This window comes from Xenopus tropicalis, chromosome 1 (genome assembly GCF_000004195.4).
Source record: "Xenopus tropicalis strain Nigerian chromosome 1, UCB_Xtro_10.0, whole genome shotgun sequence".
Classification (NCBI taxonomy): Eukaryota; Metazoa; Chordata; class Amphibia; order Anura; family Pipidae; genus Xenopus; species Xenopus tropicalis.
The window spans coordinates 152,621,078-152,735,049 of NC_030677.2; the positions used below are offsets into that span (position 1 = coordinate 152,621,078).

At 40.6% G+C, this 113,972-nt stretch overlaps 3 protein-coding genes across 5 annotated transcripts; 1 reads left to right on the forward strand and 2 right to left on the reverse strand.

Moving 5' to 3' along the window:
- Positions 1-4,234: 4,234 nt before the first annotated feature.
- Positions 4,235-9,730, reverse strand: lrrc75b (leucine rich repeat containing 75B). Its single transcript, XM_002931914.5, has 4 exons — positions 9,109-9,730; positions 8,612-8,740; positions 6,006-6,118; positions 4,235-5,484 (listed from the first exon to the last, which is right to left on the reverse strand). Exons 1-4 carry the CDS (start codon positions 9,370-9,372, stop codon positions 5,007-5,009), a joined length of 984 nt encoding a protein of 327 aa, XP_002931960.1. The 5' UTR covers positions 9,373-9,730; the 3' UTR covers positions 4,235-5,006.
- An 8,727-nt stretch (positions 9,731-18,457) lies between these two features.
- Positions 18,458-73,819, forward strand: ggt1 (gamma-glutamyltransferase 1). Of its 3 annotated transcripts, none has more exons than NM_001006723.2 (14): positions 18,458-18,671; positions 43,217-43,294; positions 54,062-54,226; positions 55,549-55,679; positions 62,244-62,333; positions 63,554-63,746; positions 67,685-67,845; positions 68,005-68,154; positions 68,324-68,460; positions 68,853-69,040; positions 69,867-69,994; positions 70,194-70,306; positions 71,783-71,896; positions 72,656-73,819. In NM_001006723.2, exons 1-14 carry the CDS (start codon positions 18,664-18,666, stop codon positions 72,803-72,805), a joined length of 1,806 nt encoding a protein of 601 aa, NP_001006724.2. In that variant the 5' UTR covers positions 18,458-18,663; the 3' UTR covers positions 72,806-73,819. The 3 variants fall into 3 exon arrangements, with proteins under 3 accessions (NP_001006724.2, XP_012815037.1, XP_012815044.1); XM_012959583.3 differs by lacking the exon at positions 18,458-18,671 and adding an exon at positions 37,146-37,288; XM_012959590.3 differs by lacking the exon at positions 18,458-18,671 and adding an exon at positions 37,342-37,440.
- A 2,463-nt stretch (positions 73,820-76,282) lies between these two features.
- On the reverse strand, positions 76,283-103,110 carry ggt5 (gamma-glutamyltransferase 5). Its single transcript, XM_002931913.5, has 12 exons — positions 102,480-103,110; positions 92,978-93,108; positions 91,399-91,494; positions 90,415-90,610; positions 86,949-87,106; positions 86,679-86,825; positions 85,410-85,546; positions 84,604-84,791; positions 82,643-82,734; positions 81,353-81,465; positions 80,159-80,269; positions 76,283-78,690 (listed from the first exon to the last, which is right to left on the reverse strand). The coding sequence occupies exons 1-12, from the start codon at positions 102,788-102,790 to the stop codon at positions 78,547-78,549; spliced, it is 1,824 nt and encodes a 607-aa protein (XP_002931959.3). The 5' UTR covers positions 102,791-103,110; the 3' UTR covers positions 76,283-78,546.
- Positions 103,111-113,972: the final 10,862 nt, after the last annotated feature.

Below are 113,972 nucleotides of genomic sequence, written 5' to 3' on the forward strand. Positions count from 1 at the left end.
CTGGCTGAGTATGCTGGGAGCTGCAGTTCAGGGTTGCTGTAATAAGAATGACAGAGGGAGTTCCTTGCACTGGGCACTCACATGTTATTCCCTGATCTTCCTTCACACTCAAAAGCTTTATTAAAAGTCATTGCCTTTTCGTGGAATTGTGTTTCCTATAATCAGAACACATATCATTTTCAGACCTCACTCAACCTGTACTTTGTTTAATCTGTATTGATAAATGTATTCCTCACATGCACTTACATGGCTGCTTATTTACTGTAATTGCTTTCAACATGACAGTGATGGATTGTGCTTGACAAGAAAGTCAGTTCAGCCTTAAAAATAATCTTACTGCTAAGAAAAATAATGATATCCCCATGTCTGAAAGATGCTGATTTATGTTTGAATAATGCAATTTGTTTCCACTAAAACTCTTGAATTTCACCTAGGTCTTCTCAAACTCGACCATCTAAAAGCTCGTACCTTACTGCGAGGTCAATGGGAGTTGTCCTAGGAAAAATGAAAGAAAGTTTTTCAAAAATTTGTCTCAGAGTTTGTAGACCACTGAAAATGAGGATTAGAATACGAATTTGATACATTCAAGTTTTTTTCGATCAAGTTTTTAATATTTTACTTTTTTAATAATTAAGCAAACACTTGAGTTTGGTAAAATTTATTTGAATTGAAACAAAAAAACTCTAAAATTCATAAATGTGAATTTGGTAAGCCTCTAAATGTTTACATTTTATTCTTTTATTTATTCCGGTTTTCAGAGCATTTTGCCCTCCAGGTTTGAGGATACCACTGACATGTTATACATAAAGACATCACAGAGGCCCATGTGGCAAGGCCCACAACTACTATAGAAATAAACAAAATAATGCTACAAAAACAGTGTTCTTTTGTGGAACAGTCTAAGCCAATATTTTTACTGAGCATATTTTGGAAGTGGAATGAGGAGATGGAGAAGGTAGGCTGGGACCAGGAAGCAGCGCAATAAGTGCAGGAGAAATGCTGCCTGTATGTGTGCAGTGCAGCTTGTGTGAGAGAGCAGAGCCATGCCGGGGTGGCACACACACAAATAGCAGAGGGCAGAGCTCACACACACACAAATAGCAGAGGGCAGAGCTCACACACACACAAAGGGCAGAGGGCAGAGCTCACAGATACACAAAGGGCAGAGGGCAGAGCTCACAGATACACAAAGGGCAGAGGGCAGAGCTCACACACACACAAAGGGCAGAGCTCACAGACACACAAGGGGCAGAGCTCACAGACACACAAAGGGCAGAGCTCACAGACACACAAGGGGCAGAGCTCACAGACACACAAAGGGCAGAGCTTACAGACACACAAAGGGCAGAGCTCACAGACACACAAAGGGCAGAGCTCACACACACACAAGGGGCAGAGCTCACAGACACACAAGGGGCAGAGGGCAGAGCTCACAGACACACAAAGGGCAGAGCTCACAGACACACAAGGGGCAGAGCTCACAGACACACAAAGGGCAGAGCTCACAGACACACAAAGGGCAAAGCTCACAGACACACAAGGGGCAGAGCTCACAGACACACAAGGGGCAGAGCTCACAGACACACAAAGGGCAGAGCTCACAGACACACAAAGGGCAGAGCTCACAGACACACAAAGGGCAGAGGGCAGAGCTCACAGACACACAAAGGGCAGAGGGCAGAGCTCACAGACACACAAAGGGCAGAGCTCACAGACACACAAGGGGCAGAGCTCACAGACACACAAGGGGCAGAGCTCACAGACACACAAAGGGCAGAGCTCACAGACACACAAGGGGCAGAGCTCACAGACACACAAGGGGCAGAGCTCACAGACACACAAAGGGCAGAGGGCAGAGCTCACAGACACACAAAGGGCAGAGCTCACAGACACACAAAGGGCAGAGCTCACACACACACAGTGCACTTACTTAGTGGCCCACAGTTCTATTTTAAACAAACATCAGAACAAAACACTGAGCTGATGTTTTTATCTTGCTTTCTATGCCTTACTACAATAGCACAATTTTGATAAAGCTGGATGTAATAGTTTATATTATTTTTATCACTGCTTGATCACCAAGATGACTGTACTACACAGACCAAGATGAATACACAGACCAAGATCTATTTCAAAGAGAAAAAAACATTTTTTTCAGACCCCATCAGACATTATCTTGTCAGATAAAAATACTTATGAAAGAGCTGTCATGTCAGATAGGAAATAGTTCATGTCATTTGACAGATTCCATCATTTCTTGACCTAAAATATGACACTCCAGCCCCATCCCAAAAATCTGCTGTGCCGGTTCTCTATGAGGCACTCACCATACCAGCACTATGTACCTTAACTCCAGGAAAAACATGAATACTGCTGGCAATAAAACACAAAAATTAATAGATCCATGGCCTATATGGATTCTTTCATTTCACCCTGACCAATATTCTGTCATCTCAGTTCAGAAACACACACTGTGTAAATATGCTTGGACTGGCTTAGCTGGGGCTATATTGGAACACTTCAGCTACTGTAGAATAGTCACAATGGTATAGGCTTGTCTGACAGCCCCAATGTATATGATGAAAATACATAATATAATAAGCCCTTTGTACAGCAAAGTAAACTTTACAATATCTGAATATTGGTCATATTTGGCTATGCCCTGTTATGCTGACAACATCCCTTGCTCTGCTCCCACCTCTATGAAGGCAGACCAAATAGTCTGCACTATATGGATAGAGGAAGAAGGTTCCAGTCCAGGGAGTATTTGGGCTCTACAGGGCAGCCCCCACTCTATTCCTAATAGAACGTTCAGTCGATTGGCAATGTATTCTCTTACTGGCTTTGTATTCCATATCTATCTATTTTTAATGAAACAACTTGGGAAAGACTCTCAGGGGGAATATACTACTTTTTTTTTATTTATATTTGTTTGAAACCAGGAAAAAACTCATTTCCACAAATGGAAGTCATTAATCAAAAGATCTGTACTAAAAAAGCACAAAGGTAAAAAGTTGCAAAAATATTGCAAAACCGTTTTGATTCGTTGCACAAGCGACTTTTTCACATGTTTATACAAAGGTCAGGTCCAAAAAACCCTCTAAAACTAAAGATGGCCACACACGTGGCGATTTGGGATCTTGGGACCGGTGGTCGCACGAAAGATCGTTCAATCAGCCACTAACCGTTCAGGGCTGAAATGGCAGATAAGGAGGTAGAAACAACAGGATTTCTACCTCCTTCTGCCGATTCAGCCCTGATGGCAGATTTTGCTCAGGCATCTTCTATGGCGCCTGATCAAAATCTTTAAACCTGGCCGATCGGCGAATCGACCGATATCAGCAGCCTCCTGCGATATCGGTCGACTCGCCAACTTGCCATACACGCACCGAATATCGTACGAAAAACGAGGTTTCGTACGATATTATCGGTGCGTGTATGGCCAGCTTAAGATACAAAGAAAGATCTTTCAGTTGTAAAAGGGACATCCGCCATTGACTTCTACATGATCTTAAAGCTTTAGGGCAGTGGCAGACGGGGAGATTAGTCGCTGCACGACAAATCTCCCTTGTCGCAGGCGACTAATCTCCCTGATATGCCATCCCACCGGCTAGAATATAAATCGCGGTGGGATAGCATACACGGTGCCGAAATCACCAAAGTTTCCACTCAAGGCAACGTCAGCAATTTCGGCAAATTGCCGCGTATGCCATCCCACCGGCGATTTACATTCTAGCCAGTGGGATGGCATATCGTGGAGATTAGTCACCACAACAAGGGAGATTTGTCACAGGCAACTAATCTCCCCGTCTGTCATTGCCCTTAGATGGTGCAAATTTGGATTTTCGCAGACAAAAAGCCTGACCCAAAAAAGTTGTGGTTTACTAAATTCCCCATCACATCTTGTGTTTAATCAGCTGTTTTTTCCAACAAAGGGCCAGATTCAATTCAGTGAAAAAAAGGTTTACCACATGGAAACTCATGGTCGAGATTCAATTTGAGATGCAATGCAATTCAGTAAAACTTATTTCACTGTTTATCATGAGATAAACCACGAGATAACTTTTTCTCATTAAACTGAATCTGGGCCAAAACTAACAGCAAATACTTAAATATAAAAAGAGTTGACTGTTTTTTAAGCAAATTTAAGTTCAGTATTCATAAGAGATGCAAATAGTTGCCCAGTGGTACAGAATATTTCTTTTAAGATGGTAGTGCCATTTTTCTGCACGGAAACACTGTATTTGGGAAGGCTTCAGATAAAAAGAACAGAATGTACCTACAGCCATAATGTAGGGCTCTTCCAGCATTTAATAGAACATGTGCATACATGTTTATAGGGATCTGCAATGCAGAAATATGGCTTTGCTAATTCCAAAAAAAGTCCAGCTGTGCTACCTCTGATTTTTCTCACCAGAATACACGTTTTTAGTAGCTCTTGTTATCCTATTATATTATATAGAAACCTTTGATAGATGCACAGTTTAATTACTACACTGCATTATTAAATGTGAATAAGCCAACCACATATCCTACCCCTATCTTGGAAACATAAAAACCTTGTGATAATGCCAGTAGATTTACTGCACCCCGCCATTCATTCATACTGCTTGTATTTGTTTGTGGGTAGCTGATCAAAGATCTTTGCAAACAGAATCTAGGGGTTTGTACTGATGTCATCCAATTGCCAACCATTCCAAATTTTCCTGACAATGCAGTTCTGACTGATTCCTGGCTCCCTTTGTTCACGGATTAAGCATCAGAAACACAGTGATGAGGCTGGTGTTGAACTGTTATGTGCTGCTCTTCTTTTGCTGGATTTCACATCACTGGGTCATGAAAATGAATGGGGACGTGGGCAATCTGTATATAATACTTCTCCTCTGTAACTGGGCACACAGAACCACTAGTACAGTGAAGGTGAGACCCACTCTGATTAATTAAGAGGTGGGATTGATAGTGTGTGAGGTCAATCTTTGTCTTCGTGATCACTGGATTTAGAGATGTCACCTGTCCCAAGGCAGCTCTGGAAAAGATACAGGAACGCCCCCCTCAGAAATGTCCCCATCCTGAGCCTCAGGAATTGTGGGAAGAAGATTCTGTTGGCACAGACGTCGTCTTAACCCAAGAAGTAGAGGTTGGGACATGGAAAAGATATCTACATTGTTGCCCAAGTCCACCCAGCTCAAGCAGGGGAAGTTGATACTATCTTTCATGGCTTCACTGAGCTCCTTAAGAGTGCTGCAAGTCAGTCGATTTCCATTAAGCGCAAGGTGCGTAAGACTGGGCAAAGCAGAAAGAGCTGGTAGAATGAGGCATAAAGTGCCATCAGTAAGGTCAGTGAAGCTCAGATCTATGCTGGTGAGGTGGTCTCCATGGCTCTGCAAGTAGAGAGCAATACGCTGTGCATCGCGGGATGAAAGTAGGATTCCAGAGAGATCAAGAGTATCAGTGCTTAGCTTTTGCAGTAGGCTGTTCTTCAGGCTGTGCCAAGAGAAACATTTAGAGATCATTAGAGAAGGACAGAATCAAGCAGAATAGGTACAAAAACACTCTCTATAAAATGTGACTCATACACTTTGCTATTCCCTTTTGTAATGTAAGAAAAGGAGAAAAGTTTGCTAAGACAGCACAGAGTAGTGATTTGTACCTGTTGCATCCCACTTTTGTGTGTAATTATTAGCTATAGCTAGCTGTACATAGTAAACAAGCCAAAAGCTAAGGTGTTCCCAAGACATACAATTCCTTGGGAACAAAAGTAAATCTACTATTATTTTTCCTTGGTATCTGTATTTGCTCAATGACTGTACAAGCAGATAATACATTTCTATATTCATTACTCTGTAGATTTATTCAAGACACCTGAAATGTTTATTGTCCCTTTAGGCCCAGTATGAGACTGGGAATAGCTCTGAGCAGTGCTACAATGTAGCCACACCCAGCACTCCAGTACACTTTATTCACCATTCCACATTTTCTTGGGCACGCATTCCATACTTTCTTACCTTGTCAGGCTTTTTCTCTGAGGCAGGCTATGTCGATGCCACTTGGAGTGAGGTGTCAGGTGGTAGATAAGCTGGCGACAAATACGGTCTGTGGATTTCACTGACTCATTATCCTGCAATTAGTTTTAAAATAAATATTGGGTTTTTATGTATATTATGTATTTTTGCTTAAATATAAACCAAATCTTACTGGCTACAGCCACAGTCTTAGTCTAATACAATTAAAAAGCCATTTGTGGGAGAGCAGTCTATCTTTATTGCAGTAGTAGAAATACTGCCAGTGTAACTTTTAGTACAGCGGAGGATTCCTTTCCCATGAGATAGTTGGAAGCTAATGACTTAAACAGTAACATAGGAAGCTGAACAAGTTACACAGTTCAACAGGTTCAACCTAACTATAACATATAATATTACTGGACTGATAAGCTAGATGAAAGCAGAGGAGAATGCAGGGAGACCTGCCACACTGATACCTCAGCCACAATTACAGAACACAAATGAAGCCAGTCACAGACACCCTATCTGCAACATTCACAAGGCAACTTCCCACAGGCCCATCTAAGTAGCTCACTCACTAAGGTTACCTCCTAAGCAGGATTTTATCAGCCTGCCCGGGATATATTATGCTTGATACCAATGTTATTAAAAGGGAGAAAAGAAAACTATAGGAAGCCTGGTATTTTTTCCAGATAAGGTGGCAACCCTATCAAATGCCCTCAGCTCCATGGCAGAGAATTGTTTCTTCTCTCAAGCACCTCTGAGATGTACAACCTCCAATAGCTGCATGGCAAAGAGTGGCCTGTTTAACCCCTCACAGGCTAAATTTGCCTTAATACAATAAATGCCTATAGCAGTTATGCTAAACATAATATATCACATAAATAAAGAAATAATCCAGCCAAAATAAACTGGGATAAACTCACTTAGATTGTAAGCTCTACGGGGCAGGGACCTCCTTCCTACTGTGTCTCATACCACATGGCACTTATATATATTTATTGTATTTATTTATTATATCACTTGTCCTCCCTGTGTGTAATTTTGTATTCTGTAAGATTGTACAGCGATGCGTACCCTTGTGGCGCTTTATAAATAAAGTTATACATACATACCAAATAGTGTAAGGGGCCTGAGTGCACATGCCTCAAAAACCTTCAGCTTAAAAGAGGTGATTTCACAGTGAAATTACTTGTTTGCAGGGTCGGACTGGGGGGTGCAGGGGCCACCGGGGTTGCTGCCTCAGGGGCATGCGAGTTTTTTCCCGGTGCCCCAGTCTGACCTTGATTGTTTGAACATAATATATACCTGGTATTAAGCTGCTGCACTCTTCTGCACAAACACCAGCTCCCTGCAAAGCAAATAATTCCATTCTGCACTAATGGTTTCTGCTTTGATGGTGTGTAATTCTTCCCTATCTGGATTCAAAATTAAGCATAGTGTACATACACACAGAGTTAAGTACACAGAGGCCCAAACAACCATCCACCAGCCCAACAAATAGTGACTGTTTATCTCATCTTACAGCAGCCCCTCTGGTACTGTGTGAGTTTGGAATTCATTCCCAGAATTCCTTTTGTTTGTGTTTACTTCAGAAACACTATAGGTATATAAACAAATCTGATGTGTAGCCATGGGGTAGTTATTCAAATTTAAATAAGGCAAAATGGCACAGGCTAAATCATAGATAAGTTCTTGGTCTTTCCAAAGCAAATGCACAGCTTTAATAGTGCAGGGCAAAAGCACATTATATTTAAATTACTTTAAGCACTTTCAATTTTGATGTTACTGTTCCTTCAAAACTATGAGTGTCCCATAAGCTAACCTTTAAAGCATTCCATCTTAGCTTGTGAACCACAAATATTAGATTGGTACAGAGAGCTGTATTTTAGTAAGAGATAGAGGGTCTCTGTCTGTAAATCCTCTCCCCAAGTTTCTTAGGCATGAATTAGAGATATTGAAATCCTGGAGGCTGTAATGGGGTGATTATCTATTCCTCCTGCTTCCCAGAGAAGAGGGAAATACACAATGAAAGAGGAGATTTTATCCCAAACATGCTGCCTTGCATCAAGCCTTCCCAACATTTACTCTAATTCCCCAATATATTTCCTTGAGGCAACTTCTCCCTGCATATGCTTTTCAGTTTCTCCTTAATGTGACCTTTTCTCCTTCCCAGTGTCACCCACATGTCTGTTTCTCCTCTCTCTCCCTCTCCGTGCTTCGGTCTCTCTGCCAATCTCCTCCCTCACTCTCTGGCTCCTATTCTTATAATTGATATGCAGAACCTGCCTTGTGCTTTCTGGAAGCTTTCCCTCTAAAGGAGAATGGCAAAAATTAGCTAAATATAGTTATGTGTTGAAAGATTTGCAACAACTAAGCAGCAACAAGATTTCAGCCCATTTTATGTGGGTACTAAGCAACGCTTGGCGTTGGTAATTGGCAGGGGTGGGGTGGATCCATTCCTTTTTCCATGTATGAAACATGCATTTCTCTATGGCTTAAATGTAAAATGTCCTCCTAAAAATTAGGATCCAAAAACTGACCAGACACATAATTTCTAGTAATGAGTGTGCTAATTAATGAATGGAGTAGATCACTTTCACACTCACCTTTCTAGGACACTGTAGTTCTCTGGCCAGGCTGAGCAGCAGCTCATGGGAGATAGGATCCACCAGGTTAAGGAAGGTGACATGTCTGTACAGGATGTCATTGAGGAATGTCCCCTCCAGGCCCAGGTCCTGGAACAGAACAAAGGCCAAAGTAAAAAGGAAAGTAGGGCTGTGCCAGAGATACTGTGAGTACAAGAGAAGGTGCATTTGGTACAACCAGGAATACCCACCTTCAGTCGCTCCCTTCACTACCTAATGATGTTACAGGGAGGAGTGCATTGGGGAGTTGCAATATAAACTTATACAATTGACACGTAGAGTAACAGGTTGCCAATCAGTTTCTATGGTGTATTGCTCTCTCTGTGGTATGTAACAATAAATGACCAAATAGTGCTATAAATAATGTGAAGGGTGTAGCTGTAGAGTTGCGCTATAAGGGAATACGCTGTATAGCTGAGAGTAGTTAGTATGTGGGTGGGTAGGAGGGCTCCCCGTACCTTACGGAGCAGTTTCAGGACATGCCGGGCTCTTTCCTGCTTGTGGTCCCGGAGCAGCGCTTGGATGTCCCGGATCCAGTCCGCTCTGCGCACGTAGGGAGCCGGCTTGTTTCTCCTCAGCACCCCGGGGATGCGCTCTGAACTCAGCATCAGGGACGTGAGGGCAAACTCCACCCTGGAAGCGTCCGCCCTTGGGGCCCCAGAATCCATCGCCTCTTCTGTCTCATCTTCCAGGCTACTCTGTCTACTCAGTCGGCCGCCCATACTGTTCCTATAGGTTAGCAATAACTAGGGAGCCAGGCGGCCAGTGTCCGAGCAGGGGCAGGAGCGATACAGAACCACTGCCATAGGCTACGTGCCCGCAAGTCTGGAGCTGTCCGCCGCTGGTGCTGAAGCTCAGATCCGCTTACTGTGGGGCTACTGCCCTTAGTGATACTCTCAGTCTGCCCCGAAGGGTTCGGTTACAGATCGCGCTGGGTCTGTCGGTTCCGATTGCCTCTCCGTCTGGAGTCGCTTGGTTCTGTTTGTTTATATTTCTCCCTCGGAGTCTGACCAATCAGGGGCCGGCAGCGAGTGTAGTGAGGAGGGAGACAATGTGTCTGGGGGACAAGGGCTACATTATGGGCGGGGTGGCTGTGTCTGAAGAGTGGGGGGTTGGGAGGGGGGAATTGTAGGGAATATACATTGTGATGGGCAGGGTGGGAACAAAAGGCTGTACATTAGCGAAGGCTCACAGGAAAAGGGCTACAGTACAAACCATTATTAGGTGCTGTGTCCTGTGTCAGGATGTCCGGAGAAGCTCAGTAAAAATAATAATAATGCTTTGTGCTTATAATCTAGGATCATTTATTGTAACATTTACAGCTTACATTCCATTTAGGCTGTGGTTTGGATGCTCTGCAAATTATATAATACAGTAGCAATAAATTACCTATGAAATATATACCATCTAAAACATAAGAATTATAAAATACATATACTTATATAAATAGCCTAATACAGGATGTTAGAAGTCAGCTTGGTGTTACATGAGCTTTATAGAAACACTTGGCCTGTGGGTGTGGGTGTCATTATAAGCTCATAGAACTCCACACTGACTTCTATTTTACAGATTGGGTATATAACTGCCTATATTAATTACACCTCACTGCTGGGTTTCCAAGTAATAATCACCTGACCTAATTCCCTTTCAGATCAATTGAGTGGCAATACCCAGCCCTAGAAAGATAGGGGTGGCAAAATGTGGAACTGCACATAAAATGCAAGAGGAGAATAGAGGTTCATTCACTAAATGTGCCATTAACCTTCAACTCTAAAGAGAAGCTCTTGTCACTTATAAACAACTGTCTGCATGTGGTCTATTTAAGAGGAGGAATATAACACATATAAACACAGACATCTGTCTCTTTGGTAGCTAAAGACTGACAATTATTTCACCACCCAAAGAAAGGACTACTATTAAACATTTAATGGCAATTGTGGTTTTGGTGCCTGAGGCACAGAGGGTAAATGCAAAGAGCTGACATGGAAAGTGAATGTAGGATTCCATGTCAGAAGTCTCATGTTCCTGTTCTGTAACCTAAGACCCTCCTGCTCACTGAGTAAACAGGCCTGTATTCAGGTCAACTAAAGAGTCCCTGTCAGTGTATTGCACACTCTGCAAGCCCATTCTGTGCAGAATTGGACTCATTTGACTGTTTTGGTTTTATGAATTAGTAGATCACATGATTACTGCTTGGTACTCAGTTCACCCTCAAAATGTTTGGGTTCAGGCTTGTGAGACCCACTATCTGTGTTTTCAGGCAGTTTGCTTGTGATTAGGTTGTTTGGCTCTTGGACTGAATTACTACATTGTGAGTGATTAGCTAAAATATGGTTGGGTAAATATTCCTTATTGCAGGTAATCTAAGGAGCAGTCTTGCCAACGTATGGAGGTCAGTGGCAGATCAGATTTGGCCCTGTTACTGTGATCCAACAGGATTGCACAGTTCTTGATCAAGACCAAACAAATAGCTTTGTGAATCATCTTTATAGAAAAAGGAAAACATGTAACAGTTGGTCTTTATCATTTTTAATTTCTGTGGTTCTCGCATTTTTTAAAACTCTTTATATCTGGTTATTAGGCTGCCAGTTATCCAGCCAACCAAGCAATTGCCACAAGGTAAATTATTATTACCACACCCTGACATCTCAGGCAAACAAGTTGGCACAATTACTCAAGTAAAGGTCCCCATACACGGGCCGACTATAGCTGCAGATATCAGTCCCTTGGACCGATTCGGCAGCTAATCGGCCCATGTATGGGTAGAACAGAGCGGCCTGGCAGACCGATATCTGGCCTGAAATTGGCCAGATCTCGATTGGCCAGGTTAGAAAATCCAGTCGGATCAGGGACCGCATTGGCTCGTTGATGCGGTCCCCGAACCGACTGCCCCATAACCACAAATGTAATCCGATTGTTTGGCCCCAGGGCCAAACAATCGGATTATTTTTTTTTTAAGTTACTTGCTACCCGATATCGCCCACCCGTAGGTGGGGATATCGGGTGAAGATCCACTCGCTTGGCGACATCGCCAAGTGAGCGGATCTTATAGTGTATGGGCACCTTAAGTCTGTTAGCAGATGACGTACCCTTATAAGTCACTAAGCCCCTGACTTCTTTACCTAATATATACAATCTACTCACTACACTTGGAAAAGGCGTTCTTATTAACCATACAAGGACTGAAGCCTATAACATAAACTTTACAAAAAAAACAAAGAAACACTAAATTTTGCTGGCAACCTACACTGGATGTCAACATAGCAGGTGACCTTGAGAAATAATATCAAATTAATTATCCTAACCTTTTTAAAACACCTACTAAGCTCCTGGAAAACTGGGGTAAATATCATATGTCATGGACGGGAAAGATCTGGTCTATCAATCTTTCACATTTTAAAGTGAAACTAGGTTGGATATTCGTAAATGTAAAACTAATTGAAATTGTACAATTTCAAAACGATAGCTAAACATATAGCAATATAAAACTGAATAATATATTGTAGACAGTAGCTTAGAGAAACTTCAATAGCCAGCACAAAACAGCATGCACTCGTCGGACTCCAGGACAGCGGATAAAATTTATTAAAGATAAAAACCTAACGCGTTTTGTGTGACTGCACACGTATTCATAGGTACATGGAATAAGAAACAATTCAGGGTTTAAAAAGCATGCACAAGTAGCATCATTCGTGCTGTCACTTCCTTGTGAAATTTGAGACAATATTCATATTGCATGAATAAAGCAGTGAAACCAGTATAAGCATCTATTAATACAAACACTGTAAGCATTTATTAGTGCAGACAGTTTATCCTGATATCTTTTATAAGTTTAATGATTAATATGATTAGTATTGGCATACATGCCTGGTCTTTTTTAGTTCCCAGTAATCTACAGTGAAAGCAGAATTGGGGGAAGTGTGCCCCCAAATCTGTATACTTTGCAAGGTTGCCAGGTTTTTTTAAACTATTTTCGAACAGGGTAATACTAGTTATTTTTTTTGATAATATGTTTTCAGCACTTGCTATGTAAAACAAAAAAGGAAAAAAACCCAATAAAAATGTATTGACAAAAAAATATTTGCTGTACAAGAAATGGGTGAATACAATGGACAAGTAGATTACATACATAAATAAACCAATAACCGATACATGGGGTGAAAAGGACCCTGCACAGGAGCATAAGATGAAGTGTGAGTCCAATTTGTCTTAGGATATCAATCTATGTCAGAGAACAAATTAATTAGAAAGTGAAGTATCCATTTAACTGTAAAGGGCTCAATGAGAGAGAGAAAAACATAGAAAGAACCATGGAAACTAATAACTCAGTGACCTATTCAAGCAATTGTCTGTTATGACTTTGTATCCCTGTCATCCTGCTTTGAAAATATGAGTGACATTTCTGCTTATCTCTCTTTATTACTTGATGAGGTCTCATAAAGTGTTTTTTTAGGAATTTCATCTGTAAACATCAAATGTGGTGCAAAACGTTTCTAGGGGAACGTTGGTGGCTGTTGTTACAGCAAGTATGCAACATGATAAGGAAAAGAGGCATGGAGAATATAGATAAAAAAAAATTATGAGACAGAAGCCACTGCATTGGGATCACTAATCTAATGACAATGACTATAGCCTGAAGTAACAAGCTTTTCAGAAGCAAATATGGGCTAAGGGGCAGTCAGTGGCACACATTTACCCATACGTGCTTAGCTAGCCCCATCCACAATTAAAGGAACATATTTTTCATGGAAGCTCAGTAATAAGCTGTAATGTGGTCTGTATTCTTTTTCTCAATTAAATGAATGGTGTGTAACATGCATTGTGTGCATGATTACGGCCACAGGATACTTCCCCACTAAATCCGTCCCCTCGAGGAGGGGTGGAGGGTAGGGGCTACTTGGCGGGGACATACACAAAAGGAAGTGATGTAACAATCAAGCGCATTAAGTCACTTTCATAATGTCATGCTCTGAGGGGAGCGATGAGATCCAGTGCCGACCAAGATACTGCCCTGCCTACATGCAAAGCCAAAATGAATGGCGGTCTTATGCCTTTGAAATGGATGACGGTCTTGGATTTCAATTCGTTAGCTACAATGGGGGTGGGGGAGGATCACACCAGTGCTCTGGTTAGTAGACACTTTTCCCAAGAAGTGAAACTAATGGAGAAGTGTCAGACTATGGAAAAACATGACTGGAGTTAAGACCACCAGACATAGAATGGAGCAAGGACATTTTATTATTATAAAGTCAAAACAATTTTTTTTCAGGTGCCCATCAGGTGACTCATGACATGTACAAAATTGCAGTTTACCTGTGACCTCAGCCACCCTTTGACTCTTCTTGTGGGCCATCTACTCCCCCTGCCCACAGTCTGCATCACTGGCACAGAATAAATTACTACTAAAATATGGGCAGGAGCTGACCTAGACACCAGACCTAAATACACCCCTATGTCAGTCATGCACCGAAGTCGCTGCGTGTGATGTCACTTCCCCCAAAGCCTGCGACCCCCTAAACCCCCAGCCAGGGCTGGAACTAGGGGTAGGCAGAACAGGCACCTGACTAGGGTGCAACAATAGGGGTGCCAGGCAGGAGCCTCTCCTGCCTACCCCTTGTCAGCGTTCTTTTGTCATTGCCCCTGCCGATTGTCATTAAGCGGTGGGGGCAATGACCCATCGCATCGCAGGGGCGAGGTGGCTGACCGGGTTGCCTGGGGCGCCTGGTTGGCTTGGCCCGCCCCTGCTCTGTCGCTGGATTTCCTAGGGAAATCCGTGGAGGAGGCAGGGGGCATTTTTTTCTTTTTAAAAAACATGCCGCAAAACATGCCGCCCTAGTCCTCGGGTGTCTTATTATAAATACGCCCAGGAATATGGGGGCAGGTAATGAGTATCGATTAATCCCCTCTCTTGTATGTTTTTAGTAAATCTAGCCAGATTGGTTGCCTTTCTATTTATCGACCTACTTTATTTTTATTTTGCTTAGGCTTTGTGTGTTCTACTAAAACCCCATTTGTATTCATGTGGTACATGAGACACCATTAATCTCTAATTATAACTAATGACATCATTAGGTACTGAGCACTGCTTAGAATGATATATATTTTATGGCGTATTTGTGGTACTTGTGTTTTGCAGGTTATTCTTTTCTCTTGAGTATTATAAATCAATAAAGTATTCAGTGTGTTCTAAAATTTTTAGAAACCATCAGACATTCAGCATAAGTTCCTTGTACAGGAATGGGACCTGTTATCCAGAATGCTTGGGACCTGGATAAGGGGTCTTTCTGTGATTTGGTCTCTATACTTAAGTCTGCCAAAAAAAATCATTTAAACATTGAATAAACCCAAATGGATTGTTTTACCTTAAAGGAGAAGGAAAGGTAGAAACTAAGTAAGCTTTATCAGAAAGGTCTATGTAAATACAGCCATAAGCACTCACAGAAACGCTGCACTGACTTCTCTGTCAAAAGATTAGTTGTGTCTGTTTTCCTCTGTCAGAGACATGCAGCTTTCTGTTCTCTCCTCTCTGCTGCTCCCCCCTCCCTCAAGAATGTTAAGAACTCACTCCCCCCCCTTAGGAATGTGGCTCAGAGCCAATCAGAAAGAAGCTGACTCATAGTCTTACTAACTGAGCATGTTCACTTGGTCTGGGTGTCTGTGCGGGAGTGAGGCATTATGGGAACTTTCTTCAGCTCAGCATTTTTTCTTACTGTTTGGCTTCTGATCATCTGAACAGGTGAAATATGGGGAGACTTAAGGGCACTACTGAGAGAACTGAAGGTATGCCTGCAGCTAGAGATTAACTCTTTATTAGCCTTTCCTTCTCCTTTAAATAAGGATTCATTTATCTTAGTTAGGATCAAGTACAAGGTACTGTTTTAGTGTTACAGAGAAAAGAGAATGGAGACTATGGGATATAGTCTCTCCATAATTCAGATCTTTCTGGACAATGGGTTTCCGAATAAGGTTCCCCTACCTGTAGTAAGTGAAACTGTCTGTTTCTTTAAAGTGTTGCCTCCTTAATGTTTAAAACCAGACTGATTTAAAATCTACAATCTGCATGGTTAATACATTTAAATATATGTTGCACACAATTTATAATTATCTAAGTTCATTTTACCCCTTGCAGATGAGGCAAGCAAATTAAGGCAACAGATCCTTAAATAACCAGGCACTACTAGTAAATGGAAGCGAGTGAAGCCAATTGTCAACTGATTAAAGTTAAATGTGGTATGTACAGCCCTATCATGTGTCTCAGTTTTTTTTTTTATTTGGTTGATAAAGATAGCGTCTCTTCTATGTAAATCCGCTGTGCCTATTTATAAAAGTATAAGCCAGTGTTTGGTTTGAATTTAATAACACAACAGCTCAATAGTTTTTTGCAAACTTGTGATAGCACAGTAAATAGAATTGTTACCTTGCACTGCTGGGGATCCTAGGTTAAATTCCAGCCAGGGCACTTTCTACAAAAAGGTTGTTGGGCTCTTTGTGTGCTTGTGAGGGTTGGCTACTGTGCATGGATGTTGTGTTCAAATACTGTATAGTGTTGATGGTAATTTTGCAAAAGTAAATGTGCAATGTGTACAGTATTTAAAAAGCTTGTAAGGCAATCACAGTGCGAATAAATATTAGCCATTATGTTTGTACATTAACTACACCAATCTTGTCCAGCTTTTTAAATATAAAAATGTGCAGGGAAAATTTGTTCTCTGTGCAAATAGTTCACAGCTGCACTACATTTATAAATGACCACCCACTATGGTTGAAAGTACAGTACCTTTATATTGAAGTCAATCTGAATCATGTAATTGCACCAAAAAGCAAATCTGCCTGGCAATACACACAATGTGTATGGTGAGACTTTGCATTTTCTTGCGTTTTTATGCAGATATTGACTACATGAGCGTATTCCATTAATTCGGATGCAGGCAGCATATGACGTGCCGAAAATATACGCCATATGCACCGGCCCACACACCCCTAGTACCTGTACCCGGGTGAATTCAATGCTTCTGGGCGCAGTGGTGGATTCTCGGCAAGCATTTTTTCATTGTCGAGAATACACTAGGGGGCTGATTTACTAACCCACGAATCCGACCCGAATTGGAAAAGTTCCGACTTGAAAACGAACATTTTGCGACTTTTTCGTATGTTTTGCGATTTTTTCGGATTCTGTACGAATTTTTCGTTACCAATACGATTTTTGCGTAAAAACGCGAGTTTTTCGTATCCATTAAGAAAGTTGCGTAAAAAGTTGCGCATTTTGCGTAGCGTTAAAACTTACGCGAAAAGTTGCGCATTTTTCGCGTAAAGGATAGGAAAACTCGTGTTTTTATGCAAAAATCGTATTGGATCTGAAAAATTCGTAAAGAATCCGAAAAAATCGCAAAACATACGAAAAAATCGCAAAGTACCGATCATTACGAAAAAAACGCAATCGGACTCCATTCGACCCGTTCGTGGGTAAGTAAATCAGCCCCTAGGTGTGGCATCAGCCTTAGGGCTCGTACAAACATTTTTCACTGCACTCCCTGTGACAGCATTCTCTTGCCTTCCACCACAATACTACATGCACAACATGCGTTATAATAAGAATTATACAGTTTCTAGTAAGCTCCACCCCTATTTATATTCATGAAACTACTGCCCAGACAGGATATATTGGTAAGTGTATACTAAAATTTGTGCACAATATAGCCTGCCACAGTAAAAAGTATTCAAGTTCTTTTTTGACTGCTACCAGCAATCACAAGTGGGGTCAAATAAATAATGTGTATTTTATAACAAGCAGGGGAAAACATATTCTACCTGCAGCTTAAAATTCCTATTAATGATCATTTTGCAAACCCTGCAGCAAAGTCAATTCAAGCAGCCTGTCATTAGTTCTTAATAATCACCACAGACCTATATAACACCAATTATATTTAGTACTATATACATTTAATAGTTATGGTGCTGGATCTAAGATGTGAGACTCACTAGTCAGAGCTAGTAGGCACAGTCTATCATTAAATTGCAATTTTCAGAAGTGTCCTGATTCTTCAGCTGATCAATTTCAAGGACAAAAAACAGCGTGAGGATCCTTTAATGTTCATCAGGCCGTGTAGGCCAGCTTCAGACAAGGCAGAAACTGAAAGCCAGTAACTCGTTTATTAAAGACAGTGAAGCTAAAGGGAGGGAAGTAATTCAACTAAATCAGCCAGAGGCTAGGATGGATTTACATGCTTCATCTAGATGGAGATGTGTCCTTTTTTCAACCTCTTCTACTATGTATATTTATTAAAGAAAGTTTCCTAATGTTTCTTTATGTTTCCATTAGACAAATGCAGAGGACAAATAAAGAATGAAGGTACAGACGCCCTTTAAAAGTATCTCATGTCATTGCTTTCTAACCGCTCCCTTGCTCAACAGCAATGAAAAGGTTTCACTTCAAAAGCACTGCTTTTTTTTCTGTGGTTCTTCTCAAATGGAGGGGATACATTTTTTTTTTTTGGCTTCACAGGAATCCTGTCAAACAAGTTTGGAATTAAAGACAAAAAGCCCAGTGGATTTACCAGCTTTCTTTTTTTCAGTTTTTCTCTTTTTAGTTTTATCTGTAAATTCTCTACCCACCCCGTCACTTATTGTAGAATCTGTTCCTATGGTTCACTTCAATAACCATGGCTGTACTACAAGGAATCCTTTCACAATTCTTTATGTATTGCTTATGTCACATACAAACTACAGCATTGATAGGGTTAATAGAATTGTTTTTAGCTTTGTTTACCCAGGAAGTGCCTTACGCATATTATACACCTATATTAAGTGGCAGGAAGCTGTCTTATACAGTGCTGAGCGTAGGCTCCCAGTTTCTGGAAGATGACAGAAAATTTTAAGGAGACATTCATGTAAAAGAAGTGGATTGCACAACTTTGGGCTGTAAGGAGTGACGGCAAGTTGTGACGTTCTGAATTGTGATGTTGATATAAGAGCTGAGCCCTGCAGCAACTCACCTGGGAGCGACCATCGCAAATATGCATTCGTGAGTAACGTGGATAGAACTGCAATGGCAAACTTATACTCAGTATGGGGTTAAAGCTTACACCTTCACAAGTTTATTTTATGTAATGTTCTTATTGGTCAAGTATATGTTTTAAAATTCCAAGAATGGCACTGTGTGTGTGGTTTGTACAGAGCTGGAACTAGGGTAAAGCTGGGCACAACTTGGGGGAACAGGATTCTGTCTTGAAAAAAATATGCCTATACATTTATACAGTGCTGTTCCCTCTGCATGTATCAATGGGGATGGGGGGCTGTCAGTGAGCAGGTGGGTTACAAACAAGGGGGAAAGTATCTTTTCAGGTTTGTATATTCTTTTTATGTTTGGATGGATTCCCTTCTGGTGCCTCCCCCCCACAGTGCAAAATCACACAATTAGACAATGGTGCTCCTGCCATGAGGCAAGTTGAGAAACTCGCCTCAGGTGGCAGTGCCTGCAATTTACCAGGGGTGGCGAAACGCTGTTCCTGGTAACTTTAAGAGCTGAATCTCCAGTTATGAAACCAGAAATTTGGCTCTTCTAGTGCAGAAAGCACTCTGTACTAGTAATGCGACCCCTGGACCTCCTTCGGTGCAGGAAAGGTGAGCGCTGGGGGTGAGGGGAGGTGGCATCACTCAGGGCTTATAACACCCCTGCAGTTAGGTTAGCAAACTTATGATGACATTAAAGGAGAACTTAAGCTTAAAGGAGAAGGAAAGGTAAAAACTAAGTAAGCTTTATCAGAAAGGTCTATGTAAAGACAACCATGAGCACAGTAATGCTGCAGAGTCCTCTATCAAAAAAAACACAGATTTCTTGTCTCTTTTTTTGTAAACATGATGTTCCAGTGTCTGACTTCCTCTTTCAGAAACATCCTTAATTCCCGTGGCCAGAGTCTGCACAGTTCTCATCTGTCTCCACTCTACTGCTTAGCATTCTGTCTCCCACTAGAATGCTAAGAACTTCCTCCCACCTCCCTTAGGAATGTGTGATCTGAGCTATAAGGGCTGTGACAGACGGGGAGATTAGTCGCTGTTTGCGTAAGACAGCAGCTACCATTTTAAGTAGCTTCCTTCCTGCAGTCTAGCCGTTAGGGCTGTGACAGACTGGGAGATTTGTCGCAAGCGAATAATCTCCCTGAAATTCCGTCCCACCGGCTAAAATGTAAATCGCCAGTGGGATGGCATACGCGGCACCGAAATCGGCAAAGTTTCCTCTCAAGGCAATTTCAGCAAATCGCCGCACCACGTATGCCATCCCACCGGCGATTTAAATTCTAGCCGGGATGGCATTTCGGGGAGATTAGTCGCCCGTGACAAGGGAGATTTGTCGTGCAGAGACTAATCTCCCCGTCTGTCACAGCCCTAATGGCTAGACTGCAGGAAGGAACCTACTTAAAATGGCAGCTGCTGTCTTACGCAAACGGAGAAAGCTTCTAAAGCTGTTTCTGCTTCTGCAGAATAAATATATTGTTCTAGGTGGCACTAATGTGACAAATCTATTGGCAGCAAAATGCTAAAATAACTTTCCTTCTCCTTTAAGTAAAGAATAAGGCTATAAATGCTATTCTCTTCTGCTGATTCACTGTACATGCTCTGTGCTGCTGTCAGTTACTGAGCTTAGGGGCTGTTGCAAAATATACTGTATATACAGAGTATAAATGTCACAATATAGTGGTGATAAGTAAATAAGTAAGTAAATAATACAGATTATTATGTGGCTTATTTTTTTATTTTCTGCTTGAAAATGTACCTCAAACCCTGTGGAATAGCCATAACCAACAGAATCTCTATATACTTCTGAATTCCTCAACAGCCACAGGGTCAGCTGTCACTACTGCAATGAACACAGTTTATTATTACATTAGCATTTTTAGCTGGCTGTGATTTTGTTAACACACCTAGGTTATTAAAATAATCTTATATGATAATTAGTAGTGCTGTGCAAAAGAGTCCTTGCCCAACACAGCTACAATAATCATTTTGGCAATGGAGACAAAGTTTAAATGACTATAAAGTTTAAATGAAATAGCTGATGTAGGAATCAAACCTATCAAACCACACTTCCCTATTACCTCTGCCCCTTTGTGGTCTGAATAACTCAGGTGCTTGCTGCAAATTGGAGCTTTCTGTGTGGTGCTCTTTCCCGCAATTAAAGGAGAAGGAAAGTCATTTTTGCATTTAACTGCCAATGGATTCGCCACATTAGTGCCAACTAGAACGCTATATTTATTCTGCAGAAAGCTTTACCACACCTGAGTAAAGAAGTCCTAGAAGCTCCCTCTGTTTGTTTAAGATAGCAGCTGCAATTTTAGCTTTGTCTTTGTAGCTGTTACTGACTGTAGTGTATAGGAGCCCATAACTGCCAGGAGTAACCTTTTAGGCGAAACAGGAGAGCCCTGCCAAAGCCCGGTATTCACCAACGCCCTTTTGGACCCCTGCAGCGGGACTGACAGGGATTCTACTCACGGCCAAGGCTAAATCTGGAAAGCAGGGATCAGGCAGATGCAAGGTCAGATTCAGGCAACGGTCAATGGCAGGCAGCAAAGAATCATAGTCAAAAAGTCAGGCAAGGAGTCAAAACCAGGTAATCAATCAATACAGAGCTTTGCAAGGATCTCAGAAACACAGAACCAGCTTGGGCAATTAAGTTTGAATTTGGCGCCACTGGTGATGTCAGCATGCGTCTGTGTGCCGGACGCAACTACGAAGACTGCGCGTAGGAGTGCGCCTCACTGCCGGTCACCGGGCCTCGTTACAGTACCTTCTGTTGCAGGATTTTTCTGAGAGAGGAAGTCAGATACCGTAAGAACATGTTTACAAAAAAGGAGACAAGAAATCCTGTGTTTCTTTTGATAGAGGATTCAGTGTAGCATTACTATGAGTGCTTATGGCTGAATTTACATAGACCTTTCTGATAAAGCTTTCTTAGTTTTTACCTTTCCTTCTTCTTTAAGTGTTTTCCCCAAAAGTTCTGCATCAGCAGTGTAGGAGTGAAAAGGGACAAACAGAAGGGGCAATAAGGACCCACAACCCTCCCCCCCTCTACCCCCCCTCAGTCACATACTCAATTTTGCCCCTGCATTTACATCTAGATTTCCTCCAGGGGGTTGAGTTATACCCCTTTTCAGCAAATTTTCCACCCACAGTGCGGGTACAGGGGCCCTTCTCTTTAGTGTACTGAATCTTGCATTGCAGTCAAAGCAATATGTGCTATGGATGCACTGATATACTGTGTAAGAACATGGGGAGAATTATTTAATAAATGTAGAATTTGTGATTTTTTTTTTTCAACTCAAACTTGAAATGTTATCATACTTGAATGTTTACTTATTTATTAAAAAAAACTGGAATATAAAAAACAACTGAATTAAGCCATTAAAAAAACTGAAATGCATCGAATTTGCACTCTACTCATTTTTAATGGGTCTACAAACAATCAAAAAGTTAAAAAAAAGTGGATTTTTTTTTTACATTCGACTTTTTGTAATTTTATGCGCTTAATAAATATTGAACATTCAAGTTTTGGAAACCATTATTTGAATTTGGAAGTTTTTGCTCACAAATATTAGAACTGCAAAAAAATTGCTCCATAGACACAAGCAATTTAAGGGATTCTGTCAAGTAAAACATGTTTCTTACAAAATGCATCAGTTAACAGCATTTCTCCAGCAGAATCCTGCATTGAAATCCATTTTTCAAAAGACCAAACAGATTTTTTTTAGATTTAATTCTGAAATTTGATATAAGACTAAATATGTTATCCTTTTCCCCCGCCATGTGACTTGTGTTCTAATAAACTAAGCAGCAAGTTGGAGTGATATCAACCCCTCCCTTTCTCCCTGTAGGCGATCAGAATAACAATGGAAAGGTAGATAGTAGCTCCCTGACAGCTGTACTGCTAAAAATGTTTCCATGCTCCTACCTAGTGGTCAAAGGCATGCAATGGGAGAAATTACTACCTGGACTCCAGAGAAACAGCAGAGACCTTGGGTTAATCCCTGCTCCTAACTGACCAGGACAGGCCCACACCTTCCCTACCCTAATTAGTAATGTATATAAGGACCCCCTCCCCAGCAGACAGCATCTAGAACCAAGCTTACTGGAACAAGGGTCAGGAGTAAAGGTGTTTGTGTTTTCTCTGGAGTCCAGGAATGAGAAATTATGGTAAGTATGATAGAATTTCTCCCATATCTGAACTCCTGAAACAGCAAACACCTTGGGTATACCCACTGGGTATACTGGGTGGAGAAAAATAAAACACAAGACAAGACTCTGCCTGATACTCTTTTATCAGGATCATACTACAACAGAAAGTAATTAAACTTGGAGGTTCACCTCCTCACTATGAGCAATCAAGTTCACCAGATACTATTACTGATTCACAGCATCCAAGACAACCGACAACCCAAAACTTTAGTTCTTGTGATTTCTCTCATCCAGCTTGTACAACCGAATACAAGTTTCCAGAGTAGACCATATTGCAGCTCTGCACACCTCCTCTAAAGAAACTCTTTTTACTGCCCAAAAAAAGGCCACTGCCCTCGTTGAATGTGCCTTCACCCTCTGAGGCATATGCAAACCCAGCTCCTTATAATCCGCCGATATACAGGATGTAACCCACCTGCTCAGGGTCTTTTTTGAAGCCATCTGGCCTTTCCTAGGCCCTTGAGGAATGACAAATAATCTCTGCAACTTCCTTATTTAAGATGTTATTTGGATATATATCTCTAAAGCTCTTGGTGGATCGATCTCAAGTTGCAGCTGTCTCTGTATCACTTCAGCCTATGAACAACTCTCTCTTGTAAACCCCTGTATTGTTTAAACAAGTGCCAGGATTGTGTCACTGTATGCTGCCTGTGTGTGCCATACTCTGCCTGCCCTACCCTGCCTGTGTGTGCCATACTCTGCCTGCCCTATGCTGCCTGTGTGTGCCATACTCTGCCTGCCCTATACTGCCTGTGTGTGCCATACTCTTCCTGCCCTACCCTGCCTGTGCGTGCCATACTCTGCCTGCCCTACCCTGCCTGTGTGTGCCATACTCTGCCTGCCCTATGCTGCCTGTGTGTGCCATACTCTGCCTGCCCTATACTGCCTGTGTGTTCCATATTTTGCCTTCCTTATGCTGTCTGCGTTTGCCATACTCTGCCTGCCCTATGCTTCCTGTGTGTGCCATACACTTTGTTCTGGAAGTTTGCTAGCATTTGGGAATGGTCATTATATGGTCCCTAAGGTGTGTAATTATATGCTGGGGTTGCTGTGCTATCCACAGGGTAGGAGGAGCGTGTGGCTTAATATAACATAATATAATTCTTTCACATATGAATGAAGGGTGATATCCCCACACCAACCATTTGGATTTTTTGTGTGCTACCATCATTAATGTGGGTATGGTCTTAAAAGCTCTTGTGATAACATGGGTGTGGTTTAAAGTAGGTGTGGTTCAAACAAAGGGGAGTGGTCAAAACTGTCTTGCATTACCGGCCCTCCACGGTACCACAGATGTTGGACAGCACTTGTCTGGGTGATAAATTTAACCTTGATGAAGAAGTTGAGGAACGTGAAAAAGGTGAATTGGTGAACATAATATCGTTTTCTTCAGTACTGGAAACCAAACTCTGTGAGGCCAGTAAGGAGCAATTAAGATAACTGTAGCTTTCTCTTCCATAATTCTCCTGAGTAGCAGGAAAATCAGAGGAAAGGGGTAAATTTTCCATGGTTCTATTAAAGCATCGACTGCCTCTGATTCATTTATTGGATATCTTGAAATTAATCCACTGACCTTCCTGTTGTGAGTTGTGGCAAACAAATCTATCTCTGGATACCCCCAAGTCTGGGGTATCAGTTGTAAGGCAGACCAATTCAGCTCCCATTCCCCTGGGTCTAAATGGGCCCGGCTCAGAAAGTCTGCATAAACATTCTCTCTTGCTGGAAGGTAAGTTGGCGATAGACTAACTAGATTCTGTTCTGCCCATGACATAATTGGGCGCATCTCTTCCAACAAGGCTCTGCTCCTGGTATGGTCTTGATTTCTTATGTAGCTTCTACCATGGTGTTGTCCAGACTGCACAACAGAGTGTGTTTCCTGAAATGCAGAGCGAAGCTCTGAATGGCTTGCTCTCATCTCTAGAATGTTTAACGCTAAGTCCGGACTTCGGCAAATTCAAGTGCCTTGCTCTTAATGTGAAAATAAAATGAGCACCCCATCCTTGGGAGTAAGCGTCGGTGGATCTTCCAAGAAGGTCTCCTTATTAGATAAGCCAAATTCTCTGCATCTCTCCACCAGTTCTATTTGCTCTTCTCTCAGCTTATTATCCAACTGTGCTCCTGAAGCACCTGAGGGACAGGCCAAACGGAAGTGAAGTGAACAGATAGTGGTGAGACCCTACCGCAAACCTCAAGAATCTTTGGTCCTCCAGGGCTATGGGTACATGGTAGTATGCATCTCTGAGATCTATGGAACTGATCCAATTGTTTTCTTGAATACTCTGGCTTATCAATTTGAGAGATTCCATCTTGAAGTGCCTTACTCTCAGAAATCTGTTTATCTCTCTAAAATCGTTCGATACTTCCCAGATTCCTTTAAAATCTGAAACAATGGGGTATATGTTCCTCTTTCTGCTCTGGGCACCTGATAACCCCTTTGCTGAAGCAACGTTTCTAAGGACTGGAAGAGAGCTTGACACTTGGCAGCCTTCCTTGGAATTCTGGACTGGAAAAATCTTTGTGGTGGTATTGTTCTGAATTCTAGCCTGTAGCCCGACTGCAGAATTTCCAAAACTCAATTGTCGGTGCACAAGGCTGCCCAGGTTCTGAAAAAGTTCTGCAATCTTCCTTCTACCATGAGAACCTGGGCAGGCCCTATCTCAGTATCCTCTATTGGAATGAAAGGAAGACGCTCCTGTAGCTGAGCCTCTGTCTCTCTGAAGCATGCTCTGTCCACCACAACTTTAATAATTAATTTTTTTAAATATATACTTACCGCACTGGCTTGCCTATTGCCTTTATTTAGTGGTTGTTTGGGGGAAACTGAAGACATGGCTACAAAATAATAGAGAAAAGTTCTGTCCTCCAAAATCAAAAGATAAGTACTAAGAGATAAGTACATGTGCCTACCTGGAAGCAGCAACAGGCCAGCAGACGGGCACAAGGACAGAGTTGTAAGATGAATCACTGATACTCCAAGTCAAGCAGACGAGAAAGTGAACTGCAGGTAACTGCCGAAATAAGCCTAAATTAATATTGTTCAAAGTGCTAATGAACCTGAAAAAGTAAAGTGCTCACTTCCACGAGCACAAAATGCTGACTGCAAAATTGGAACCTGGGTGAAAGAGTAACCGGAACACAGTGGACCGTTGCCTAGCAACAGCATGCAGCAAGTATACATTTCTACTTAGGGTAGGGAAGATGGGCGCCTGTCCTGGTCAGTTGGGGTGGGGATTAACCCAAGGTGTCTGCTGTTTTGGGAGTTCAGGAATAGTAAAGTCCAGTCATGACTCCTAGAGTTACACTGAGTAGAAGAAACAATAGCTTATCCAAAAGCAGTTCCATTGTGAAGTGCTGGTTTTGAAAACTTAGTAGTATGCACAATGACCTGAGATGGCTGACTACATACCAATATTACTGCTAAAAAATACATTTATTGGTTCAAGAATAACATTCTAAATGGTAGAATGAATTATTTGCAATGCAAACAGTGTAATTTAGTTATTATAAACAACACTATACAAATCATGACAGAATCTCTTTATAGGAGAAGGAAAGGCATATGGGCACTTTACTGCCAATAGATTAGCCACATTAGTGCTAGCTATAATGTTATATTTATTCTGCAGAAAGCTTTACCATACCTCAGTAAACAGCCCTAGAAGCTACCTCTGTTTAAAGGAGATGTCAGGGCTAAGTTTTAAATAAAGTCCAACACCAAGGGCGCCTTACCCCCACCCTAAACATACTGTTCCCCCCACTTCCTCCTGCAACCCGCACAGTCGCATTATTCCTTTCTCCGTTCAGTGTTTCACCCGGCAGCCATTTTGATGGGTGACGTCATCGAGAGCGTGCGTATATGTTACAAATGCGCATGCACGCGTTGCCCCCCCCCCCCAAATAGACATCGATTGCCCTGCACTATTTCCTTATAGTAAGTCACTATATTGGTTCGGAACTGCGCATGTGCACCACGCCAGGCAGACAAGGAGATTCTGAAGGGAGGGGGGGAGAGGGAATTACCCAGCTCTGCAGTGAGAGAAACTCCAAGGGATCGCTGCAGCTTCAGTGTTTGCTTCTGAGGGACAGGAGTGGCAGGTATTTAAACAGTGCTGTGAGGCTTGTCTCTGATAAAAGTTTTGGTTGGGGGGTTGACATGTCCTTTAAGACAGCAGCTGCCATTTTAGCATAGTCTCAGTAGCTTCTGTGCTGCAGCACTAGCTGCTGGTAGCTCAGATTACACAGAGTTGAGAGAGGGAGAAAGGAGCAAACTGAGCAGACTTGTGCCTATGCCCTGAAGAATTTTTGAGAGAAGAAAGTCTGACACTAAACATGTGTACACAAAAGAAGAAAATAAATCCTGTGTTTCTTTTGATAGAGGATTTACATAGACCTTTCTAATAAAGCTTACTTAGTTTTTTCCTTTCCTTCTCCTTTAATGTATATAGTTTTGGTGTGCACAAGTTTTAAGGCATTTCTTTACCTAACATTGCACTTTCTAGTAGTAAATGAAACCACATATTTCTAGACATAGGCATAATCCACAAAGAAAGTTAACACCACAGCATGCACAAACAGTGAATTAGGCTTTTCTTGTGCTTTAATACTCCATGGCACAATTCTGCCCTAGACTCTTGCCTGAATTGTGTGCAGTTACATAAAGTTCTAGAGAGCAGCTTGGGTCTGGGTATAGGCTTATATGCTACGTGTGACAAGTTAAATGGTTCAGTGGAATGGCACATTTGGTTAGACTAGCTGTGAACCTATCCAGCACACAGCCCTTGTGCTATATTAGTGTCTGGGTCTCGTCTTTACTAAAACTCATGTACTGTAGATCGCTTCCCCAGGGCCCTGCTGTACATAGGGCTCTTGTGCAGCTGCACCATCTGCACAAATGTTAAATCTGTCCCAGTATAAGACCATTGTAAGAGGCTATTACCTAAAAACTTATTTTACAGTGCTGTTCTTAACTAACCTCCTAATCCCCTTGACAAAGGACTGTGTTCCGAAACATTGGAGTTTTCTCAATCCACACGTGTCTGCTTTTTCTGTTTTATTACATTTTGTCCAACTGGTGGTATGTATATTATGCATTGTAATTGTGTTTACTATTTTGTAAATATTTACCATATAAAGAGCATTATCTGTTAAATATACCATTTGCTGCCTTTTTTGTGGTTAGTAGGTGTGCATTGAGTTGATTGATCCAAACTAGCCTGTTAGCCATTACTGGCCAAAAACAGTTCAATTCACTATGATTTTCCCACACAACATTATTTTTAAGAATTTTAGCAAGATTATGTCATTCACCATCAGGCACAAATAATGTAGCAGATACCAAAGGTGAAAAGATTAGTGTTGGTTAGTAAATTGCACTCACACACTGACACAACTTTTACCCACAAGGAAAGAGGCTGCACTAGCGTAGTCCTCTATGGAACAAGAGGATGAAGGCACACAGCTAATAATATGTAGGGATTTTTTTGGAACACCAAGAGGAATCTGTATGCATCAAATTTTTTTGTGTTAGTGGAATTCAGCTTGAAGAAGCATTTGGGTGTGGTGAGTGCCAGAGCTTCATGATTGGGACACAGACGAACTCTTGTATGACATTCATTTGCATGCTATTGATCTGATGAAACATAAAACTCCTTTAGGTATAACACACCAAGGTAAACTCCCATTCTATATGTCTGTCAAGAACTGGAGTAAGGTATTGGGCACCCTTGCATTGGAGGCAGCTGTCTCTGCATTTCATGCAAAGTGGGAGAAACTGACAAATTTGTAAATTACATTAGTATAGTTATATTTTTTTGGATGCATATTCTGTGGCCATTTATGTGCCACTGATCACCTGAGTTTTCCTAGAAAGCCTATTAGTAGATAACAGGACCGTGAATTGTTAGTAACTTTGCAAAACTGAACCCTGCTAAAGTTTAAAGTTCTGAACTCCTGAGCTATATGATTAAGCAATGGTATGTGACAATGGTTTGCTCGATTGTGGAGGGAATAGAGTGATGACACTTCCAGTACATATGTGCAATCTGTGGTAGTAATTGCCACATTCCAGTATGTATGTGAAATCTGCGGTAGTAATTGCCACATTAATATTCCATATATCTTCAAAATAGTGATAGCCAAAAAATTATTCCTTCTATGTATAAAGTGAGAAGTTAAAAAACACATTTCTGTTACTTAGATATCTCTACTTCACAGTAATTTTGACTCATTACCATTTCATTCCCCATCCCTTTGGGTTCTGCACAGCAGTGAGACATCTCAGACAAAGAGGCATACCATCCATACAGTACCTAGACAATAATCTAATCAAGTCATATGAGCAAGAAATAGCCTATACAAAGCTGTGCTTACATATACTATTGCAACAAAGGTGGCTTTTCAGTTTAAAGGAGAAAAAAAGTCATTTTGGCCTTTTACTGCCAATAGATTTGCCACATGAGTGCCACCTAGAACACTATATTTATTCTGCAGAGGACAATTCCATACCAGAGTAAAGAGCCCCAGAAGCTTCCTCCATTTGTTTAAGACACCAGCTGCCATTTTAAGTAGTTTCCTGTTTTCAGCTCTAGTCAGATTACACATTACTAAGGGTGGGGGGAATGAGTTTTATGAATTCTTATGGGAGGGGGGAGCAGAGGAGGGGAAAGAGCTGCGCAGACTCTGGCCCTGGGAATGAAGGATTTTTCTGAGAGAGGAAGTAAGATACCCAAGAACTTGTTTACAAAAAAGGAGAAAAGAATTCCTGTGTTTCTTTTCATAGAGCATTCAGTGCAGCTTTTCTGGCTTTATGGCTGTATTTACATAGACCTTTCTGATAAAGCTTTTTACCTTTCCTTCTCCTTTAAAGACTAGCTAACTGGCACCAACCCTGAGAGTTCAGTTTCTAGGGCAGATATTTAACACAGATAATATCACCTTAACTCCTCCAAAACAAAAAAAAGACTAGAAATTATAGCTGCAGCCACTGGTAAACCAAGTTGTATTGGCATATACGGCACACTGCACTGGCAATAGGGAAACTTTACAGACTGCATTTGGAACTTCCATTATGGTTAGACTAGATGTGAGGAGTTTTTCAGAGTGGTGCTAACAGCATAGTTCGAAGGACTGCACAATATCACCATTACTGGGTCTACCCAAAGGATTGGCTGTAGCAGCTTTCAATAGCTACATCAACATCAGTGAGAGATGGAAGAACTGGTCAAACAATTCTTACAGGGAGCCATCAGTATTAGGCAACCATAAAAATATCTCACACCACAATGGGATCTCAATTTATTTCTTATAGCACTAGAACAAGCTCCCTTAGAACCACTGCAGTTGCGTGATTCTAAGTAGCTCAGGCTTGCTATTACATCAGTTAAATGAGTTTCTGGGATAAGAGCCTTGTCCCATTGTGAGCGATGGTTAATTTTTCAGCAGGATAGGGTTATCCTAACAACAGTGCCTACCTTCCTACTCACAGTGGTATCTGCTTCCCACATTAATCAGGAAATTCACTTAACATCCTTGTGCCCTAACCCAGCCAATGAAAAAGAGGATGGCTACACAATCTATATGATGTCAGGGACACTGGGATATATATGAAGTGATTTTATAAAGTGACTGAAGACATACAATCACTAACTAACTGCCTCAAATAGGACAATAGCTAGACAGTTGGTCAAGTTTATTAATTTTTAATTAATTTTTAATATATGACCATAGAACAGGCCTAGACCAGCAACACATTAGCAGATATGTATTGCTGCAAGTTCAACATGGTCCTCTTAAATACATTCTCAAAGTTTTAAGTTAAATATTTCTCTTTCTACCTCAACAGCCTTTGGCAGAAAAGTTTTACAAGTTCTGTAAGGACACATTAACACATACGCCAGCCTGGAATAGACTGGTAAAGTCAGGGTTCTCACCTTTTGTCCCTTTCCTCACCTGTATATTATACTATAGGCTAGTGGTACACTAGGCATTTTCTTCACCTGCAGGCTGACATCAGCAGATTTAAGTGCTGAAATACAGTAGCTTAACTACACCAACCTTGCACAAAATTTTCAGGGAGGGCCAGCGTGCACCCCCAACCACATGCATGCTACTCTTCTCCAGCCCCAGTCAGCCTCCCTCCTGCTGCTCCATTTACTTGTAGCTGCTGGTGGATTCCAGTGGGCAGGTGAGGGTGACTACAAAACAGCAGACCACCCAGCTCATCATTTTGCACCCCTTTGCAAACTTCTATCCAGGTCATCAGAAAGGACCCCTTAAAGGAGAAGAAAAAGCATCTTGGCATTTTACTGCCAACAGCTTAGCCACATTAGTGCCACCTAAAACAATATATATTTATTCTGCAGAAAGCTTAAGCATACCTGAGTAAACAGCTCTAGAAGCTCCCTCTGTTTGTTTAAGATAGCAGCTGCCATTTTAGCTTGGTCTCAGTAGCTTCCATGCTGTTCTGGTAGCTCAGATCACACATCCTGATGGGAGGCGAGTGAATTGTTATGAATTCTTATGAGAGGGGGAGCAAAAAAAAAAGAAGGGGAAGAGAGCTGTGCAGACCCGGGCCCCGGGAAATGAAGGATTTTTATGAGAGAGAAAGACTGATACCAAAGAACATGTTTACACAAAAGAAGAAAAGAAATCCTGTGTTTCTTTTGATAGGGGACTCAGTGCAGCTTTTCTGAGTGCTTATGGCTGTATTTACCTTTCTGATAAAGCTTACTTAGTTTTTACCTTTCCTTCTCCTTTAAGAGGGAGCATGGACAATCAGAGATCTGACATAAAATGATTCTAAAGTATAATAGTTTTTCTTATATTTATTAATATCCATAGAAGAATACCTATAGAAGGAACACTGCACAGTCAGTGCACACACTCAGGGCAGATTTGGCATGAAAACAAAAACATCATGTGCCACAGGGTTTAGAGGAGATAACAAGCACTACACACATTTTAACTAAAGGAGAACTAAAGCCTAACTTAAGAAGTAGGTTAGAAATTTGTACATTATGTTTTGGGCTTCTGTACCAGCCCAAGGCAACCAGTGCCCTTTATCAGGGAAGATCCATGCCTCCAAAGATGCCCCCGGTCGCTCCCCATCTTCTTTCTACTGATTCACTGCACATGCTCTGTGCTGCTGTCACTTACTGAGCTTAGGGACCAATGCACAATATACTGTATATGTAAAATAGAAATGTAACAGTAAAAGGCTGATTTATAATTAATTCAGATTACATGACAGATCTTAAACCAGTGCAATTAGCATCAGAATTGAATAATCAGACCTGTAGCATCAGTTTCTATGACAGACAAACTCATTTTCTGCTTCATAATTTGCTATGACCCCTAAGCTCAGCTTCTCACCAGCTGCTTAGAGCCCACTGAGCATGTGCACTGTCCTGGACATTTCTAATAGAATCCAAGATGGGGAGCTCCTGTGACAAGTAAAGACCTATATCATTATTACTATAGAGATACTGAAACTTCAAGCCAGTGCAGTCAGTTTATTATATATAATATGGCATTTCTAGCCATATTTATTTTTAGGGTTCTGTTCTCCTTTAAAGGGGCTAGATCAGGGGTAGGGAACCTATGGCTTGGGAGCCAGATGTGGCTCTTTTGATGGCTGCATCTGGCTCGCTGCCAAATCTTTAAAGGAGACATATTAGATAAATGGGGTAAACCCTAATTTTGTAGGCAATTATGAATAATATATGGTGCTGGTTTCCCTTTGGGCTAAACATTAACCCTGTCTGTAACAATGGCCCCTTTATTGGAGCTCCCTATAGATCCTCTCGCTTCTCTGTCAGTGTGTGAAATGAAGAGTGGGCGTGTCCTAACGGTCCCTGCCAGAAGCACAGTAGGAGAGGGAGAGCCAATCACAGCCCTGCAGTCACACAAGCAAAGACCGGCTTCAGCTCCCTATCAGGTCAGCCTAGCTGCTGATTGGTTCCTATCCTACAGTGCCTGTACTGAGGGCCGCCGGCTCCCCTGCACATCCAGAGAATTCAGCCAGCAGGAAGTGGAACAGATGGGCGGGGCTAGTGGGGTTTTGGTGGAATTTCTCAAAAAATCAGTTCGAAACACAACATTTTTAAGCACAATCCTTCTATATCTGGAGGAGTATAATTCACTGGAACATTCTTAATTTTTATAGGATATGTCTCCTTTAATAAAAAAAATAATGGGGGACATGGCCTGTGCTCGGCGGATAGAAGACGTGTTCTAGCACCAAGCGCAGGCCACGTCCTCCTCTGCATCCGCATGTGGCATCCTTGGGACCCACCCTACCTTGCCCCGCAGCATCTGCGGCCAAACATATTGTACGGCTCTCACGGAATTACATTTTAAAATATGTGGTGTTTATGGCTCTCTCAGCCAAAAAGGTTCCCGACTCCTGGGCTAGATGTATAAGGCAAGTATGCAACAGGTAATGTTGTAAAAAGTAGGTCTTTTATGTGGACTAGTCACTGAATGTGTTGTGTAACCACTACAGCATTTACTGTAAGACTCAGGGATTACTGAACATCTGGTGACAGTTCAAGTTTGATTTTGTTTATCTGTATACTTAAAGAACATAAGGGCCATGTCACACCAGGTGTTTTCTCCACCCGCATATGTGTAGTAACATCTGTGTAGTAACATGTTGATGATGTGCCTATCATTGAACACTGATGTTGGGGGGAGAAGGAAGTTAAGTGACATTTTGCCCACAATGTAGATACAGTACTGTGTGACATGGCCCTTGGGGCAAATATTAATCTGCTAAAGGAACAGTAGATGACTTGTTTTGAAAAGGAGAGCAATTCTATTGTATATACATATACATTTGTAAATGTTTCCCCAGTAATAGAAAACTGTAGTGTCTTTCCCTCACCACCTCACTTTGAGTTTAAATGCAGTGAGATTGTGCTACAGCATGTTCTGGGTAATAAAATCAGTCAGAATAGTCTTTACTACTTTTGTGTTTGTTGCCTGTTCAAATTCAGCTGGCTTTTAGAGAACTTCAAAGGTAACGTTAAAACTTTAGGAATACACTTACAAAATCGAACAGCTGGGCAACGGACAGAGGGACACAAGGGTAGAAACACAGCACACACATATAATATGCAGCCCTCTAACCTCTATTGAACTATAACAATTGTGAATATATAGCAGGGCTTATGTCTGCACACCCCTGGCATGGGCCAAACAGGATCAACACCAAAAAATAGAAAGTACTACTTTCGCCTCTAGATTACTAGGTTATACCAGAATGGAAGCAACTACAAAAAGTGAGTACGTTTTGAGATAAAAAATGATCTAGAGTGTAAATTAAATATATCTAGTTCTGATATAAAGCCCACTTCCGCACCAACAAGTCTTATGCACTTTCATATTAAACCAGGGCTGGCCATTTGGAGCCCATGGGCCAGATGTGGCTTTCCAAGGGATTTTTAAGACCTTCAGTCTGCTTACTGCACCCTGCATGCTGCACGCTGGGTTTCTGTTTGTAAGTGACTACAATCTTTAATTGTATATAAAGAATTTTCACTTTTTTTATGTTAATGGCCTAAATATGCTGTTAAATTGAACATTCTTTTATTTGCGCAAAACCTTGTTTATCCAGGCAGGGCTGCCATCAGGGAAGTAAAAGGGGTACTGTAGTCACGGGGCCACAAGAGGCACAACAAAGTGATTTGTGGGTCATAAAGGGGGTGGGGCCTGATTTGTAGGGATCGTGGGTGGGATTTTGGAATAATGAGCATGACTGGGGTGGATAAGAGTCATGGTCAGAAATGCGCAGGTCCTTTTCTTTTTATTGGGGCCCTATTCTACTTGTTGTCAGAGCCAGCTTAGCAGTATGGGGTGCTGTGATTCCTGATTGCAGCCCTCCATTCAGATACAGTTTTAGGGGAGGACAGCACTAGCCATTGGACCATGTCCCAAATGGATCACTTGACCAGGAAACACCCTTGATAAAAGTAAAAATACACTACTTAACATTTTGTAATAGATTTCAAGTATTTTAGGACATAGTTGAATCTACAACATAATAACAATTACACCTAGGTGTCAAATACACTTGGTCCTTCCATTGCAAGGCACAGACAGCAAAACTAATTGGTGCAAGGGAGTCCTCTACTTAACCCCTGTAATAAACAGGTGGTACAGTACAGTAGTACGCTAGTGCTTTGTGTCCCTCAGTGCTCCAGCTTGCATGTGCTTAATGACACACTAATTGTGCCAGGTGACTCCCATGTTTTGCCAGCACAAATTCATTGATTTAAGTGTAAAAAAATGCTGTTTTGTGCCCATGCTTGGGACATTGCACCTAGCTTCTTTTGTTGAAAAATTCAGTGGCTCCAACTGATGTAACCCACTACTATCGTCAGGTCTAAGTTGGCAGTCATTCCAAGGTTCCCATTAAAGGAGAAGGAAAGGCAAAGTTACTTGGGGGTTACCAAAATGTTACAGAGAGAACAGCACCAGCCCGGGGTACTTGTACCGATCGCTTCCTCCTTCCAGATCGATCGGCTATTCACTCTACTGCGCATGCGTTTGTCCGCGACAATTGGCTGCAGCGCGAGTAGGAAGGAGGAAGCGCTCTCGACAGGTACCCCGGGCTGGTGCTGTTTTCTCCTAACAGGGGCACCAGCCCGGGGTACAAGGTAAGCGATTTAAGTCACTTCGGGGTGCCAAACATTTTGGGACCCCCAAGTGACTTAGCCTTTCCTTGTCCTTTAATACTTGATCCTATTTCTAACACGTTTCTGGTCGTCTCCTCTGCTCCTCTCAGAGCCTCTGTCTTTTTACACCATCCACACACACTGCGCTCTCTCGTCTTAAACCTTTCTATCTCGCTGCCCCTTACCTCTGGAACTCTATCCCTTAATCCCTCCGTAGGTAATTCTCACTAACTCTCTTTAAGAAACAACTCAGCTGCTACCTTCTGGAGCACTAAAATATTATTTTCCCTAGTCCTGCGCTTACGGGTAAATGCCCATACCTGGTGAATTCTGACCTTCCAATTTCTGCCTGTATTTTACCCAACCACTTAGACTGAAAGCTCCACCACATGGCACTTACTCCCTGTGTATTTATACATATTTATTGTAGTTATTATAACACTTGTCCTCCCTGTGTGCAATTTTGTATCGTAAGATTGAACAGCTCTGCGTACCCTTGTAGTGCGTTATAAATAAAGTTATACATACATTTCTAATACCCAGATTGTCTGTTAGCAGTGATATAGCAATACTGTGTTGGGATACACAGTGTAGAAATATTTATACCTAATGGAATGCTGGAATGTCACAAAGGTGACAGGGGAGGGACAGCATTGTGCAGTTGGTGCTGAAATGCATTCTAAAGTCCTCTCCACAGGGCTCATTAGCAAAAGGAAAGCTGTGCTTCCGATTATACACTTTTTTTTTATATAAAATGGGGTAGCCTCAAGATGCAAGATGCACCTCATCAACTCTTTACGAATATGCTTTTTCAGAATATTATATTATGTGCGATAAGCAATTTTACTAGCAGTAATTTCCAAGTTTTATCATGTTTATTTGGTGCAATTTTTCAATGACATAAAATGTTTTTCAGGTATTTTCTAAACTAACCCTCTGAATCTTGGCAGCTCTAATGTGGCATGTAGCCAAAGTTGTTAAAGGTTTGCCCACACCTTAGTTGACCTGAGGTAAAATATGTTTTATTGTTACAGGTGATATTTGTTCTAAGTGGCATATTGGGGAAAGTCTCACTAGCTGTGGTGGCTAGTAATAGTGAATATGCACACATCAGCCCCCACCCCCAGAAGTGAAGATGAAAAATATTGCCAATTGTTTTTTAAGAAATCTGCCTCTCACTCAGTTGAAATGTGAATTATTTACTCTGTGAGTGTGAAACCAGCTATTTCTCTGCACTCCATAAACATCTGTACAGATGGGTCACACAAGATGGGGCACAGTGACCACCTATTGGGCATTACAGCCCTAGACTCTGTATATAGAGTACTGTGGGTAGCCTCCCGGTAATTTAGGGCAGTGCGCATTCCCTGCATTACACTGTGGTGCCTCATTACTTACCTGGTTATATACTTGGCGGTGACCCCTACCAGCAGCACAGGGGGGACATACAGGCAAGGAATATCAGTCAGAATGGATCTTCCCATCACACGATAAATGTGCGTTTCCCTCTGGGAGGGGAATCCAGTAGACACACTGTGGTGGGGGTGCCGGAGGCAGGCAGGTTGCTCACCTGTACCATTGTATAGTTGGCGCCTCCTGTTGGGAGTGTGGCACCTAGTTCCCCTCTGTGCTCTTAGCCCATTCCCTGCCCTCTCCCCGCCTCCCAGCGATAAAAGCAGCATTTAGTTATTATAAGGCGCCAGTGAGGAGTGCGAGAGTGGAAGTTGCACCAGAGGCGGTAAGTAGTAGAGGCAGAGAGTTGGGCACATTGCTATGGGAGCCGGGAATAGCCAGTGCTGTAGTACAGTAGCCTTGCAGTGACCACAAACTAGCGCTCCGCAACGTGTCAGTCCAGCGCTCTGCCTCCCGCAGCTGTTACTCTGTAGGACGGTAAGTTGCCGGTTTATATACCGCACTCGCTGCTGCTGGCTGGGGACAATCCATTCTCCCTGTTACGGGTTGCGCAGCGTCTCAGCCTTTCTATATCCCTGAAAGCAGAAAATACCAATAACTGTTTGCGGAAACTTTTTAGAGGGGGTCTTAATTCATGGTGGGCATCCTCTGTCAGTATGTTTGTTGGGGTCCCATAACTTGCGCCTGTAGATAAGCTGCTGTTCTGCAGTTTTCACCTCAGTGTCGCGTTTGGCATCGACCGTTCCAAGGCAGCTAAGAATTTACCACAGGGTAACGCAGGTGGGAAATTACAGGTGTCACCCCCTCGATCTGGAGATAAATGGAATGGACTGCTCAATATATCAAATACTAGTTTCTGCCTGGCTAGTGGGGCTATGCTGATGGTAAAGCTATCCATATGCTTACATTTTCTTAAGTAGATTTAATTGTGGACCCTTCCGCAAGGTCTCAGGTCTCTTTCTTGGTTATCAGATATTTTGGATGAAATCCGCCTTTTAAGATTGCTTTAGTTCTCAACATATTTTGCCCATGTTATTGGGAGTGTGACCAACATATCACTATCTTCTATGTCATTTTTCTCACTCCCTTTCTCTCTGTTTCTCTCTGAGTACTCAAGAATTGTCTTGTTGATAATGAAACCTCACAGGTTAGGAAAAAAGTAACTAGTTCTTTCCGGAGGTAATGCTGGGGAGCACTTGCTTCAGTGTTTCCCATAGGCAGAAGCACCAGTAAAGGGTTCTTATTTTTAATGTGATTCGATTATCTCTAAATTCTACAATGCTCCTGAATATTATTTTGCATTAAATATTTATATATGTTTTAACTCATATGCTAAGCTCATTTTAAAACTACTGCTTGGTAAAATGCTTCCCTTTTCTTCTACTGACTACAAAGTCTAGCAGCTCAATCAAATGTCTCATAGACAGATATTTTTGCAGTTATTGAAAAGGGGACTGTTGTGCCCAAATTCATGTGAATGTTTTTCATTTTTTTAATGTAAAGAAATTCAGTTCAGTGACATACCATCTGTTACTGAGCTACAACTACAAACATGGGGAAGGTGCTGTGTTATAATGGCTGTCCAGTCACAGATTTAATCTCTCTGGTAAAGAGAAATTAATTCAAACTGAGAGCAGATCAATTAAAGTGATACTGACACAAAAAACTACTTTTCAGAATATTAATGTCCATAAAAAGTTCCCTATAGGTGGTGTTGATCATTTTTCACTGACAGGTTTGCTTTTGTAAGTAATTGTTATTTGAAGTTTCTAAACCTGACTGTTTTGCCAACCTGACTGTCCCTTCTCAGCCTCAGCTTATATTGCTAATGGACTGCAGTTGCACAAATATGGCAGCCCCCTGCCTAGAGGAACATGGGGGGATCAGATATTTAACAACATGGGTAAAATACTTTTAAGGCAAAATTATAAAACAGGCATATAGCAGTCACACCTCCCTTCTGCCACAAGCCCCAACATGATTCATCTTAAAGGAGAAGGAAAAGCAAAATCACTGCCCGGGTACTGTTCTCTGAGCACCTCACTGCCATCTTCCTTCTCCTTGGTTCTTCCAGGTGTCCCATGTAATAGTTCTAGGAGGACACATGCACAGTCCTGTGGTGCCTAACAACTTGAAACCAAATGATTTTAACTTTCCTACACTAATTTGATGTATGTATGTATTATGTATATTTTCATTTGAATAGGCCTACTTATGTACGCAGCACTGTACAGCAGAACAATAAATTACAATATTATATAAATAAATACAAAGTATAATGATTAATACATTTACATTAAAGATTCCACGAGCTAAGTGACAAAGAGACAAAGGGATGGAGGATCCTGCCCCATAGAGCTTACAATCTAAATACAATTACAATTAAAAATTGTGCCCTTTAGATTCCTGTGTAAGAATAAATCCATTGTATTCTACAGAGCTTATCTGTTATCTGCTATTTAACATGTGCCATTTAGCTGTAATTTAACTTGAATGGCTGCCCCTATGGCTGCATAGAACCTACTACTATAACTATAGTAGTGTTTCAATCACACCTGTTTTACCAATGCAGAGCAACAGTACATTATATTGGGATTTTTTAAAAACACTGTTACTGTTCCTTTAACCAGGTAGATAAATATGGGTCAAATGTTATTCATGTCTCATAACAGAACTGTACAATGAGAACTTTTCTTACAAAATACAAATACAAAATAGCATACTATCATACAGGTAACATATTGTTTCATGTGAAAGTATCCTAAATGTATGAGAAATATTTTAATGAAATTTGTACTTAGCTTATTCAGAACTAGCATCAGCTTTCCTATGACAGAAGTCTGTTGGGTAGGCCTCATACATAGGCCCATAAAGTGGACACCAGGGATGCACCCAGGCCTGGAACCCCTGTCACGAATCCAACTTGAAAATTGCATCTGCAGCCCACACCCTAGCTCCCACAGTACTAGTTACGTAATTGTACATTTTAGTTTTTCAGTTGAGTCTTTTTTCAAGGGGCTGCCAATAAACAAATTCTATAACATAGCATGCCCTATAAGAGTGGCCATACACCTGCAGATTTAAGCTGCCAATTCAGGTTCATCAGACCGAAAATCGCCCAGATGCTGGCGGGCTTGATTTTCTTGTTGGCTCAGATGGCTTATATCACCTTTATTGTAATGCAATTGTTGTGTTTTGGGGGGCCCTCTTGAGGAAAGATTCTCTCATTTGGCAACATCACCAAACAAGTGAATCTTATAGTGTATGGCAGCCTTTACTCATCTTGAATAAGGTAGCAACCTACAGCAAGTTCCAACACTAAATGAGGGATGTACAGTCAGTACAGAAATTCAGGCCACCCTCAAATATCAGTGCAAATATTTTTAGTTTGTTTTCTATATATATTGGAATATGTATAAAAAAAAAACCTCATTTGAGCCGGTGTGCAATGTGCAGATAACAGCCACAATCGGCCATTTTTGCACTGCCCACAAATACCTGTTTTTGCAGACCTTTGAGTCCAAATATACTGAATTATGCCCACTCAACCTTTTTGTGTGCTACACAATTTTGTGCGTGCCAAGATGAGATAACTTGTGTGCACACGCATAAGTGCACAGCTTAGTGAGCATTGTTTGCATTCCTTTGTACCCATACATCAGGCATGGTGATGGGAAAAAAGAGTGAAGCACATTCATTGTGCCAACACTGGAGCTGACTATGTTGGAGGTATGAGCCATGTGTTATATACCTGGACCATATATTTTGTGCTGTTTGCTGCACCTACATCTTCATAAGTGGTCCTTGACAATTAAAAAGAAAAGTCAAACCAAGTCAAAAACATATTCTGCACTGATAGTATCTGTTATATGACTATAAACTGTTATACTCTTTACTATAATGAGGGATTCTGAAGTATCCATAGTTCCCTGCAGTGGCCACATTTTTCTGTATTTTGATGGATACACTGACATTCCCATATGCAAGGACGAGGGATTTAATTAGGGTTGCCACCCAGCCAGTATTTTACCTGCAATGTACTTTCTGGTAAATTTGTAATAACCTCTTGTTCTGGCCCTGTACCACCCAAAGTCATGCACAATCTTAGCTTTCTCATTTGAATCTCCAGGGATTTGCCTCACAATCTGCCAGTCAAAGCCATTTCTCCGTTCGTTGACATCATTGGTCCGCCCCCTTTACGTCACAATCCCCCACATATGTCATTGATCACTACTACATCAATTGCCTGGAACCCTAGATTTAATGCTGGCCATACATTTCAAGATCCTTTTGTTTGGCAAGGTTGCCAAATTTGCCAAGTTTATTTTAATGGTGGACTTCTACAATCTCATGATCTGACACCTCATTCAGACAACAGAAAAATTCTTCCAAATAGACATTTGCCTTTTTGACAAGGATCTCTGTTCTTTGAAAATGAAAATAATAATCAGTAACCATTAAAGTTATAAGTAGCATAATAAATAAAACAATTTTGGCAACTCTTATGCCTATAAAAACGCAAGTGAAGGTTGACTTAAATGTATAAAATCTATATACCTTATCTTGGCCACCCTTACCTAGAACTAGAATAATAAATACAAGTGTAAAATAAAAATAATTAATAAAAGTGCAATCAATTTTTACATTATTGCTCTTCATTCATAAGGGGTCCTAAAAAAAATCCTTCATCCTGTAGTAATAGAGATCTCCAGCTGTCAATAACTCTCTATAAAGATACAACTTCTGGAGCTGGTGGTAAAGGGGTGGTTCACCCTCAGGTTAACTTTTAGTTAGAATGGCCAATTCTTAGAAACTTCAATTTGTCTTCTTTTTATAGTTTTTGAGTTATTTGCCTTCCTCTGCTGACATTTTCCAGCTTTGAAATGGGGGTCACTGACCCGGCAGCCAAAAAAACTATTGCTCTGTGAGGCTACAATGTCATTGTTACATTTTTTTACCTATCTTTCTATTCAGGCCATCCTGTATTCATATTCCTCTCTCTCTTCGAAACCGTTGCATGGTTGCTAGGTTAAATTATGGCCTAGCAACCAGATAGCTGTTAAAATTCCAAACTGGAAAACTACCAAACGAAACAAACAAAAGCTACATAATTCAAAAACAGCAAATAATGAAAAATAAAGACCATTTGGAATAACACTCTCTAAATCATACTTAAAGTTAATTTAAAGGTGAATTCAAAGATATGGTAGTTAGAGTAAAAAAAATATCTTTTGCCATTTGCCTGAAGGATAACACAATGGCCCCATGTGCACAGATACAATGCCTGTCACTGCACACATAGCAAGACAGGATTAGATAAGCCTTTGTGTTATGTGCTTGTCTGCTTGTCTTGTGTGCCAGTAGCCTTACTCAGGGTCAGACTTGAGTACCGGGAAAAATCCCAATGGGCACCCAGCTCTGGTCGCCCCTTTGGCCCAGACCTGATCCTGTTGACGTTCCCCCGGCCGCTGGTGTCCATTCCCTCATGCTTTGAAAGTAAGTTTAACTTACGCATGCTCAGGGGAGGACATTGGGCAGGTGGCCCCTGCAGGGGGTTAGGGGGGCACAGCACGGGCCCCTGTGGGGGTGCAGGGGATGCGGCAGGGGCAGGGGGGTGCAGGACTTCCCCTAGGGTGGCAGCCTCGGTGGGCCCTGTACCCCCCAGTCCAACCCTGACCTTACTCCACTGAAAGAGTAATTATAACCTACTCATTATTACCAAGCAGGGGCTTCACAATTCCCAGACTTTGACTCCCAGGAATCTTGTTCAGACTGCTAGAATATAGCCTTTCTATGACCAAAGTTTATATAACAAAAGAATCTATCTATATATCTGTCTAGATGACTGACCTAACTTTTGCTCAGAACGTGTTGATTTTTCCTCACAATAGCCCACAATAGTCAGAAGATCTGTGTTGCATGTCTGCAATAAGAATAGTAGATAGTTATATTTCTTTGTTTATTACATACAAAGTTATACATGTTCAACTTGTAGTGAAATGTACCCTGATTATTCCAAAACTGTGCAATAGCGTTTAAATACAACAAACAATAACAGTGCATTGCATTAAATACAATATAGTGGCATATTTTCAAAAACAGCTGCCAAAAGACTGCTAATATACATACATTTGTCGTTTTACATATAACAGTGATATTTTTGTTAACTCTGTAAAGTTAATTTATATCTTTATATGCTCTATAAATCTCTAGTTTTATCAGTGTAATGGTTTTCTTGTGTTTGTTCTTTTAGTTTATTTGAATACGAAAATCTGGATGGTGGAGAGTGGGAGATCCAGAATTTGGCACCAACAACACTACTTCATGACAGGTAAGATATTTGTGTGTGTATGTATCTATGCATATTTAATATTTTACTATAAAGACAAACATTGCAACAAAAAATTTAATTAACACTGATGCAAGGACTTAGTTCTAGCTGTTTGCTCCCATTTGTTTTCCTAACCTTCTCTCCTGAGCTTAGTTTAACCATTACAGTACTCAAACAAAGCAGACCTTTTAATCAAAGACAGTAGCCTGCATTCTTGATGAAATTTATGCTGAATAAAAGTCTTTGTGTCTGTATGTTGTTTGCAAATTTAAATGTAACTGATAATGTGTCAGAGGAAAAAATAACCACCGGGTGATAGCTGCTGTTTTCTTTAGGAAAATGTGATCTTGCTGGCAAAAAAAGGGGATATATGCAGTACAAATGAGGCACAAATCCCCCAAGGAAAGATTAGTCTCTGCTACCATGGGCAATAATCTCTCCTAAATGCCTGCCTGGAGGAGGGTGTCCTGTGGGGGGTAAAGGGCACGGAAATAGGGGTAAGTGAAAGAAGAGGTTCCTGCCTGGCGCCCACCCACTGTTGCACCCTAGGCAGGTGCCTCTTTTGCCTACCCCTAGTTCTGGCCCTGATACCTGACACTTATTGAAAGAATTTTCTGAGGTGGTACCTAGCACTCAGCACTCCTGTACTGATGTGTTAAATCACACATGGAAAGTCTTTTGTTTTTCCATGGAAAAGACATGGGGGGGAAGGGGGGGTAATTGAATAATTTGGGATTTTTTTGCCTATTGTATTAATTTCAAAGCATCTATTGTTATCTACATTACTCAATTACTTTATGTTTGGCTAGAGAGATGTATTATAGGATTATTAGTAAACTGAGTTATTTACTAATAATCCGATTATACACCTCTCGAGTAGCCAAACTCCCTTCCTCTTTTGTTGTGACTGGTTAGAAGTCCATTATGTAAGAAACCTATCTATGCGCTGAGAATTGGTTATGCATTGTAGGAAATGTAGGGTTTATATGTCCTTTAAATGCCAGCTTGCAGTCTAAGTGGGTTGATAACTCACAGACACAAATCCCCCAAGGAGAGATTAGTCGCCCGCGATAAACCTCTGCTACCGTGGGCAATAATCTCTCCTAAATGCCTTTCCGCAACTAAGTTAATCACCGGTGCAAAGTTGCCTGTAGGAGGAAATTTTCATGACTTCGGACAAAATGAAGCGATTCACTTTGTTGCCGATGTAATTGTCCAATAAGTGCTGCTATTTACAATGGCTGGGAGGATCTTTGGCCAAATGTTCCAATTTGCTCAAGTTACTGTACTTCTGCACTAAGAGGTAGGTTCTAAATTTAGTTTTGAAGAGACTGAGGTAAAGTTCCCTATGCAAAAATTCAGCGATGGAGTACTAGAGGTAAAGAGCAGCAAGAAAAAAAAGTATTAAGATGGGAGAAAAGGTTAAGGATTGCATATGGCAGTGGGTGTGAGTGAATAAGATGGTGTTTGTCAGAAAAATTAAAGAGACGACAAATGGAGATGCCAGTGAATAGATGCTGTGCGGTGAAGAGGAGTCAAGGGTTTTATGGTTAGCAGGAGACCAGAATGTATACAATTGAAAGAGAGACATTTCTGGTTAAGAAAACTGTAATTTACCAGGGTTTCCCCACCAGTGATTCACAATACTGCTGATGGGAAGGAAATTATGTTTTTTCATCAGCGTAAATCTGCAATCCATTGGGCAACAAAACATCCTGTGTGCCATTGTCCTTACACCCAGGCATCTTGAATTAACTTGAGTTATATATAAGTGAGCATTAACCATCTGGGAAGAGATAGCTAGGAGGCAGTTAGTTATCTAGTTATCTGAGTATGAGAGGTTAGGCTGATGCCACATGGGGCTAATTTTCAGCCTGTGGAAAGAGGTACCTGCCTGGGGCCCACTTACCGTTGCACCCTAGGCAGGTGCCTCTTCTGCCTACCCCTAGTTCCTGCCCTGATACCTGACACACATTGAAAGAATTTTCTGAGGTGGTACTTAGCACTCAGCACTCCTGTACTGATGTATTAAATCAACCATGGAAAGTTTTTCGTCTTTTCCATGGACTTTCGCCTATTGTTTATATTTCAAAGCGTCTATTGTTATCTCCATTGCTCAATTACTCCATGTTTGGCTACTAGATACACCTCTCTAGTAGCCAAATTCCCATCCTCCTTTGTTGTGACTGGTTAGAAGTCCATTATGCAGGAAACCTATCTATGCGCTGAGAATTGGTCACATATGAAACATTAGTTATATTCTCACTTCTGAGCCTTTAAACATTCTGTTTTGCTTTTCTTTCTTAAATATAATACATGTAAGGGCCAAATGCAATCTATTCCCCAGCATCTCAGCACAATAGCATGCACCCACCACCAATGTGGACACAGTTTTCTTCTTAGTGTATGTGTGTGCAAGGGGGCACAGATAGATAGCACAAATTTAAATAATTATTGTAACTTATGTAGAAACTTTTGTAACATGCATAAAAATGTTCTTACCTAAAAACTTATGGAAATAACATTGACCAATGACAAAACTGAATAGCTTGACAGGGGCAGGGAGGTATGTAGGGTTTAAACTTAGGACAAACTCCACTGACCACCAGACTGACTTATTAGCACATTAATTATGTTTATGTTATATGTTTATATGAACTACTTATTACATTTTATGTTTATATGAACTACTTATTACAGAGTAACATATTAACTATTTATATGTATTTATTATATATTTACTTCATTATATGAGCTGTTTCCTACAGGAACTTTTGAATGACTAGTTATTGGGCCAAAAGCAAGAATGCAGCTGGGTGCCACTGGGCCCCCTAAAGTTTCTGGTGCCCTCCCAGCAGTTGCAAGATCTGTTTCCTCTATAGTTAAAATCCTTCCCATCAATAAAATAATTTGTCTGTATCATAGTAGGTGTGGTTGAAAAAAAACCAGTCCAAGTTTAACCTTTTGTTTTGTTATAATATTTTTGTAGTGCATACAAGGTGCGTAAACCAGAATGTTGATGCTACATGCTAGTGTTCAAGGGGGAACCCAGACAATTAACCCAAAGTTTGCTAAAGGTAGCCCAGACTATATGCACAGAAAGGGTGTTTCAGCCCCCTATTGCTGCCTTGAGGAGGCCTAAGTAAACTTCCCCCCTTCCCCCTATGTGCTTAGGTTTTTTACGACAGAGGGGGCCAAGAGGAGGCTGTTCTGTAGTGCAATAGCTCTCTTTCTACTAGAAGAGCTGAAATTCCAATGTAAGAATCACAATTTTGGCTCTTGAAGTTACCAAGAGAATTCCACACTCCCGGCCTAACCAAATCGGAATCCTTAAAATAACGTGACCTTTTTGTCACATAAACATGGACGTTGCCAATTTTTCCTTACATGCGCTGTTCTCTTTAGGATTCAGATTTCGTTTGGTACTCAGCTGAATCTTTCACAAATGATTCAGGGTTCCGCCAAATTCCCAAATAGTGTATTCAGTGCATCCCTATATCTTGCCCATCTGAAAATAATACGTAGCTTTTAGTTTGCTTACAGTCAGGGAAGCCCAAAATAAACAATTTATTGGACTCCAAACTGATCATTGATTATAGCTGTAGAAACCATAATGCTGATACTGTAGGGGGTGGACACATCCAGCATTCCATCCACCTGAAGGCTGTGAGTTTCACACCATTTTTACTGATCTTATGACACCGTGAGCCTGGAATCACAGTGAACTTTAATTTTCCAGTGAAAAAAAGGCTGAAAATAGTTCTGTGAGGTTAATCATTAATGATTATTGTCAGCGAATCTCTTCCTGATATAACATGCCGTCAAAGGAACTAGCCAGCCCACTACCATTTGCTGAAGGGTAACTATCATCAGTTAGAGAATCAGATATCTTTTTAGTATGCTAAAGTATGCTAAATATAATCTATTAAAATTGTGCATTTTGAATGTATAATTGTATGTTCTGTATAGGGATACATTTTGTTTGTAACTCCTGCCTGGCAACTGACCTTGCTGCATTTTCTACACTAGAATACTATCTTCACTTATTGGCAGTTTTGTTTTCTGTACAAGGAAACCAACAGTCAGTGAGCAGAGGCAATAGGCACTTAGTTAAAAGGTTTCTAAATTCATAAATGAAAAATAAAACAGTTTATGCCTCACACGTATATAATACAAATACATTGTATTGTGCACCCATACAAATGTAATAGTTTTATGTGACAGATGCAGCTTTTCAATACAGGACCTGCCCAAGCTGTTGTACATAGCACCCCTTTTAGTTGCATTCCAGACCAAGTAAAAAAACTGAAAAGTACCTGTAGTCAGCCAGCGGGGGCATTGCTGGAGGTTTATGCAAGGATCTAATACACATGGTTTGAGTAGATGGCTTGTGTTAAAAACAATTATGTTCCCCTGCACACACTCTCTCAATAGCTTTTTTAGCAAATGAACTGGTCAGTGATTCCTAAATTCACTGCACTTGTAATATTGGCTCCTTCACTTTACATAAGAAGAACAGATGGTACTGTCGCCCACCCACTCTGTGCCTGTGGCATACTCGTGATAAGATTCTGCTGTATCACCAAATTATTAAAAAAAAGGAAGCATTTTTAGGATGCATTATTAATATATTAATAATAATAAGCATTAATTCAGCAAGCTTTCCCTGTAGCTCACAGTTACCTGCTCCAGCTTGAACCATAGCCCAAATCAAAAAATCGCTACCCACACTACAAGGTTGAATACGGGTAGGTTATACAGGTATGGGATCCGTTATCCGGAGACCCATTATTCAGAAAGTTCCAAATTACGGAAAGGCCATCTCCCATAGACTCTATTATAAGCAAATAATTCTAATTTTTTAAAATGATTTCCTTTTTCTCTGCAGTAATAAAACAGTACCTTGTAATTGCTTCTAACTAAGATACAATTAATCTTTCTTGGAGTCAAAACAATCCTATTGGGTTTATCAAATATTTAAAGGAATTTTAGCAGACTTAAGGTATGGAGATCCAAATTATGGAAAGATCCCTTATACAGAAAACCCCAGGTCCAAAGCATTCTGGATAACAGGTCCCATACCTGTACTGTAAAAAACAGAGGAGAAGGTTGTGTTAGGCTTGACTCCTGTAGAAATCTTTAGGCTTAAGATTTTCGGTCACAACCTGTGTTTTAATTCTTTGGCCCCACTACATAAACAGTTCTGTACCCTTTATGCCGCCACTGCCTCAGCACATAACAAATGGCAGTGCAATATCATACTGCACATCTACTGAGACATACACATGGCATCCTATGTGTGAGAGCTTCTGCTTACTTAATTCTGTATATATCTGTGTGTGGACTGAAAATATTATTGTGATAGACTGCCCATTCCACAGTGTGAGTGTTAGGGAACACCATTCTCCTTGCAGCTGAGGTACATTAAGTTGTTTTTCGATTATGCCTCCATTATAGGTACCATTATAGATATATTACGAGAAAAATGTATATGTATTTGGTATGCATATGCATTTTGGTATGTATATGTTACTATACACTTTTCCCAGTATATAACTTTATATACAAAACATACCGAGTGTTTATAGCTGGGGTGTCAAACTCAATCACATAAGGGGGCTGAAATCTAAAACACAGGCTAAGTCGTGGGCCAAATTTTTTATTAATATACTCGTAAGATACTAAGGGGTATATTTATCACAATGTGTAAAAAGTGGAGTAAGACATTACCGGTGATGTTGCTCATAGTAGCCAATAGATCAGGGGTGGGCAAACTTTTTGGCTCACAGGCCACATTTACTTACCCCCGGGCCAGGGCAGCAGGGCCAGACCAGCGTTACGCCCCCTTAGTCTGTTTAATTCCGGCCTGCCAATGACACCAAGTATCGCGTGATGAGACTTGGTGTCGGCGGCGGGCCGGATTAAAAAGGCCAAGGGGCCGTAGTTTGCCCACCCCTGCAATAGATGCTTTGCTACTGTTGAAATCTGATTACTGATTGGATGCCTTGGGCAACATTACTGGTAATGCTTCACTCCACTTTTTACACAGCATGATAAATATACCCCTTAGTCTTAGTTACTATGTGAGGAAAATGGAAATTGATCAGGCTGGATGGTCAGACACACTCACCAAGGGCCACATAAAACAGCCAGGTGGGCCGGATTTGGCCCCCGGGCCTTGGGTTTGACATATATGGTTTATAGTGTATCTCTCAGCTTTTATATTGGGATTACTTGATTACTTATTGGGCACAGCTATATCTGTACATGTTTGTAACAAGAACAGCAATAATGTGTTTTCTGCCACAGCGAAATCATATTTCATCCAATGATATTTTCCAAGCCCCAAGGGGCGGTAGTTTTCAAAATAAGAAAATGCAATATTTTTAGGTATAGGATTTTTATTATAAACAGCTACTATGTGAAAATCCTTAACAATTAAATGTTTTTATGTGGCACTGATGGTAACAATGTCCTGCCTTAATATTTGGCTGCAATTAACTTTTGTCGTTGTTACCACCAAACATAACATCTCTTTATTGCTTACATGGTGAGAAAATTAAATTAACTTTTATGTAATATGGAGTGCTTTGCTGTGATTATTTCAGCAAAGAATCAAGTAATCATACTCACTACTCATACTCTGTTCTAATGTCTGTTCTAGTTACTAGTATTGTCATAGAAAAATATCCCCCTGTGCGTAGCCAAACTACATCTAGAAACTCAGAATGAATTGTCACTAATTGCTAAATTGCTACCTACCCATATAAAGGATATGTTGTAATGTCCAAGCAGTATGACCAGGATGATGAAAGGATCACACGTTTGTGCAATCAACTTTGTGATTTTGTAACAATCAAATACTGCTCGAATGATCCTGTTGTATGGTGATTAGCGAATTAACATGTAAAGCTTGTTAGCTTTGAACTACTCTGAGATTTGTAGGAAGAGTACTGGAACAGAAGATATTCAGGCGGTTACTATTGCTGCCTAGTGATGTCTAGCTTTTGGTTTTTTTATTCTGAAATGAGTGCTATCTGCATGGATTTTGCATGACATCCCCATATTTGTGTGGGTTTCCTCCTATATTTAAAAACAGGGGTTCCCAACCTTTTATAGGCATGACCCACCTTCAAATGGAAAAAGGGTTGAGGAACAACACAAGCATGAAAAAAGTTCTGGCGGTGCCAAATCAGAGCTATGATTGGCTGTTTTTGAGCCACTGGTTGGGGATCACTGCTCTAAAACATACTAGCAAATAAATTGGCTCCTGATGAAAGCAATCTTAGTATGTAAGGTGCTTGTGAGGACATTTGACTTAAAACTACACAGGGAGACAAACTAATGTGTACAATGTATATCAGGGCTGAAATGTTACTTCTGTAGGAGACTGAAGGTAGTTACCCTTTATTCAGGCAGTCCTCTAAAGTGTGATCCTAAATTATAGATCCTGGGTTAAAGTATTTTAATGTAAATTCAGTAACTGGTCAGGACATGTCACTGTTCTACTGTATAAAGGGGAAGCCAAAAGGTGCTCTGCCTCTTTCTTTGGATTCCACCTTGCTGGAAAGCAGCAGGATAGTTCTGCAATAGCTCACTCCAGTAATGAGAGTTAGGATCAGGGCAGCTAGTGAGCAGCCTGAGGCTATGCCAAGAAGAATTAGAAGGATTGGAGTCCTGGGTGTACCACCATTAAGATAGGGACACGATTTAGAGATTACTGTAGTGTAGCTCACCTAAGTTCGACTTGGACGGCCTGAATACTAAAGGAGTACTGATAAATACTGACATTTCATCTATTTGTGACTTTCCTCTGAGTGATTATTTTATATTTCTGCAATAAAGAATTTATTGTTCGTTTTAAGAACCACTGGGCCCATTCCCAAAGGTAAAGTGTCACATGATTTATTGATTTGTGTTGTAAATAGATAGTTTTCTGGATCAACGTACCTTCACTTGACTTTCACTTGACACCTCTGTGCAGTTGTATGTATGTATGTATATCTTTATTTATAAAGCGCTACTTATGACGCAGCGCTGTACAGAAGAATACATTAATACAAACAGGGGATTATTAAGATAATAATAGATAAATACAAAGTACAACAATAAATACAGATAGATACAAGATAAATACAGTTGCAATAAGTTAAGAGTCAAAGACACAAGAGGATGGAGGTCCCTGCCCCGTAGAGCTTACAATCTATATGGGAGGGTAACTTACAGACACAAATAGGCAAATATAAGTGCTGTAGGTCACAGTGGGTGACATAACAATATAAGTGCTGATTCCCAGATCAGGTGTTGGGTGAGTGCGCCAAAAGGTAGTCTTTAAGTTTAGTTTTAAAAAGACTGGGGGAGGATTCTCCTCGGAGGAAATCAGGGAGGGCATTCCAAATGTAAGGGGCAGCAAGGCAGAAAGGTTTAAGGCGGGAAACAGCAGTTGTAGTGGGGGGTGCAACCAAGCGATTGGTCTGTGAGGAACAAAGGAGTCGGCCAGGAACATATGGAGACACAAGGGAAGAGATGTAGTGAGGAGCAGAGGAATGGAGGGCTTTGAAGGTTAAGAGAAGGAGTTTGAAAGATATTCTTTGTTTAATAGGAAGCCACGATAAGGACTTTAGCAGGGGAGGGGCCTGAACTCTCCTGGATGAGAGGAGGAGAATTCTGGCAGCGGTGTTTTAAAGGAACAGTAACACAAAAAAATGAAAGTGTATAAATGTAACTAAAATATAATGTGCTGCTGCCCAGCACTGGTTAAAGTTGTGTGTTTATTTCAGAAAGTCTAATATAATTTATATAAATAAGCTGCTATGTAGCCATGGAGGCAGCCATTCAAAGGAGAAAAGGCACAGGCACATAGCAGATAACAGATAAAACACTATTGTATTCTACAGAACTTATCTGTTATCTGCTATGTAACCTGTGCCTTTTCTCCTTTTTTCCTGCTTGAATGGCTGCCCCCATGGCTACACAGCAGCTTATTATATAAATTATAGTAGTGTTACTGTAGCAAACACACCAGTTTTACCAGTGCAGGGCAAAAGTGCATTATATTTTTATTACTTTAAAGCTCTTTCATTTTTTAGTGTTACTGTTCCTTTAATATAGACTGTAGGGGGGAGAGAATGGAGTTAGGGAGGCCAGTTAGTAGCAGGTTACAGTAGTCAAGCTGTGGAAACAAATTATTTTGTACATATTCGGACCCACCCACTCCTCTGTGTGCACAGTTTATTAAAAGTGTGCATGCAGTTTTCAGAAGAACATTTAATAGATTATTTTTGTTTATGCAGCAAAAAAAAGAAACATTAGAGGAAGCATTGCAGGACTGTATAAATAAAGGGTAAAAAGAGGTGGTGCAGTTATTGTAAAGAAAAAGTTATGTTTACAAAAGCATTTTGTCTTTTTTGTAATATTATAGAAGTCATGTGTTAGTTTCAGCAGGCTAGAAAAGGGACAATTTTTAATGGCTGTGTGGCTTAGTTGCTGTGTGGTATGCTACTGCAACTAAGCATCATCCTTTGTTAATTGGCAAATTAGAGCTAAGGTATATTTTTATTTGATGCTACTGTAACTTTAGCTATTTACCCATCTTTGACTACAGCCTTATTCAACTGAATTTACACTAGAGTTTACTAAAATGTTTCAGGGTGGCAATGCAAGGGGAGCAACCTGGTTTTAAAAATTGGTAAGGTGGGCATAGGATAAACCACCTTGATATCAGGAGTTACATTGTAATTGGCTGCTTGGTGGACATGCAAAAACTTTGCTAGGTGAGTATGGGCGAAGCAGATACTCAGAGTCAGAGCCACAGTAAAATAAATATAAAATATATAATTCATATTACACTGTAACCCAAAAGGTTTTTGCAGAGGCTTTGCCAGTCCCGTGTCTCTCCTAAACACATTCTTATTGCTTAAACCCACAGGGGGCCAAGACATTTTTGCAGACATAACTAAACCATGCTGTGTTAGAATAGGTGATTATGTTTGTAACTTCTCTCATCTTTTTATCTTAGATTATCAAATTGTGACATCTCAGATGTTTGACCCTCAGGCAGGCAATTACAAACAGATTATCTCAGTTTGAGGGATTATTAATGATCACACAGGAGGTACCTAGAGAGAAAACAGGATTTCTAGTAATTATCAATCTCTCTTCCACTTCATTGCATCTAAGACTTTCCAATTAATAGAGCTATTATGATACTGTCTAGCTATATATAATAGATACCTGTATATATATAGTATAATTATATATATAGCTATTATATATATAGATATTGTTTTTTTATAGACAGAAAATCTATTTTAATGATTCTATAAATGTGTAATAATATTATAAAAGTCACAGGGTTTACACCTATGCATGTTTGAAATAAGGTCCCAGCACTTGCATAAGAAAATGTTTGATTTGAAGGATTTCCTTCTGAGATCATTGCTGTGGGCCTTTTGTGATTTGAAAGAGTCAGGAAACAGCATGAAGCGATCGCAGGCACAGACTGTATATCAATGCAGCAGGAACACAAGGCAGGCCCTGGGTAGAGCCAGCAAGCAGAATACAGGGAAATCATCCTTGGGGATCTGCACTGACACAGCTAGCTCCTCAACAAGCTTGTACTTCTTAGCTTCTGGTGCAATGTATATTAACTAATGTCTTAGTTACATATAATTGCAGGCACATTCTCTTGCAGTGCTTCTGTCACAACAAATATAGTTTTGTCAAGACAGTTACTTCACTAATAGGTCTATGTGTTTCTCTACCTAGAGCCATGCGGAAACGCTTTATATTAACAGGAGTCCTTGCCGTCGTGCTGGTGGCACTTGCACTATTCTTTGGCCTCTATTTTGGATTGCATGGTGGTAATGCAGAATATGTCTATGCAAGAGCAGCTGTAGCCACTGATGCAGGAAAGTGTTCAGAGATTGGAAGGTAAGTGTTTATTGGCTTAACTCTTTCCTTTTGTAAATGTTTATGCTGTATTAGAATGAGCAATATTTTCTGTATTAGACTAATGCCAGAGCAGGCTTAAGTGTATAAGCACATGCTTAGAACAGCCAGGCCTACTTGGGCTACCTCCTGGGGACCCCCTTTTCAGTCACAAGATCCTACGTAGCTCCTAGGAACCCCCCTTCCTCCCACTGCAAGGTCACATGGGTCAGTGGGGGCTGTGGCCCAGCAGGTTTTTTTTTACCAATGCCCCATGGCACAGTCCGACCCTGGAAACAATCCCTCTTCTCACAACTGCTCTCTTCTGTGTCTGCACCTGGGGTTGCTGTGTAGGCCTGGATGCAGGCACATGGAGTGGATTTTGGCACCAAAACTCATGATTATGCATTTTGGCACCAAATTCTGCTCAGAGTGTCTGCACGTGGGCTCGTGCAGTGGTGATGTGGGTGGAGGGGCCATTTCTTGGTCTACAGCTATATGCAGGCAAAGAAAAAATCTGGTCTGGCATTAGCCTTAGGACCTGGGCACAGGGAGTGTTTGCTTCACTTTTCTCAGCCTGGTTTTTCCTTCAGGAAGAGAAGTGAATCCGCATCCCTATGCTGTTCCATGTGCCTGCAAACTACAGTATTTTCAGGCACGCTCACTGGAGCGTAGGTTGGCCTGAAAATGCCTGCTTTCGTGTTTTTCGGCTGACCTAAACTCCACTCTGCTGTGTGTGCCTCCTTACCATATGTGCTTATAAAAAAAAAACAAACATTGCAAACTGTTTATTTTAGCTTTTTAAAGGTTTTTGGCTCTGTGTACCTATGCTTTAATTAGGTGCGCTGTATGGATATTTCTACTGAACCACTGAACTTATAGTTGCCCTGTGGTAAGTACAGCTCTGTACAGTATAACAAAACACATCCATTTCCCATTGGATAAGTTATGTTGCACTGGCTATGTGTGAGACATTTTGCATCTGTATATACACTCAGGTTTCTAGCTTGAAACTTATGCCCAATAAGGTTCAAGCTAGAAACCTGAGTGTATATACAGATACAATATGTCTTCGCATAGGATTTGGTAAAAAAAAATCCAACAAATTTGTTTAGACAATACAGTCCATATATTTCTACAGATGCTGCTTATAAATTTATAAGGCTTTCATTTTCCTCAAAAACTACATAGACTAGCCTGACACAAAGCCACTGGGGATAATGCATAGACATCGCTCTCCATGCTAGAGGACAGCCCTATTCTAGGCTATATGTTCACCCCTTGCTATAATGCCCAACATCGATTACTTCTCTTGTATCTGTCAGGGATATCCTGAAGGAAGCGGGCTCAGCTGTAGATGCTGCTATTGCCTGCCTTCTCTGTGTTGGACTTCTAAATGCTCACAGCATGGGGATCGGAGGTGGTGCCATCTTGACTATTTATGATTCCAAAACTGGTAAGAACAATTAACAGGTACAATATATAATACAAACATGAAATATGATAGACTGATGTAGTCACAGATAGTTTTATTCAATTTTAAACCTTGCCATAAAGAAGCAACATCCAAATAGGGTTGCCATGGCTTATTAGCAATTCATTTAGATGCATGCCACAGGTTGAACTTATTTATATGCAGCTATGAATTTAAAGGGGTTTTCACCTTGTAGAGACTGCTATTCTGAGACTATTTGCAGTTGGTCTTCATTTTTTATTATTTGTGATTTTTTTTTTTTTAAATATTTCACTTTTTGTTTAGCAGCTCTCCAGTTTGGAGTTTTGGCAGTTATCTGGTTGCTAGAGACTAAAATATAAAAATAGAATTGGCCATTCTATAATTTATTAAAAGTTAAGTTAAAGGTTAAGTTAACCCTTTCCCTGCCAACAACGTAGGTACTACGTTGTTTTAAAAAAAAGCAGTTATGCGCCAACAACGTAGTACCTACGTTATTGCTACTAGTGCCATTCTCTCTGCACCGGCGGCTTTTGCAGAGAGTCAGCTGTGCCCCCAACCCCCTCAGCAAAGAGCCAAGGGGGCTGGCAAGTCAGTCCATGCTGCTTGTCCTGTGTCTTCCCCTGTTCCTTGCTCCCCTAAGCTCCGCCCATGCACTTCCTGTGCCGCGAGGACTTCTGAAAGGACTGCCTGCCTGTGATCCCTGAGACCTTCTACTGGTAAGTGCTCTTTATTTGCCTAATACACACACACTTACACACATTTACACACAACTTAGCACACTCTAGCACACTTTAGCATACTTATATACACACTTACACAGTGTCACACAATTTTTTTTATTTTTTTTTACCCCTTTGTCTTTAGTTTTTTTCCCTAAAAATTTTATTTTGGCAACATGACTATTGGATCTACTATTCTAACCACTGATTATGCTGTTGCGTGACTTATTTTGTTGTTTCATCGATTTACACAATTTTTGTGGTTTTATTGCATTTTTATCCCTGTATAAGTGTTCCTAATCTGTTTTTAGCATATATTTGCCATGTGGTACTTTGGTGTAGAAAAATAATTTTACCTATTTTGAATTCCTCAGAATGTGTACTTTCTAAAAATATATGGTTTCTTGGGGGTCTCTGTATAGTTAGGGGGGGCACATAATACGTTGACAGGGGCTCTGTGTCCAAAAGCTGAGTGGGCAGGCAAGAAATCCATATGCACTATTTTCATTTTGGGGTCAGTACATATCACGGACTTTGGTATATCTATGCATATTGGGCATCAAACTGTTCAGTAGACCTTAGGTGTTCCTATTTGGGGTGATTTGCCTTTGTACGCAAGAAATTGTGTGAGATAAATGCGGCAAATTGCAACATTTTTATTCAATATTCTGAAATGTCATAAAAACCACTAAATTTAGGAAAGCTTTGCAGATTGGTACTTTGGTGTAGAAAGGACTCTTTACCCTTGTTGGATTTGTCAGAATGTGTACTTTCCAAAAATATATGGTTTTCTGGGGGTCTCTGTATAGTTAGGGGGGGTTTTTACGGCACATAATACACTGACAGGGGGCTCTGTGTGCAAAAGCTGGGTTGGCAGGCGAGAAATGCATGTGCGCTATTTTCATTTTGGGTTCAGTACATACCACAGACTTTGGTATATCTATGCATATTGGGCATCAAACTGTTCAGTAGACCTTAGGTGTTCCTATTTGGGGTGATTTGCCTTTGTCTGCAAGAAATTGCGTGAGATAAATGCGGCAAATTGCAACATTTTTATGTGATTTTCTGAAATGTTATAAACTAACATTTCAGAAAATACTAACATTAGGAAAACATTAGGAAAGCTTTGCAGATTGGTACTTTGGTGTAGAAAGGACTCTTTACCCTTGTTGGATTTGTCAGAATGTGTACTTTCCAAAAATATATGGTTTTCTGGGTTTTTCTGTACAGTTAGGATGTCTTACGGCACATAATACACGGTCATTGGGCTTTTTTTGCAGAAATTGCAGCTGAGAAAATTCCTATGCTCTATTTTCATTTGGGTGCCTCTGTACACCACATACTTTGGTAAATCTTTGCATATTGGGCATCAAACTGTTCAGTAGACCTCTGGCATTCATATTAAGGGTGATGTGTCATATGTAAGAAATGTTGTGCAATAATATGGCAAATTGCAACAATTTTAGGCCTTTTTCAGAAAATTCATAAAAACCATTAACTTTAGGAAAGCTTTCCAGATTGGTACTTTGGTGTAGAAAGTCTTCTTTACCCTTGTTGGATTTGTCAGAATGTGTACTTTCCAAAAAGATATGGCTTTTAGGGGTTACCCTACATTTCTGCAGCTTCTACCCCTCATAAAACAGCCATGTGTTTATGATTTAGGTAAATGTAAGCCATGAAATTAGTGTGCACAAGGTATATTTTGGGGTCTCTAAGTGCCATGTGCTTTGATAAACCTATGTACAGTGGGCATCAAACTGCTCAGTAGACCTCTGGGGTTCATATTTAGGGTGTTTTATCTTTGTACCTAATGACCTATAGAAAATAAGATGCTGCAATATGGAAGTTTTGAGGTCATTTTTGGAAATGTCATAAAAATCGTCAAACTTAGAAAAGCTTTGCAGCTTGGTATTTTGGAGTAAAAAGAAATGGGTATCCATTTTAGATTCAGGGGAATGTGTACTTTCCAAAAATATATAGTTACATAGTTAGTTACATAGTTACATAGGGTTGAAAAAAGACCAGTGTCCATCAAGTTCAACCCATCCAAGTAAACCCAGCACACCTAACCCACACCTACCAATCTATACACTCACATACATACACTATATATACAACCACTAGTACTAACTGTAGATATTAGTATCACAATAGCCTTGGATATTCTGATTGATCAAGAACTCATCCAGGCCCCTCTTAAAGGCATTAACAGAATCTGCCATTACCACATCACTAGGAAGGGCATTCCATAACCTCACTGCCCTCACCGTGAAAAACCACCTACGCTGCTTCAAATGGAAGCTCCTTTCCTCTAATCTAAAGGGGTGACCTCTGGTGCGCTGATTGTTTTTATGGGAAAAAAGAACATCCCCCAACTGCCTATAATCCCCTCTAATGTACTTGTACAGAGTAATCATGTCCCCTCGCAAGCGCCTCTTTTCCAGAGAAAACAACCCCAACCTTGACAGTCTCACCTCATAGTTAAAATCTTCCATCCCCTTAACCAGTTTAGTTGCACGTCTCTGCACTCTCTCCAGCTCATTAATATCCTTCTTAAGGACTGGAGCCCAAAACTGCACTGCATACTCAAGGTGAGGCCTTACCAGAGACCTATAAAGGGGCAAAATTATGTTCTCATCCCTTGAGTCAATGCCCTTTTTTATACAAGACAGCACTTTATTTGCTTTAGTAGCCACAGAATGACACTGCCTGGCATTAGACAACTTGTTATCAACAAAAACCCCTAGATCCTTCTCCATTAAGGAAACCCCCAACACACTACCATTCAGTAGATAGTTTGCGTTTATATTATTTCTACCAAAGTGCATAACTTTGCACTTATCAACATTGAACCTCATTTTCCAGTTTGCTGCCCAGTTATCTAATTTTGTCAAATCGCTCTGCAAAGCAGCAGCATCCTGCATGGAACTTATAGTTTTGCACAATTTAGTGTCATCAGCAAAAATAGAAACAGTACTGTCTATGCCCACCTCCAGGTCATTAATAAACAAGTTAAAAAGCAAAGGCCCAAGGACTGACCCCTGCGGTACTCCACTAACCACACTGGTCCAATTAGAAAATGTTCCATTTACAACCACTCTTTGTAATCTATCCTTCAGCCAGTTCTCTATCCAATTACAAATATTATGTTCTAGGCCAATATTCCTTAATTTGATCATTAACCTTCTGTGAGGTACTGTATCAAACGCTTTAGCAAAGTCCAAGTAGATGACATCAACTGCCATTCCAGCATCGAGGTTCCTGCTCACCTCCTCATAAAAGGCGACTAAATTAGTCTGGCAAGATCTGTTACGCATAATATAGCTTCCTGTGGTGAGCGTACTTTTTTGTAGCATTATCCCACATAAGGCATGTAAACGTGTTGATTTTGCAGAAGCTGAATTACAGAAATTACAGTACATATGGGTGTATGTTCACATTGGGGCCCCTACATGCCACATACTTAGGTAAACCTATACATATTGGGCATCAAACTGTTCAGTGGACCCCTGGCATTCATAGTTAGGGTGTTTTATCTGGTTACTTTATGACCTATAGTAGTTAAGATACTATAGACTGGAAGCTTTGAAGCGATTTTAAAAAAATTCACAAATTTTGATAAAAACCAATAACTTTAGGAAAGCATTGCGACTTGGTTGGACAGTTCTACCTATTCTGGATTCCCCAGAATCTGTTCTCTCTAAAAATTTATAATTTTCTGGGATAAACCTTCTGTTAGTGGAATTTTTGGCCTTGAAATCTAAAGTATGCAGCTTTCTGGAGCAGTGCTTTGGAAATTTGGTAGTGTACTGCTGGGAGTTTTTGACCTATACAAGTGAGAAATCTCCATAAAACTATATATATTTGGTATTGGCACGTTCAGGAGACATGGGACTTTCCAAATCAGTTGTATTTTCCTGAATAAACTAATTTTTGTTTATGGTGCATGTGTTTATATTATGGAAAACATGATTTTTTTTTCATTTTTTAGACATTTAGAAGCCTATATCTTGTTACACAAAAATTCTACCATATTTTAAAAGCTTAGGTTGTCCTGAAAAAATCAATATATTATTTTCCTGGGTAAACTAAAAGTCCCCCCGAGGAAAGGCCCCTAAAGTGAAACAGTGCAAAATGTTCAAAAACTGTCTGGCAGTAGAGGTTCCGCTTTGTCAGTGAAAGGATTAAAGGTGAACCATCCCTTTCAATAAATTGCTAACTAGCCATGCAAATTGTAGATACAATATATGGCTGGTATTAATGGGCTATGATGGCAACCCTTGATCCAATCCTGAATGTTCTCGTATTAGTTAGAAGTTTTGCCTGTTCTTAACTTAACTTATTTCTTATACGTGCACTTTTTCATTTTTGTTGTTGACTGTCACTTCCCTTGGCAACAATGTAGCATCTATCTCCTTGGCGTAGAAAGGGTACAAGAAGATAACATTATTGTACTATAATTACTAAAGAACCCATTAAATTCCGATTTGTAGCCTTAATCATTAGCCAGCACAATAAGTGTCCAAGGGAGTGTTTTGCTAACCATCCCAGGCTGGACTTTGCCTCTCTTACTGAAAATGCAGTATTTAGCCTGCCAATGACATAGTACCTATGTTTCTCAGATTATGGTTACGCTACAGATAAAGACCGGGGGGGGGGGGGTACATTGGAAAAGCAATTTAATAAAGCATGGCTTGAACATTTTCAGATTCTTGATAACTCAATATACTACATACTTTAGCAAAATTTGTTGTGGGCAAATAATCTCCTTGTGTATACAGTTAGCCCTAGGTTGTTCTTGATTTTTTTTAAAAAAAAACTAGCATCAGAAACTTCAAATGGTGTTCCAGCCTGAGAAATGCAGAGACAGTTAAAGAGATATGAGCATCATCCAGAGAGAGAGACCCAACTGCACCTGTAATCCAGTGCCAAAGGAAACTAGTTGAGCCATTTAAATAAAGAATGGGGGTATGGGTGCAGATAAATGCAATATTGTATATTTTTTTCTGGGGGTTGCTTCTGTATGTATTGAGGAGAGTGGAGAATCTCCAACTACCATGTTGCCCAAGGAATGGTCTGTCATTTCCTTTATGGCCAACTATACATGTAGCCTTAAACAATATTTTAAAGTCAACAATATAATTGGTTTTCACTAAACAAAGATGAAAAAAATGCACTTATAATAATTAAAAGTTGAAGAACAGGCAAAACTTTATATGAGAAAATTCAGGAAAATATGAACTTTTTTTCCCTAAATAGTCTATATTTTACTGGTGGGTAGATAAAAGCATGATTAAATGAATAATACTGTTGAGCCCTTTGTTATCTTTCAGAAGAAGTATGCACAATGGAAAACTGGACTAGTCTGGGCAGAGTCACATCAAAGTGGATAAAATCTTTTTAGATAACCAATAAATGTAAAACCCAATAAGGTCTTTAAATAAGTGTCTTTAAACAAGTGTGCAAATACAGTGCAAAAACTGTGGAAGTAATGAATAGTGTTTTATGACTGAATGATTTCACCCACAAAAGGGAAGGGGCCCACACCTGTTAATACAGGGAAATTCCTGTAGATTTCATAGCCCACCAAAAGCTTATTAAAGACAAGTCCGTGCTGGTGTAGGCATAACCACCAACTGCAAACATGTTAAATAACATTTGTGTTAACAAATGGATGTGTCTTAATCCTTTGTGCTTATACATTGTATAATCTTTTAGCACTGGTACCTCTGGAATCGGTATGGGTTAATAATAATAAAGAAAATAATAATAATAAGGCCTTGCAATGCCAAATGCTGCAGTGAGGCTAAATGGTGTAATTCCTCTATTTTTTCTCTCTGTGCAGGAAAAGCTGAAGTTATAAATGCTCGGGAAAGGGCTCCACTGGCCGCAACAGAGGAAATGTATGGAAACAACAGTCAATTAGCCCAGATTGGTGAGAAAAAGTCAAGGCTTTTGATAAAAAATAAAATCAGCACAGTCTGAACTGCATGGATGACATAGTTTTATTGTAATTAGTTGTGGGGAATCCTATGCTTCGCATACATTGCCATCATGTACTTAATGTTATTACACCTACTGCTAGTTCCCTGGATTCAAGCTAATTATGCAGTTTACACTGGACTGGCCTGTTTGCTTTTTTGTATTAACAACTGTAAGTCATGGTGTTAGCTGTGCATAAACAATTGTCTGCTTTTTGGAAATATTATATTTTCCAGGCAATTTTCCCCTCTCGTGTATTATTTTTCTGAGCTGACACTGTTATAAACTTTTAAAAAGGTTCGCCATCAGAAATCATTGTGTCTCATACTATTACTAGCCCATTGGTCACCCAGGCCCTCTAGGAGGTGAGCTCTAAAATGGGGCCCTTGCACATGGCCCCAGTCTGCCCAGCTCACTTCCTAAGTATTCCAAAATTCCAGACGCAATCCAACCTTGCCCTTCCCCTAGTCCTGCCCCACAACCTGTGAATCTTGTTCTGTCTCCAGCCTCCCCCATGTGACTGGTGGTTCAGGTCTAGCGCCCATATTTTTGGTTGCTGATACAGTACAGTGCAGTACAAGCAAAAAATGTAGTTGCACCAACTTTGCTGCAGTGCTCTGTTCATTTATGAGCTCATTTATCAATTTTCAAGTTTTTGAATTCGAGTTTGTGTTTTTGGTTTTTTTGCACTTAATAAATACCTGACATTCCAGTTTTAGAACCGTAACTTGAATTAGAGTCAGGAAAGAACAACAAACTTGATAAATCATCCCATTAAATTTGGGGAAGTAGGTTTAGGGGCTGTGGCTCCTCTGTACTGAGCCAGAAAATTAAAATCAGAACTTATTCTGGTTTCTTTGTGTATCTAATAAAATCTTTCATCGTCTCTAAAGAGTCACATCCTGCGAATCACCCCCCCCAGTTTGCTTAATGAGATTTCATATTTCTTTAGGGAAACACATGTAGTCAGATGATTAGTGTTGGATATGTGTTGTGCTTAAAGAAACCATTGCACATCTGCACAAACTCAACATAAGGGGGACATGCAAATAAGGAAGTACCATTTAAATCTTTGTGCAATAAAAGAGTACTATGTTATATGTGCTATGAGCTACCAGTACTAGGTACACCTAGACAATCTGACCTTCTTCTGTTCTTGTACTCCTTTTGTAGGTGGCAAGTCAATAGCAGTGCCTGGGGAGATCCGAGGATACCAGTTGGCACACAAGCGTCATGGCAAGCTTCCATGGAAACGGTTATTTGAACCAAGCATTAAATTGGCACGAGAGGGGTTTCCTGTAGGCTTGGGACTCGAACAAGGGCTGAATAGAAGCAGGGAGGCGATTGAGAGTAATCCATTACTCTGGTAAAAAAAAACTTTAAGAACTGAACTATTCTTATCTCTCTAGTTGTACCCAGTTGCCTTTTCAAAACATCCTGCATGGCCCACAATACTACAGGGCATACTTACAATATTCTTATTGCTTTGCATTTGTATGCATTGTAAAGGATGCAGTAAAAAAAAAATTGTGTTAATGGAGAAGGAAAGGCTAATAAAGAGTTAATCTCAAGCTGCAGGCATACCTTCAGTTCTCTCAATAGTGCCCTTAAGTCTCCCCATATTTCTCCCGTTCAGATGATCAGAAGTCTCATAGGTAAAAAAACGCTGAGCTGTGTAAAGAAAGTTCCCATAATGCCTCGCTCCTGCACCAAGACCAAGACCGGTGTACATGTGCAGTTTGTAAGACTATGAGGAAGCTTCCTGCTGATTGGCTCAGATCACACATTCTCAAAGGGGGGGGGCAAGTTCTTAGCATTCTTGTGGGAGGGGGGAGCAGGAGAGGAGAGAGCTGCATGTCTCTGGCAGAAGAAAACAAAGAAATCCTGTATCTTTTTAAAGAGAAGTCAGTGCAGCGTTTCTGTGAGTGCTTATGGCTGTATTTACATAGACCTTTCTGATAAAGCTTACTTAGTTTTTACCTTTCCTTCTTTGCCGTGAATGTGCTTGCGTTGGCCCCAGTAGACATGAGTGTTTGTTTCCACAAGTGTTCAAAATTACATAGCGCCACTTAATGACATCAATGATATCTTAAACCAAAAGTTAATTTACAGTGGGATCAAGCAAAGATCATTGGGAAAATGCTGAAGTGAAGTACACTTAAAAGAGCAATGAAAGCAAATAAAGCTTTAAACAGTAAACTTTCTACAATGGTCCATGGGTGTACCCTTGCCACCTTTTATTTGCGTATGATTCATCTTTCAAGCACCTATAGGGGCCAGGGGGCTGCTTAACATAGGAGTGTGCTGTTTCTTCTATCTCTTAACCAAACTAGATTAAATTGGCAAATGTGACTAGTAAAGATAAGTGCAATAAGATTCAAACACTTTGTGCACCCATTTTTGTGCCTAGTTTTAATAAATGAGCCCTATGAAGTTAAAGCTTTGGATTGGGCTGCTATCTGAGTTACATTTTAGCAACCCTATGCAACTCAAAAATAAAAAATACATAGGGGCCGATTCACTAAGATGAGTTTTAACCTGCGCTATTTATAGCGCGCATTAAAAATTTTATTGCGTCTTAATTTTCGCGACTTTTCGCACGATTCACTATCAGTACACTTGCGCTATTTTACGCGTGGTATTTCATGCGATATTTTTGATGAGATAAATAACGTGCGTGGTATTTTTCGCATGCACGCTATTTATCGCATGCGCTAATTGTCACGACATAACGTACGCGACAATCGGCAGCATAAAACTGCCGACATTTTGCCCTGGGAGAGCACAGAGGGCTAGAGAGGTGCTGTATAAATGTTTATTTGCAAAAAAACCCCCCAAAAACCAATAAAAATATAAGTAAGAAAAAAAAAGAAGTGCTAGAGTTATCACACTCGGCAGAAAATACACTACATACTAATTTCTAAGATCCCCGAAACGGCAAAAATGTTGTGCGGGCAAAAAATTTGTTGCCCGCGACTATTATTTTTTGAAGCCTTTGTCAATTTTTGGACGTGCGGGGAATTTTCGTGTGGCGAATTTTTTTTATGCGTTTTGCCATTGTTTTGCGAAACGCATGAAAAAATTTGCTGCAGAAAAATTCGCCACACGTCCAAAAATTCGCTGCGAATCCATGCCTGGCAAAACATTTCATCACTTGTAGCCGCATATAAATAGTCGCACAAATGAACGCACGCCATGTTAGCCATACACGCCAATACTTTCGTAAAATTAATGTATTAAAAATGACCATTTCCCTGCAAACTGGCAGCTGCGTCACTCTAGGGGAAACACATACTTGAATAAATAGCACTGCAAAGTCCATATTTTATTGGCAAAAGCTCATTTACTGTACCTTTCTATAATTATTATACCTAGTAATGTATTTTGTGCGACTAAATAGTTACCACTATTGTACTGTATAATATCGCAACTAAATATTTACCGCTATTGTACTGTATATTTTGGCGACTAAATATTTACCGCTATTGTACTGTATATTTTGGCGACTAAATATTTACCGCTATAGTACTGTATATTAGTAGCGAAATTCCATACATGCCAAGACTTTAGTAAAATTGAGTAAAAAGACACATACTTGAATAAATAACACTGTAAGTCCATATTTTATTGCCAAAAACTCATTTACTGTACTTTTCTATAATTTTTCGCCTGCCTGTAGTAGGTGTTAATTTTCGCATAGCCGAATGCGATATTTAGCGCGCCTAAGTTATAGTGAATCATGCGATCGTATTCTTTTCAGCGCGGAAATTAACGCATGCGTTAAAACTAAAGCGAAAATGGCGACTTACCGCACGCGATAATACTATAGTGAATTGCGCGCTGATAATTTTTATCGCACGTTAGTGAATCAGGCCCATAGTACTAAGCGAACTAAGTAGAATTCTTACCAGTTGTAGCCCAGGGTCCGGGTGCTCATGCACCAGACCTTCAGCTTTAGGGAGCCAAACATGGGAAACGAGAAAAACAGGCAGGCACTCCGGAAAAATAATAGTCTTTAAGTAGCTTAAGAAGTTGAAATAAAACCAAAAAGTTTATTTACACTTTTTATTATTATTTTACATTTATATGTAAGTGCAAATAAACTTTTTATAGTTTTATTTCAACTTCTTGAGCTACTTTTATTTTTCCGGAGTGCCTGCCTGTTTTTCTCATTTTCCAAACCTATGCAACTATTTTGCCTCTCTAATATCTTCTCTCCTCTATGGCTGTCCTATTCCCATAAACAAACACCTGAAGAAGGGGTCACCCCCGAAAGCTTGTGCTGTTTGTTCATTTCTGCAAATAAATGATTTAAAGGCATTGCCGAAACACTGGAGTGCTTCTTCCCCTTTGCAAAGATACATATGTATATATATATATGTCCTATTCCCATGTCACCAGAGACACAGGAGAAAAACAACCATACAGAACAGAAGTCAGATAGAACAGACGTGAGACCCACTGATGATGAGGATGCTAAGGATCAGACATGATGCTGAGAGTGACTGATGGAAGACAAACAGTGGAGAGAATGTTGTACATGGCAAATTGCATAGGAGTCCAATATACTACTTTGAGCTTATAATGCATATTTTTCAAAAAAATATTCATTATAAATTAATAAGCACTGTTTAGCAAAAATTAAATCTGACCGTGCCATTTCTAATTTAAGGTCAGTTAAACATTTTGGAACTAGTTATTCCGCATGGAAAGCCTTGGGTGTTTGTTCACTTAAATAAGAGAAGCTAATGTTGTTTTAATGAGTAAATCTCATGGAAGAAAAAAATGAATAAAACAATAACAAAATTAGAATTGCTTGCATGTATTTATCCAATAATGGGCCAGATTTAATTTAGTGAGAAAAGGGTTTTATCCCGTGAAAATTGTTGGTCAATTTGAGATGCAATTCAATTCAGAAAAACTTATCTCACTGTTTATCATGTAAAAAACTCTGTCTATGGAAAAAACTGGAACTAAATTAGAAAAAAGTTCTTTCTCTTCAAATTGAATCTTATCCATCAGTTTCCACATGATAAACCATGAGATAACTTTTTCTCACTGAATTGAATCTGGCCCAATATCTTTTGTACTAAGGATTTCTCAAATGCAGCATCATCAATATAAGTCAGGTATAACATTCATTGTTACAATGCATAAATAAAATGGCACATTAATGTTATACCACATAACACAGTTTATCTCTATGACTATTTGCAAGGAAAAATAATTTATTATAAGGAATTGTAAAAAAAGATAATTGTGTCTACTTAAATCCAATCTCTCTTCCTTACCTTTCTCCCACAGTGAGGTGTTCTGTGGTCCAGATGGCCATGTGCTGCAGATGGGAGATATAGTAAAGATGCCAAAACTAGCAAACACTCTACAGACCTTGGCAGATGAAGGTCCTGATGCTTTCTACACAGGTTCCCTGTCTAAGCAGATAGTGAAGGACATCCAGGATGCAGGTAAGAGCTAGGGACAGCAAATTGCAGAATTGGAGGTTGTTGTGGGACACAAATAGAATTAATAGATGCTAATGCTTATTTATTCTTCTCTATGTGCTATAGGATGTATTATAGCTTAATAGATAATGATGCTTATTTATTCTTCTCTATGTGCTATAGAAGGTATTATCACAGAAGAAGATCTACGTAATTATACAGTGGACTTCCAGGATGACCCACTCCAGTTCTCACTGGGAGACTTCACTTTGGTCAGTCCCACTGCACCCCTAAGTGGGCCTGTCCTTGGACTTATCATGAACATCTTAAAAGGTAAGTCCAACTACAACGCTGTTGTTTGACTGCAATCCCTGCAGTACCCCCTCTAAAGCCTACAGTTGTCTGTGTAGCTACAGAGAATAATTTTTATGGCTAAATACCCTCTGCAGTGTTCTGTCAAGTATGTGAAATTACAAACTTGCTGCTATTTTAATGCTTGCAGGTTATAATTTTTCAAGACAAAGTGTGGAGACAGACGAGAAACTTGGGTTAACCTATCACCGTATTTTAGAGGCCTTCCGTTTTGCTTATGCCAAGAGAACATTATTAGGAGATCCCATGTATGAGAACATGACTGAGGTAACACTTACAACAAAACCCCTTTTACTTTCCATTGATTTCTGTTAATGTTCTAATTTCTTAAAGGTCATCTGTGTACAAATGTTCTTTGTGTGTGCCTCTAAAACCTGTATTATTCCCTGTCACATAGGTTTGTCTTAACAAGTATAATTTATATGTGTGCATACAGAATTTTCTGTGTGCTTTCCAGTTTGTTGTTCTGTCTAAATGTGTCCACTTAGGCAAGTGCACAACTTGACAGCATTTCAATGCAGCTCGTAGAGCACATTCCTACATTGGGGAAGGAATTTTAGTTCCCACTATAAAAAGTAAATATATTTCAGATATCAAACTGGGAACTTTCAATATTTCCTCATTGATCTCAACCTTGATAAATGCATCCCTCCCTGCAGGTGATAAAGAACTTGACCTCAGTTTATTATGCTGAAGCGCTGAGACAGAAAATCACAGATGATACTACTCACCAGCCTGACTATTATGAACCAACTTACTTCATACAAGACTCGCATGGCACAGCCCACCTATCAATTGTAGCTGAAGATGGCAGTGCTGTATCTGCAACTAGTACCATTAACCGCTAGTAAGTGCATTCAGGTATTGCTATTGAGTCTATTGGTCTTCTTCTGTGATCTCTTAGAAACCCTAATTTTATCAGCCTGAGGGGTGAAAATAATTGCACAGATTCTGCATACTGGGACTGATAACTGCCCACAACTTTCTAATAATAATAATAATAATAATAATTGATAATAATAATTGATAATAATAATTTTTGCATCTATGTTGCTTTAATATGTACTGTATTTGACAAATGGTGAAAGACACACAGTTGTGTTTTTTTGGCTGATGTGGTTTAGTGTTGCTAGGGAATACAATTATAGGTTGAACATGATAGACAGTTGCCTTTTTTTCAACCCATATTAAATATAAAAACAGCTGATATACTATGTATATATACTAATATATACTGATGTGCAAGATCTCACTCCATTGACATCTTTGTATGACAGCATACACTTTTTATAATTCAACCTCCACATAAATGGTAAATCAGATATATGACCCATTCTCAAAAGTTTGGAAGGCACTGTGCTATGGTATCATCCATCTGTAAGGTATCCCATTCACTGCACTTCAACTATAAAATAGTTCTTTCAAGAGTACAGTTCTGCAGCCAGCACCAATTACATATATTGCTCTGTCTCATCTAGTTTGATTTGCCAGTTTATCCTATCCAACTTCATTTGCCATCCTGTCCCATTCAGTAAGATTCCCCAGTCTGTATTATTCACATAGCCTCCACAGTGTATCCATTCTAGATGTCCCAGTCTCCCCCCCATTTATTTAGATTTACTAAACTATGCCTTGTTTACCAATCTACCTCCGTCTTTCCATATTTTTTCCAGTTTTGGTTCTAAGGTTATTTCCAATGTGACAGGAATCATTTATAATGACGAAATGGATGATTTCAGCTCCCCTCTGATAAATAGCGGCTTTGACATCCCACCTTCACCAGCAAATTTTATTAAACCAGGTACTATCACGCAATGGCAACATTTATCTGTTTCTTTAATAAAGAGTTACAGTTTAGCTGTTATATATGTGGATGCATGGAAAAAACACAGACACTTTTCAGTATACAGAAACAACATGGACATGAGCAGATGTGAGCTGACAGTTCATATTCAGGATTGGATGGAATGTTAACCCTTAAAACATTATGTATGTTTCAGGAAAGCGACCCCTTTCTTCCATGTGCCCCTCAATCATTCTGGACAAGAACAAAAAGGTGCACCTAGTGGTTGGAGCTTCTGGAGGCCCAAAAATAACAACTTCAGTAGCACTGGTAAGTTACAGTAATGGCTGCTAGAGATGCATGGTTGGAATAGTGAATTCATTGTTCATGAAGTGCTACTAATTCTCAGCTAGGTAACTGTTTGCTCAGGATGGTTTCATATATAGCTCAGTTTTATGGAATGCTGAAATCTTCATCTTTACTCCCATCATCTCTAGCAAGAACTAACACAAAAATTATTGCCAACCATTAAGCTCAGAAACCAGTTGGATCCAGGGCCTCCATTACAATGGAGCAGCATCCAGAGGGAGTTAGAGTAATGAGAAAGACTATTCCATAGGTACAAAAGGCAAATAATTTTACAACAGTAAACCCTGGTGGATGGAGGGTTGCTATATATAAGGTATGTATTACAAATCTACAAACCTCTGCAGCACAAAGTTGGTAGGCAGCATATGGGCACGGTTTTAGACATCTGGGAGTATTTCCCCCAACCAGAGCCCACATCATTTTGTGCAAAAACTGCTCCTAACAGGCACTATGCCATCGGCAACAGGAGGGAGCTCTCAGTATGCGCGGCCATGTTGTGACACTAACATGCACATGATACTTAGTCCCCCAGGTTGCTCATTATGCGAATGCATTTGAGAGAACCCCAGCTCTCCAGGGCCAACAGCTACAATAATATGCAAAATAATCCTCCAATGAAAATCCCATCTGATCAACTGAGAGGTGGCCTTTAATTACACAGGAAAAACTATTTACCAATGAGAATTCTACTGACCAAAATCTTATTTACATAGATCAGCTGGGATTCTCATTGGAGGATTATTTTGCACATTAGTGTAGCTGCTGGCCCTGGAGAGCTGGGTGTTTCTCAGAAGCATGTACATAATGAGCAAACTGGGGCACTAAGAATCATTTGCATGTTAGTGTCACAACATGGCCGTCCACACTGGGCGTTCCCTCCTGTTGCTGGTGGCATATTTTACACAAAATGGTACTGTTTCTCCCAACCAGAGTGTGGGCTCTATTAAACTGCACTTTCAGTGGGGTAAACAATTTTTCACAGACAGGTGCCCTTTAAGACTCACATCTGAAGTGTGAGGCAAAAGTTAGATCCAGGGATGCCTTCTGCAGGATCCACCATTGCTGCTGTAACAGGCACAAGTGTGCATTGGGTGGAACTGCTATGTAAATTGAGTGCTGATGGCAATTTTGGGATTAGGAGAGCATTAAATGCATGTTACAGTTTAAAAGTGGATGCAAGAGGTGATTGGGTCCCTCTGCTTTTTATAGTGGGCTAGTCTCTCAGGATGGTCCTATCTCCTTGTTTTTTGGGGCTCCAATATATTGCTGAACTGCAACTTCCAGAATGATAAAACCAGCCATGCAGGCAACAATCTATGGATTTAATATGTAGAGAAATATCAAAATATTAAAACACACTGATGAGATTTCAGGCATGCTTATATGAGTCATTGTGAGGAACCTGCTGTCTGGTCTTCATATTTACCTTTATTTCAGGCCATTATGAGCACACTCTGGTTTGGTTATGATGTTAAGAAGGCAGTGGAGGCACCTCGATTACACAACCAACTTTTCCCTGGTAACTCAACACTGGAGAAAACAATAAATCAGGTCGGTGATTATGATATATTTGTCACTTTTCAATGTCAGATATTGGCTTAAAAACACCAATATACACCAAGATACTTAATAAAATAAATGGAGCAAAGAAAATAGAAACTGCAGATGGAGTACTCTATAGAGACCCATAAACATATAATAGATTCCCAGCTATGAAATATAAGGAAGTTATATCAGCTTCTTGCTTCTATTACTTCTAGATTACAAATATATTCCTTAGATTGGCTTCCTTCTGTCCACCAGGTCCATCATGGCTCCTCTCTGTAGTCCTCAGCCCCTCTCCAGTGCTCAAATGCTGACTTGTCACATCCTGCCCCCGTTTCCTCACAGGCTGCTCCCTCACTACTGCCCAGTGTTCTTTTATACAGATTTTTTGTTTGGCCCACATTGCTAACAGGTTCCAGCTTGTTGGGGGGAGGGAATAAAGACCCCCACACCTAGCCCTTGTTGAAAGGGGTTTCTCACATTCTCACATTAAGATGGTTGCTGTGACACACAAGCATTTGGACTACCAGTTTGGTGTGATTTGGAATGTAAGCTTCCTGGACAACTGGTTTTCTACTAAGCACACATTACCTATATACTCTGTGTAAAACACCATGTACATGAACACATATACATATATAAAAATAATAGCAAACCATGATTAACAATATCTTACATCCTCCTCATCTACGATAATAACTTTATACCTCATGTATTGAATTGTTTAACCAAATGTTTTCTTCATCACATTCTTTTGCGTTGCAGATAGCAGTAGAGGAGCTCATAAAGCGCAACCACAATGTAAGTTTTGAGACCTATGCCTTTGGATCTGTAGTCCAGGCAGTTTTGCACAGTGATGGCAAATGGGCTGCAGCCTCAGACTCACGAAAAGGGGGTTACCCAGCCGGCTATTAAACAGAAATCATCTTGTGGACTACTGATTTGATCTAGCTGGTATCCATAGACTATGACAAACTATTTCAGGAACTCAGGGACCAGATTCAGCTGAGTGTTTATGAATCTTGGCAATCTACCAAAGATGATGTGCTGCTCTCCTATCTCCTCTTGCTTCAGTCGCCATTTTCTCCAGCTTAGTAATAAAGAGACATCTGAAGTGCACACTGAGGAGACTCCTGTATGTGAACAAATAATTATAGAGTGTCATTTCCTTCCGCTGGTCGAAGCCCTGCTAAAACTGTTGCACCCCAAGACTGATATACCTGGAAAAGATGTAGTATTAAATTATACACCAAAATGGATTCCATCTCTTGATCCCCACTCTGTGCCTTCTGCAGACTATAGAGAACGGTCCATTGCAGTTTTTGGTTTGGGCACTACATCCCTTATAGCAGGGCACCCCAACCTTTCTTACTTATGAGCCACAGTCAAATGTAAAAAGGCTTGTGAGCAACACAAACATCATAAAAGTTCATGTGAGTGCCAAATAAGGGCTGTAATTGGCTATTTGGTAACCCCCTATGCACACTTTTGGCTTATAGGAGACTTTGTTTGGTAGTAGATCTTGTTTTTATTCAACCAAAACTTGCCACCAAGTCAGGAATTGAAAAATAACTACCTGGTTTGGGGGCACTGAGAGCAACATCCAAGGGGTTGGTGAGCAACATGTTGCTCATGAGCCTCTGGTTGGGGATCACTGCCTTATAGGGAGTGGGAACAAAGCAGAAATAGAGACTGCACTCAAACTAAATTTCAGATGGGGAGCTTACCCCATTTACTATGCCAATGTACCACTCCCTTCGTCAGAATTTTTTTGTTTGCTGCATATAGGGAGTGGGGCCATTTTTGTTTTGTCAATTTATTGAGGCCATTATCCTGTTCAATGGGTGATCAGTGTGGAAGATGTTGAAACATCTCCGTCCTAGGAACAAATAAATTATATCTCTAATAAATGTTTCTTTTATCTTTAGACTCCTGACTGTTATTTCTTTAACGTGATGTAGAGAACATTTTAAACATGGGGCATTTTTGGCAAAAATGGCAGGAAATGTCAAGTAAGAGCAATTTACTGGCTTGTGGTAGATGTTAGCAATCTCCATAAAATGCCTCTACCTCTGCTTTTGACCCAGTTCCCAGGGAAAAGTCATCAGAACCAAACGGAACAAAATGCCCCCATGTGCAGTTTCACTTACGTAACATCACAGCTCCTCAGAGAATCCTTGGCACAAATATTGCAGTGATAGGAAAACAAGAAATAATGGAAATAAATATTGCAAGTGCCTGCTGGGTGCAGCACACCTGATATTGATAAGGAAGCCATTTGTAGAGCACAGTACTGGAAATTTTAGCACAAACAAGGTTTACAGAATAAATCTGTAACATTAAAGAGGACTGAGAATGCTGAAAGATGTGTAACCTACAGCAACCATGCACAGACTTAGGTCCATGGCACATATACCTACATAGTTACATTTTGTTAAAAAGAGAAGCTCTATTAACTGATGTGTTTTGAAAAAAACATGTTTTCCCATGACAGTATTCCTTTAAGATCACTATAGCTTTGGATATTACCCTTGTTCCAGAACTTATCCAAGCCACAAAGGCATTAACAGAATCTGCTGATATTACTGTCGATTATCACTCAGCAGGGCATTCACAGACTCAGTACTCTCACGGTGAAGAACCATTTTTGACACTTCAAACAAAAGTTAAATTCCTCAAGTCTAAGGGCAGTGGCACACGGGGAGATTTGTCGCCCGCTATAAATCTTCGCTATTGTTGGCGACTGTTCTTCCCGACATGCCATCCAACAGGCAAGAATGTAAATCGCTGGTGGGACAGCATACAATTTGCCCGAAGTTTCCTTGCAAAGCAACTTCAGGTGACATCGGGAAACCGAAGCGACGCGTATGCCATGCCACCGACGATTTACATTCTTGCCGGTGGGAAGACACATGGAGCACATGCAGCTACTTTTTCATGTCTACTAAACTCCAGAAAATACCTTGCCATAGACAATACTGAGAATTGCCTCTGCCAAAACACACGTAGAGACAGTTATCAGTAAATGCTCAGCATTGTTTATTTCTGTAGCCGTGACAAGTTGCTGCTACTAGTAGCTCTGTGTGTCTTCACCTGAGGCCAGTGCCACACAGGGCAAGGCTGAGAATCGGCCCTATGTGGTAATGCCTAAAAGGCAACAAAAAGCAAAGGCACTCAGGGCTACAAGGGAACAAACCCTTTAAAAATTTATTGCGGAGGTGCAACGTTTCGGAGCAAAAATAGCCCCTTTATCATGCCCCTTTATCATGCTTGATAAAGGGGCTATTTTTGCTCCGAAACGTTGCACCTCCGCAATAAATTTTTAAAGGGTTTGTTCCCTTGTAGCCCTGAGTGCCTTTGCTTTTTGTTGCCTTGTAGTTTTGGGAGGGTGCCGATCCCTCTAGCAGTGTGCACCGGGCGTTCAAGTTTGGAGAGCCAGGGTGTGCGGAAACGGTCTCTGTTGTGCGTAATGCCTAAAAGGGCCATTGTTCTGTTTCAACTGCTGTGCTTAGTGATAGTTTCCTTAGATCTGGGCTTAAAGGAAAAGTAACACTAAAAATGTTTTAAGTAAAAAATCTATTCTACCCTGCTCCAATAATTGCCCTATCCTGCACACCATTTATTATTTTGAATGCTTTATTACAAAATTCAGGTATAGGACCCATTATCCAGAATGCTCGGGACCAAGGGTATTCCAGATAAGGGATCTTTCCGTAATTTGGATCTCCATACGTTAAGTCTACTAAAAAATAAAATTAATAATTAAAATAATTAAACCCCAGAGGGGGTTTTGCATCCAATAAGGATTATTTATATCTTAGTTGGGATCAATTTCAAGGTACTGTCTTATTACTACAGGGAAAAAGGAAATCAGTTTTAAAATTCTGTATTATTTGATTAATATGGAGTCTATGGGAGACGGGCTTTCTGTAATTCGGAGCTTTCTGGATAATGGGTTTCTGGATAAGGGATCCCATACCTGTACCTGCTGAAACGTGGCCTCCAGTCATTTGAAATAGGGCAATGCAGGTAAGAATCCACTATGCGACGATCGATTGATCGAGCCTAGCCTGACTCCTTCCTATACAGAAGGAAGGCTAGGATCGATCAATCGATCGTTGCATAGTGGATTCTTCCCTGCATCGCTGTATCGCCCTGTTTCAAATGACCGGAAGCCAAGTTTTAGAAGGTATTTTCTAATAAAGCATTCAAAATAATAAATGGTGTGCAGGATAGGGCAATTATTGGGGCAGGGTAGAATAGATTTTTTACTTACAAAAATATTAGTGTTACTTTTCCTTTAAAGGTCACAGCAGATTTCTGAAGCCAGAGGACATTACACTGTGAAGCAATACAAATGATAAATACATAAAAAAGGAGCTCCTAGACAAATATAGTACAAAAAATACATTTATTGATAATTATAAAAAGTACACATAATGGGCCATATTCAATTCAGTGAGAAAAAGGTTTATCACATGAAAACTCATGGATGTGATTCAAACTGAGATGCAATTCAGTTCAGGAAAACTTATCTATCTTATCACATGAAAACTATATTAATGCCTATGGGTAAAAAACTGGAATTGAATTAGGAGAAAAACATTTTATCCTCGACCTGAATCTCGTCCATGAGTTTTCACATAAGAAACCATTCTCACTGAACTGAATTTGGTCCAATTCTGTAAAAAAGTCACATTTTACATAGTTTACTTATAAATGTGCAATAGCATGGGTAAATACTCATAAACATAAAAAGATTCAAGCATGGAAGTATCCATAAGCTGTCTGAAACGAGTAAGCTCAAAATCACATTGTAAAAGGTGGAAGAGAAGTAAAAGTGGTTTCATGACTGGGTGTTACTATTCCACACTGGAGGAGAGAAGCCTTTTTCCTATCCTGTTGCACATTTTCTCTTTGGCCAAAACACAACTGAAAGGGCCACTCAAGGACAGGCACTTTGTGTTAGGCCCCTCCTGTGAGACTGTGCTCTAGAAATAGTTTTCTCTCACTCAGTACTTGACCTGCCTCCCTATGCATGGCAAGCTATACTGACCCTGCTGATGGGAAAACGCTTTCTTGCTTTTCAGTATCTAAAGGTGCCCGTACATGTACCAATATTATCAAAGGAAAGAGGTAACAATAAATCATTTTTTGAAATTTACATTCAGATTTTGAGGGTTACTTTCTTCCAGCAAAACTGGCATTGAGTGTAGGAAAGGCATATTGTTGGCTTATGGACTTTTTCTCCCAACAGCCACAGTATGATCTGTCTGTAGCCATGTATTATGACTAACCTGAGTGTAGCCTGTTTTGTAGTTCATAATATTTCTACTGTTTGTAACTTCTGTACCACTAATGGCTTTCCTGTCTGTAGATTGGTTTGAGCCAACACTGGCTGCCCTGAGTGTAGATTCATCTGTAGCATGTTTTGTAGCCATAGTGGATGCCATGGATGTAGCTTCGTTTATACCCTAGTGTTAGTGTAGATATTTACAAAATGTGTAAGCACCAGTCCACATAGTATGCCAGTCTTCAGGGTTTTAGATACGATCACCTTCATTCTACTCCTTTTCTTGGTTCAATAGCTATCACATACTACTGCCTGATATGCAGCTCTGATACAGAGCAGGATGTTTCCTATGCCATTAAATGTTGCCTAAGCTTATAGGTTTAAATCTGTCTAATTAGAAACAAACATGACATTCATCTTCATAGCCGCCAGGTAGGTCACAGTTTGTGCGCACATTTGAGCCAAAAGTTCTATATATATATATATATATATATATATATATATATATATATATATATATATATAGGGTGTAAGTGTGTTGGGTACCCTTCAGTAAATAGTGAATAAAGTTGCTTGCTTTTTACCTCAAGCAATCACTTTTGTTCTGTAAAAAATACACAAGCCCAGGGTACTTTTCATGCTATCATCAGTATAGTGAATACAGAGCACCAGCCCAGGGTAAATAGTAAAAGAGGTTATCAACTAGAGGCAAAGGTAGGAGGGATGGGGATGATGAATAGATCTCTAGTATAATATTAAAGATTTAGTGATGCATTTTTGCAATAAAATCTGTGTGTCTGCACCAAGGCTGACACAGTGCCACTAGGAGCAGACACAAGAACAAACGAAGGCCAGTGAATTGGCTAATTCTCAGCCTGCATTTATACGCAGGTAAAGAACCAGCTCCATGTAACACTAATGTAAAAGTTGGGAAAGATAAAGGAAAACATGAAAGAGGAGAGAAAAGGGCTAAAGTTCAGCAAGTGAAATCACAAGAGTGGGAATAGGGAATCAGCATAAACAGAGGTCAAAGGAGACAAGAAGTGAAGAAAAAGGGTGTTACTCAGAATTCTAAATGGAAAGAAAGCAGAACACAATGAGGCAGACTACACTGAAAGAAGCGAAGTAGACCACAAAACTTGAGAAGAATGTGTCCAATGAATGAGGGGGAAAAGAAGAGAAGAAAATATAAGTAAAGCAAAATAGTGTTGTGTGTATCTGAATCACACTGGACAATATTTTCTCTTCTCACATATGTTAGTTGGTGTTTAATTCCTTCCTGATGAAAACAAGGATGTTACCTGCAGCAATCTGGGAAACGTCAGGTATGTTTCTTTTGGTGTGCTTTGTGTCTTTGTACAGCCTAATACCCTGCAGCCTCCCCCTTTTTTCTTTGGTCAGAATATGCAAACAGACAAGTGTCCTTTTTAAGTGCTCCTTGGACCACATTGAAGAACATTGAAGAGTCAATCTGGTGTCCTCTTTCCTGCAATCCTGCCTGCACATCCTGCACAGAGATAGAGTACATTTATATTAAACACTTTTGAGAATAAGGTCATTTCATTAGAGTCTGTAAGAGGAAAATGCTATTTATTTTTGAGTTTTAAAAACAAAACAAAAAGAGAGAGATGAAACCCACTAATAGTTATATTATATAATAATAGGTATATATTGCTAGTCCTGTTACAATAATTGCAATATCATTAGCAGTGTAAAGGAAGCAACAATTTCTTTGTGCTCTGCCTTTTCCCACTTCTTCCATATTGTCTGTGCTTTCTGTTCTACAACCCACACCCCGTCAAACATATCCTTGCCTTGCAGTCCCAGGCTTAGGGGGAACACAATTATTGCAGGAATTCTCTGTACTCTGCTGAATAAAACAGTCACTCTCCTTACTGAATGTAAACTATACCTTTCCTTATTGTATGAACGTGTATCTCATCTTACAGAATGAAATCTTTATTCTCCTTAAAGGGGTGGTTCACCTTCAGGTTAAATGAAAACTATACCCCCAGAACAAATACTTAACCAACTTTATATCAAATTAAATGCCCTATTAAAGAATCTTACCAAACTGGAATATGTGTGTGTGCATGTGTGGCCACCATTTAGTGATGGGCTGTGTGCTCCCTCAGAGATCACATGACCAGAAATAATGCAGCTCTAACTGTAACAGGAAGTAGTGTGGGAGCAAAAGGCAGAACTCAGTCCATTAATTGGCTGATGGGGCCTAGCATGTTTGTGTGCCTTGGCTTGTTTGTGTGCACTGTGAATCCTCTGATCCCAGGAGGCAGCCCATAATTCTTTAAATAACAGTTTTCTATTTAGGAGTACCCAATGGCACATACTACTAAAAGAGTATATTTTTATAAAAATGGTTTATTTAAATGAAGCAGGGTTTTACATATGAGCTTGTTTTTTGCTACATATTTTTTATAGAGATCTACATTGTTTGGGGGTATAGTTTTCCTTTGACTTTTAGTGTTATAGAATGGCACAACTTTTCAATTGTTTTTTTTTTTTTTTTTAATTTTATACAGTGTTTAAATGATTTGCCTTGCTCTTCCAAGTAGCTCCCAAATTCCATACTGGAGAGCAGAAAAAAACATAAATTAAAAAATCAAGACCACTTGCAAATAGTATCACTGTATGTACTGTCCTGGATACAACTGCCCCTTACCCCAATTAATTAAACTGTTTTTTCACCTTACTAAATGAAAGCAACCCTCACCTTGCTGAATGGAATTGTCTCTTACCTAATGAAATTTTCCAACAAAACTAACCATTCCATTGCTCACTGTGCCTCTCTCATTAAATGTAACTAAATGTCACCTTACTAAATGGAATTGTTCCTACCCACTAAGAATTTTCTCTTGCCTTGAGGGATGAAACTGCCCCTCTCCTTACTAAATGTACCAACCCTCACCTTACTGGATGAAACCATTGATTCTTTTACCAATTACTGTGTCACTGACCTTACTGAATGTGCTTTCAAAGACAAGTTTATAATCCCCGGTGACATGGAGGATGGGATCAGAGATGGCTTTTTTGAGGTCAACTCCAAACCAAAGTGTGTTCACAATAGCCTGAAAGAAAACATAAAATGTTCATGAGAACAGATCTGACTTGAATTTGTTTCCGAATGATTGTCTTGACCACAATTTGCTTTAAATTGTGAAAAATGCAAATAAAGTGAAATGAATGCATAAAGCCTGTCCAAAAGTGGGTCATTTTCCCCTTTTTTTAAATCTGGGAGTTAAGATTTCAGCTAATAATACATGGTAAGGGCCCAAACTATTCTGCCACATGTTCTCTGCATGATAACATGGGCTTCTGACCTAATTAAGAAGTCCTATTGCTAAAAAAAAAAAAATAACACCCTCACAGCAGTTTAACTTTTTGGTCTGTTGGGAAGCAAACTTGATTAATGCTGTACGCTCAACAAATCACATCAAGGGATCACAGTTAGAGCAATTTTGAAGTAGAGATTTTACCCTTAGTCCAGGTGGGTCCCGGCGCTCATGCCCCAGACCTTCAGCTTAGGGGCCTGTAGGGAATTCACATTAGAAAAAATGCTGGCAGGCAGATCCGGATTATGCATAAAAAGTAGTCAGTAAGCAGCGTAGTTAAAATAATAACACTGTAATTTTATTTATCCAAACATAAGGAGCCAAAAAACAGGCTTACGCGTTTCGTACCTAAAGCGTACTTAATCATAGGCTCAATGATTAAGTACCCTTTAGGTACGAAACGCGTAAGGCTGTTTTTTGGTTTGGAGACATAAAATTACAGTGTTCTTATTTTAACTACGCTGCTTACTGACTACTTTTTGTGCATAATCTGGATGTGCCTGCCAGCATTTTTTCTTCCTGGCAGTTGCTCCCTTTTATAATATAACATGGCAAGTATATTTTGTATTATACTGTAAATGGTGGCTGCACATTCCAAATAGGCTCACACAGGGGTCCCATACTGTATAAAGTAGAAGTCCTCAAATGTGGTTTATGGGTACCACATAAACTAGAGAGAAAAAGTTCCTAGCAGTTGCAAAATAAAGACTATTCAACCTGCAATGCTTCTGTTTGGCACTGCAAATAATTTGTTCCAACATCAAAGAGGGCCCAAAGGTAGCCCTGCTAATAATGGCAGGTGAATGTACAAATACACACCAGAGCTGTGGAGCTTATGATGTAACTTCCTCCAGATGCACCAATAACCAACTGAGATTTCTTGTCATCGGATAAGAGGATGCTGGGAGCCATAGAAGATGGAGGACGCTCCCCTAAGTACAAAAAAATCATCATAGCAATAGCTGTAAATATTTGTGTGTAGTTGTATCCCAAATCTTTTTTTACACCTAATTAAAAGCATACAGGCATTAGGACACACCCTACAGCTAACAAAATAACCACATATTACAATCTGCCAACTTACTCTGAGAAGCCACTGATTTGTACGTTTGCCCTCCCCCCCGTGTAATGAACCTCACATTAGAGGAGCATACACATTGTAAAATAGGAAAAAATAGAACTGCACCTTCTCCCTAAAAATATTTTCTGCTTTAAGTGCAATGTAACTTTCATATGGCCGGCCAGCTGCTCTGCCTTCTGGATACCGGATTCCATTGTAAAACCAACTTCTTGTTCTTTTGTAGGAATGGGAAACCTGAGACCCTTAAGCAGGCCTTGACTGGGAGTCAAAATAGGCCCTGGCATTTCAAGTACACAGAGGCCCAAACAGCCCCAACTTGCCCAATAAATAATGACTGTCTATGGCATCTTACAGCAGCCCCTCTGGCATTTGCCAGAACCAACAGATTGCCAGTCCAGACATGCCATCAAGGTTTGCACAGCAATTCCCAGTATACCATTAAAAACTTGACTGAGAGGTGTATACTTTAGTTTGGGCTTGCCCAACTGACCTTTTAGCATTATAAATATTTGGTCATTAGCTCTTCAGCTATTCTCAAATGCTGATACCACCTAATTTTTCAAGTAATGGATATAATGGGAAGTAGTCAAAAGTTTATAATTAAAAAAAAACCTGCTTCACATTTAATCTGCTTTCTGGGTGTCCTAGCAACAAATAGACTGCAAACTAATCTTGAACACAGGTAGAATAAAAAACACAAATATATAAGAAGACTTAGGTTGATGGCACACAGGGCATATTTTCCAGCAAGTGGAAAAGTGTATGGAACCATTGCTGCCACCTACCAACACTGTTTGGCTGGTGTGTGCCAGAGGAATCACAGGGTCCCATACTACTAAGTTATCAGGACCCTTTCCACCAGGGGGACCCAATTATTAACCCATTGGTCATCTGTGCCCCTGGGCGGAGGATCCTGCCAACAAGTAGAATGGCCCCAATCTAAAAAAATGATCCATGCAGCCACAGCCACACCCCTGATCCACCCCAGTTATGATACATTATACATTTAGGCATCATTGTTCTTTCACCTGTAATGATGACTTTTTCTCCAGAGCAAAAGTCTGCTAGCTGGTTATTAAATACAATCCCGGTTTGTGGGGAATATACCATGGAACCAAAGCTGGAAGATAAGGAAACACAAATTACTGGAGGCAAATAAAGTAAGAATGTTACATGAACAGCAAACAGGTTATTTACTGCCAGTGACACAAACATAAACATAAACACAAACATGTTACTTCAGTTAAAATGCTACTGATCTGTTCCTTAAGGTGGCCATACACTGTAACATCCGCTCATTTGGCGAGGTTGCCAAGCGAATGGATCTTCTCCCTACATACCCACCTATGGGTGGGTGATATAGGGTGGGCATAGGTGCTGTCAGTTCAGGGACCACATCAACGAGTCAATGCGGTCCCCAATCCAACAGAAAAATCAAACCTGTTCGATTGAGATCTGGCCAATTTCAGGCCAGATGTCGGTCGGGGAGGCCCATCGTTAGCAGGGTCAGACCCGGTGGCCCCCGGCGGCCCAGACCTGACCCTCGCCGGCGCAACCGGCTGAACCTTTCCTCCTCTGATGTTAAATTTATGCACACTCAGGGGAGGACGCCGGGTGGGGGACCCTGTGGGGGGTTAGGGAGGCTCAGCGGGGGCCCCTGCAGGGGGTTAGGGGGGCGCGCCCGGTGGGGGCACCTGCAGGGACCCTGGGGTGGCGGCCCCAGTGGGAACTACACCCCCCAGTCAGACCCTGGTCGTTAGTGCCCATACACTGGCACAGTGGCCGTCGGCATCGGCCGACTACAGCTGAAATCGGCCTGTGTATGGCCACCTTTAGGGTGATGTCCCACGGGGAGATAAGTTGCCCGTGGTTAAAAGGCATATGTGAAGGCATATTCATCGCTAAGTTGCCCAAAGTTTCCTTACATTAATTGACCTGAAGCCATTTTATAATATTTTCAATATATCAAGGGCTACATTAGAGTATAGTAATACTTTCTGGATTTAAACTTAACCACAGGGTCATAGAAATTTGTAATTCATTACAAATGATTTGTCAAAGATGGCAGGTATTTTAAAGATGTCTGGCAGATTCATTATTATTATAAGAGGCATCTATAGATATTTCTATTTCTTCTTCTAGGAATACTTGAGGTCTGGGATTATTCCAGGTCAACTTCTTTAAAGTGCATACTTGGCATAACCTGTGGTACCTTACTAGGCAAGGCATATAGGGCTCAATCCTGCTGCATCTTATGAAAGCCCATGTGCTGGTGTTACAAGAAGAAGAAGGATTGTTCTAAAGACATCCTACTGAGTTATGATGGAAGGGACAAATATGGTTTCCCCAAATTATAATAGATTTGCAGTATGCCGGCAAGGGCTAGTCTTCTTATTGTTACTATGGTAGCAAAGCCACAGTCACAAATATCTGAATGAGGTGTACAGTGCAACCTTATTGGGGCAATGAAACCCTTTACACCTCTTATTAATTCCAAGGTTCTCTTAATACAAAATATGGCAAGAGAAGCCCAAGACATGCTTACCTAAGACCTGGCAGTTCTTTTATTGGTAGGTGGAAAGCTTATTCGTTTGTTTCTTGCAAGCATTGGAGCATCAGAGGAACCAAAGCTAATAGATGAATTGCAAAGTGTTCTAAATTAACACTTTGTCAGGTCCCTTATTCTAGCCAAATATTATACACATGCTTCTTTCAGAAATCAGTTGATGTGAGTAGTGAGTGAACACCTGGAGAGGCAAGGGCCCGGTTCCTTGGCGAATATTTGGCAGGTCTATATAAGGTACATTTTCCCAATGCTTTCAGTCACGAACACCAATAATCAGATTTGCGCATGGTCCTGCTACAAAACTACCCTTATATACATAAGCAATTACACATCTAATGGGTTCAGTGAGGTATACAATCAGGTAACATGGCCCCATCATTATTAGCCACAAGCACAAATGAAAAATGGATTTCACTTTCTTACATTTGATTGATGGAGCTGGTGGCGGATACTGCACTCCCATCCTGACTTATGACAGAGATGTGAGACGTGCCAAAGGACTCTGAATGTGGGCCATTCAAAGAATAATAACTGAGCGAATGATTACCGTAATCATTAATCCGCTCCCGGATCTGCTGAGCAAACGTCTCCGACAATACGGTTTCCTTGAGCTGCAGGGATAGTAATAAAGAACAACTAAGAAACTAAGATTAGTTGCCCATGATAAATCTCTGCTACCGTGGGTGACTAATCTCTCTCCCAAATGCTTTCCCACCTGGAACAAAGTGAATCACTGGCGGAAAGACGTATGCATTGCTTTGTTTTCCCAAGTAACGCAGTTACCTGCAGGAGGAAATTTTGCACAACTTCAGAAAACTAAAGTGTTACATGGGCCTTTCACCGGCCAATGGAAAGGCTTTTTGGGGAGCAGAGATTTATCACGGGTTACCAATCTCCCTGTGGGACATTACCCTATGAAAGCTTAAGAGGATAATTACAAGTAGATAAGGGCAATGTCCCATGGGGACCCGTGACTGCAATAAATCTCTGCTACAGGAGGCGACTAATCTTTCCAAAATGCCTTTCCACCGGAAACAAAGTAAATCACCAGTGGAAAGGCAAATGTCCCGTGGGACATTACCTTTAAGAGAGATTAGGACAACAGAAAGTATGAGCAAAAGAGCAAAGTAAGTCTACATGCATTCATTCATATCATAGGCCAACTTTCCTTCAGTGTCATGCACATCCACTCAGTCATCTTACGTGCTAATTCTTAACCTAACACTAACCTCCTCCATCCGTTTCATCCCAAAGTCTGCCATTTTTATCTTCTGTCCATTGGCAAATTTCATGGCTTCAGCAATACGATGGTAGGTCTCTATTTGTGCCCTCTTATTTTGAATGGAGCTCTCAGAAAAATTATACCCTGAAATTAAACATCTTGCTTAATAATCTACTTTTAATAATCTCTATATTAATCTCCTCAAAATCTCACACAAACTACACAGGTCCAATCTGATTTATTATTTAAAATCACCTATAAACCAAGTCTCTCCCCAATTTTTACATAATGTTATACACCATTAATTCTATCGATTGCAAGATATGTTGATAATGCTAAAAAGTAAATATTATGGGCACAGGCATTCATTTAGTTTGACAATAACATAGGGAAGTCGTTGTCTGATATTTTCGTTTTAAGCCATGTTTACAGTTTTTTGTCAGGGTGCCCCTTAGCTCATAACAAGGTTAAAGAGAAAAACACTGGTTCATTTAAAACATCTACAGCAGAAAATATGTATTTTACCCCACATACCACCCTAACTAGCCTTAAAGCTGGACTTTGACGTGTATCTAGGAGAGTTAATAGGTATTCTCCCCAAAATGTACTGACTTGTCTTCTAGCTAAGCCTCCCTGCCTCCCTGCCTCCCAGCCACTGCTCATGTTCACTCAGTTTCAGAATCACTACCATAGGGAAAGTGTGTGACCACAGCAATATGGCTGCCACCATTTCTAGGTAAAGACTCCCTTTCCCTGTCAATAACATTAGTTTCAAGGATCATTTGTTTCTACCAAACACATGAATAATACCATGTATAAATACAAGTTATAAAAGAAAACCTTCTTCTTTCCCACTGAATCACCAAACAGCCGGTCAATTGTAACTGCTCAACTGCTTGGCACACACACGTGTATTTTAGAACATACTCAAATAGACTGAACAGTAATTCTTTGTATTGTTAGTGCTGCACAAAAAAATCTGTCTGTCATTACCATACGTCCATCTTCAGTCATATTGGTGACACAGAAATATGGACAAAAAGGTCTTTAAATGCATGATCTGCTGGAATGACCATAGCTCAAAGGCCAAAAGTATGTTGCTAACGGCCGCATTCCAACACTGCCAATGTCACTAGTGAGCTAATTTGGTTAAACAAATGTATATAAATATAAATATAAATTATCTGGCAAAATCGGCCTTTGTTTCCAAACGTTAACATTTCTCACAATATAAATTCAGATATAAAAATGCAGGTAGAGGGCGCACCAACCTTACCTTCTAGAACCTTGAGAATAAAGCTGAGCAAAGCTCCCCCAGCCGGCGGTTGTGCAGAGTACAAAGTGTGATTTGCCAATGACACATTCAGAGCTCTTCCTATGAGTACCTTATAATTTGTCAAATCATCCTGTGTCAAATTACTTCCTGAAAGAAATGTTAAAGGATAACCGAGTTGCCAGGATGGGCAGAAAATGTAAGCAACAGAAAAAAATGTGTAGGAATACAGGAGCAAAGCAGGGTGGATTTCACAAGTGATGGATGCTTTACCTTGACTCTTTAGATCCTCCAACATTTGTTCTGCTATAGGCCCCTGGTAGAAGGCATCTGCTCCTTTCTCTGACACTACACGCAGAGTGTGAGCCAGTTGGGTGAAGTTCAGACTCTGTCCCTCCGTCACCAGATCCTGGCCCTTGCAAAGCAGCTTGCTACAAGGCAAAACAGAATAGAATGGTGAAGTAAATGATATATTGTCTGGGGACAATGCTTGAATGCCTGAACATTAGAATGCTATTTATATCTATTTCTAGGGACATGAAGGAGACAACATTTTAGAAAATGTAAAAAGACAAAGGGCACATTGTGGAATCTTGAGAATTCCTCTAACTGTGCATGGAATCTGGGAACACATAGCACGGCTTCCTGTTTAGCTAAGATTCTTCCTAATGTTTGGGGCTGCCCCTCTTTTCTTCACACTGTTCGCTACTTTGAGAGTTCTGTATATTTACTAAAATCAGCATTCAGAAAATTCAGTCCATAAGTAAAAAAAATAACAAAACCTATTCTACTGGAAGCACTAAAAAGCACCAACATGTCAAATTAAAATACTGTACCCCCTGTCATGTTATGCAATGAAGACATTAGCAAGTGGGTAAGAGTTCTCTGATGACCATAGGTCAGTTTATCTTTGGCTTTCTACGACTATTACCTAATAAGCCTTAATAAGTTATAGGTTATGGGGGACTCAAGTCAAGTTAGTTTTAAATTTAGTGCATTTAGTGCATCTGACCACAGTGGTCTGAAGATGGAGGTGATTAATGTCATTGGTATTCACAAAATTGCAGCCCCTGAACCTGGTTAAGGTACAGGGGTCATACAGATTAAACAATTACTATTCAATCCTCTAATATGTATATATATTAAATCCTACAGACAACACAAACTCTGCCTGCCAGAACAGGGAGATGTCAACAAATATGTATTTGGCATACCCTTATGAAACCTTATCCAACATCCAGGCCCGGACTGGCAATCTGTGGGTTCTGGCAAATGCCAGAGGGGCTGCTGTAAGATGCACAGACAGTCACTATTTATTGGGCCTGTGGGGAACTGTTTGGGCCACTGCATACTTGAAATGCCAGGGCATATTTTGAAGCCTACTCCATACCTGCAAACATCCGTTTATTTTTTCAGTTTCTTTCTAAAGTCATAAAGAAAATGAAGAGCAAAAATCAATTATTTTAATGGGCAAGAGAATAGAGCAGAAGAGTCCTGCAGGGGCACTGGGCTCTGAGACGCTTGATGTCTCCATAAGCATCACTTTAATGTGGGTAACCCATCTAAAATCCCACAAGTCTCTATGTTATCAGCAGCATAAGACAAGCGTTAGCAGACAGGAACACATAAGTACAGTTGTCTAATAAATTTTCTGCAAAAACACTGTAACCTTCATGATTTTAATTTGGTAGGGGGTGGGCACGGTAAAACAAAAGGGTGAATGGTCAATATGAAATATAGGAAACAGTGCAAGATTAACTTTATTTCAATTAATGAACCAGAAGCTTTGGTAAAAATGAATCTTTCATCACACCAATTAAAAACTGAGATACAAAAGTCATCTAATTAAACTGAACAGAACAAGTATGTTGGAGTAATAAGACAATGGGTTCTTGATGTTACACTACTGGCTCACACCAGTGGTGCTTATATTTTTTTAGGCAGACTTATGGTATGGTGATCCAAATTTCAGGAAACCCCTTATCTGGAAGACCCCAGGAGCCAAGTATTCCTTAGTGCTCATCTAACAAGTACTTGCACCCGGGGAAAACTGCACTCTGCTGCTTGTGGCAGATTCAATCTGGCAGCGTCAGGAATGACACACAAGTTAGGGGATAGGTAGCAGGTGGGAGAGGGAATGTCTATGTGCCATCCTCCGCCTGCCCCTCTTAGATGGATCACTGTATAAAGCTGGCCATACACATACTGATATAATGGTAAGAAAAATAGTTTATATGATTTTGGATGGTGCGTGGGCTCCAAATTATCGGCCTGATATTTTATGTACCATGGCAACCGGTTGTTTAGCCAATCAAACAGTTTAGCTATTTCAGTTGGATAACGATAAAATCTGTACATGTATTCTGTATCTGACGATATCTGATAATGTTGCCCATAGCACACAATCAGCAATTAGAGTCTAACGGTCAGCCACAAATTAGAAAAAAAAGGAAAGATCCTATTGGTTGCTATGGGCAACATCACCGGTGACATTGGCTTACAAACTATATTAAATATGCCCTATGTTTCAGTTTTGCAAGGTAAATGACCCCTAGCAATTATTACTGCAAAAGCTGGAAGGCACAGCTGCTGTCCACATATGCCTGGCACACTGGCACACCTGCACCTTGAAATTCCCTGACTGGGGGTCAGGGGCTGGCCGAGCCAACCAGGCGCCCTAGGCAACCCGGTCACACCTGCATCGCGGTGATGTTTGATGCATAGCGACGCACAACTGATTGCAGACTAAGGGTAGGCAGGAGAGGCTGCCTGGCGCCCCCCAATCGTTGCACCCTAGGCAGTTGCCTCTTCTGCCTACCCCTAGTTCCGGGCCTGCTGGGGGTTGCCAGGATTTCTTTATGTAAGCCTTAGAATAGTACTTTCCAAATACTGAAATTAAATATTCTGCTGACCCAATACATTGGTATGCTATTTGACACCTTACCAGTAGGTGTCACTGTATCTTTAATTTAGGTATAAAAAAAAAAACCCTATCTGTGGATAGTTTGAGAGACCAACATTCCCTGTCTCTGGAGAAAGAGTGGTTTCTTCCTGAGTTTTTGAGGAAAGGAAGATAACTTTTACTTACTGATTTTTGGGAGCTACAGAGACTGCTACAGATGGGAGAGAACCAATTGTTAAGCTGCATAGAGGTTCTTAGTTAGGATTAGCTAGCTTGTGTTACAGGAGTGGGTCAGCACCAACTTAGAGCCAGTCAGACTATACGAGCAGCCCAAAGCTCCAACAGGAGGTCAGTGGGTTAGTACCCTAGTTGTACACAGACACTTGGGAACCCAGAATAGGGCCCTTAGTGATAAGGAGGGTGAGGGAGAGAGGATTCTCAGTGCCCATCGGCAGACCTGGCTGGATGACCCTATAGAGTATTGCTTATATTTTTTGTTAAAGGTTATATTAAATTGTCTCCTGCTATTTTAGAATTTTGCCTGATTGCTCATTTTATTAAATTCACTGTCACCACTGTAATACTCAGTCAGTGTAGTGAAATGTTACCCGTCATTTGCTGCATAAATAAATATATCTTCTAAATTCCTGGTGCCCATTACTTTTCATTTTAATTTACACCACAACATTTCTGCTAATCAAACAGAGGCCCAGCCCTGAGTGAAAGTCCCTGGTGTGGCCTTATACTGTCATAAAAGTGCTACATTTATTAGCGAAAAGAACACAAAAACACATCCAGCACACAGGCACATTGTTTGTGGGCATTACATTTCCTTACCAAACTGAGTTCTTTGAAATAAGACTTTTAATATCTGTGTTTTTAAGAAACCTGCTTGTGATTGATGAGAGTTTCACCCCTTCTGTCACCAGTTTGATTGTTGGTTGAAACAGAGATTTCCATGGTAAGCGACCATGTCTCTGGTGAGCAACTTCATATCCTCGAAGCTCCCCAGGAACCCCAATCCACTGAGCACCTACAAAAAAAAAGTAACTTCTGTTAAGTCACTATCAATGCATTACACCAGTGACAGTGTAGGCCATATATATTAGCAGCACACTACTAAAGGTGGCCATACACGGGCCCATTGTAGCTGCCAATATCGGTCCCTTGGACTGGTTCGGCAGCTTATCAGCCCGTGTAGAGGAAACAACGAGTGGCCTGACTGACATCTGGCCTGAAATCGGCTAGGTATCGATCAGGCAGGTTAAAAAATTCACTCAGATCGAGGACTGCATCGGCGGTCATTATAATTCAATCGTTGGGCCCCAGGGTCAAACTGAATTAGCCTAAATTGGCTAACCTCGCCAGGCGAGCGAATCTTTACGTGTATGGCCACCTTAAGGAAAGGTGGTCACCAATTCTCTAAACCCCTTATCTGGAAAACCCCAGGTGCAAAGCTTTCCTTAGTGCTCATCTAACAAGTTACAGTAGTTCATACATGTCAGGAATGTCACAATATTTTACTATACTATATTTGTCTTTTAGGGAGAAGACACACGGGACGATTAGTCGCCGCAACTTTTAATTAACTCGCCAGCGGTGACTAATCGCGACGACTTTCCGTTCATACAGTACAATTATGTCACCGCGACACATCGTGCGCGCAATTTTGGCGCGCAGATTAGTGGCTGCAACTTTTCAAAAAGTCGTGTGTCTTCACCCTTACGGTATGCACTCCCCAAAATTTTTATTTCATTATATCATCATATCTGGGTTTTTTTCAATTTGCTGTACGTTTCTCTGTGTTCCAGGGTTCCTCACCTGTTTTAAAGAAGGATTTATGCTCTTTACATTGTGTAAGATCTAGCGTAGAACTCTTGGGCACTGTCTCTCTGGCATTGATAACCTCCACCAGCCCTAAGGGAGACATATTGGAGACAATTTCAGCAAGAAAAGCCACCGCACTCTTCATACAATTTCTAGAAACTTGTGATACACAACTATGTTCCTGAATAATTTATTTATTAAGGAGAAGGATCTATTAAAGGGGGAGTTTACCCTTGAATAAACTTTAAGTATGATGTAGACAGTAATAGACAATTTTCAGTTGGTCTTTGGTTTATATTTTTTGTGTTCAGGTTGCTAGGGTTAGTGTTTAGGGGTGAGCCTTAGTAATAGAAAAAACAATAGAAAATATAAAGAAATAACCATATAATCTTTTTTGACTGCTGGACAATCTTTTTTGACTGCTGGAGTCAGTGACCACCATTTAAATGTTAGAAAGACACAGAAGAGGAAGGCAAATAATTCAAAAACTATAAAGAATAAATAATGAAGACCGTTAAAAAGTTGCCAAGAACAGGCATAGTAATAGAATGGCCTTTAAAGAAAACAGAATCCTGGATTGAAGCATAATAATATATTGTCTGTTTTTGTTTCCATAGCTTGAACAGGCTTGTGTAATTATTAGCTATTATAAACATGAGGGATCCATCACCCAAAATTTTAGAATTTAAACAAATACACATAAGTACCCCAAAAGATTTGTCCAAATTCTGAACTTGATACGTTAGGAACAAATTTATCAAAATGTGAGATTAGAAATTATCACAGAAAAACTCACCCACTTTCTATTTATTCCAAATGGGATAATTATAAGTGTATTTATTTAATTAATGAAAGTTAGAGTTCAATATTTGATAAATATGTTTATAAAAATCCCATAGGAATGAACAGAATGTAGGTGAGTTTTTCTAAGGATTCAGCCAAATTCTGCAAAAAAACGAGTACATCAAAATATACTTACTGAAAAGAGCTAAAAACAGCTTCAAAGTGGACTCAAAGTTATGTAATACAAATGATATGAGATAGAATCTGACCTTCATCAGCACAATGCATTAGTGTTAATAGTCATCAGGCCCAGACAGGCATTCTGTGGATTCTGCCAAATGCCAGAGGGGCTGCTATAAGACAGCCACTATTTAGTGGGCCTGTGGGGGCTGTTTGGGCCTCAGTGTAGTTGAACTACCTTATTTTGAGTCCCAGTCCAGACCTGATTCCCCAGACCCCCACCCTCCTCCCCCTATGCGCACATGCATGGTAACGACAAGAGGGCGGCGCACAGTGACAATCACTGGAGGAAGCTCACAGCGACAAAAGAGCACAGACTAGGAGCAGGGAGAAGAGATACCTGTGTAGCACCTCCCCATTGTTGTGCCATAGGCAGGTGCTTAACCCTAGTTCCAGCCCTGGTCACCTGCCAGAACTCTCACTTTTTATTATAAAACACAAAGGATCTCCTTATTAGAATAGCCAATTGCAAAACCATGGAAGGTGAGTCCATTCTTATACAGTGGCAACCCCCATACATATGTCAGTTATATCTATGATATATACCTACCTGTAGAAGCATTATATATGGTGAAAATCACACCTCCACCAAGCCCCATACTTTGGGGGTTTATTACTGAAGTACATAGCAAAGCAGCAATGGCAGCATCCACTGGAGACCCTCCTTCTTTTAAGATGTCCCTGTTTGAAGAAACAATCAATGTATTTTGCTATTACTAAATATAAAAACCACATAAGGGCAAAGACACATGGAGCTACTTAGTATCAGCTACTTGTCACGGCTACTAAACCCCAGAAAATACCCTGCCCTATACAATACTGAGAATTACCTCTAAAACACACGTAGAGACAATTATCATTAAATGCTGAGCATTGTCTATTACAGTAACCATGACAAGTAGCTGCTACTAGTAGCTCTGTGTGTCTTCACCCTAAAAGTCACATATTTTATGTCTACCAAAGAGCTCTCTACCACCGACAAAAAAGGCCTCTGCATTCTTTTAGGAACGTTGGGACCAGCCGCTTTCCCCATGAATACACAGACTGTGTAAGTTAGCACTGTACTGGTGAGAGGCAAGAGGGGGAAGAATATAGGCATGGTTTATACATATTAAGCCAAAAAGGCCAAATTGATTATGCATTCGTGGTACTTATACATGTTATACAAGCCAGGTTAATAGATTGCAACCTAGTTTATTAAAATTGTTAAGCAATGTTAAAATATCCCACCCCTTATGGATGGAGAATATGTACCCTCTCCTACATTGTCTTACACTCAGTCCATGCATGTCCTTTTTACCCTGCCCCAGCAGATTCTGGAATTCTTCCCGAAATTACTTCTGAGATGGGGCCCCAAGCAGTAAGGACATTGCTGACCTCTGCCCCATGATGTTTCACTCTGGTCTTCTTAGCTGGTACACAACCAAACTGGGAGGAAGAAGGTCTGCCTAATGAGGACTAGAACCATGTTCTTGCACTTCTTCCATGGTCTTGAAAATTGACCCCTAATCTAAAAATCTAACTAAAGCTGACTATATGCAGCCCATTAAAAGGTATTTGCCTCTCCAGCAGTGGCATGGCTATAGAGGAAACAGACCCTGCACAATTATGCCTGGCCCCATAACATCTTCTTTCGTAAGGTCATGTCATGTCATGAAAGTTACGCAAATTTACTTAACTTCCGTCAAAACTATGTAACATTCCTAGTAACTTAAGGAACTTGTGTATCAACCAAATGATAATGCAGAGAAGCTATGAAGGGACAAACTCCTCTGACCACCAATGAATTAAAAAACTTGCCCCCAATGAACTGACTGACTTATTAGCACATTAATTATTCATTTTAACTATTTATATGAACTACTTATTATAGGGTAACACCAGCTGCTTATATTGGGATCTATTTACTGAATAATAACTTTGCAGCAGGGGAATCGCTGGTTATTAGACCCCACAGCAAAATCATTGGGCCCCTACACTTACACAATTTAAGTTAACTTAAGTTACTTTCAAAGAAACTTATGTAACTTTCGTCAGCTCCACTGACCCCAATTAAAACACTGACTTATTAGCACTTTCATTATTTTTACTATTTTTATGAACTACTACTGGCTAGTTATTGGGCACCACAGCAAGATTTCTGGGCCCCTAAACCTACCCAATTTACATAACTTAGAAGGGGCTGGATGGCTTTTTAGCAAGTTAGGAAATACAGGGTTATGGGAGATAGCTCTCATTACAAGTGAGGGAATACAGGGTTATGGGAGATAGCTCTCAGTACAAGTGAGGGAATACAGGGTTATGGGAGATAGCTCTCAGTACAAGTGAGGGAATACAGGGTTATGGGAGATAGCTCTCAGTACAAGTGAGGGAATACAGGGTTATGGGAGATAGCTCTCAGTACAAGTGAGGGAATACAGGGTTATGGGAGATAGCTCTCAGTACAAGTGAGGGAATACAGGGTTATGGGAGATAGCTCTCAGTACAAGTGAGGGAATACAGGGTTATGGGAGATAGCTCTCAGTACAAGTGAGGGAATACAGGGTTATGGGAGATAGCTCTCAGTACAAGTGAGGGAATACAGGGGTATGGGAGATAGCTCTCAGTACAAGTGAGGGAATACAGGGTTATGGGAGATAGCTCTCAGTACAAGTGAGGGAATACAGGGTTATGGGAGATAGCTCTCAGTACAAGTGAGGGAATACAGGGGTATGGGAGATAGCTCTCAGTACAAGTGAGGGAATACAGGGTTATGGGAGATAGCTCTCAGTACAAGTGAGGGAATACAGGGTTATGGGAGATAGCTCTCAGTACAAGTGAGGGAATACAGGGTTATGGGAGATAGCTCTCAGTACAAGTGAGGGAATATAGGGGTATGGGAGATAGCTCTCATTACAAGTGAGGGAATACAGGGTTATGGGAGATAGCTCTCAGTACAAGTGAGGGAATACAGGGTTATGGGAGATAGCTCTCAGTACAAGTGAGGGAATACAGGGGTAGGGGAGATAGCTCTCAGTACAAGTGAGGGAATACAGGGTTATGGGAGATAGCTCTCAGTACAAGTGAGGGAATACAGGGTTATGGGAGATAGCTCTCAGTACAAGTGAGGGAATACAGGGGTATGGGAGATAGCTCTCATTACAAGTGAGGGAATACAGGGTTATGGGAGATAGCTCTCAGTACAAGTGAGGGAATACAGGGGTAGGGGAGATAGCTCTCAGTACAAGTGAGGGAATACAGGGTTATGGGAGATAGCTCTCAGTACAAGTGAGGGAATACAGGGTTATGGGAGATAGCTCTCAGTACAAGTGAGGGAATACAGGGTTATGGGAGATAGCTCTCAGTACAAGTGAGGAAATACAGGGGTAGGGGAGATAGCTCTCAGTACAAGTGAGGGAATACAGGGGTAGGGGAGATAGCTCTCAGTACAAGTGAGGAAATACAGGGGTAGGGGAGATAGCTCTCAGTAAAAGTGAGGAAATACAGGGGTAGGGGAGATAGCTCTCAGTACAAGTGAGGGAATACAGGGTTATGGGAGATAGCTCTCAGTACAAGTGAGGGAATACAGGGTTATGGGAGATAGCTCTCAGTACAAGTGAGGGAATACAGGGTTATGGGAGATAGCTCTTAGTACAAGTGAGGGAATACAGGGGTAGGGGAGATAGCTCTCAGTACAAGTGAGGAAATACAGGGGTAGGGGAGATAGCTCTCAGTACAAGTGAGGGAATACAGGGGTAGGGGAGATAGCTCTCAGTACAAGTGAGGAAATACAGGGGTAGGGGAGATAGCTCTCAGTACAAGTGAGGAAATATAGGGGTATGGGAGATAGCTCTCAGAACAAGTGAGGAAATATAGGGGTATGGGAGATAGCTCTCAGTACAAGTGAGGAAATATAGGGGTATGGGAGATAGCTCTCAGTACAAGTGAGGGAATACAGGGGTATGGGAGATAGCTCTCAGTACAACTGAGGGAATACATGGGTAGGGGAGATAGCTCTTTGTACAAGTGAGGGAATACAGGGTTATGGGAGATAGCTCTCAGTACAAGTGAGGGAACACAGGGGTAGGGGAGATAGCTCTCAGTACAAGTGAGGGAATACAGGGGTATGGGAGATAGCTCTCAGTACAAGTGAGGAAATACATGGGTAGGGGAGATAGCTCTTTGTACAAGTGAGGGAATACAGGGTTATGGGAGATAGCTCTCAGTACAAGTGAGGGAATACAGGGTTATGGGAGATAGCTCTCAGTACAAGTGAGGGAATACAGGGGTAGGGGAGATAGCTCTCAGTACAAGTGAGGAAATACAGGGGTAGGGGAGATAGCTCTTTGTACAAGTGAGGGAATACAGGGTTATGGGAGATAGCTCTCAGTACAAGTGAGGGAATACAGGGTTATGGGAGATAGCTCTCAGTACAAGTGAGGAAATATAGGGGTATGGGAGATAGCTCTCAGTACAAGTGAGGAAATACATGGGTAGGGGAGATAGCTCTTTGTACAAGTGAGGGAATACAGGGTTATGGGAGATAGCTCTCAGTACAAGTGAGGGAATACAGGGTTATGGGAGATAGCTCTCAGTACAAGTGAGGGAATACAGGGTTATGGGAGATAGCTCTCAGTACAAGTGAGGGAATACAGGGTTATGGGAGATAGCTCTCAGTACAAGTGAGGGAATACAGGGGTAGGGGAGATAGCTCTCAGTACAAGTGAGGGAATACAGGGGTAGGGGAGATAGCTCTCAGTACAACTGAGGGAATACATGGGTAGGGGAGATAGCTCTTTGTACAAGTGAGGGAATACAGGGTTATGGGAGATAGCTCTCAGTACAAGTGAGGGAATACAGGGTTATGGGAGATAGCTCTCAGTACAAGTGAGGGAATACAGGGTTATGGGAGATAGCTCTCAGTACAAGTGAGGGAATACAGGGGTAGGGGAGATAGCTCTCTGTACAAGTGAGGGAATACAGGGGTAGGGGAGATAGCTCTCAGTACAACTGAGGGAATACATGGGTAGGGGAGATAGCTCTTAGTACAAGTGAGGGAATACAGGGGTATGGGAGCAGTGGCGTAGCGAGGGGGGTGCCGAGGGGGCCATGGCCCCGGGCGGCGTATCAGAAGGGGCGGCGGCAATCACCATGATATTTAACCCCCAACAGACCATCGGCGGCGGCTCCTTCTCTCTTATGGCGCGGCAACAGGCGCTTTTATAAGGTTGCGCCCGTGCGTATGACGTCACACGTCAGCGACGAGGCGCAACCTTATAGAAGCGCCTGTTGCCTGTAAGAGAGAAGGAGCCGCCGCCGATGGTCTGTTGGGGGTATGTACTATGGGGGAAATTGGGGGCACTGTGTGGGGGCTACTGTCTATGGGGAAATTGGGGCACTTTCCATGGGGGGGGCCAGGTCTTTGTGGGGTATTGTGTATGGGGGCACTTCCTATTGGGGGCACTGTGTATGGGGCAATTGGGGCTCTGTGTATGAGGGCACTTTCTATTGGAGGGCAAGGTCTTTGGGGGGTATTGTCTATGGGGACACTGTGTATGGGGCAATTGGGGCACTGTGTATGGGGGCACTTCCTATTGGGGGCACTTTGTATGGGGCAATTGGGGGCACTGTTTATGGGGGCACTGTGTATGGGGGCACTTTCTATTGGGGGAACTTTTTAAGAATAACTAAACAGAGGGGCGGCAAATTTCCGGTCGGCCCCAGGCGACGAAAGCCCACGCTACGCCACTGTATGGGAGATAGCTCTTAGTACAAGTGAGGGAATACAGGGTTATGGGAGATAGCTCTCAGTACAAGTGAGGGAATACAGGGTTATGGGAGATAGCTCTCAGTACAAGTGAGGGAATACAGGGTTATGAGCGATAGCTCTCAGTACAAGTGAGGGAATACAGGGGTATGGGAGATAGCTCTCAGTACAAGTGAGGGAATACAGGGTTATGGGAGATAGCTCTTAGTACAAGTTGACCCAGGTACTGGTCTGATTGCCATCTTGGTCAGGAAGGAATTTTTTCTCCTCTGCGGCAAATTAGAGAGGCTTCAGATTTTTTTTTTTGCCCTTCTCTGGATCAACTAGCAGTTAGGCAAGTTATATATATAGGCATTAAGGTTGAACTTAATGGACGTATGTCTTTTTTATACCTAACTTACTATGTAACTTATGCAAAAACTTACGTAACTTCCATATCAAGCAAGGACAGTGCAGAGCAGGGGCAGGTAGGTGGGAAGGGGTTAAACATAGGGCAAACTCCACTGACCCCCAATGGACTGATTGAATTATTAGCACATTAATCAGCAGAACTCTTTATATGAACTGCTTTTTATAGAGTAACATCAGCTATTTATATTGCACACACAAGGGGCGTGGCCAACATTTTTGTGTTCATGGGGGGAGCATATAAATAACTTGTGTGGGGCCCCAAAGTTTCTTAAGGTGGCCATATCATGGGGTCTGCTTTTACTATATTTGTTAGAAATCCCCCTTCCCCAGCTGCTCTCTTGCCTTCCCGGGGTGAGCAGGCAAGGAGTGGAAAACACAATAAAGGAGGAGTGAAGGGAGGGCCTGGGTGCTGCTGTTTTACTGGACCCCTCTGAAGATTTTTTTGCTGGGGGGACCAGTGTATTTTTGTTACGCCACTGCTCTTTATATTAAATTGGCAGCTCACCGCCCCCAATAGGGGACCCTTGCTGGATTAACACAAAAATTTATAAAGTTTGGGGAAAATTAATAAAACAATGTCCTTGGTGCAAGCCTTTCTTAAACCAATAAACTTTGTACAGGGAAGATTACTTATAACTGAATCCAACAAACACACCGGTGTAAACTTCAACACTTTTATAAGAAAGGTATGCTGCATAACAGTTCAAGTACAGTTTCTGCTTCTGAAAATAATCACCAGCAGCCTGAGCAGCAGGGAGAATTCCTCAGCATGTCTGAACATAGCCATTTTCAAAGAGGAACATCAAGATTCTCCAAGGATTTTTCTTGAGCAATAGTGTTCCCTGAATTTTTGGGGAAGTCTCCCCATTGCTCAGGAACATGCCTTTTTTTTGGTCGTTGTTTCTTTCTACAAAGTGGGATCCACTTTCAGAAGATATGTATTTTTAAATGTACTTATGAACTCTTATATTGCATGTACTTATATTGCTGCCGGCTGATTGGCTGTTTTGTAAATGAGAACACCTTTTGGATTACTACCTGTACATTTTAAAGCTCATTTAGGAGTGCAAGTGTAGTGTGCAATTTTGTACACAAATCTCCATAATTTTTTACCCACAATTCAGGGGATTCCCCATAATTCCAGCGTAATTATGGACACATAACACAAATCACATGACTCTCTCTTTAACCCTTCCATATCCTAATTTCCATATGAAAATTAGGATTCGGAATCGGTTCGGTATTCAGCCGAATCTTTTACAAAGGATTCGGAATTCGACCGAATCCAAAAATAGTGGATTCAGTACATCCCTAAAAATAATCACAAATGTGCCGAAATTTGTTTTATCCAGGATTCCATAATTTCTGGCGCTTGGCATGAAAATGATGTCTGCATATGATTTTTTAAACACAAGTGTATCCTCCCAGTGTCTCCCACCATTACACTTGTTTCTTTGTACCTGCAGGACTTCTTCTGCTCCAGTCCCAGTGATGGGGATGTACTATAGGTGGAAGCCTAGTGCATCTATGCTTACTCTGTTTGGGGCTACCTAGTGTCTATGGCTAATGCACCATGGGGCTGATTCTTGGCCATTGATAAAAAGCAGGCTGAGAATGAGCCCCTCTGCTGGCTACAGCCTCCTACCTTTCCTGTACCCTGGAGCATTGTGTTGGCCTGTGTGCAGGCACATGCGGCAGATATTGGCAAAAAACTAAAGAGTGTGCTGCACCCAGGGCCAACACAATGCTGATGCCAGCGTATGGGCTGATTCTCAGTCTGCGTTTTTCAGGTGGCCAAGAATCAGCCCTTGTGGCATCAGCCTTAGGCACAAGGTAGCCCCAAACAGAGTTAGCATAGATGCACTAGGCTTCCACCTATAGTACACCGCCGGGGGCTGGAGCAAGAAGTCCTGAAGGTACAAAGAAACAAGTGCCCCGTGTGGCATCTGCCTTTGGCTAATGGCAGATGGAATTGGACAGGATTTTTATGCTCGAATCCCCTGTGTGTGTGAACTGATGGACAGATCCTGTGCTTTTCAGTCCAGGAAGCAGAGGTGAGTGGATCAACTTTTCTTTTTATCTCCCATTCACATATCTGTACTTTTCAGATTATTTTTCACATATAATGGTATGTTTCTAGCTGTTTGCTCTTTTTTTCTTACTCTGAGATTTTAAGCTATAGATGTTAATTTTAGAATTTATGTAGAAGAGCTGCATTATATGTTTCCGCATCATTCATCATTTACACATACTGGAAAATCAGTCGTACAATGCAAGGAAACAGCACAGGTCAGTTGTTAGGGAGTTGTTTCCTGCCACAAAGCAAGAGAATCAAAACATAAGCTTTAGTTCCACTACCACATACATTGCACAGTCAGGATTCAGCATCATGTGGCTGAGAACTGCTCTTCCATTAGGCAACCTGGTGGCAACCTGGTCCAGAGACAGTTATATAACCAGCTCTGCATGTTTGTGCCCCAACATAACAATTATTTGAAATGTAATAATTCCAATAAACTGTTGCATGTATCAGCAGAAAGAGGCACTGCATGGCCTACAGCTGATATTATATAATGTCATTAAAAATGACTGCTAGAATTTGTTTTTTCAGCATGTTTTGTTTTGATATTTAGTGCTGTACCTAAGCACAGGGGCACCTTCTAGTCTGCCTGGACCCATTAAAGCAGTACATTAACATTTGAGATGTGGCTGCTCTCAGTCACAAGCCCTTAGTGCTGCTCTACTTGGGATTCAGCTCTTGCTTTTGCAACTGCTCATTAATCTAAAACAACAAATTACATTTTACATTGAAATGACAAAGTTATCATTCAGAGCCAAGAACCTGTTGTTAATATTTTCTGCAATGCAACTTTGGAAATTTAGGGAACACCCTAAATAGTTTACAAAAAGCCTTCACCATACTTCAGAAGAGAAGAATGCTAGTTACAAAGTGCTGAATTTCTGCCAGATCTAACAACCGCAAACACTTAATTCATACATCTAGCCAGCTCTCCAGTATTCATAAAATTATTATTACATTATGTCCCTGCTAAATACGAACCCATGTAGCCAGTTTTCTGGCTGCATTTATTTATATATAAGATATTTTATGCCTAAAAGACAGTGTAAAATGCACTGTAGTCCTCACATGTGAATAAATGCCATCTTTACTCATTAATCAGAGAGATTTACTGCAAATGCTAATAAGTATACGTAATAAGGAATGTACTATTTTACACCACCCCCCTTGGAATTAAAGGGATTGTTCACCTTTTAGTATGATGTAGAGAATGATATTCTGAGACAATTTGCAATTGGTCTTCATTTTTTTTATTATTTGTAGTTTTTTGTATATTTGTTCAGCAGCTCTCCAGTTTGGAGTTTCAGCAGCTGTCTAATATCTGCAATATGAATTGGAGAGGGACCCGAATAGAGAAATAAATTATTAAAAGCAACAATAACAATAAAATTGTAGCCTTACAGAACAATAGTTTTTGGCTGCCGGGGTCAGTTACCCCATTTGAAAGCTGCAAGAGTTAGAAGAAGAAGGCAAATAATTCAAAAACAATAAAAAATAAATAATGGAGACCAATTAATAAGTTGCTTAGCACTGGCCATTCTATAACATATTAAAAGTTAAAGGTGAACCACCCCTTTAAAGTCAATGGGACAAATTCAAGTGTCAAAGAATTTTCCCAACAAAAAAGTTTTCTGCTTTTTTCAAGTTAGCCCAGGATTTTACCCGTACATACTCACATAAAATAATTACACATTTACACTATAATACATTTACATTTTAAATATGCATAATTGTAAATGGCAGACCATGGTGTTAAATAATGGTTTAACAGCACCTCACAAACCCTTATAAATATACCCTGTTCCATTCACTTACCTGCCAATTTCGGAGCACACCAAGGAATCGGCAGCCACAGCTCCATGCAGAAATCCCCCTGTACAGCCCACCTTCTTCTGCTGCTGCTGCTGCCTGAGTATTACCACAGTGACTGAGATTACCACAGCCAGGACCAGCAAGAAAAGGAAAGTCGAAATGCAACACCGCCTCTGGAATTTAGACATCTTGGCAGATCCCTTTGCTCCTCTTATTACATATTCTGTCTGTGTTACTTTGTTTTTGGACTCTTGCAAATGAATCTGTTCTTCCAGTTCCCTTGTACTCCTGTGTTCCTGGCTGTCGTGTGCCATGTGCTTAAAAGTACCGGGACCTTCCCTCAGTACTGACTACTAAGTGCTTTTTAGTTTCTCTTTTACGAGGACTTTCTCTCCCCCACCGTATCCTCACACTCCTCCTCTCTATCCCACAGCAGTGGATTTTATCCCTGTGTCCTCAAGCTGTTGATGTGAAAGGACTCTTGCGTTTGCCAAGGATAAACTGTTGGGTAGGCCAGTTTGATTGTAGCTACATTTTATTCTTAACAGAACTGTCTCTAAGCTGATAACTACATCTATTGTAAGAAAACATGTTAGTCTTATAATCCTGAAACACTCTTGTCAGTAGTTAGCCCTGTTATCTCTAAGAACAGGTCAGGCGCCCATGGGGCCCCTCTGTCACAAGCTCAATGACTCGTTAAAAAGTTGTTTAACAGCAAGAAGAAAACATTTTTATACAATCTATTTCAAAACCCTTCTAATATTAAATGATATAAACAAGATGGAGTAAAGAATCAAGATGGTTTCTTTTTTTTTCACATTTTTACAGCAGTCAGTAACACCCTACTTATTCCTAATTCCCAACTCCAACTCACATTTTACTTTTTGCATCTGAATATAAATCTAAGCAGCAGCAAACTAGGACCTACAGAAAATATGAAAACTATGTCACAGTAGTTTGTGTGTGTGTATTTGTGTATTCTAAGATGTCTGTCCAATCTTTTTTGGACCAAAAACGTATTCAAATGAAGGGCCTTCCCCTCTTTACTTTATATTTTAGTGGATGTAAAGAAGCTAATTTTATAAAATTATTCTAGTTTTAGGGCATGGATCTCCTATTTCCTGTATCAGTTATCACTTATCTTGTTTGTTCTGTTACTGTTATGTACAATTATGCATATACACGTAGAACATTTTAAATAAAGATATACATATATATAACAATAGTAGATATAGAGGATAGAGAAGGCAGGAAAGGCAAGGTTAAAAAAATGCAGACATGAGGGAGGTGGGAAATGACAAGCTACATCAGTCACAGGCTTTGAGAGGAGCGAGGAAGACAAGGTTCACCACATACAGAGCTTGAAACAGACAGAGACAGAGAGACCACAAGATTGACCACCTACAAAAGAGGATGAAACATTCTGCACGCACTCCATTTTAGCTGATGTTCTTTTTACTCACTTATGGCCTGTGCCTGATTATCTTGGACACTGCTTACCTAGACCTGTGTCTGATATGTAACTATGCTTATTTAACCCATCTGGTACCTTGCCATTGGACTTTCGCCTGTTCCTGGATGCACTGTACCCCATTAGCTGCTACGTTCTTACTTCATGGTACCTACAGCCATGCAGACCAGACATTTATAATGGCAAAGATGGACAGCAACCTTTAAACTGATCTTTATATTTTATGTGTTTGAACTTGTGTGTTTGGCTGATTTGCAGCCAGCAGCTGAAAGTGTCTTTGTGGTTGTTGGGGTCAAACTTTGCACTTTGAGAGCTTTACAGAAACACAGATCTCCTTCGTTCCTCGCAGAGCAACCGTCTGGTTGCGCCCCCCACTACTACTGCTGTTTCCCGCCTCAAACCCTTCTGCCTTGCTGCCCCTTACATTTGGAATTCCCTCCCTGATTTCCTCCAGAGAGAATCCTCCCTCAGTCTTTTTAAAACTAAACTTAAAGACTACCTTTTGGAGCACTCACCCAGCACCTGATCTGGAAACTGGCACTTATACTGTAATGTCACCCACTGTGACCTACAGCACTTACATTTGCCCATTTGTGTCTGTTAGTTACCCCTCCCATATAGATTGTAAGCTCTACAGGGCAGGGACCTCCTTCATCTTGTGTTTCTGACTCTTATTGCAACTGCACCTTGTATTTATTGTTGTACTTTGTATTTATCCATTATTTTTAACCCCCTGTCTGTATTAATGAATTCTACTGTACAGCGCTGCGTACATAAGTAGCGCTTTATAAATAAAGATATACATACATATATCCGCAGGCATGGGGGCAAGAAGCAACCTCATGTTAGCCGAGACAAACAAACTCTGCTGCTGTCTGTAATTGTGATGAATGGGCACCAGAACTGATAACCTTTTGAGTGTTTTTGACCCCCCCACAGCAGAGATCGTCAGTACCACTGAGTGCTGTTTTCACTCTTGATAATGGTTATATACTTTAGGAATGCACCAAATACAACTTTTTTTGTAGAAAGGGTCATGTGGAGGTTGATTAGCCATAAAGCTAAAAAAAAAAAACGAACTGACAAACAAAAAAGCCCATTAGGGTTTATTGCTACCAAGAAAACTTATTGCATTGAAATGCAAAGATCCCCCATATTTTGTGTTGTGGCTTCAATCACCTGTATGCTGCAGACCCTAATATATAATGCAATAAAGCTGGGGTAAATGGTTAGAGTAGGCCCGCTCCATTAATTAGGGGTTTTGTACCCTGCTATCTAGAAAAACCCCCCTCTTCACACCCCAGACAGACTGCAGTGCCAACATTGTGTCACCGTATGCTCCCTGTGTGTGCCATATCTGCCTGCCCTATGCGCCTGTGTGTGCCATACTCTGCCTCCCCTATGCTGCCTGTGTGTGCCATACTCTGCCTGTCCTATGCTGCCTGTTTGTGCCATACTCTGCTTGCCCTATGTGCCTGTGTGTGCCATACTCTGCCTGTCCTATGCTGCCTGTGTGTGCCATACTCTGCCTGCCCTATGCTGCCTGTGTGTGCCATACTCTGCTTGCCCTATGCGCCTGTGTGTGCCATAAGGTGTGTAATTATTGTGTGCTAGGGGTTGCTCTGCTATCCACAGGGGAGGAGGAGCCATATGGATTTAAGGGTGTGGCTAACTTCTTTCACACATATGTAATGGGTGATCCCTGCAGTGACCACAACCTGCTGCACTACCACCATTAATGTGGTAATAGTTTTAAATGCTCTTGTGATAACATGGGTGTGGTTTGAAGTATGTGTGGTTTAAAAAAGGGGAGTCAAAACTGGCTTACATTATCGGCCCTCCAACATGTAGGCCCGAAAAATTCTGGCCCATGGTACCACAGAAGTTGGACAGCATTGTCCTAAGCAGTTTATTGTAAAGTGACAGGAGCCCAGATGTACTAAAAAAAACTTAATGATAAAATAAGAAACTTTATTGGGTGTGGTTAGTAATTACAAAATTACAAAATGAATATTCAGAGTGATTTGAGACTCACATTCCCAAAACTGTCTAACAAGGTTATTCATTCTGTTGTCAGAATAAAAAATATCTACACAATAAAAACAAATATGTAAACAAATAAAGCTTAGCAGCAGAATTGCCTATGCCAATATCTGTTACTGAACATTATTAGTAATTATTATTAACGATAACAACATATAGCAAATCCAACATTATAAAGGGGGGAAATGTAATCTAATATTGTGGCTCAGTGTTTTCTCAGCAATTCTTGCTAAATTCTTGAAATATAGATGATACTGATGTTCAGCATTTTGTTCTGCATTCTGTTCTGCAACTTCCTGAGAAATGCTCTTTGCCCGGGCAAGAGACTGATCTTTTAGTCAGATTCCACATCCCAAACAAAGAAAGGGAAATCTGAATACAAATGGAAGACACCCAAAGGAAGAGAGACAGATATCTTTTAAGCATCACTTTCATTGTTACACTGATTAAAGAGCATTCAAACACAGTACTAAGGCGTGTATGCCATATGTGTGCTTCCCACGCCATTTTGGTTATGTAAGTAAATCCCGATAAAGGAGCCCTGGAAAGCTGGTAACACTTCCACAGATCCAAGGGGATACAAACATTTGTATTCTGAAGAAACCTTAACTAAAGGTTGTTAACACATACTGTACATATAATAAATAGCTAAAATTTACATAGCACATAAATGATAACATAACTATAAACTTTCTAATACATGGGCTACATAGACAGAGAGGTCACATGTTATATATAGTGATGAGCGAATCTGTGCCATTTCGCTTCGCCATAAAATTTGCAAAATGGCAAAAAAGTTGCGAAACGCACATTTTTTTTGATGCCCACATTTTTTTACATGACCACGCATTTTTTGACACAACTGCACCCCTTTTAATGCGGGCGCGCCCAATTTTGACGACATCGCCTTTTTTGCATGACCACACCCTTTTTGACACGACCACGCCCAATTTGACGTGTGACGAAATTATTTTGGTGCAGCACATTCTTCCGCAGAGAATTGTCACTGAAGTCTCGCGAAACAATTCGCCAAGGGTGAAATGCAGAAATTCGCTGCGAATCCATGCCTGGCAAAAAAATTCGCTCATCATTAGTTATATACAGGTTACATAGACACAGAGCTTGCATGTTATATACAGGCTACATAGATATAGAGGTCTCATGTTATATACAGGCTACATTGACACAGAGCTTGCGTGTTATCTACAGGCTACATAGACACAGAGCTTGCGTGTTATTTACAGGTTACACAGACAAAGAGGTTGCATGTTATATACAGGTTACACAGACAAAGAGGTTGCATGTTATATACAGGTTACACAGACAAAGAGGTTGCATGTTATATACAGGTTACACAGACAAAGAGGTTGCATATTATATACAGACTACATAGACAAAGAGGTTGCATGTTATATACAGACTACATAGACAAAGAGGTTGCATGTTATATACAGACTACATAGACAAAGAGGTTGCATATTATATACAGACTACATAGACAAAGAGGTTGCATGTTATATACAGGCTACATAGACTCAGAGGCCTCATGTTATATACAGGCTACATAGACAAAGAGGTTGCTTGTTATATACAGGCTACATAGACCCAGAGGTCACATAAAATCCAAGCAAAACAAATCAGTGCACAACACTTACCAGTGTTTAGACATTGTGATACTTGCACATTTCATTTATGTGTCAAAGTGTGATATTTAGAAGTGCCTTTGTTTTCCATAAAACCTCTTCCTTAGAGCCTCTATAGCAGTGATCTTCAGATTTCTTTTTATTTATTCGCCCCATTGAAGTCTAACTTTTTTTCAGGGGCCCCCCATGGCTTATAGCCATCCTATCATGTAACCATGTATACAGAATTACTCAGCTGTTTCAGGCATAGTTTAGCACAGTGATCCTCAACCAGTGGCTCAGGAACAACATGTTGCTCATCAACCCCTTTGATGTTGCTCCCAGTGGCCTCAAAGCAGGTCTTCATTATTAAATTTCTGGATTATGGGTACTGCCAAACAGAGCCTCCTGTAGGCTGCAGTCCACATTGGGCTACCAAATAACCAATCACAGCCTTTATTAGTCACCCCTAGGAACTTTTTTCATGATTGCATTGCTCACCAACTTTTTTAAATGTTGCTCACTGGTAAACAAAGTAGACTATGGTAGACTATTGAGGGCCACAAATAAGAGTTCTGGCTGGCCTTCAGGCTGGATCCCCCGCCGCTTCTCTGGCCACCTCTCTTTTGGAACAATGAGAAAGAATGTAGTATTTACTGCTCAAGTTTGAACCTAATCGGTATGTGTCTTTTACAACCTCAACTACTATGTAACTATTGGGTATGTCAGGTTACAATACTGACTTTGCCTTGGGGCAGAATTAGACACTGGGCTACAAAAAAAACTCTGTATAAAGTGAAACCAATGCACTGTGGAATGATTTGTTTGTTATTTCCAGCTCCCAATGAGAGCAATCATGGAAAAAAAATATCCTAGGAATTAAAACCAACAGTACATCAGCTACTACAGCGTTTTTCAACCGCTGTTCCGCGGCACACTAGTGTGCTGCGAGATGTTGCCTGGTGTGCCGTAGGCAGGGCCGCAATTTTTACTTTCAAAGGGGGCCTGGCGATGCTACAGTTTTTCTTAGTAGCTCGGGCCCCCTTTAATAAAATCCGGGCTGTAGTAAAATGCTGCTGGGCACCAATGTATTAGGGGGGGCCACGGGGCACACTGACTTATGGGGGCACTGCTGCTGGGCACCAATGTACTAGGGGGGCTGGCTCTTGGCACCAATGTACTGGGGGGCACTGCTGCTGGGCACCAATGTACTAGGGGGGCACTGCTCTTGGCACCAATGTACTAGGGGGGCACTGCTGCTGGGCACAGAGTTAAATTTTTTAACATTTTCTAATGGTGGTGTGCCTCGTGACTTTTTTCATGAAACAAGTGTGCCTTTGCCCAAAAAAGGTTGAAAAACACTGAGCTACTAAATTCTCTAAATCAGATGCAGTTACAGGAAAACAGAAGTATTAAGCAAGACTTTCCTGTTATTGAGAAGCAACAAATAATAAAGTATGGGATATTATATGTGGAAACCCAATATCCAGAAGGTTCCAAATCACAGCAATACCATCTACCATAGAGTCATATTTAAGCAAACAATTCTTATTTTTTTTTTCTCTGTATTAATACAAGCATACCTTGTACTTAATGGTAACCAAGATGCATAAATCCATGTTGGTGGAAAAACATTACATTTACATGTTTAAATGTTAAGTAGTGGCAATCCAAATTACAGAAAAAACTCTGTAGCTGGAAAACCCCAAGTCCCGAGCATTTCAGATAACATCCTATATCTGTACTAAAGAAGGAATCTGCACAAACACTGTAAAGTATTTAAATATTCACTGGGGGCATTTTGTTAGGCACCCTCCGAGGTACAAAATTGCTTCATTAGTAAAAATCCCAATGCCAGCGCACTCTTGACTTGATTTCCCTGAGATTTTTTTACCTCCCTGTGCCAGTGAATGCATGCTATAGTAAATATAGAAATGTACTGTCTGGCTTCCTGCATCCCCTTAAAGTAAAAAACAATGCAGAATTTTTATTGCCATGCCCCTTTCACCATTAACAAGTTTGCTGGAAAATAAAGGCATGGCAATATTATAATTTCATGAGAGGAAAACTTGAAAGTACCTGTAGCTATTTTCAGATAGCAGTTTCCTAAATTTTGTTGAACTTTTTTGGCAGGATGAGAGCACTGGCAAACAGTGTTGATGCCATCAATGCAGTCATGTTGGGTGCACTAAATATCCCAGGATACAAGGCCAGGGTCACAATGGGCTTTCACAGGGAATTGAACTGGGGTCCCTAGTATTAGATTCTGTATGAAAGGCTGTTTATTTAACCAATAGCGCAATTTGTTCTCCTCATCTAAAATTGATAGACAGAGACAATCAAGGGTGAAAAACAGAAGCTGCAAGGAGAAGCAAGGTAAAATAAAAGTACATTTCAAGCTGATTGGAAAGATTGTGCTCTAATAGCCCTGATGCTATGAAATTCTCTGCCAAAATACCTGCTAAATAGTTTTTTAATAGTAATTTTGTTAGATGCCCTTCTAGCACCTACAGTGCACACACCCCCAAACACATTTGATTTGTTAAACATAAAGTAGAAATTGGTCCATGGAGCAATCTAAGCCATTTGGTAGGCAGCTATACATTCTCCTTATGTAATGCTAAATTAGAAGGGATCTCTTCTATTACTTTGGCTATACTTCTTCTGTAGTTGAACGGTTGAACTTAAAGGATTTCAATTTACTAAGAAACTAAAAATGAACTGTTAAACAAGGCCAAACACTTTTTGTATTAAACTCAGATGATGGGACACCATCACAGATGTTGGATGTTGCAAGCTTGTCTTAATTTTAAAGCCATACTCCAAGCACTAGGACACCATGGAACAGCAAAGCCACAACAGATCGCTGACAGATGCATTGCTTAAATCATATGATGAGTCAAAGCAAAAGAGACAGCTGGATTTACAGAGATATAGAAATCCCCAGAAATTATAATTTGTCTTTTATGGTACATATGACACAATTCATTTTTTTCTGGCTCTAAAGATGCAGAAGAGAAATGGTAAACTAAATATAAGAGCAGTTTGGAAACCATGTCCAAAGTAAATGACGTCAAAATTAAATTAGAGGGTTTCCATGTCTCTGCCCTTGTAAATGAGAAGGAACTTCTCTATGAAGAATGCATTTATATAGTTTGGTAGTGATCTAGAACAGAGATTGGAGTACAGCAAAGTAAAAATGACATCACAAGAGGGATTAATGGCTGCATTCAGGTAATGTCACACAGTGCACATTCAAGCAATTTGCTGCCTGGGTGATCTCCAGCTCAGCAAGTAGCCAGCAAAAACGATTGAATTTCCGAGGGGTAAATGCCTAACCTTTGGGTGCACCAGCAGGGCGAGAATGACAGGCAATAAACAGGCAATTGTGATCATTTTGGTGTCTGCCCCTTTAGCTGGAAATCACGTGGGGAGCAAATCCCTTATACCAAGAACAGAAGGTCTAAATGTCAAGACACATTCCAGTTGTATTTATGTTCCCTAAACTGAGACTTGGCATACATTCAAGTCATTCTGAAATGTTCCGGAATGTAATCTTATGTATTTTAATAAACCGGAGCACTTTACAATAACACTTTTGTATTAGGACACGTTTTATGGATTTCTTATGGGTATTGCAGGTGGTAGTCCTGTAAATCCTTTTGTGTTACTGGCATAGGCAAAACATGATGCTGTGAGAAGTTTTAAAAACACATGAACATGTATTTTATTCATTCAGGTCATCGTATATCTAGTATAAATAAATCTAAAGCAACTGGATTTGTCCAGTTACTTAAGAAGTCCAGTTGCTTTAGATTTATTTATACTAGATATGTATTTTGTCAGTTTTCCATAGAATTTTTTTCAATTATAAAATGAATAGGAAAACCCATAGCACTTTAAAGGGAAAGTAACAAACATGCAGACAAAAAGAAAACAGAATCAATTGCTAATCGACGTGGTATCAGTTTCTCAGAACAAGCACATAAACACTTCAGATCATAGGAAACACATGCAAAAAGTGTAATTACAGGAAACTTTATAAAGATATGCCAAGGAGCTCAGAATTACAAGAAGCAGTTTGATAACTCACCAGAGACTGCAATTTACAGTGAAAATATTGGAGAAATACGTACCATAGGGAAGGTTATAAACAGGAAAACTAAATTAGAGAACTTTCATGCTGAATTAGCAGCTAACTAGCAGGGAGAAGTGTGGGAAGGCTCTTTCCCAGAGTGAGCTGCACAACAGAACATCTCAAATAACATTTACCAAAAGGCTGGAGACATAACAATGTGCTCAAATTGGCATTATTGTCAAAATAGATACAAGAGAGTAGCTGGTATGGGTGGATTTTTAAAAACTATAGAGGAAGCAGATTCTGTCCCTCGGGCTGCGGGTTCTGTCTCCTCTATAGTTACGCCACTGTAAATATATTGGATGTCCCTTAAAGGAGAAGGAAAGGCTAGTAAAGAGTTAATCTCAAGCTGTAGGCATACATTCAGTTGTCTCAATAGTACCCTTAAGTCTCCCCATATTTCACCTGTTCAGATAATCAGAAGCCAAGCAGGAAGAAAAAACGCTGAGCTGTGTAAAGAAGACTCCCAGAATGCATCGCTCCTGCACAGACATGCAGACCCAAGTGAACATGCTCAGTCAGTAAGACTATGGGGGAAATTTATTAAGACACGAATGCTCGGAGTGTTCATTCGAACGCTCCGAGCATATTTTCCACGATTTTTTCGCCCTTGCATGACATTTTCGTACGCCAGTACGACTTTTTCATACGCTTGAGCGAAAAATTCGGAAAGGTTCTGCCGCTGTTTACAATCGTTCGGTACGAAATTTTTTTGACTTTCGGATCGCCAATATGATATTATCGTGACTAATACGATTTTTTCGTAAGCATTTTTGTGATATTTGCGATCTTCAGAAATTATCGTATCCAATCCGAATTTTTCCCATTCGGGATTCGAACTCGTGTTTTAATGAATCGGCCCCTATGAGTCAGCTTCCTGCTGATTGGCTCAGATCCACATTCCTAAGGTGGGGGGAGGGAGTGCTTAGCATTCTTGAGGGACGGGGGAGCAGGAGAGGGGAGACTGCAGAGAGCTGCGTGTCTCTGGCATCGGAATTACAGACACAACTAATTTTTTTTCAGAGAAGTCAGTGCAGCGTTTCTGTGAGTGCTTATGGCTGTATTTACATAGACCTTTCTGATAAAGCTTACTTAGTTTTTACCTTTCCTTCTCCTTTAAATCCTTTTAATAAATTCTAATATGACAATTAAGTAGCATGAAGCTACTAGTGCATCTAAGCAATAGAAACAAGAGGCTATTCTAGCTTGCTGATGTGCCCTGCAGATACTGCAGCCACAAAAGTTATTTGTCATTGCTTTATTCCAGATTTAGAAAAGTAATTTGGTTTTACTGTTCTGTCTGTAGCTGCTCACTGTAAGCCATTTATCTTAGCCAATAAGATCTGATTTATTTAATGAGCCAAATGCTCTTGGAGACAAGTTATTATTTATTGAAAGTTCAAGTTGTTCAGCTTTTTCCTTCGTGACCTAAATGCTGCAAGAGTTCATTTCACAGCTTGCACGCATAAGCAGGGTTTAATGAAGAATAAAGGATTACTGTAAATGTGTTTTTGTTGTTTTACACAATATGTCTCTGCTGAATACTGCCATGGGTATGTAGAATACTATTGATTTTGTAAGGGAATAAGTAATCAGATGGTTAGATAAAAGAGGCCATGTAAAATTGTCAATAGTGACAGATTATGTTACCACAAAAATTATCTTTAGGCCACATTCACTCCAAAGGCCAAATTTTGAAGAGCCCTGCCCTATACTATACTCTCTTTTGCTTAACATTATTAACAAATGTTAATGCTATAAATAATGAGTACATGAAGATTCTACTGTCTGAAACAGTCTGAGTTGTGAACGATGCAGGGACTTAAAGGTGTGAACAATGCATGGGATTACAGGTGCAAACAAGGCAGGTGCATACAGCCTGAATCTGAGGTGTGACCAATGCAGGGGGGGCAGTACCGATACCATTTAAAGGTATCACTAGCCAGACAGGTGGAGGATCATACAGGGGGGCCAGTTGGACAGCACTGGTCTGATACAGTTGTGATACTGTTATTAGAATTACAGCCATAGGGCTGTAACAAAACTATTCATAGGCTATCAGTTTTAAAGACCATTTTGGAAAGGTAGGCTAGGTGGTAGCACATGATATAACTATTTTAATGTTTGTGGTATCAATTATTTTTCACACACTACTGTTGTATTGGGGTGTTAGGCGGCTGTGTAAGCCACGTGATTTTCTTTCAATGGTGAATATTCATCTG

What these genes read in the sequence shown, in the direction of transcription:
- lrrc75b (XM_002931914.5), bottom strand. Translation starts at nt 9,372, where the DNA reads ATGGGCGGCCGACTGAGTAGACAGAGTAGCCTGGAAGATGAGACAGAA. An exon ending in TCCTGAAACTGCTCCGTAAG is followed by an intron (nt 8,741 to 9,108) that starts GTACGGGGAGCC and finishes GTTCTGTTCCAG; the next exon opens with GACCTGGGCCTGGAGGGGAC. An exon ending in AACTACAGTGTCCTAGAAAG is followed by an intron (nt 6,119 to 8,611) that starts GTGAGTGTGAAA and finishes AACTAATTGCAG; the next exon opens with GATAATGAGTCAGTGAAATC.
- ggt1 (NM_001006723.2), top strand. An exon ending in TATTTATGATTCCAAAACTG is followed by an intron (nt 55,680 to 62,243) that starts GTAAGAACAATT and finishes CTCTCTGTGCAG; the next exon opens with GAAAAGCTGAAGTTATAAAT. An exon ending in ACTAGTACCATTAACCGCTA is followed by an intron (nt 69,041 to 69,866) that starts GTAAGTGCATTC and finishes TATTTTTTCCAG; the next exon opens with TTTTGGTTCTAAGGTTATTT.
- ggt5 (XM_002931913.5), bottom strand. Translation starts at nt 102,790, where the DNA reads ATGGCACACGACAGCCAGGAACACAGGAGTACAAGGGAACTGGAAGAA. An exon ending in TCATAAGCTCCACAGCTCTG is followed by an intron (nt 80,270 to 81,352) that starts GTGTGTATTTGT and finishes GTTTTCTTTCAG; the next exon opens with GCTATTGTGAACACACTTTG. An exon ending in TTGAAAGCACATTCAGTAAG is followed by an intron (nt 78,691 to 80,158) that starts GTCAGTGACACA and finishes ATCTCTGTGCAG; the next exon opens with GATGTGCAGGCAGGATTGCA.